The 143,756-nt window shown below is 48.8% G+C and overlaps 1 protein-coding gene across 2 annotated transcripts; it reads left to right on the forward strand.

The window, feature by feature from the left end:
• Positions 1 to 14,621: 14,621 nt before the first annotated feature.
• On the forward strand, positions 14,622 to 82,464 carry SNTA1 (syntrophin alpha 1). 2 transcript variants are annotated; one of them, XM_030533328.1, is made up of 8 exons: positions 14,622 to 14,939; positions 20,010 to 20,195; positions 66,381 to 66,582; positions 69,161 to 69,368; positions 71,893 to 72,023; positions 77,600 to 77,822; positions 78,989 to 79,176; positions 81,515 to 82,464. In XM_030533328.1, exons 1-8 carry the CDS (start codon positions 14,672 to 14,674, stop codon positions 81,582 to 81,584), a joined length of 1,476 nt encoding a protein of 491 aa, XP_030389188.1. In that variant the 5' UTR covers positions 14,622 to 14,671; the 3' UTR covers positions 81,585 to 82,464. The 2 variants fall into 2 exon arrangements, with proteins under 2 accessions (XP_030389188.1, XP_030389189.1); XM_030533329.1 differs by having other exon boundaries at positions 14,625 to 14,939; positions 77,600 to 77,796.
• Positions 82,465 to 143,756: the final 61,292 nt, after the last annotated feature.

The raw sequence follows: 143,756 nt of genomic DNA on the forward strand, positions 1-143,756 counted from the left end.
CATCCTGGTTAGTGGTCAGTAGTATACTCCTACTATTATACTCTTATTATTCAAGCATGAATCATTACGCTATCATGTTGTCTTCTGGGTACATGTAGTTAGCGCCCCCCCCATGAAAGCAACGGGAAAAAATCGTTTCTCACCTTTTTTCACTGTCACCGTATGTCTACTGGATGCTGCTGGCAGACGCGGTACTGCAGCACTGCACAGCATCATTGCCTTGCCTTGCCTTGCAGATGGCAGATGATACAGTACGACTAGCAGCCATCATCGTCGTCCCGGGGGTGCACCTGGCTGGCTTTGGTGAGGTCGATCTGGGGCACCTGGACAAAAATTGGAATGACTTCAGGTCATTCTCTCTTTAAGTTTTGTGTAATGGAGATTCAGTCCTGCCTGGAATATCATGCCAGCTGGAGGCTTCTGCCTCAGGCTGCTCTCCCAGTCAGCAGCACTGCACGGTCGCACCAACCCCAGCCTACCCCTTGCTTCCATGGCTCATGAAGCCTGAACAGTAGTAAGGAGCAGTCCAACTATAGGCTGAGCAAGTGCAGAATGATGGTTCACTCTACTTCCCTGTAAGCCAACCGCCCTCCCCTCCCTCCTTTGATCTCTGCTTGTAGAGGCAATAAAGTCAATGTTGTTTCAACTTCATGCATTCTTTATTACTTCATCACACAAATGAGGGGATAACTGCCAAGGTAGCCCAGGAGGGGTGGGGGAGGAAGGAAGCAACAGGTGGGTTTGTTGTAGGGGCACCCCCTGGAATGGCATGCAGCTCATCATTTCTGCGGGATGTCTGGGGCTCTGGCCCGGAGTGGCCATTTGCACCTGTGGTTCTTTAGTAGGCTTGCCTGATATTCTGGGCAGGACTGATTCCTCCATTAGACAAAACTTAAAGAAGAGAATGACCTGGGGAGTCATTCCCATTTTTGTCCAGGCGCCCCAACCAACCTCACCGAGGCCGGCCAGGAGCACTCATGTCTGCCCAAGCATCCCTGACCAACCTCACCAAGGCCAGGCAGGAGCACCCATGACAGCAGCAGACGGTACAGTATGACTGGCAATCATCTTTGCCAACTTGCAAAGCAGCAGACGGTACAGTATGACTGGCAATCATCTTTGCCAACTTGCAAAGGCAAGGAGCTGCTGCTGCTGTGTATCACTGCAGTACCGCGTCTGTCAGCAGCACCCAGGAGACCTACAGTGACAGTGAGCTGAGTGGGCTCCATGTTTGCCATGGTATGTCGTCTGCACGGGTAACCCAGGAAAAAAGGTAAGAAATGATTTTTTCCTGTTGCTTTCACAGGGAGGGTGGGGGGGAGGCTGATGACATGTACCCAGAACGACCCGCGACAATGTTTTTGCCCCATCAGGCACTGGGTGCGCAACCCAGAATTCCGATAGGGGGTGGAGACTGCGGGAACTGTGGGATAGCTACCCACAGTGCACCACTCTGAAAGTCGACGCTAGCCTCTGTACTGTGGACACACACTGCCAACTTAATGCGTTTAGTGGGGACACACACAAACAACTGTATCAAATCAATTTCTAAAAAATCAACTTCTATTAAATCGAAGTAATTTCGTAGTGTAGACATACCTGGTGACATCAATGACTTCACTGCAGCATCCAGTAAAAGGAGAAACTAGTTCGGGAGGGAGAAAACTCTTTACAAGCACAGTTATCCTCAAAAGGAAACCAAGTTCTGTGCAAATTAATAGTTTTATAGGTGTAATCAAATTTAAGGCCTGAAGGGGCCATCTAGTCTGACTTCCTGTATAACACAGGATGAACCAAGCAATCAGTTTAGGGTTACCATATGTCCAGGGTTGGCTTTAGGCCGATTTGCCTGATTCCCTGAAATCAGGCTCCATGTCTAAGAGGGCCCCGCTCCAGGGCCCCGTGCCTTAGGCGCCTTTTTAATTATTTTTTTTACTCACCCAGCAGCGGTCCGCTCCGGGCTCTTTGGCAGCATTTTGGTGGCGAGGGGTCTGCTCCAGGGGTCTTCGGCAGCATTTCGGCGGCAGGGGGTCCTTTGGTGCCATGGAAGACCCGGAGCAGACCCCCCACCGCTGAAGTGCCACCGAAGCCGTAGACCGCCACCAGGTATTCCAATTGGGCCCCTCAGTTAATAAAACTGGCCCTCCACATGTCTGGGTTTTCCCAAACATAACCTCTCTTTTGGTCCTCCAATCTCCATCCAGGCGGATCTTTGAAATAGGAACAGATGTCTGTGATTTTTCCTTGCTTGTCCTTTTTCCAACATTGATTTTCCTACAATTGCAATTCCTGGTGTGGCCTAATAGCGGTGTGTGTATTTACTGGTTTGCCACAATTACCTCTGTGCTGCTGTTGGCGGCGCCTGTTGGCTGGGCGCCCAACTCTGAAGGCAGCACCGCCATCAGCAGCAGAGCCGAAGTCAGGGTGTCCTGGTATTGACTGTTGAGTCGCTAAAAGGGATCCTGCTTGTACTGTACAACTTTAGGCACACATCTTGAAAAGACTTTCGTGGCTACTTAATGAGCGATCAACCACTGCTGAGAAAGATACGCTCTACAGAGAAATATGCATGGACACAAACAGCAGAAAGAAGCACAGTAGGAAAGGACTGATGGCATGTAAGAAGATACATTTAAATTTGATTTATATATATATTTTTGAGGCCATTACACTCATTATTTATAAATGTTAGATATTCAAAGAAGAAAGAAACTGTACAGTAGAAACTGTATCCCTCCCCTTCCACTCCCCCTCCCTCCGGCAGCGTCCTCTATCTGGGAACATGAAATTGGTAACCCTAAGTCAGTTGAATGTTTATTGAAATTCTAAATCACTTTGTCTATTTTCCTAGCCATCCAGGTCAGCATTTTTACATGGCTTGATACTGCACCACTGGTGTTAATGGGAATATTGTCACTGGCTTTAGTGGCAGGAGGGTCAGAGCCATAGTCCCCTTTGCTGGAAGAGGTAAGCACATCCTGCAATCAGCCCGCAGGCCTGCCTGTGCTCAGGAATAGCCCTGGCTTAGCAATCGCACTGGCCGCACTGGTGCAGACCATAAAGTGGAGCCAAGGTCAAGCTGGGGTCACGATGAGAGAGAGGGTGTCAGCATCTCACCCATCACCTGATAGCCAGGAGCTGCTTGCTTCCTGTTTAAGACCAAGCCGAGACGGGCACGCTGTTTAGTGTGCTTAGTAGTAGATCCTGTGGTTTGCTACACCCAGGCAGTACTGGGGCTGAACCCTGGAGCCAAACCCACAGACCTGCGGACGTGAATCCGTCTCTGCATCCTCCTCATACTAATCACCTCCATCCTGGGCTTCCAGTAACAGACTCCATTCTCTTGTGCTTATCTGGGCCTCTCGGATTCCAGTGCATTTGCTTGGGGCAGACAGGAGGGCCCCGGAACGCTCAGCTGTATTCTGAGGATGAATTATACTCTGCGTGCACAAAGTCCTGTATATTGTTATCTGAATCCCCGCAGATAGGGAATGTTATTCCACTCTCTGAGCACAAGCTTTGTCAGGCTCTTATTTTGCTTTGGTGGTGATTAATTTAATTAATTCAACTTGAACAAAACGTCTAATCACACCTCTATAAATAGACCCCTGGGCTTCGCTACAGCTCCTCTCCATGCCAAGAGCCCCGCAATGAGCTGAGTCTAATAATATCTGCTAGGAGGTGAAGTTGGAGGGGGGCGGGGCAGGGGTGATAAGGCCTTGTTTACAATGACATTATCTAGTAGTGACAGGGAGAGGATATGTCAGCCCAGACTCACACTGGGGAGGAAAATAAGCCTTGAAAGGAGTCTCTGGGACTCTTGACAGCACAGTTGTGCTTACCCAGAACACTGGCGTGGCTGCTGCTAGGAGGAGCTTTTTGCACACAGGGCTTTTCCAATGGCAGCTCAGCCTCAGAGAGACTGGGCTCTTCAGCCTACATTCTCAGAGGGAGCTGGGCACCTAACTCCCTTTGGTCCTCAAGGAATCAATTCTGAAGCACTTAGAGGAGAGGAAAGTGATCAGGAACAGTCAGCATGGATTCATCAAGGGCAAGTCATGCCTGACTAACCTAATTGCCTTCTGTGAGGAGATAACTGGGTCTGTGGATGTGGATGAGGGGAAAGCAGTGGATGTGTTATTCCTTGACTTTAGTAAAGCTTTTGATACGGTGTCCCACAGTATTCTTGCCAGCAAGTTAAAGAAGTATGGGCTGGATGAATGTTCTATAAGGTGGATAGAAATCTGGTTAAATCGTTGGGCTCAACGGATAGTAATCAATGGCTCCATGTCTAATTGGCAGACGGTATCAAGTGGAGTGCCCCAAGGGTCAGTCCTGGGGCCGGTTTTGTTCAATATCTTCATTAATGATCTGGAGGATGGCGTGGATTGCACTCTCAGCAAGTTTGCAGATGACACTAAACTGGGAGGAGTGATAGATACGCTGGAGGGTAGGGATAGCATACAGAGGGACCTAGCTAAATTAGAAAGAATTGGAGCACATGACTTATGAGGATTGGTTGAGGGAACTGGGATTGTTTAGTTTGCAGAAGAGAAGGGTGAGGGGGGATTTGATAGCTGCTTTCAACTACCTGAAAGGGGATTCCAAAGATGATGGATCTAGACTGTTCGCAGTGGTACTAGATGACAGAACAAGGAGTAATGGTCTCAAGTTGCAGTGGGAGAGGTTTAGGTTGGATATTAGGAAAAACTTTTTCACTAGGAGCGTGGTGAAGCCCTGGAATGGGTTACCTAGGGAGGTGGTGGAATCTCCTTCCTTAAAGGTTTTTAAGGTCAGGCTTGACAAAGCCCTGGCTGGGATGATTTAGTTTGGAATTGGCCCTGCTTTAAGCAGGGGGTTGGACTAGATGACCTCCTGAGATCCCTTCCAACCCTAATATTCTATGATTGTATGACCGAGGCTTCATCCCTAGCAGAAGCCAAACACCGGTGGGGACGCAGCCCAGAACCCTCAGCACCAATACAGTGCATGCCCCTGCTGCCCCATGAGCTAGAGTTAGCTGTTAGCACGCAGCAGCTGCTTGAATCTGAAAAACGGATTTCCACAGCAAGGCCTCACTGACCTGGGACTGGTCTCTCCCTGTCCCTTCGCTGTCTCCTCCATCAGTAATGAGACGGAGCTGCTGTTACACTGTACTACCCTGGTAGCCAGTGAGAGGCAATTGTAAAAATGTTGTCTTGGTGTTACTTTGCCGGCAAAATCCAGAGACTCTAGCAATGACTGTACAGCAGCAGAGGCAGGATGACTTTACTCGCTGTCTGTCGAGCTCCCATCTACCCTTCTGTATCTTGTTCTAGGTCATATCGGTGCAGGGTTTAGCCCTGGTCACATGTGACCATTAAAAATTCATCAGCACTTTCGGCAAGCATCCCACTTCTGACTCTTGAGGTCCAATTAGGTAATTAAACTCTGCCTCTAAAAATTCCATTATCAACGGGAGGCAAGTGCTCTTCATTTTCTGACCTGAGCTACTGTATAATGTTGCTGTTCACTGACAAGCAGCTGCTACCTTCCACCCCAGAAGTGGTGCATTTTAGTGAAAGGGTGAAGCGATCCTTGACATATGCTTTGTACAGTGAGTGCTTTGGAATTGTTGGACAAATGGTGTCATATCAATGGTAGTTTCTATTATCAGCCCTTTTTCAACTCCCCCACTCAAGCCTGCACTGCAAGGTGTGTGTTTGTTTAAGCACTTTGCTGAATTGGAGCTCTTGTTACCAGCTCCTAATTTGCATTAGAAGAAACTAACTCACCTGGGAAACTTTCCTTATGTTACTTTCCCACACAAACAATTGGTACAGTTGCCACAGGGTTGTTACGTTATTGCAAATGGGAGAAAGGGTGGTGCATGTGATCGTGAGTGGGAGGGCAGGTTTCCATGAGACAATCTTTCTACCCATATGAGGGCCACACGATGATAAGTTCCCTCTTGGGAACAATGCTGCATTGGGCAAGGAATGGGCCAGATGCAGTAACAGGTCTTTTCCACCTGCAGCCACTGTAATTCTGTGAGCATGGCTTATGCAACGAAGTGTCATGTGTGCCATGGGTCTTGCATATCCTCGGACGAGTAAATATTTAATTGCTAACACAGATGTGCAAAAATTTACTAAAACCTAACTGAGCTAGAGTCTGGGAAAGATTTAATGATGGAGGCGGGGAGTGATGGGAACAGAGCACGACAATGTCTGCAGACATGGAGCAATCTCATCTGAGGGCAGAACAGCTCCATGTTTGTCTCTGTGGAGTTTATGAAAACGTCATTACTCCAGGTGAATAAATCCTTCTTTTGATTAGAAGCAAGCTGCTGCTGGGGGGAGGGGGGCAGCATGGCTTATAGCTGCATATGAGCCTGTCAAAACTCTTGTGTGTTTGTAGAAAGACAGCAGTGGCAGTTATTCCATGGGGTGCAAATTCCCAGCCAAACTGGGATATGCCCTGATGCTAGCACTGATAGCAGCTGCTGCCTTATCCACCTGAGTGTTAGAGAGAGGGAAAAGAGAGCCAGATTTTGCCCTTGTGGTGCTGCAAGAGTCCCAATTAGTCCTTTAACGCTAGCATCTCTGCTGTCAGGCAAAGGAAAGGCAAAGAAAGCAGGGGAAAGAACTCCTCATGACATTATGCAACAGCAAAGAGGTGCTTATGACTCCTCCTGTTTGAGGCAGCAGCACTGTCCCCAAAAGAGTGAAACAGCTGCTTGGATGTGGTCTTGAAAATGAGAACAGCTATGGGAAGGAATGAAATAATTAATTCAAGCCACCAGTCCTAGCCAGCTGGCTAAAAGAGTGAATATTTTAAATGCTAACAGCACAACTGGGACATAAATTAAAGGGGAAAAAATCCCTGCCTGAGCTTTTGGACAAAAAGGCCAAATTCAGCCCCCATGTAAACAGACACAATCCCACTTGGTATGACTACAATGCATTGTAAACCTGGGCTCAGACTCAGGTCTGAGACCAAACTCCCCTACCATCCACACACAAATTAGGATTGCCAACTCCCCAGCATTGTCCTGGAGTCTCCAGGAATTAAAGATTAATCTTAAATTAAAGATTATATCATGTGATGAAACCTTCACATGGCAGAGATGGTGTCCCGAGCCTCTATTTGCCAGAAGTTGGGAATGGGCGACAAAGGATGGATCACTTGCTGATTACCTGCTCTGTTCATTCCTTCTGAAACACCTGGTATTGGTCACTGTCAGAAGACAGGATACTGGGCTAGATGGACCTTTGATCTGACCCAATATGTCCGTTCTTATGTTCTCCAGGAATACATCCAACCAAAATTGGCAACCCTAACACAAATCTGTCTGATTCGCGTAAGCAACAGGACCCAGATCCTAGGACTCACCCAGAAGTGGAAGGGATCTGTGCCTGTGTCTCTGTGACTTAGATCCAAGCCCCGTTACTTTGCAGTGTTGACAAAGCTCAAGCCACAGACCTGAATCAGAAGACCTGCATAGTTCAGAATGAACATGTTAACACAGGTTTTGAGGCCTGGCTCCAGCAATTGTAAACTCAGGTTGACAATGCAGTGTGGATGCTCAAGTGCAGCTTGGAAACGCTATGTCCACTATCGTGAGATGGAGTGGCCTCCCTCTGGACTTGAGAGTGAGGGACCATTACACTACCCCTGGTGGGTGGAGACAAACCCACACTGTTCCCCTCGCCAGAGGTACCGGGATGGGACAGAAAGTATAAAGGGAGGGCCCTGCAGCTCAGTTGAGTGGGAGCCAGGGAAGGAGATGGATGTCTCCAGCCCGCTGCCGAACTCTGGAGCTGAACCTGCACCATGCAATGCCCTGCCCCCAAAGGAGATCAGCCCTGGAGAGGAGGTACCAGGACTGCCATCTGCCATGTATCCTGAGGAGACAGAGGACCCATGGACTCCAGAACCTCTCACCGGGACACTGGTATGAAGTAGCCCAGACTTTGGTTCAGTTTTGCTATCAGAACCCAAGTCAGTGTATTGTGACTGGATCCCGGCTGACCTAGTGGTGGAACCCTCCACCGCTGTTTGGATTCTGGGCTGGGACTCAGTGGAGTAGGGTGAGCCTGGGTCCCCCTACTGCCAACCTGACCCTGGGGTGGCAGCCTCCCCACCTTAGGCCAAGAGGCCTGTGTTTGTCTGCCATCTGCCAGAGCTAGATCAATAGACTGTTCAGTGCTCCACCCTGCCTGAGTGCCTGAGCTCCCTAAACTGCTCCCTGCTCAGCCCTGCCCAGCTGGCCAGAGCTCTGATAGACTGTGTTTGCTGGCTGCCTTAGCCGGGAGGGGACCGGAGCCCGAGTGCTGCTGTCTGACACAGTGAGGCAGAGTGGCCTCCCTCCCAGTTTGACATCCACATGTGTGGGGACCACAGACCTGGGTTTACAGTGCAGGGTAAACCTACCCACTGATTTTAATTCACCAGGGATGGATTTGCCCCACTCAGTATAAATATGAGATATGTTTATAAGACAAATCAGTGGTAAAGAGGAACAAAACTAATGTGAAAAGATTTTCTAATCACTATATCTAATCACAAAGAAGAGTCCATTATTATTTATATTACACAGCTTGTAGGAGCCCTAGCTGTGAACCAGGACTACATTGTGCCCCGTGCTATATATACACACACACACACACACACACACACACACACACACACACACACACACACACACACACACACACACACACACACACACACACACACACACACAAACCCTGTCCCTGTCCCAAGGAACTTATAACCTAAGTTGCTAGTAAAGCTGTAGAAAATTTCCATCAAAACTTTAAAAAAAAAAATTTCTGTTTTATCTAAATGAAAATCTTGTTTCATTTTTAACTTTCCAGTTTTCTTCAATTAAATCATCTGTTTTTGGATTTTCTGTTTTTCTTCAAAAACCTGAAACATTTTTCACAAAAAGTTTTGAAGCTTTTTTCTCATTTCTTTCAAAATTTTTGGTGGAAAATACAAACATTTTTTTCCTTGCATAGACAGGAAATGCAGTGGATAAGCTAAGAGTATTTTCTAATTGCTGTCACTCACAGATCTCAGCAAAACACAATTAAGAGGAAAATCATCAGAGATAACAACACATTGTGTCTCTTCAGAGACCTTATATCAAGCCAATCAGCAAGAGAAATCCTTGAATTTCTCTAAGACATTCTTCTTTATTTTATCCTGCCTCTGATAGGAGCAAAGTTACACACAGTCCCAGGGGTTCTTCCTGGCATTATTCAGAGATGTCCATCCCAAAGTCATTACAGAGAAAACTGGCACATAATAAGGACTTGATTCTACAACTGGATCCATGCAGAGAGACCTAGACTACTGCGTGTCTGCCTGTTGAAATCAACGGGGCTCTGCAGGGGCTTAGAGGCTCACCAGCATGGCTCCCATTGCAGGATCAGGGCCAATAACATTTAATTAAAAATGGGCTTCCTTGTTCACATTTTAATGTTCAGATTTAAAACTGGTCACTGAAATGCAGCCACCTCTAGGGTGAAGCATAGTGGTCATTCCGTCCTGGCAACACTTCACAGCACTGGTTTTTTTTTTCATGAATGGACATGAAGAATAAGATCTCCATAGAATATTTTTTCTGTATAAACAAATCATAAAACAGACTAATGAGACTTCATGAATTTATACTCACACTTCCACACTTGTCTTTTGTTCTGATATAACATCATTTATAGAGTCATCAATTTTAAGGCTGGAAGGGACCACTGTGATTATCTAGGATACCCCCTGCATAACATGGGCCAATAAATTTCACCCAGTCATTCCTGCATTGATCATAGAAGATTAGGGGTTGAAGAGACCTCAGGAGTTCATCTAGTCCAACCTCCTGCTCAAAGCAGAACCAACCCCAACTAAATCATCCCAGCCAGGGCTTTGTCAAGCCAGGCCTTAAAAACCTCTAAGGAAGGAGATTCCACCACCTCCCTAGATAATCCATTCCAGTGCTTCACCACCCTCCTAGTGAAAAAGTGTTTCCTAATATCCAACCTAGACCTCCCCCACTGCAACTTGAGACCATTGTTCCTTGTTCTGTCATCTGCTACCACTGAGAACAGCCGAGCTCTATCCTCTTTGGAACCCCCCTTCAAGTAGTTGAAGGCTGCTATCAAATTCCCTCTCACTCTTCTCTTCTGCAGACTAAACAAGTCCAATTTCCTCAGCCTCTCCTCATAAGTCATGTGCCCCAGCCCCCTAAGCATTTTCATTGACCTCTGCTGGACTCTCTCCAATTTGTCCGCATCCTTTCTGGGGGGGGGTGGGGGGGCCCAAACTGGACGCAATACTCCAGAGGTGGCCTCACTGAATAGAGGGGAAAAATCACTTCCCTTGATCTGCCAACAATGCTTCTACTAAAGCAGCCCAATATGCTGTTAGCCTTCTTGGCAACAAGGGCACACTGCTGACTCATATCCATCTTCTCATCCACTGTAATCCCCAGGTCCTTTCCTGCAGAACTGCTGCTAAGCCAGTCAGTCCCCAGCCTGTAGTGGTACATGGGATTCTTCCGTCCTATCCCGTCATCCAGATCATTAATAAAGATGGTGAATAAAACCGGCCCCAGGATTGACCCCTGGGGCACTCCGCTTGATACTGGCTGCCAACTAGATATTGAGCCATTGATCACTACCTGTTGAGCCTGACAATCTAGCCAGCTTTCTATCCACCTTATAGTCCATTCATCCAATCCATACTTCTTTAACTTGGTGGCAAGAATACTGTGAGCGACTGTTTCAAAAGCTTAGCTAAAGTCAAGATATATCACTTTCCCCATATCCATAGTTAATGGTTGAAATAGAGTAAATCTAGACCAGGGGTTCTCAAACTTCATTGTACTACAACCCCCTTCTGACAACAAAAATTACTATATGACCCACATGATGGGGGACCAAAGCCTGAGCCTGCCCGCCACCCGGGGCTGGGTAGTGGGGCTTGGGCTTCAGCCCTGGGCCTCAGCAAGTCTAATGCCAGCCCTGACAACCCTATTAAAACAGGGTCCCGACCCACAGTTTGAGAACTGCTGATCTAGACACTACATGCAACAATGTACTTGGGAAAAGTCCTATATGGGGGCATCCCCGTCTTACCCGATGCAGGTGGGGTGAGGGGGGTATTCCTATTTGGGCACCTGCATAACAGCCAGATTTTCAAAAGAGCTCAGCACCCAAGCTGCACCCTTTAAAATAAAAATCTGGTCACTTTGGTGCCTAAATGGGAGCTGAACTGTTTGAAAATATGGCCCATGGTATGGAATTGTCTCTTACCAGGTGACTCCCTCTCCTTTCTGATATTTTATTCATCCGTGGACCCTGAGCCCTGACTGGGAGTGGTTTTCTACCTGGTGGCACGGGAAGGGAAATCAGTTACCTACCGTCTGTCCCACCCAGAAGTCACACCTGCTACTGCTCTTTGTTAAAAGTACATGTGCCATCACACTGCTCACTGCAGCAAGTGGGTCCTGGCCTGATTAGGGTTAGATGTTCAGAGAACACCTGATGAGGAGCACTAAGGCAGGGAACTAGGGCTGTTTGGCAAGACCACTTGAGGTTATCGCTTTGGCTCTCTCAGAATCATTTCCCCCCGACATGTTCACTGCACTTTTTGCAAAGGTGGTTGGCTTTAAATGCATCCTGAGTTTATACAGTCTCTGTGGGATTCTTGTCCAGAGATTTCTCCAGTTCTCACATAGTTGTATGGAAGACACAAAAGCCAGATACAGTCACACCCTGGGCTTCCTCCTTCCCAAGTTTATTCTTCTTTGCTTTCCAGTTAAATGGATCTGCTGAGGGGGCAGAGAGGATAGTTTGCAGCAGTAGGATCCTACTGATATTCCTGTTTGTGTTCAGGCATAGTTCATGATTCCTGCAGATTCTCCTGTGGAGCCAAGAATTATTCGCATCCAAAGAAGAGGGAAAGCTCTGCTTCTCCACGTCTGGTTCTCTTCTCTCTCCATGCTTTGGGGCAGGCCTCCAATGCGCAGACACCTTGGGGACAGGCATGGAGAAATGGCCAGAGCAACACATGCACATGGCATTTTTCTAAATACAAGGTTGATCCCACATGGCTTCCTGTCCAAGGATCTCAAAGCACTGAACACACATGAATGCATTAACCCTAACATCCCAGTGAGGTAGGTGATTATCAACCTAATTTTACAGATGGAGAAACTACTACACAAATTGGGGAAAGCCCAGGTCCTCAAAGGTATTTAGGCACTGTTGTATTAATTTAGATGGAATATACAGGCCAAAGTGTTACCCAGTTACTGTCCAACATTAAACAGTTTCAGACAAGGTTTGGGGTTTGATATACACAGACCTTAGCCTGCTTCCTACCCTGGCAAACACACCAGTAAACCCTTTTTAAACCTTTTATTAGAGATACAGAAAAAAAGAAAACCAGGTAAAGTATTTGAAATATAAAGTAAGGCTTTTATTTTAACCATTTTGTTTTTGTTTTTTCTTTTTTATCTGTGGAGAATTCGTAGAAGTGAAATCCTCTTTGTGTCAGAGTTTTTTAGATGGCGTTAAAAATGGCAATAAATGTCCTTGGTGGGAACAGAGAAGAACTTAGTGAAGACAGACTGCAGCTGTTGTTAAAGTCCAATTCCATTTCATAACAGACAAAACCAGACAAACACACACAAAAGGGACGAGAAAAGGACAGCCAAGATAGAAAATACAGCTTCTGACTCTAGTGTTGACTTTCACTTGCAACCTTGCTGCTGGAGAGCACACAATCTTATTAGCCACTCCGAGGCCTGGCAAACTTGCACCCGCATCGGGCTGTTTAGCTCATTGCTTTTAGGTGCCTGTTTTTGGTCCCAGGCTTACAGCGAAGCCAGACCCTTATTTGATAGAAGGCAAAAAAGAGGGGGACAGGAAAGAGAAGAAATAAGGTGGCAGAAGGAAAAAGACTCAGGGGGGAGGGCAAGAGAGACAAAGTCTCCCAATCCAGGTGTTGGCTGGGATTCAGCTGGAGGTGGTGGTGTCCTCTGGGACTGGGTTCCTCTCCCTGGCCCCATCTGGTCAGGACAACCTTCAGGACTAGGACGAAGAAGTTCTGGGTCCCAGGTGACCGAGGGGGGTGGCAGCCACGGTGGAGAAGCTCACTTTTTGCCTTTCTCTCATCTCTCAATCTGTCACCATTGTGACAGCCTCCATCTGTTTGTATTGTTTCCCCAAAATCTGTTTTTAAAAGCCCCCCAAGGGAGCGCGGGGTGGAGAGCCCATTCTTGTATTATTTTGTTCACCAATTTTGGCTTATTGCTTTTTGGTCTGACATTGTCTTATTTACTAGGCATGAGTTGAACACAGTCCTCGAGCTATATTAGTTGGCCTTTTGGTTTGTACTGAGTTTTTTCTTATGCCCAAATAAATCTTGTTAGTCTTTAAGGTGTCACCAGACTCCTTGTTGTTTTTGTGGATACAGACTAACATGGTTACCCCTCTGATACTTGTCTCCCCTTTGCAACTTTTCCCACTGAAATTTATTGCTGTAGGTTACTGTGACACTCCATCAACGTTCACAAAAACAACAAGGAGTCCGGTGGCACCTTGAAGACTAACAGATTTATTTGGGCCTAAGCTTTCGTGGGTAACCTCCCCCATTTCTTAGATGCATCCGAAGAAGTGGGGTTTTTTACCCACGAAAGCTTATGCCCAAATAAATCTATTTGTCTTTAAGATGCCACTGGACTTGTTTTTGTGGATACAGACTAATATGGCTACCTGTCTGATACTTTACATCAACTTTCACTTCCTATTTACATTTGAGTTTCCAGTTAAGGTAAATTTGATGGCCAAATTATGACAACAGAACCCAAGGCCCCCTGAAATCAGTGGGAGTGGATAGTGTTTAAAGGATCTGTGTTGAAGTGACTGGCCCAAGGTTGGACTGTGAGCTTGGAGCAGACCAGGCATGAGCTCCTTGGAATCCTAATTCCCAGCCCCCTACTCTGACTCCCCCTCTCCCTGAAGAGCTGGCAACCCTTTGTCTGCTTAAGTGATTTGCAACATTTGGACAAGCTGGACTGGGTATTTCTTCTTCTAGCCCTAGTGGCCACATGCTGATGGGAAGGGAAGATGGGGAGAGGGAAGATGGGGGAAGTGTATCTGCTGTGCTGGGGAAAGGGAAGTAGCTGGACCTCTTGCCTTGGATCAGGGATGAACCCCGCTGTTCCTAGCCCGGGAAGCGACCCCCAAAGTCTGCAAGGGCCCCAGCCTGGGGCCCGGCCGGCACTGGCCCGCCTAGGAGCTCTGTCCCTTCTGCCGCGAACCGAAGGCTGCTCCTGGCCCGGCTCCGCAGCTGGCGCCCCCATCCCTGCGCCCGGCTCCCGGGCAGGGCCCTGCCCTGATGCCCGCGGGCGCTGAGAGGCGGCTCCGAGGGGATGGTCCGGGCAGTGCCCATGTGTCCGCCGCAGCCCCGTGCGCCCCGGGGAGAGGAGAGGCGTGTCGGGAGGCGGCTCCCTGGGCGGGGCGGCGGCTCGCTGCCCATGTGCCCGGCAGCCCGCTGTCCCTCCCGGGGGCGGCGCCCTGGGGGTGGCTCGGTGCCCGGTGCCCCCGCTCCGCGCCGTGCGCCCCGGCCCCTGGCAGGCGGGAGGCGGCGCAGCAGCAGCTATCCCAGGAATGCGCTGAAGATGGCGGCCGCCAGGAGAGCCCCGAAGAGCGGGCTGCTGGAGCTGCGAGCCCCGGGCGAGCAGTGGCTGCGGGTCCTGGTCACTCTGGCCGAGGACTTCCTGACCGTGAGCCCCGGCAAGGGCGCGGGGGCCGAGGAGCCGCCGCCCGCCCCGGCGCAGCTGAACGGCGGGGAGCCGTGCGCCCAGGTGCCCGAGTCGCTCACCAACGTGAAGCGCACGGTGCGGATCGTGAAGCAGGACGTGGGGGGGCTCGGGATCAGCATCAAAGGTGAGGGGCGTCGCAGAGGGCGAGGGCTCGCCCCGCTGCTGGCCTCGGGCACTGGCCAGAGAGCAAGGTCCCTTCCCCGTGGGCTGAACCTGCCGCGTGGCTCCAAGGTCCTGCCCCGCCACCGCCCCAACTCTCCCTGGTGGGCACCTTGCAGCGCCCAGCGCCGAGGCGCCCCTGGAGGCGGCCCGTGCCCTGTGGCACCTCGGGGAGTTGGCTGGTGCCTGACCAACTTCTGCGCGCGGCCGGGTGCCAACTCCGTGTTTGCTCAAGCGGCTGGGGAGGATGCCCTGGGGGTGGTCACGGCCCCAGGCCCCCATCACCCGCTCGCCTTGAGCTGGAGGGGCGCTTAGCACGGCTCCGGCTGAGCTGCGGGGAAGAAACCTGTCACTGCCGCTTGTGGCTGTCGGGGAAGTTGGAAATGGACAAACGAATCCAAGGGGCCCCCATCCTGCACTTGCCCGGAGGAGCAGAGTGAAGTCGCTCCCGTGGGCGTTTTCAGGGTTGGGCCTTAGGAATGTAACTCATGCAGAGGAGTGACAGGTTCTGCTCCTTAATTTCTAAACTCCAAATGTCTTGATTTTACGGAGCGCTGTCATTTGCGGTGGTCCAAAGTTGCAGCCTTCTAGCAGTGTATTTTTAGGTCTGTTATATCAGTTACACAGGCTGCATCAGCTCCCAGTTAAAGTGTTACCTTTACGTACAAATATAACTTGGCACTGCTCCTGCAAAGACTTACATAGTACTCCATACTCAGTGTGGACTGCTCAGGGTGCATAAAGTTAAACACGTGCATAAACCTTTGCAGGACTGGAGCCATGGTTTCTTTAAAGTGCTTTTTTATGTGGGTTGTATGCTGGCAGATTTACATGTGCTGTGTGTGCATGCTGTAAATCTAGAATGCAATATCTTCCTACTATATTTTCCACTGCATGCATCCGATGAAGTGGGTTTTAGCCCACGAAAGCTTATGCCCAGATAAATTTGTTAGTCTCTAAGGTGCCACAAGTACTTCTGTTCTTCATGTGAGATCAGTTTGTGAACCTGAAATGGCCCATCACTTGCACTGTGTCTACCTAACCTTAGGTTAGCCTGAGCATACAGAAAAAGTGATGCCTCTGAAGAAGTGGTTTTTTTTTACTCACGAAAGCTTATGCCCAAATAAATGTTAGTCTTTAAGGCGCCACTGGACTCCTCGTTGTTTTTGAGAAAAAGTGAGTGGATCTAATGTGTCTAGGCAGGGTTGGATGGTGTTGAACAGAAAGGTTAAACTGGATGGGGGAGGAGGGTTATTCTATAATAAATTACTCCATGGAAGTGTAAAAAGAGCTGAGAATTGTTCTCCCCTTATGTCCCACATAATTCAGTTCATGTCATATTTGGTGTCTTTTAACTGTGAATGCTGGTGGTTGTTTGCATCTGCCCACAGGCTAGGTTCTGGCATTGCATTTGTATTGTCCTGTCGCTGATGTGAAAGGGTGTTTACCTGTTTTTTTATTGGCATTCCTGCACATTGGCCTGCAGCCTGCAACAGAGTTCTGTTCCAAAATACCATCACCCCTCCCAGAATATATCTAAATAAAAATCCGCAGTCCACTGCACTTATTGAATTAATCTCAGTGAAGGCTGCACTGTAAAAGCATTGCTATCCTCATGATCAGCACAACTCAAACGACCTCATTTGTGCAACTTTGCTGCCCAGAGGAAGTCAGCACAGTGGCTAGAAAAAGCTTTGAGGAATAGACAGCTTTAGCACAAAATGAACGGGACTGTGAAGGTATAATTTTCTTGCAGCTGTAGGGCCCAGTTGTTTATTTTGACAGTTGATGCTTCACAAGCCACACCTGGCAGACAGGCAGCTTTGACCTTCAAAATCCAAGACAGAGATAATGCACCTTGTGGGGAATCTGGGTGAACTCAGAGAGGGTTGACAGGAGGAGATGTTGGAAAACTGATCTATTGCCAGGCTGGCTTCGGCCCATTAATACATACTGGGTGTGGTTCACATTTCCACTGAATTAAAGCCAATACAGGAGCCAGATCCACCTCTTTCAAATGTTAAAGAGTTGGTGTTCTTGCCTCTGGAATTTATGTGAGAGGGGGAAGAGGAAAGGACCGGGCACATCTAGGAGCTGAATAAAGCAGAAAAAAGCGAGCAACTAGCCCAAATGAACCATTCCCCCTATTTCCTTCTTTAGAGAAGTTTTTAACTTAAGTGGTCTGTACATCTAATAATAATCTGATTCTTTTATGTCTGTTTTGCTCTTAATTCACATCCCCCTCTCCCTCTCTCTGTTTTGCAGTTGAGATGGCTCCAGGCTTAGAGAGCTGTTACCATATATTGATTTTTTCCAATTACAGATCTTTAATGTTGGTGGTGTGGGGGGATGCTAGGGAGGAGATTCCTTATTCCTCATTATAGAAATATGGAACTGGGCCCACATTGTGAGTTCAGTCTCTTGAGGGAGGACTCTTTTTCTATGCATCCCACAAGCCCTTGTTCAGTAAAGTCCGTACAGCAGAGCAAAACCATAACTTCTTTCAATATAGTCACAAAACTAAGAGCTCAGTGTGGTTCAGTGAAGTCTAGAGCTCTGCCCCTGTTCTGTCTTGGCTGAGCCCTTGCTGAAATGTTCCTATTCATGCTATTAGTGGCAAAAAATGTGGATATCTAGATCCAGATACTCAAGAGTTCATTTGGCTGCCAGATGGGAGATGAGCTCTTTGGAAAATGTGGCTGCTGGAGCGGTAGCATAACCAACATCTGTTTAGCGTGACGAGGCTGATCTAATTGTTTCTTCTGTGCCTTCTTCATGCTTTCCCCACTGCTGGAGGGGCTTCTTTATGGAGGCATACTGTGCAAAGACCGTGTGTTGCACAGAAACGTGCTCTGATCCCTTTATGTTGCCCAGACATTGGACTCCTCTTTTGCCTTCAATCTACTGATGAAGTATATATGTGCTATTTAAGAGCTAGGGATAGTTAATAATCATAATAAAAAAGCCACTAAAACTTTCAAGATGTACATTTTTGTAAATCCTGAGCATCAACATGGCCTGGTTTTTATAACCTTTGTCCTCCCTTCCTCTATTCCAGTCCCACCATTTCTCTGTTCCCTTTTCTGTGTCTTGTCTGAATTTTGAGTGAATGTTAGCTCTTTGGCTATTCTGGGGTGGGTTTCACTGGCTCTCTTTCATCTTGGACCTGAGAAACCTTTTTGTTGAAACTGAGGGTATCTGCAAATCAATTCGGTATCAATGAATACATACTTTCCAGGAAAAAAAATTCTGTCTAAAAATTCGCACCCAGCTCTCATCAGCACTAAGGTGCTCCTTCCTAGGGAAAATGTTACTCCGTTCAGTTGATGCTTCATTTTTGCAATGACACATGCAAAAGTAATGTAATAACAATCCAGACTGGGAGACATAAACCGGTGCAGCTGGCCATGCAGATGTGAAGGTGACCCTCAGTGCCTTGGAGGGTGGAGAGGGGATGGCGGGAAGGCACTGCAAAGTGACACTTTTCCATTCAAATGCAATAAATGTCATATTTTAACGTCAGACTTTCCTACCAAAAAAATGAACACTGACAGGAATCTCTAGGCAGCTTCCGTTTCTCCAAGGAAACAAATGGAACTCCAGCAGCCTCCCCGGAGGCGCACACCTAGGTTTTTCCCAGTGGTTCTCACACTTTTTCATGCTGAATACTACTTCCTAAGACAGTGACGCTTCCTGAGCCCCTCTCCTCCCAGCTCGGAGAGCAGAAAGCTGGAGACTATTACGCCATCTGGCTACGTACTGTTGCCACACTTCTCACCAGAGGAGCCGAGGCCCACATTCTCCAAGTTAGGTAGGTACCTAACTCCCATTGACTTTGAGTTAATCCTGTTGATTTGAGTGCCTTAAAAGTTTTACCAAACAAACACAGAAATGCCCCTTTTGAATCCCCTCCTCCCCCTGTATTAGTCTCCCTTATTGCAGTGCTGGAGTGCCTCACAAATTGAAATGTCTTTCCCTTCCCAACCCCATTGTGAGGTACTGTTATCCCCATTATACAGGTGGGGAGCTAAGGCTCAGAGAAACTAGATGACTTGACCAAGGTCACACAGCCTGTTGCAGAGTTGGGAGTTGAACCCAGGGTCTCAAGTATCAGGCTAGCACTGTAACCTCTTTTCCCCTCCAGCTCCTGCTGGGCTTTTGCTCACGGTGGAAGAGCTCAGCCCATGGCTCTTGGGGATTGAGAGCTATGTCCAAGACGCAGTCTCTTGCAGTCCAGCAGGGTCGCTCTTCGATGCCTGCAGCCATCTGCACTCTAAACTTTCTCAGTCATTTCCCAGTTTGACCCAGGCCACCTGTGTGTTTGTTAAACTTCTTATTTTGGTTTCATCCACAGATGTGGTAGCAGTGGAATTTCTGCTAGAGAGACTCTGATGAGTGCCGGATGTGAGACAGCCGTGTAGGGAGCAGATCTATGCTTCCTTTCTTTTGCATTTCACTTTATTGATGTCTAGTCAGAAGAGCCTCTAGAAACTCTCAGACAGGCCTGGACTGGGGTGACATAAACAGCAAATATCACTCCCAGGAGACTAACAGATGCTTCATCCATGTGGCAGGAGCTGCTCTGTCCTACTGCTGCTGCACAGAGCTAAGACTAAGAGCCATCTCTATCAATCATACATGTAGCAACTGGCTGAAACTGAAATTGAGGAATCTCATATTTCCAAGAAGAGAGCCAGTGTCTGGACATCTCTCTTCCAAGAGCTATGTGGCAGAATGTATATTCTGAGATTCAAGCAAGAAAAGGACAGTTGCTAGGATCGCTGGGCGGAAGCGGGGTCAGAGGCTTACCTTCTCTGATTCATGCTCCTCTGCACGATGATAAAAGTAATGAAAATGATTTTCTACCCAAAAATGACACAAGCAGTTGTGAATCTGATGCATTACTGGGGAAAATGAGCTAAATCTTGATATATTGGCACTCAGATTTGTTTAAGCAGGATGCTATCTAAGTAGTACCTTCCGCCTTCTGTATATAAATAGTATCTAACCACTTCCTTTTTCCTTTTCTTTTCAGGCGGCCGAGAGAATAAGATGCCTATCTTGATTTCCAAGATCTTTAAGGGGCTGGCTGCAGATCAGACAGAGGCGCTGTATGTAGGAGATGCTATCCTCTCCGTCAATGGGGCTGACCTTTCGGAGGCGACGCACGATGAGGCAGTCCAGGCACTGAAGAAAACTGGCAAGGAGGTGGTCTTGGAGGGTAAGTGTCAGCGCAGACCTGTGTATGAATGTGGTGAACATTGCCAATAAGACTGTGTGTGCTTTCCCCATGGCTGAGATACAAACCCCATTCCCTCGCCCCAGAGGTGCTGCTGGGCTTCTAACATGGCCATTCTGCTACCAAATGGCATTTGCTGTTTATTTTTATTTCTGCAGAGTGCATCTAGGTTCAGTGTTGGGAGGTACCACGGAGGGTTCTCTGGGGGCTCCCCCCCAATGCTCTGGAAAGGGCCAGAAGTGTCCAAAATGCAGGGCATGTGGGGCTCAGCTGGGCCATGCCTGAATCAGGTAACAAAGGCAGAGTGACCAAATGATGGACCATGGCGAAGGAAGTTTCCATTCGGAAACTCTTAATGCTGATGAAAGTTCACATGCCACCTTTGCCATCCCGAACCCTTTGGGGGTTCTGCTTAGCCTTGCCAAAGCCATGAGGGCCCGGGCTGAGGCTCCCTGCTGGGGGGTGCCCGTGGGAGCCAGTCTGACCAGCAAGGGATTTTACATGCCAGATGGGCTGCAATATGGAGGCATCCGTGGTGCCTGCTCTTTGCAATAGCGAGGGCTGCACTGGCAGTTCGCCAGGAGCCTGAGATCCAAATCTGCATATACATTTACATACCGTTTTTAATTAAAAACAAAATATGCACAAACCATTCTATCCACTCATTCTGAGAGTGGGAAATAGCTGCTGGGATCTTCTTGAATAGATGGACAGAAACTGCTTGTTCAGCTCAGTCTCCAAGGTGGCTGTGGGGCAGGACTCTGAGCCACCTTGGGGCTGCACTCTGGGTTAAATGTGGCATTTCAGTTCAGTTCTGCGTTGCCCGGCTCACCCCAGATCTTAGTGTACATTACTTCACATTCTGGGGATCACAGTGCTGATGCTACTGGCTAGATCTGGCGTAGGTGCAGTGCAGGCTTCCTCCCCCATGGGCTCTGCCGCCGTCTTCACCACAATCCTCACTTGTGTTTCCCCTTCAGCTCCATGCTTGAGTCTCCCCCATGGCTCAGTCCTGGCCTACAGCACCCCTAGTACTATAGTGAAGGACCTGGTCTGATCAGACTCTGTTAACCGAGTGCGGCTGGAGTTTTCTGATAGAGATAAATGTGGGGAGTGATGATATCGCATTTCAGCTTCAGATGCTTTACAGACATGCACTGATACCTCTGCTGGAGGGCCCTGGGAGCTAGGCTCTGACTGTGCTCTCCATTTCACCCCCAGATGCACTGAGGCAGAGTGGGGATGACTTGTCCAAGGTCTCAGAGGCAGGGCCGGCTTTATGAACGGTGAGGCCTAATTCGAATACCCGGCGGCAGTCTGGGGCTTCGGCGGCACTTTGGTAGGGGAGGGGTCCGCTCCGGGTCTTCTGCGGCACCGAAGGACCCCCTGCTGCCAAAGACCCAGAGCGGACCCCTCCGCCCCCTGCCACTGGGTGAGTAAAAAAAAATGAAAAAGTAAAAAAGATGCCTAAGGCACAGGGAAATTGGCTTAAAGCTGGCTGGCTTAAAGAGGGAGTCAGTGTCAGAGTGTAGAAACGTAGGCCCATGTTAGACCTGGTTGATCTCTGGTTTTAGACTGAATTTGGATCTTAGCAGGAGCCATGTGCTCAAAGCATGGACCAAGCCAATAAGATCATGCAAGAAAAGAGTTGTTTGTGTTGTATTTGTAGTGACCCTGGAAATACCAGTGTTACGTGATTGAACGTCTGGGCTGAAGTAATAGAAACATAGAAAACAGGGTTACCTGGGCATCAGGTTCAGGCTTTAGCCCTAAAACGCCTTTTTTTGTCTTTGGCTGAAGTCCATTAACCGGCAACAATATCCCTTGTTTGCTGCTGAGTGTGAAGAGCCAGGATTTCTAGGGCTCTTGGACAGAGCTTTTCCCCACCTCAGGAGCCGTGCTAAGATGGGAAGGTGTCTCCTGGGCCTGAACTTGTTGCAAGTTTTTTGGCCAATGCTTATAACTGTGTTGCTGCTAGTGTATAAAATACAAGAGTGTATATGGTTATATTGGTGTTTGGGATGCAACCAGCACCAAGTGGCCCTTTGGGACAAATAAACGTAACTGAGTGCAGGGAAACCTTAATAAACGTATTAGGAAAATAATTTCCAACAGGTAACAAAGGTTAAACCCAGGGTTAGCTGAGACCATCGTATTAATCTTCATGTGTGTCTTGCTGAGATTTGAACCCAGGTATTCAAAGATGAGACTCCAGTGAGCTGGGAAATCCGTTCAGCTCCCTGTTCTAAGCACTAACAGAGAGATTTTAAGCTGTAATGTTATTTGTTTTGTGTTTGAAATTCCAGTGGAAGCTCAGGCTAGCCAGAGCACAGAGTGTTTTGGTCACATTTCTTCCCACCCCTGTCCTGCTGAGAACCTCCTCCCCTGTTCACAGGAGGGGCAACTCCCCTATGGGATGATTTGCCCCCTTTTTTGGCCCATGTAAACTACTAAAATAGCATAAAGAGGCCGTAGCAGGGGCTGGAATCTGGCTTGCAGTTAGACAATGTGGACAATTTGTTCTGTGTAATCCTGAGCCTCTGGGGCATAGGGTGTAAATATGTAAAGTTCTAAACCCTTGAAAGCCAAAGTTTATGAATGGAAGTCAGAGTAGCCTAGTACTTATGCAGCAACTTTCTTCCTGGACTCATCCTCACCCACAGCAGCATGAACAGACTTGATTTAGTGCCTGAAAAAAATAATGACCATTTAAAAAAATCCCATCACCCAGGTCCCAGTGAGAGGGGAGATCTGGGAATGCTGATCTGATGTTTTTGGAGGATGTTAATTTTAAATTGCCTGGCACATCTCAGAGTTATAGGAGAGATGAAGAGATATAGCTGGCAGTGAAGGGCTGCGGGTGTTGGAAGGTTTCAGGAGACCTACTCAATCCAGACACCTGGGAGGAGACTCTCACGCTGCCTTGCATCTGAGCCAGCAGACTGAACTGCTGGGCACTGGGAAAGATTGACCCTGCAGTCACTGGCGAGAGGCTCATGTCAGATGTGGCCTGTCTGCTCTGTTGTGAGAGAACTCCTACGTCCCCTGCGAAGTGGAGACGCCAGTCGTGCTGTACTGAAGGAGAACCTGTAACTGGCCAAAGGAGAGAGTTGCAGTGACTGGGCTGAGAGAGATGAGCTAATGGAGATTAGCGGTGTCTGTGCTCTGAATCAATTAGCCTGGCCTGCATGTCCAACAAGCGGGAGAATCTGACATTGCGCTCAGCTGCCCGAGTCCCTGCTTCACCCGAGCAAGCCCTGCCAGCCTCTCAACCCCGGGTGGAGTGGAGGTGGACTGGCACAAGAAGGGTAGACTGCTGGAGAGTTAACATCAAGTTTTAGTGGGGAGTGCAAACATCCTAGTTGTGACCTGTCTCCTCCTCCCCCTTTTACCAGAACAGCCACAAGAACGAAAGAACCAGCCCGGGATCCCCCTGGGTTCTGTCCCTACCCCCAAAGAAGCCTCTCTCATCAGTCGGTCAATGGCAAATGGTTTAGCATCTCCCCAGTGTTTTGCTTGAAAGCCAGGGCAGAGCCTCAGCTGGTGGATAGCCGCATACCCTGTTGCTTTCTGAGTCACTGAGCAGAGCTGAGGCCTGGCCCTGGGTGTAAATCCTAATGCTCTCCCTTAGCTAGACACATCCTGCATTCCTCGGGCTGAATTTAGTGCTGGTGAGAGGTGCTGAGTTGACATCCCATGAGACGGAAGCACAGCTGGGCAGTAGCAGGTCCCCCCTGCTGCCTCCCGCCAGCATGCTTCAGAGACAGGAGAACACCAGAAGGGTCAGACTGGGTCAGACCAATGGTTCACTTAGCCCAGTATCCTGTCTTCCAATCGTGGCTGGTGCCAGATGCTTCCGAGGGAATGAACAGACCAGGGCAGTTATCAAGTGATCTATCTCCTGCCCGCCAGTCCCAGCTTCTGGCAGTTGGAGTTAGGACACCCAGAGCATTTTAGCTAAGCTAGCAATGGAGCTGTCCTTCATGGACTTACCTTGTTCTTTTTTGCCCCCTTCCAGGGTGACAGCAGACTGCTCTCCTCCGCTCCCAAGCCCCACTGACAAGTACAGGCCTTGGCCTCTCTGCTGGGGCCCTGTAGGGAAGGGAACAAGTTGTTTTGTGTAGGTTTTTGTGGCCTGCGCACCAGTTTGCTAGGTCCTGGGCTGAGACCAACCCTCCATTTAGCCTGTAGAACAATGGCTAGTCCTGAGGGACCAGGCTGTCTCCCAGCTAGGAGGGCCCACGCAGGGGGCAGCCTCGTGGAGTTTCCTACTAGATCATTCCTTCAAAGGGTGGTTCAGGCAGACGGGTCACAGCCAAGATCCGGTGGGTCCCCAGGGATCCATCAGAGCCTGGGGCGTCCCGTTGGAGGAGTGTCTCTCCGTGGAAGCAGGTTTAATGGCACAGACAGAAGGTCCTGGAGCCAGAGCCAGTGCAGCCTTCTGCCAAGATTTCCCTCTGCTTTCCAGAGGAAACAATGCATTGTGCACCTCCTGCCATTGCAGGGAGTCCTGCCCACTGGAGAGCACTCCGAGGGATGCAGCAGGGACACTCCTCACTTCCACGCAGGCAGAGGGGAGAATCTAGGCATGGATTCTCCCTATGTGCATCCTGACAGGGCACTCTGTCAGTGTTAAATGCCTTTAGGAGCAGCCTTTTTCTTTTGCCCTTTTTGGCTCCTGCAGGGATCGGGGATGGGGAGAGCGTTTCTGGGGCTATTGGGACAGGGCGAAAGGCCAGGTCTAGGTATAATGAATCCAGGGGCTGCAGACATGGCTCCAGGAATGTAGGCCTCTCTGACATTGGCTCAGGTAGGGCTGCCTTAAGTGGCAGCAGACTTGGTCATGCTCAGAAACAAAACCCCTACCCTGCAAGGTGTCACAGGAGCAGGGACAAGCTGGGAGCATGAGGCTGTTTAATAATAACTTCTAACTTCCATCCAGGCTGGCACCTTGACTCTGGCAGTGGCCAGCACCAGTTGCTTCAGCAGATGGTGTAACCTCATCCCCTCCATTTTGTGCCTCTATAAAGGACAATCGGACAATGACTGGCCTTCAAGGCAGTCTCTCCCTAACCCTGGGTATCTAGTCTTTGATTTCTGTCCTTAACCATGGAGGCTGATATCTCTGATACCTTTTTAATCCTAGCTTGTGGAACTGTGGGTATTATTATTATTATTATTATTATTATTATTCATGTGTGTGTCCAGTCCCTTTCTGAATCTTCCTTACTAAACTCTTTGCCTGAGCAATAGCTTGTGGCAGAGAGTTCCACTGACTAATTGTGTTGTGTAAAAGAACGATTTCTGTTTGATTTTATTGTGTCGCCCTTGTTCTTGTATACTCAGAAGGGGTTACTAGGAACCCCTGATTTACATTATTTATACAGTGCACTATCTCCCGCTCTCATATTTTTCTCCTCCCTTAAGTAATGGTCCTAACCATTTAAATCTGTCTTTGCATTGAGTCTTGCCAGGCCTTCCACTACTTCTCCAACACTTCCTTGTGCCTTTTCTATCTCTGCTGTATTGTTTGGAGGCACAGAGGTGATTTGCCCAGCGTTGTGCAATGACTCAGTGGCAGGGCTGGAAATAGAGGCCAGGAGTCCTAACACCTTAGCACACAAATGACATAACTGAGAATTGGTTTCTGTCGAGTGGGTCGACAGGCAGTGGAGTTAGTGTGTCTAACATCACAGCGGTCAGGGAAGGGCTGGAGACCTTGCGGAGGGGGAGTAAAGGGCAATTTTATAATGTCTTTCCTAAGGGGTCTGTAGGAGGGAGGAGCCATTGTCTTGCAGATTCTCAATCCACTAACAATAAACTAAACTCCGTCGTTTCCATTGCTGTGTCCCATGAGCCCTAGGGCTACTAGTGCAGAGCAGCAACTACCCCAGCTGTGAGGAGGGAGGGAGGGGCCTTTCCCCAGGCACAGCTAAGCTCTCCCTCCCATTCAGCTCTGCTAATCACCGAGCCCAGATCCGTGGAGTACTCTGGCCCTCCAGACTTGGTCTGTGTGAACAGGAGAGCTGTTCTCTTTGGCTCCACATGCTTCCTTGCCTTCTTATTTGGATCTGGAGGGATTTCCCTCCCCCACCCCCTGCCCCAAACTGCATTGTCTCTCAACTCTTTTTAGCTTTGCTCAGCCCTTTCTGTGGCTTGATTCCTCCTCTCTCCGAAGCCACATATCATCCTGTGGAATGTGCTTCTCTGCACAGTTGCTGGAAGTTGATCTTTTTAACCAAAGAGAAATGCGAGAACTCCTTTCTCGCCAGGCCTGTGAAATTCCTTCCTCAAACCTCTTGCTCTCTGGCTTGTTTTTCTCTCTTTACTTTGGCCTGGGGTTGTTTCCTTTTCTCCTAAAGATTCTGGATGAGGCTGGGATGAGCTGCCTTGTGTCTAGGGAGAGAAATCAGAGGAAGCCCCTCGTCCCCAGCCTGAACTGTTTACTTGACCTGCTGCTAAGACAGCTGTACTGAGAAGATGGATCTGCAGAGAGGGCTTTGCTGTAGTTTGCTGGGGCTCAGATGAGACCCAGCAGGCTTCTTTAATAAATTAAAAATCCCAGCAGGTAAACTGCTCCTGTGCTCCTGTGTTCAGGGACTTGTCGTCTTCGTTTAATTCCTTTGCAGCCTCACAGGGACTAAGCAGCAGAAGGTACTGGCTTCCCATCGCTCAGTGTGGCTGGGTGCAGGTAACCTCACTCAGGTGTGGCAGGACACTGTTCGCTTCATTGCAGGAGAGCCAGTTCAGGTGTCTGGGCCAAACTGAAAGGAATTAGATGTCCTAGCTCGGCACATGCTCATTTCCTTGGCTGTTTCCATTGCTGAGATACCAAGGCAAGACGTGACAGCTCCAGCACTATGAGTTCACTGAACAAACATGTCTTGCTCCCAGGTTTTGGGGTTGAGATGGGACCTAGCCTTCGTGCAGTTCTGTTCCCCTCTGAGCAGTGATGATGGCATGGGGGGAGGTGGCAGAGAGGCGAGAGTCAGGATGTGCCTTTCCTCACCTGCAGTGCTCCAGGCTCTCCTAGCTACGCTGTAGCACAGCGAAGCCCTGCTTAGCTGATTGCAGCCTGAGCTTATGTGGCTGCAGACAGAACCTTGTTAAGCAAAGAAGGTGGGGTTGTTTTTTAAACTCTCCTCTGTATCTTTGTTCCACTGGCCCTTAAAGACTGGGGAGGTGGGGGGCATTCTGGCTCTTGCTGAAGAGCAGGTCCCCTGAGAAAGGGCCTGAATCATCCAGCTGAGCAGCTGGGGGGCTGGAGTGCTCCAGCTGCACTCAACAGCACTCTTGGGAGGCATCCAGCATCAACAACGGGGTGAGCTGCAGGTTTCCCATCTTGGGTCTCTCTGATTCCTCAGCTTTTTGGGGGTTCTCTCCTCTGACAAGCCTGGGTTCCAGCTTAGTTCTCATTTTCTTTTCCAGATGTGATTTGTTTTGCAGGCCACTTGGAACCCTGACTTGGAGCATTTCACAAAAATACCAATCCATTGTCTGGCTACCCTGGGATGTGGGGTGGGATTGCAGGGTGAGCAGACATACCTGAGCTAGCTCCAGTCTGGCTCGCTCGGGTGTCAGAGCAGGGAAGCCCAGCCGCACGGGCTGCAGCATGGGCTGTGCTTTGTAGGCAGAGCCGAGAGCTAGGCCAGCAGCTTCTCTCCACCCCGCTGAAGGTGAAGTTCTGCCTCTGGTGGTGTCGCTGGCCGTGCCTCAGAAGTGTGCCTGGGCTGGTCAGGCCTGTGCCATAAAGTAGCCCCCTTTTCCAACTGCAACATGCCAGGCTGTGTGCGGGGGAGGGACCCCCAGAGCGGAGGCAGTGAGCTAGACTGGCTCAAATGGCTGTCACAAGGGCTGGTGAGCAGCAGTGGACAGACGAGGGTTGAAGCAGGGAGGATTCTGGTTGTACAGCTGTGACCTGTATTCGTTCCAAGGCCCAAAGAGAAGTTACAGTGAGGTTAATATCACGCAAGTGCTTTCGGTCCTCCAAGCCACCCTCAGCCATAGCCTCACAGCTGGGAGCTGGCAGCCTTCTCAGAGGCTCGCTTTGTGCAGAGGCAGAGTTCAGAGTGCTGTCTGCTGCTCTCAAGAGGGAGTAGAGGGAAAGCTGCTGAATCAGTCAACTCTGCCAGGAATCCTGCTCAGCCTGGACTCACGGAGCACAGAAGGGCTGGCCATGGCCGTGAATGCTCAGATTACTGCAAATGCTGAGAGCGGGCAGAAGGGGATGGGGCGAGAAGGCTGGGGTTCAATTTAACCGCAGGGCTGAACTTGCTTAAACAAGTGGATGTTGGAGGGTAGAACTAAATCACAAACCAGCCCAGGGCAGAACTGCTGCTGTGAGCTGACCAATCCCCTCCTTCCGCCCCACCCCCCCTGCTCCCCGCACAGGGTGTGAATAGAAACAGGCTGCAGCAACAGTCTAGGGGATGGAACAGGAGAATGGCTGAGGGGAGCCACGATGTGTCACAGTTCTCCACGCTAGATCCAAACATGGCTCTGAACTCTGGGGCAGATGGGCTCTGGGCGCCTGCTTCCTGGCTCAGGTCTGTCTCCGATCCATGCCTCATTCAGACTAATCGGCCTGTGAAATCTGTGGGCTGGGAACTGCAGGAGAGGAAATTTCTGGGTATCCATGTTCCAGAGTGGGCTGGCAGCGCTGCTGGGAGAGCCGTTCTTGTGCCGCTTCTCCCTAGGTCAGGGCTGTGCAGAAATAAAAATTAACCAGACTCTTTGGAACCTCGGAAATGTTTCCCTTTGAGATCTGAGCAAAGGGTTGTTGTCTCAGAGCTGTTTCCCTGCCCTGGGCAGGTGCAGCTCCAAGCACCAGCATGCCAAGCGCGTGCCTGGGGCGGCAAGCCACAGGGGGTGCTTTGCTGGTCGCGGCAGGCAGGTTGCCTTCGGCGGCATGCCTGTGAAGGGTCTGCTGGTCCCGCGGCTTCAGCGGACCTCCCACAGGTGTGCCACTGAATCAGCAGGACCGGGGACCTCCCGAAGGCAGCCTGCCTGCCATGCTTGGGGCGGCAAAATACCTAGAGCCGCCCCTGGCCCTGGGTCAGGGGCTCTGTTAGGTTTGCAATAGTCATTCTCTACCACTTTGGCCCCTCATTGCTTGCGCCAGCAGTTTTAATTCTCCTCCAGTATCAGGGCGCGTCCTATACCAGCCAGTGAACTGGTGGGGCAGATGTCCTCTCTGCCATGGTAGAACTGCTCAGGACCTGGCTGTTTCACTCTTATTCCATCCTTACAAATACTGCAGATGTCCTATGGAGCGATTTCTGTGAGCCTTGATTATCAAGTGATACAAAAACTGCCAGTGTCATTGTGACGCCACCATCTGGGGTGACCTCAGGGACTCCAGAGCTAAGTGTGTGAGCTGCTACAGGTTGAACTGAGGAGCCGGGTCCCGCTAGCTGGGGCTGACAGACACATATCTTCTGTGGATTGGGCACTGCCGTGCACCGACCAGCAGTGGGTTTCATCACATCCTGAGCTCTCATTTACTGCTCCTCACTGGGGGCCAGACACTGACGTGGATTTTAGCCAGTTGGAAAATGGCATACCTCTTTTTGTACCCAGATCTGCTGTGTGGGCACTGGGCACCTTCCACGTCACCACAGCTGAGAGGGAAACCAGAGCCTGTAGGGGCGACTCTCGCCTGGCGGAGACAACAGGAACCACAATGACATTGACTCTTCTGGGAGCGGCTCTTTGTACAGCCTCTTGTCTAGACAGTAAGGCCAATTACCTGATTCTTCTGGTACCTTTCAAGTGGGGCCAGGATTCTCTTGGGCAGCCCTCTTGGCTTGTGGCTCTGGGTCAGGAACTGTGAGTTACCTGCGGTGGCCATGGAGTTGGTCTAGGTGTTAACATTTCAGGTAGCTGCTTTGAAGAGGCTGCTCTGTTTGTTTTTAACAGGTGACTGCTCTTGCAGTAATTTCTCCTACTGTGTGCCTCCAGCTTCCACACCTCTTTAGCTCCAAGTGGACACTCCCAACCCCCCTCTCCAGCACACTGTGCTGCTCCTGTGCCAACCCCATGTTTTTTCAGTTAGCTTTGAAAATTTTCCATAGGCATCCAAGACCACAGTGTCTCCATAATGATATGCACCAAGGCAAAAATAAGGCTGAATCAGCTCTCTGCAATTTATAATCATGTCAGCACACACACCAGGGAGCCTGACCGCTAAGGAACCACGCTGCCTCCCTGCTCAGGACCAGCCTCCCTGCCATTAAAGAGACAGAGTGTACATGTGCTTGCAGCATAGACCTTCTCTCTCTGAGTGCAGTCATACGATAAGGCATGATTTTTCCAGGTAGAAAACTTTATTCTGAGTGAGCTAAGGTGATAGGTAAATATAACGGTCTTAGAACACTGCCGTCATATATTTTTAAAAAGGTGTTTGGAGGAAATGTAGGACATTCACAGATATATTTCCACGAACAATCTTAATTCTGATCCCATGTGTCTGCCCACTGCCTCCCTGACTTGTGTTCTCTGTTTGCATCACGTTTGGAGAGTGCAGCAACGTGGAGAGTTCTGGCCTGTGTATATTTTGGGTTGTGGATGAAGCACATTAGGTAGGGACACAAAGTGGCTATTAGACAACGTTGTGTCTAGGCATGGGGAGGGGTGAAAGGTGAGATGTTTGTGTTCCTTGCTATCCACGGTGGCAGAGATGAAGTAGGGGTGTCCAGGGCAATGAAGTAGGGGTGTCCAGGGCAGTGGCCTCTATGTCTGGGAGTGGGTGGATTTGGAGGTTTGTATTTACAGTGTGCTATAGATGATGGTCTTTCCAGCCTGAGGTAACCATAACCGACATTGTGGCAATCTCTCTCTTGGTTCTTGCTGGTTTTGTTGTATGTGTGATAATTAAAGGTTTGCAGTAGTCCATACTAGAAGCGTGGATGAGGAATGGTGATTGGGCAGGGCTTTGTAGCGGAGCCCGGAGCTGGAGCGCAGAGCAGCTCTGGAGCAGTGGAGCTGCAGGTTTTTGCCTGGAGCTGGAGCGGAGCCAAGGCACAGCTCCAAAGCCTCGTGATTGGGTATAATGGGTTAATAGCAGATTGGCAGATGATGAGCATTGGTATGGGGGCAGAGTTAAGGTGATTTGTGAAACTTTAGCTGTAGATTTTTGGACTTTCCATTTTTTTAATAACTACAACGTTTTAATAATGTTTTAATTTAACCAATGTCTATTTTCTGCCTTGATTCTGTCTTAGCAAAGTTGTTTCTTGAAGAATTTTGTTAGCTTTTGTGTGAATATCTTTTCAAGAGGTAACAACAGATGATTGTCTCTTCTGATGTGGAGATTACGTATTTAGGTCTATCAAAAGACAACCTACATTCTATGAAACACAAGACCACAAAATATTCAAATCAGGTGCTTCGCTCATGGAATTTGGCCCTGAGTGAGTCAGCAGAGTGCACAATCCATGTGAACCCGAGCCACGTAGCTGTCCTGTTTGCGAACTCCTGGCACAGCCTTAAATCAATGAAATAAGTTGGGCCTAGGGTGAGACTGAGGCCCATTGGGTCAATTAAAGGTTCAAAATAAATACCAAATTTTACACCTAATCTTACCAGCAACATCCTTGTGCACTAGACCTCCTCCTGACCTAGACTGTCGAATTCAGCTTCAGACTTCAACTTTTTAGGCCAAGCCATTCTTGAGATATGTGTGAGCGTATGTGTGAGCGTATGTGTGTGCGTGTGTGTGTGTGTGTGCGTGTGTGTGTGTGTGTATAAACGTTACTTCTCCCCCTCCCCTGCCAAAAATGTTGTGAGTGTGTCTACACTGGAGCTGGAGGTGTAATTTCCAGCTCAGGTAGACATACCTGCACTAGCTCTGATCGAACTAAAGTGCTAAAGACAGCAGCATATGGCACAAGAGCAGGGATGGGAGGCAGCCATCCCAGCAGGGATCCTATCGGAGACCCTAGGTACATACTCGGGTGACTGGCCCCTCCTGCTGCTCCTACCATCGTGACTACACTTGTGTTTTTAGGGTGCCCACTGTCTGAGAGGGAAACTGGGCCTTTAGCTGTTCTGGAGGTGCAAATTGCCTTCCTGCTGCTCTCAGAGAGGTTTGTTTCCTTTTGGTTTTGCATCATTTTACTTCATCTTTTGCCGTGTTTGTAGTGTCTTGCATTGTGCCCAAAAAGCCTTAGCAGCATTGGAAGGGCTCGGAGACACGCCTCTAAACTGCACTGAATGTGGAATAAATTTAAGGAGCAATTTTTCGAAGATGGGTGTTTGAGTCGTGCTCGTGAGATCTGTGCAGACTGTGTAACTGCTCACAGGAGGGGTGTTTGTGTCTTGCGGTGCAATCAGCCACGTGCAGGCACAGATCTCTGGAGGTGTATAGCAACTGCATGCTCTTTGTTGCCAATATCTGTGTCTATTTGTGAAACGGGGGCTCTCAATGTCCCTCTCACAGGATCTATTTGTTGTAAATGTGCTGCAGCAACACAGCTCTCGCGTACTCAGGTTTCCATGTGATTGCTCACAGGTTTTGGTGACTGTCTCCACCAAGTGCTAGCTGGTCAAAAGTTCAAAGCGTGGGTGAGAGTGCAAATCTCTCAGGTTACTCGGCTCTGCCTGGCTGACTGGAGTGGGGTTGGGGATCCCAGGTTTCATGGACAAAAGAGGGGAATGTGTCTTTAAATTTAAAATATGCATTGAATACAGATTTCATTGCGAGGAACAATAAGGTGTGACTTAAACCAAGAGGAGCCCGGAGATTTCAGGGTGAAGCAGCTACGCCTGCTTTCCTGCCTTCTGTTGCACTGAGACATTTCAGAGGAGTGTACGGAGTTCCATGTACAAATGCTTTATCATAACCTCAAAGATCCACTCCAGATGAGGATTAGAGCTGGGTGAATAGTTTCCAGGAAATTGTAAATCCATCAAAATGGCAGTTTCAGGGCGACCGAAGCCCTTGGTGCATTTGGGTAGAATTTGGCGAATAGTTTCAGCAGAATAAAAAATGAGGAAAAAAATGTAGAAAAAGCCAAAATGTTTTGTTTTGACATTTTCAAAATGAACCATTTCATTTCAGAAATGTCAATGCAAATCAAGCTGAACAATGTTTTGGGTCTTGTTTTGATGAGTAAAATAAAAAAAAATCCGTTTTGGTTTGAAACAACAATTTTTCCCCCTGGATGTTTTGGCTTGAGCTCTGAATTGAAAAATCCATCCCTCAGCTCCAATGAGGATTGATTTATTTACTTGGAGGGGTTTCATCACTGAACCGCCCCAGTGTTGAATCCCATTTGATCAGCCCATTATATGTGCCAGACATCAAGTTCAGAAGTGGGTTCAGGTGGGGCTTAATTTGTAATGAAATAAGTGCCAGGGCTCAGCCCTGGCACAAATTAAGCACTGATGCACCCCCTGTCCCACACACCCATACACCCAACCCTGCCTCTCCCCATGCATCCCCCAACCTACAGTCCATCACAAACACCCACCCCAAACATAGCCCCACACTCTGCGCAATTTGCTGTTGTTTTGGTTTCTAAATGGGGCAGGGGACACAGGAGAGCAGTGCTGCCTCCCAACCACCCCATTCCCATTGCTCTCTCAATGTGAGGAGTGAGTGTGTTAAAATTCTGCCCCGCCCAATACATCACTCCTGTTCAAAGAGGCTGGAGGTCACCTGAACCCGGATCGCTCTGCTCTTGGCCTGGATCGGGGCTTGAATCCCCTGGAGGGGAAGAGCACCTCATCCCTTGCGCAAGGAGGTCCAGGATCAGGCCCAGGTCTCACCTCCTCTCAGTGTGGCTCCCCTGCAGGGGGCAAGCTGGGCAGAATCCGTCCTCCACAACAAGCATATCTGCTGCTAGGGGCTGCAGCAGCCAGGATCGTGGGCACCATGGAGGTCAGCACCCCCTGGCTGAAGCACAGAGCCACCTCCCTGCCTGGTGCATTTTGTGCACGCTGCTCTGACTGCTCCATGTGCCTGTTCCAACTCCCCCAGTGGGGCCCTGCCAGTGGCACCGAGGCCACTTCTCAGAGCTTCCCTCCTGCCCTGGTGTCCAGTTCCCCCTGCCCCACACTGTGCCCTGGCTGCATGGTCACTTCCTCGGTCTCTGACACCTCATCTCTCTCCAAGTTGCCAGCAGTGGGGAGTCTCTGGCTCTCCTGGGCCTCCCAGGGGCAGTGGCCTCCTCATGGGAGCCCCCCAGAAAGTGAGAGGATGCTGGCAGAAGTGCTGGTGGGGGGGGGGCATCCCTGGCCCTGAAGGACTTGCTGTCCAAGACACGGAAGGTCAGCTTGTGCTGATTTACCTGCAGATGTACTCGCTGGGTATCAGGCAGGCTCAGCATGCTCCTGGCCTTGTACAGGTGAGGTGGCGGGTGGGTGGAGCGGCTGCAGCCCAAGCGTAGAAAGGCGTTTCCGTGGGAGAGGGAGCTGTGGCTCTGTATTCCTGGGATCGGTATTCATGCCAGGGAACAGTAAGAGGACCATGGAGATGTATTGTAGTAGAGGTGAAGTGAGTGCAGCAATCAGATAACTACCTACACACTAAGAGCAATCAGAAAGCATGACATGTCCAGAGTGCAGACAGCTGTCTGGCTACGCAGCTGGTGAATGAACCAATGGTCCAAGAGCGGGACCTGAGCAATCCCAACGTGCGACTTGCCAACAGAATACAGAAGTTTTTCAGACCGTGTTCCATGAGTCATGGGGTAGAGGTCCAGGTTCTGAACACGTACGCATGTGCTCAGAATAACACACCTGTAAAGACATGCACAGTTACAAATGTAAGTGCAGGTGTCTAGCTAGTTTGCCGATTTTAGTAGCTGTCTGCACAATAGCAGGTGCATTGTGTATGCTAATTATTTGTGTGCGGACCTCAGGCCTCTGCCTTGGAAAATTTGGTCCTCAAAGTGGCTGTCAGGAAAGTAAACCCCATGTTTAAAAAAACCCAAATGAAACGGGGCATTTATCGTACTTCCGCTCTGAAACTTTCCACCTCTTGTAGCCTGATCTATAGATTATGTATTAATTATATTGATACTTAAGAATTCCCAGTTATCACTCTGAGGGTTGATAGGTTCTTGTCCCAAGATCAGATCCAGTATGATTAAAATTACTGTTCAGTTGGGAACCCTGATGTGCATAGTTACCCGACTGTATTTACAGTAGTTTGTTAATACATTTAGCAAAGTCACAAACCCTGTAACCCTGCAAGGTAGGTTGAGATAACACAGAACATACATCTGAACATCCCTATACTCACCCCTTGCAGAGTCTTACCCGTTATCTTCCTCATCACCACCAACTTCCTCGTCATCACCAATAGCCGTCTCCCTGGCACCTCCTGAACGCTACACCTCTCTCTCCTCCCACACACCGGCTGGGATGCAACTTTTATAATATGTGACGCTGACACCACTGTGCCAAATACGTATTCAGTAGGGGGTTCTCCTCTCTTCTTTATTTTTATTTCTTCACCCTACTAACGTTGGGGAGCCCTTCTCTTATAGGCTAGTATATTAATGATCTCAACTTATTACCATATGCGTCAATTTGTTGCCATGGCACTCTTGTGGTCAGACAACTGCAGATGTTCCTATCCTAAAATATCCAAAAGCTGGTGTTAGCTCATGTTGCTGTGGCTGGCTGGTGTTGTTATGAACAGACTTCCCCCTAAAACACTGTTCCCGGGACCCCAGAACACAGGGATAACTGTTGATCCATTTATCTATGCCAAAGTTCATAGGCATCAAGCCTTATGCTAACTGCTGCAGCCAGTATCTTACAGGAGACAGGCCTGGAAGTACTTTGCGTTACTGCTAAGTAAAATAAATGCTAAAGCTATCTCTATGGGCTACACTCACACGTCTTCCAATGCTGAGGTGCCAGGCTATGGCTGAACTCCAGCATTGGACTCTGAAGTTAGCTGCTTCCTGTGTGATTGTTAATTCTTCTGTTTATTAATAATTTCTGCTCAGTGATTTGTTCTCCCTTGTAATTTAATGTAGTAATAAGGAAATGTTACATTCTTCTGGTATTTTTCCTTGTAAGGAAGAGTCGACCATCATGGCTAGGAGAGAAAGGGGGGCACTGGCCATTGAACGAAGAGTGCTGTTTATACAGAGTCCAGCACATGTTCCTTTCTCTGCCGAGTCACTTGAGTGTGAGGGGCCACGAGGCCAGGGAAGGGAGTCGGGAGGGTAGGGTTGCTCTGGAGTACTGATCTCTGATCCAGAGAAGAGCTCATATATGCCTGTTGTTGCTCTGGCAAGCTGGGCAGCCATTTGGAAAGGGGACTCCGTTTGTCCCAGCTCATCGAGCAAAGGAACATGCCCTAAGATAGAGCAGAATGTCCGTGGTGAGGCCTGAAGCACCCGCTTTCCTGTGAGTGAGGGCTGCTGTCAGGTGCCACGTTGCAGATGTCGCTCACCCAGGGGAAATCCTCTGCACTGCTCCTAAGTGGAGCTGTCCTGGCCCAGCCCATACCCAATATCCCCCACCCCCGGCCCTTTCAGGCACACTGTTGTGTTGCTATAGACAGAGATTTGGTTTATGTTCCATGTGCGCTGCCTTCTTCCCTTGGATTGGTTCCTTTCTGGCTGCTCCTAGGGCTTCTGAGAATCTCCAGGCCATGAGAGAAGAGGTTGAGCCCCTTCCCTTCTCCCCTTTGAAGCTAGGAGACAGGAGAGTCATTAAAATCTCCACACCTAAGTCTTATTTAGAAGATGGTTAAGGTTGAAAGGGATGTGCTATCTGTTCCTCCAGCAAATACAGCCACACTCTAATGCAGACTCCAAACTCTGACCTCAACCTTCCCTGGGTTCATGCGACCCTTCGGATCCCTAAGCAGTGCAGGTGCACCCACAGCAGAGACATGGTACAGCTAGCTGCTGGCTAGGAGACCAGGCTTTGTGCTGGCATTCCAGGAGTTTGGTATGTGCACTGTGTGTTTGTATCCAGTGGAATTGCAAGGGATCTTCCTCAGGAGAGCAGTTAATGCAGTCTGTGGTGATTAAAAGGAAGACTCCCAAAACTGGGCAGATCCTTGTTTTTTCAGGGATTTACCTAAGCAACCTTAGTTCTAAGCCAGCAAAGTTTTTGGTGATGGAAACTTCCACAGGATAAAATGCAGCTGCACCTTAACACTGCCATGAATACATTGTCAGTGTAACATGTTGATGAGACACAATCCATTGTGACCCAGTACTTACGTTATCACACCAGGGACATGATACAATCCAAATGGAGTAATGTGAAGATCAAATTAAATACTCTGATTTCACTCCTGCAGGAATTTCCTTCCCCTCTAGTGGCACATCACTGGGTAATGAAACTCATGTCAATACTGAACGCCAAGGGCCTGCTTCTGCTTCTACGGATGTCATTGAGATTTTTGCCACTGACATGATTGGGAGAAGGGTTGGGTTCTGAGACCCTATTTTTGAAAACCTACAGTATGCATTTTACAGCCAGCACACGTATTCTCTTCTATGCGGCCAACACCATTGCTCCGTTAAACTACCAAACCCAGGCACGGAGCTAAGGCTGAAGGGGTGTTGGGATTAAGTTGGTAATAGTAACTGAAAGTAGGATTTCGGCTGGTGAGTTCCTTACTTAGCACCTTCAGACTTGTATATGTGAGATAGGGAGGTTTAAAACTATGCAGCTGAGCATTAGCTCTAAATGTTAACACCTTTCAGCCTCGACAACTTGTAACAAAGTTGTTGAGTGGGGATTTCCTAGATTGTTGATTTTTTATACTTTATCCTATGTTAATATATTCTAGCACTGAAGGTAAGATTGTTCCCCTTTGATCCATGTCAGGATCTCTCCCTCCTCTCCGGGATGGCTGCCTAGTCCTGGCATCTGTGCCAGGCAGCAGGGGTGGGAGTGGGGTCATGTGAAGCTGGTAAAGAATCACAGAATGAGTTACTTTCTTTGAACACTGAACAAGTGACTCTCTCTTTGTCCCCCTATCCAGCTGCTAGGGGCAGGGAGGTTTCTCCTTTCTCCCTTCCCTCCCTCCCTGGCTGCTTGGTGAAACAGTGAAGGTTTCTGATGTCACAGCAGGTGTATTGGGCAGCGACACACTGGCCCTATTCCTGCAGTCAGTGTTGTGCCACATGCAGAGCAATAAGAAGCTCCATAGAGACTCATACATCACTCAGCTGCATGTGGTGCCCATGGGGAGAACCACAGGCTGAGTAACGCTGCTGCACAGTCACAGCCGTGTCAGTCCCAGGCTATTTGAGAGACAAGGCATGTGAGGGAATAGCTTTGATTGGATCAAGTTCTGCTGGTGAAAGACACTGCACAGAGCCATGAAAGCTTGTCTCTGTCACCAGCACAAGTTGGTCCTTCCCCTGTTGTGTTGCTGCTGCACACTGTGGCATTGATGGTGCTGCGGGAGGCCCTGGCTGCTGCCTATCTAGGGACTCAGCTTCACTGTCCGTCTCCTCAGTGCCCTTCTGGCTGGCAGCCTGGCAAGGCACAGCATGGGAAGGGTTAATGTCTGTAGCATTCTTCCTTTGTCACTTCCCGAAGTGTGACCTACGTTTCCCCTCTAGGTTGTGTGCCCCTGCCAGCCTGGGAGAAGCCCTGTTAATCAGAGCGCAAGCAGCCGCCTCGTGAATGGGTTAAAGTCTGCACTCCCGGCTGCCTGCACCCCCTCATTATAGCTGCTGAGGAATGGAGGGGCTGCCCCTGCTGCAACAGTCACGGCTCCATCCTCTCCCCCGAGACAGCCTGCGCGCCCCTTTCCACAAGGCGGCATGCACCTGTCCCTGGGAGCCTCGTCCCGGGAAGGGCTCACTCCCTGCAGTCAGTTCGGTTTTGAGTCAAAGCTGAACTGTATTTTCCCGGCAGAGGAGCAAGGGCTGTTTGTGCCGATGTGCGGCTGAGTTTTTCCATGCCTGTGAACATCCACACCAGCTGCAAACACTGCACTTCATTACTTACATCCGCACAGGGGAGCTTGTTTACTTGGAATGAAGAAGTTAACCAGGGACACTTCCAGGGCAGTTTTTGCTGCATCTTCTATCCCAGGTGGTTGGAGGCTTTTACATCAAAACACAGAGATGGGAGGGTGAGTTCTTACTCCACACGCCATGTTGATCAAGGCCAACACTTTGAAAGTGACTGGTGATTTGAAGTGCCCAATGTCAGACACCTGAAAGGGACCTCGTTGTCCAAGGGTGAGGGACAAAAACAGAGGCACCCCCGAATCATAGCTCAAATTTTCAAAAGGAACAGTGTGAGTGTTGCGCCAGCAGTGCCCAAGTTCTGGCCCAGCATGCACTGGGCATAGCATAAAACCTTTGGGTGGATGTTTTGGCACAATCTCCTCTTCGGTTCTTCCAAGTTCTGGGGCAGAAATCAATGGATGTTAGGTGTCTAGATGCTTTCGAAAATGCCTCAATGTGCCAAAATACCTTTGAAAATCTGGCCCGTAAAGTGGAAGGAGCAGTCTGTGAGTTTTGCAAGCCTGGGTGAACGTGTGAGCTTTTGCCAGCTGGTCCCCTGCATCCCCCAAATCCACGCAAAGATTGAGTCCCCGAATAAACTGTGACTGGGTTGAAACTAGGGTGTTCAGACTAGGTCCTGGCCTGGCTTAAACAGCAAACTCTCCATCTCCAAATAGGAAGCAGCTCAGCGGGATCCCTCTCAATGCAGGGCCCAGCCCCTGGGGAGCATCAGAGGTTTTTAATGTGTACTCAGATGTGTGAAATCCTACAGCACCTGACAGGCAAACAGAGGTAATAGAGTTCAGTTGCCAGGCCTGACCCACCCACAGCAGGTGAATGTGGCACTGAGTCTTTGTTTCACTCCTCTCGCTGTGCCTAGTGATTGCAGGACATGGGGCCTGGTCGACCCAGCTACCTGGCCTGGGGTATGAGAAATTTACTCACCGGAGACGTGCAGTTAAGCCGACCTAAGCCCCGGTGTTGACACCATGAGGGTGACAGAAGAATTCCTCCATCAATCTAGCTACTGCCTGTCAAGAGGTGGGTTAACCACAGCACCGGAAAGGCCCCTTCCATGATGGTAGCACATGTCTACACTATGGTGCTAGAGTTGTTAAAGGTCTGGTTAGCGGCACAGCGGGGATAAGGCAGGCTTCCTGCCAGCCGTGACTCTGCGCGGCTCCCGAAGCAGTGTCCCCGCTTCAACTCCTAGGCGTAGATCCTTGATTTTTCTCTGCATAGGAGCCAAAGGGGAGACATGCTGCTGCTTCCAGGAGCTGCCTGAAGTAAGCGCTGCCCAGAACTTGCACTTCTCACCCCCTCCCGTGCCCCAACACCCTGCCCCAGCCCTGATCACCCTCCTGCCCTCCAAACCCCTCGGTCCCAGTCTGAAGCACCCTCCTGCACCCTAAAACTCCTCATCCCCAGCCTCACCCCAGGGCCTGCACCCCCAGCCGGACTCTTACCCCCCACCGCACCCCAGTGCCCTGCCTCAGCCTGGATCCCCCCCTACGCTCCGAACCTTTAGTCCCAGCCCAGAGCCCCCTCCTGCACCCCAAACTCCTCATCCCCAGCCCCACCCCAGAACCCGCACCCTCAGCTGGAGCTCTCACCTCCCCTGCGCCCAAACAATCTGCTGCAGCCCTGATTCCCCTCTTTCCCTCTGAACCCCTTGGTCCCAGCCCCTCCCACTTGCTGAACCCCTCCGCCCCAGCCCAGAAGCCCTTCCTGAACCCCAACTGTCTGAGCTAGTGGGGTGAAAATGTATGAGTGAGTGATTGATGGTGGGGAGAGTGAGTGACAGAGGGAGGGGAATGGAGTGAGCAGGGGCAGGGGCAAAGCAAGGGGTGTTCAGTTTTGTGTGAGTATAAAGTTGGGAACCCTAGTGGGCAGTGCTCCCCTCCCCAGCACCCCCAGGCCTGTGCTATGCAAAGTCACTCTACAGCCCTGAACCTTGGTTTGTATTCAGGGGCAGAGAAACAGCCCTGTGCTTTCCCCAAGGTGCTTTTGTGGGTCTGTATGAGACCTACCAAGCTCACTTCTGCTGATAGCCTGAGACAGGATTTGAACCCAGGTTCTTGTACTGGTGCAATAGAGGGTGACTGCCACCCAGCCACTCTTTTCCTCTAGCTCTAGTAGAGAGAAGCACATCCCACTGGGGATGTGGTCAGCATTGTGTTAGGCCAAAGGAGTCTGGGGTCTGTCTGCAGCAGTCCAGCCCAGGAGAAATACCCCCTGCTTTGAACATCGGAGCTTTGGGCTTTTTATATTCATCTGACAGCTGGATTCTTGCTCACCTGACCAAGCATGTGGGTTATTTGGAAACCCCTGTAGGCCATATTGCTATGTACGTTATGAATAATTCATCAACCAGATTAACAGCGCTTTCTTTATGGCTCAGTAATGATAAGCTGCATTACGGTGAGCATGTCTGCGTAGTGCCCTGTAACAGGTGCAGGCACTTGTAGAATGATTTACAGGTGTCGCTGTTTCGGGGTATAACGGCTCTCATCTGTCGGTTAAGAAGATTGTTTTCCATTGATCATTGATTAATTATTGAGTTTAGATGTGTTCCCTGCATGACAAGTGTTACGTAAAGGTACCTCAGCTCATCCAAAGGGCTTCTTAGACTCACCTGTTAGCAGCCTAGCAGTGTTTATTTTGTAGACTTGTCTTAACTGCTAAGTAAGCCATTAAAGAAGATTTAAGGGAGTCCTGTGGTTACTTTGTTTCACTAGGTGCTGGCATTTTGGGCCACGAGGGCTTTAGTCACAGAGGCAGACTGCTCTGTTAATAGGTTTTACTGCCAAGGGAAGAGAAAAGCAGGCACTCCAAAACACACAGCCCTACGAGCTGACATGGGCTGAGTCTCCCCAACTGCTCCAAAGTTCTTCCTTTCATTAAAAAATGTGTCTATGGCACATCATTCATCCCTGTCATGGTATAATTCCCCACTCTGAACCTTAGCGTCCAAAAGATGGGGTACCAGCATGAATTCCTCTAAGCTTGATTACCAGCTTAGAACCTGTAGCGCTGCCACCAACCAGGAATTCCAGTGCCTGGTACACTCTGGTCCCCCCAAGACCTTGCCCGGGGAACCCCAAGACCCAGACCCTCTGGATCTTAACACAAGGAAAGTAAACCCTTTCCCTCACCATTGCCTCTCCCAGGCTTCCCCTCCCGGGGTTACCCTGGAAGATCACTGTGATTCAAACTCCTTGAATCTTAAAACAGAGAGGAAAATTCACCTTCCCCCCTCCTTCCCTCTCCCCCCTCCCAGACTCCCCCGAGAGAGAAAGTAATCCTAACACAGAGAGAAATTAACCTTTCTCTCCCCCTTCCCTCCTTTCTCCCCACCAATTCCCTGGTGGATCCAGACCCAGTCCCCTGGGGTCTCACCAGAATTAAAAAAACAATCAGGTTCTTAAACAAGAAAAGGTTTTAATTAAAGAAAGAAAAAACAGTAAAAATTATCTTTGTAAATTTAAGATGGAATATGTTACAGGGTCTTTCAGCTATAGACACTGGGAATACCCTCCCAGCCTAAGTATACAAGTACAAATTAAAATCCTTTTAGCAAAATACAAATTTAAACTCCTTCCAGCCAAATACACATTTGCAAATAAAGAAAACAACCATAAGCCTAACTCGCTTTATCTACCTAGTACTTACTATTCTGGACATATAAGAGACTGTATCAGAGAGATTGGAGAGAAACCTAGTTGCTCATCTGGTCACTGTCAGAACCCAGAGAGAACAACAACCAAAATCTAACAGCACACACAAAAACTTCCCTCCTTCAAGATTTGAAAGTATCCTGTCCCCTGATTGGTCCTCTGGTCAGGTGACAGCCAGGCTCACTGAACTTAACCCTTTACAGGCAAAAGAGATATGAAGTACTTCTGTTCTATTAACTCTTACTTATCTGTTTATGACAACCCCTAAATCTGTTTATCCACTGCCGGCCTGCGACAGGAGTGTCTAGCATTGTGATATGGGTAGTTTTACTGTAGTTGAGAGGTGGCATTTTCAGAAGTCCCTAAGAGACTTACACCATGTCTATACATACAGCACTGCTGCAGTGTCTATGCCTCCCTCCCGAGCCCCAAACCCCCAACAATGGATCAGGGTTCGCCATGCAGCCGAGAATCCTGAACGGGAGCATAATCATGGGTATTCCCTGACAGGAGCTCCCAGGCCAGCTGCAGCCAGGGCAGGGGGGCTGAAAGAGAATTGTGGCTCTGGGAATTTGGCTGGAAACAGGAAGTGCAGCCATGGGGCCTGGAAACAGACGCTGTTAAACCCAAGCCTCCAAATGTTCTCGGGCCCCACAGAATTGCTCATCCAGGTTCTTTCCTGACCAGGAAATGCTCAACTCTGTTCCATGAGACACCCTTCGCCCATCTCAGCCACTTCCCTCTCGCAGAGAGAGGGGAGAAGAGAAGAGTCTTTTGTGTTTATATCCTTACAAAGGGTTGATTAGCAGAGAGACGTTAACTGGCAACACCAACGGAATGTTAGTGTTCTCTGGCTCCTTTTTCTGGAACACAGAGGGAAAACATGATTCCTGCAGTGCAATAGGCAAGACAAATCTAAGCCCTTTGATGTACTATAACGACCAGTCTGCAGCGTGAGCTGGCTCACAGCTCATTTCCAGGTGCAATTCACTGTTGGTCTGTATGGTGTACATCGCTATATTAGAGAAACCAGGTAGGGGAGGTAATAGCTTTTATGGGACCAACTTCTGTTGGTGAGAGAGATGAGCTGTGTAGCTCGAAAGGTCCAATAAAAGCTGTTACCTCACTCACCTGGTGTCTCGAGTACCCTGGGACTGTCACGGCTACAGCAAGGATGCATACATAACTATACAACAGGTCTGATTTTTGTGTGTGTGCGGTACCTTTAAATGCCTTGTCGTGAGCTCTCTGCCGGATGGAGCTGCCGTGTTCAGTTCACATGCAGCCAGTGACAAAAGATGCCCTAAGTCCTTCCCTGTTTCGTTGTTCTCCCATAATCTAAAATAAAATGGCCCTCTGTAGAGCCTAACAAACCCTAACTGACTGGGGTCCTGGCTGCCTTGCGGCTAGCTCTGTTCTCCCTGATACTGGAGAGGCTGAGCTTGGGAGAGGCACTCAGACAAACAGCCCTAGGTTTCCATGGGCTGGGAGAATAGCCTGGCACTGGTTGTGGGGAGGATAGGGGAAGAGGTGGAGAGCAGGAAACGGGACTGATGTTCGAAACTCAGGCAAAGAGACGGTCTTTGAAGTTGTCTCACTGCCCTTCCTGACTGTGACACGCCTGCTGGTTTTGATGATAAAGATCACTATGGCACAAAGCCAGTGCCAGCATATAACTACGAGCATTTATTTATTTAGGTGACCGGATGCCGCATTAACCATACACCGGATTTTCTGGGGCATTGTGCCCTTCGTTTGTGCTAGTTTTATGGTATTTGGTTTCAAGTACAATATGCAGGGTGATCTTGGACCCCTTTCCAGGTCTTCTCTAAGGAACTGAGAATGAAAACAAACCCTTATGTAAGTCAGATGGGTAGGAAATAGCATTGCAGGCTCCACTTGTGTTGATTCATGTAGAGAGTCATGATGGGATTTATACAGAACATCTTCAAATTCTGGGACAACAAACCTATTTTATGGCAAGAGCTGCTCTCACAGTCGCGGGGCTCGCTAATCCACAGCCCGTGTCCCTTTTTCAGCTCTTGGGCCTCGTGCTCGTATCTGTCTCAGGAAGGAATCTTGCGATTATTCCACTCTCAGACTGGGACCCGAATACGCTGCTTTATAGCCACTACTTATCACCCTGCAGGTCCGCTGGGTCTCAGCCACCTCTGGGAGCCTGTAACCAGTGCTGTAGTCGACTTAACTGCCCCATCTCGGAGAGCTGGATTAACAACACTGTCACCTTCCGTCAGGGTAGGAAGCGTCTGCGCTGTGAGGCGCTGTAGCTATGCAGCTGTAGTGTAGACATGCCTAAAGTTAGACAGAGTTCTTAATCTATAGGATGGGACCAGAACTAGCTGACTTTCTCCTAGCCAGCCTAGCACCTGTGTGTCTGTGGGGCTTGGTCTACTCTTCAAAGTGATGTCTGCAGAGCTGCATCGGTCAGGGGTCTGTAAAACCCACTGCCGACCTAACCCGCGGCACAGACACAGCTATGTTGATAGAAGGATACTGCCTTCAACCTAGCTACCATCATTCAGAGAGGCAGTGTTCCTGCACCAATGGAAAAAGCCCTTCTGTTGCTGTGGGCTGCGTCTGCACTACCGGCTTAGCAATGCCAATGTAACTGTGCAGCTATATCGGGTCAGCAACCTCTGGCACACGGCTCGCCAGGGTAAGCACCCTGGCGGGCTTGGCTGGTTTGTTTACCTGCCACGTCCTCAGGTTCAGCCAATTGCGGCTCCCACTGGTCGTGGTTTGCCACTCCAGGCCAATGGGGATGGCAGGAAGCCGCAGCCAGCACATCCCTCGGCCCACGCCACTTCCCGCCGCCCCCGTTAGCCTGGAGTGGCGAACTGCAGCCAGTGGGAGCCGTGATGGACCGAACCTGCAGATGTGGCAGAGGTTGCCGACCCCTGGTCTAGAGTAAAAAGTTAGGTTGACCCAGCTACATTGCTTCAGGTGTGAAAATTCCATACCCCTAAGAGACCTAGCTATGTTGACCGAACCCCCAGTGTACACAGCGCTAGGTGACGGAAGAATTCTGTCCGGCATAGCTACTGCCTCGTAGGGAGGTAGCTTAATTACAGGGACAGGCCAGCGCCTCCGTCAGTGTAGATAGTGTCTGCGCTGATGTGCGACAGCGATACACCTGCTGCAGCACTGCAACTGTGCCACTCTAGCATTTTAAGTGTAGACACAGCCACAGTCTCTGGGACAGTGCAGACATACCCTGGAACTCTGTCTGACCCGCCCTGTTCAAAACGGTTTGGGCTCTTCACAGGGAGGGCGGGTAGAGCAGTGATGGGCAACCTGTGCCTGCGGGCCACATGCGGCCCATTAGGGTCATCTGCTGGCAGGCTGCAAGACACTTGGTTTACATTGACCAGCTGGAGGCACGGCTTCCTACAGCTCCCACTGATCACAGTTCGCCGGTCCCGGCCAATGGGAGCTGCAGGAAGTGGCACAGACCGCCGGGACGTGCTGGCCGCCACTTCCTGCAGCTCCCATTGACTGGGAATGGTGAACTGTGGCCACAGGGAGCTCTGGGCGGCTGTGCCTGAGGACGGTCAATGTAAACAAACTGTCTCATGGCCCTCCAGCGGATTACCGTGACGGGCCACATGCAGCCTGCATACCACAAGCTGCCCACCACTGGGGTAGAGCCACTGAGCCTACACTGTGGCATTGTCCTCTAACAACCGTGACTTGTAAATTGTTAGAAGACTCTTACCAAGGGCCTCCTCCCTTTTCCCTAGGTGGGCAGACCGTCTCTGCTGTCACTCAGACTCGTCAGCTGAAATATCTATCCCTGTGTGTGGTACAGAAACACCACACTAGTGACACTACATTACTGATCACTATTAAAGAGGGCTCCCCCCCCAATTTGTCACACCAGCGTTGTGAATCGGCGGCTGCTCAGCAGCCGAGGCTGGGGAATTGGAGAACGCAGTTGGAAAGGAGACATTTGTTTCAGTGGCAAGCCGTTCATTTTCCAAACATCGGCTGCATACTCTTTTACATTGGATTAAAGATGTAGCCGTCTTATTTCCTCCAAATAATTCGTAACTCAGTTAGCCTGACTAGCTGTAACCATTAATGATACTGTAACTCAGAATGCCAGATCGCTGCATTGCATGATGAATCTCCTGCATGATGCTCCAACCCTCTGGTATGGGACCCGATTACAATGAGGAAATTGAATAGGCACTACTAGTCTCTTCCGCTCGCAGCCACCTCCAGAGATTTGTATTTAGAGAGCCAGCCAGAGTATCTCGGCCCAGTGCTCAGCCCTCATGCCTGGCCTGCAGGGCATTTGTGCCACAAGAGGCTATGGATATATCTGGCTGGAGGAGACCCACTGCACCATAGAAAAGTGTTAAATTCTTAGCTACTCCACCATGACAGCAGGGCGAGGAGTGGGTCACTACAAACAGGCCACGTTCAGTGGGAAAGGTTTGCAGCTTTGTGAGCTGCACATGCTCTGGATGGCTTGTACCACAGGCATTGTGGCTGGCTGCCCTACCTGTGGGACAGATTGCCATGTTGTAGAAGGCCAGAAAGGGGGTGGAGTGAGAGAACAGCTCCCCCATCTCTTCATGCGGGGAGTTTTGCAGCTAGGAGGATAGGAAGGATATGACAACTCTCTGCTCTGTCCATCTCCTCCCTTCCTTATCCTCCCGCTGCAATTGATATTGGCCTGGAGCTGCCCAAATGCCCAACCCTTGTCTGTGACCCCAAGAGCAGAGACAGATGGATCCTTTTAAAATTAACATCCCACCCCAAATCTTTCATTTGTTTGGGGGCCAGTTATTCCCCTGAACCTGGCTGGCTGGCTGGGGTGGAGCAACACGCTCCACCCATGAGCAGGGGATGAGCCCAAGCAGGTAGGGAAGGCCGCGTTTGGTCTTCCAACACTGCTGCCATGGAGGAGGTATTTCCTCGGAATAGGAGGCATGCGCCGGAGCTCCCACGACTGCCAAGCTTTGGGCCAGCAGCCACAGAGAAGGCTTCGTTCTGCTTGATTAGACCTTCAGTCAAGAGCACAGATGAGCTATTTCTGCTGCATGATCTGTGAGTGTTACTGACGAGCCGGAGCCCAGGTCTGCCCCGAAGAATCCAAGCGTTCTACAGTTGTCATTAAAAACCCTCCAGTTTAAGAATTAGAGTTGCCGGTAGCAAGGATGCTGCATAATGTAGTTGGAGTTGTTTGTTTTAATGAGATGTGTGTAATTAATTAATCCGTTCAATAACGGACAATTTCAGTGGAGAAAAAAGGACTGGCAGAAGCTTAAATTAATCTGCTGCAAAACAGAAACATGATGTGTGACATTCTCTAGTATTTTATATAGGAAAACAAGGGCTGGGCTGTGTAGGCCTTTCGCCGAATCGTCTTGAGCGAGCTCTGCGCTGTGGTGGTGTCTGTAATCTCAGGCTAAATTCGGACACCTGCAAATACTTCTTCATTCCCTACTATGATATACTGTGAATAAATCCCCAGGAGAGGTGCAGAATTATCACTGAAAACATGCCAAATATTCCCTCCATATGTTGGCAATTGCCAGCGGGCAGGCTCTGCCCTGTGGGCAGGTTTGCACTTCTCCTTGCAACCCCCACTCGCACCATCGCAAATGTGCACAACGTACTGGGGTTCCCTCCACATGGGGTATGTTTCTACACAGTGGGCCCCCCCAGCCCCCACGCTGGAGGGCTCTGCAGTCCAGCCACATCTCCACAGAGGAGTCTAGGGGTGGGCTAGAGCTGTGCCCTATGGATTCATGGTGACACAGTTCCCTTTGACAAAGCTTCTTGCAGAAGGGGCTTTAGCTGCTGCAGAATCATGCAAGTGAGAGCTGGGAGGAAGGATTAGCTCCTCTCTGCCGATGGAGGCGGGGGTCGGGTCACTCCCTAGTTTTCTAAGGCTTTCTAAGGCTTTATCCATGCTAGTGTGAAATACCCCAAGCGGCGGGGTCTTCACCACTTGCCCTGGGAGACTTTCCCACAGCTTAATCTCACACCCCAGGGGGTATTCCGACTCATCAGCCCATGTCGTTTTTCCTTTCTCCATTTCATCCCAAGGCTCTTAGCTGTACCCGCTGGACCACATTAAATAATTCCTCCCCTTCCACGGTAGGTTCAAGTTCACAGACTGTGTCTGCTCCTGCTCCCATTTAGAATAATGGCAAAAAGTCCCATTGAGTCCAGTAATGGATGGAGCCCTGGGTTTCCAGTCTGGAGGTGTGGCTGCCCTGCCCTATAAACTGGGTCTGTGGGACCTCGGCATGTGGACACAGCGTCTCCAACTGTGCTTGGGCATCCACACCTGGGTTTACAGTTGCTGGTCCCAGGTCTCTCAGCCATGCTCACTTGTCCGTACGGCTGTGCAGACTTTCTGACGCGCATCTGCGGCTCGACCTGTGTCCACGCTGTGAAACAACAGGGCTTGGACACGAGGCCCAGCGGGGCCAAGGCTCTGACCCACTCCCCGGGCCCTGAGTGCTTGCTGCTCCAAGTCAGTCTGATTTGTGTGGAGGTGAAAGGGGTCTTGGACTCAAACCTGAGTCAGACCTCAGGCGTCACATGCAGTGTAAACATGTCCTGCATTGCCTTTCTGTCCACCCTGCTGTTCACCACTCCTCTCAACTTCATAGCATTGGTACACGTCACCCTGTGCTGCTCATGCTCCCCTGCCACTGCCATTCATTTCACACCATCTCATTGATGAAGCTGCTAAATAAATCTAGACCTAGTGCTGGTCCCTGGGTCCCACCGCTAACCCCTGGAAATAGTGCTCTGTGCACTGTCTGTGGCCCACATGACAGTTTCCCTAGGTAAGCCTTTTTCAATGATAATTTCATGAGACACTGTATCAAATCCTTTACTGAAATCCGGTTATATTGTGCCAACCCCATTGCAGTCATTTTTTAATTCTACTAAAAACAGTTGAGTTTATCTGGTTAGTAGTAACTGCAGAGTGGTCAGGCGCTGCACAGTCTGGGGAGGGGTATTTGGCTTCCTCCTCCAACCACTGCAGAGCCCACATGTTCAAAGGCTTTGGGGAGACGGATTAGCCCTTAGCCCAAAGCCAGCCTGGGATCTCACAACAGATTTAGCGAAGAGAAACAGCTGAGAGCGGAGAGGTGCAACCACACAGATTGGCTAGCTCTGAGCCCGAGAACGAGGGAGAATATTGGCCGGAGGAGGTAATGGTTTTCCATAGCACTTTTCAGACTTAAGGCAATCTGGGACATGACGGAGCTGGGGCCCCTCTGTGGTATAAGTCTGGGGCCAGTGTATATTCTAACAGCATCCGAGGCACCTGTATTCTAACAGAGCTTTTGGCTTGTCGCTTGGAAGGGACAACCCTGTTATATAACAGCGCTAGGGCATTGTACACCAGACTGTGCTTGGGGTGAGAGACAGAAGCAAATCTTTGTGCATGATATGTATGTTTTATGAGAGAGGACTACAAGTAGCCCAGTAATCGACTTAATTCTGATTCTTTAGAATTCAGCACAGTTCCAGAAGTTTGTATTTCAACCGAAGGAAAAGTGAGGCAGGAATCAGATCGGGGTAAGCTGTCTTGTAACAGAGAGAGCAAACGAGAGACAGCCCCAGCCCCTGCTTCCCAGAGTGGCAGTGTGGCAAGTGGCTACATTCCCACATTGTAGCAGTGGCATTTCTGGCAATGTACATGTGACGAACTGGGAAAGTTCTTAATGTTTTCTCTGAATACTGTATTGGTGCCTCAGTGTCCCCATGGCAGTTCTTAAGTATCTGGCCAGTGCACCTAAATGCCTGACACTCTGTCTCCTAGCAACTGATGGCCTGGGCCCCTCCCCTGCAAAGGTGCCAGCTGAAGGTGTTGGAGACAAAGGGATCAGGTGACCTCCTGGCCCGGGAAAGGGGCTGAGAAGAGAGGAGGGGCTGGGAGGGGTTGTTAGTCTGGAGCTGGCTGGGGTCAAGGGTGGAGGGCAGACCTGGGGGTCTGGCTCACTGCCCCCCAGAATGGACCCAGCCGAGGGGTCCGGTTCGCTGTATCTACAAGCTCTGTTTTAAACCCTGTTCCTGTCATCGAATAAACCTCTGTTTTACTGGCTGGCTGAGAGTCACGTCTGACTGCAAAGTGGGGGTGCAGAACCCAGTGGCTTCCCCAGGACCCCGTTGGGGTGGACTCGCTGTGGGAAGCGCACGGAGGGGCAGAGGATGCTGAATGCTCCAAGGAGAGACCCAGGAGGTGAAGCTGTGTGAGCTTCTTGCCTGAACAAGTCTGCTCCAAGGGAGAGGAGGCTCCCCAAAGTCCTAACTGGCTTGGTGGGGAGCAGTTCCAGAGCATCGCCCGGTGACTCCGTGACAGTACAATATTGCGCAAACACGTTCAGTGTGGAGAGAGGCTATTCCTCACGTCACTTCATCTTAGCATGTGTCCCAGTGAGACGCATCGACCCAGGGTGCTTGCTAACAAATAACAGTCTATTGGGCAAGGATTTCCATGCAGCCCTCGTTGCTACGGAGATGCCGAAGGCCAGGAAACACATTTTGGCCATTGCATTCTCAGCCTGCTGCTGAGGGTTCACGAGAAGCTCTGTGTTTGCGTGATCTGAGATGGGTCCTTGCTGCTGGGATTGTGCCTGCAGAAGGCTCTCTGTCAAATCACAGAGCCCCATGCTGCATGGACTGGGGGAGCTGCCTTCAGCAGAATGGAGGTTAGGGGTTGCCCTCTGAGCATCGCTTTGATACAGTACCTATTACTCTCAGGAGGGAGGGCGGTGATGGAGGCATAGGGCTAGGAGCCAGGAGAGCTTGGTTCTGGTTTCAGCGCTGCTTCGCTGCCCCTGTATGATCGTGAGCAAGTTGCTGAGGCTGTGGTAAGGGCTATAAAGCATGAGAGGGGTGCAGCAGCTGGCTCTGGAGGCCTTAGCATTGAGGCAGCCAGAAATGCCTCTGGGACTGCACGTCCGAGCAGCCAGTGTTCCCAGCTTCGTGTCCAGGCTGCAGCATCCCAGGATGCACTCCTGGCGGTTTCTCAGGGGGGGCTGTTTTGCAGATACGCAGCCCCCCCAACTCGAAAGCTGGGCAGAGTCCCAAGCCAAGTGTGGGGGTTTTCAGAGCAGGAGGCCAGTTTTGCTGGGTCAGTTCACAACAGCCCCACATGACTTCTATAGTTTCCTTTGAACTAGGCTGTGTAAATGACAAACTCCCAGCAGCAGAGCTCACTCAGCCTCCACATGTTCAGGGCAAACAGGAAGCAGAAATCTCCGCCTGAGGGAAAACTGGGGAATCAAAGGGAAAGCAACACTAAGTGACTCGGTCTGCCCCTGCTACGTGTGCTTCCACCTCTCCCAAAACCATCAGACAGATTTCACTGTAACACACGTCTCTGCAGATGGGTCATGGGAGCCAGGCTAGGGGTGGGAGCCCTCAGTGTGCCAGCTCAGATAAAACTTACCAAGAAACGCTTTGGAAATCAGCTTTTTCCTGACTATGTTGGTACCAAGGGGATCAGTGATTGCACCCAGTGGTGATGCACCCCACTGGGGCAGGTCATGTTTCCATCATGACCCCCTCCTGGGGTTTCCCCAAGAAGGGAGCAGTGTGAATGTCCCCTGGTCATCTCTAGGAGCTGCAGAAAACAGGTGCAAAACCAGTGTCATGCCCCCTTGTCAGCCACCCCTGCCCATTAGCCCGGCAGCTGGGAGCCCCCTGGCAGAGGGGAGGACGTGGGTGCCTCATGCTGCCCCTTCATGATGAGATCCTGCTGCCAGGGGCCCTCATCTGGGGTCTGCCCCTGCTCTGGCCTGGGGTCCGGTGTCCTGGCTTTCGGTGCTCTCCTGAACACTCTGAGGGAGGGATGGGGGTTGAGCAAGGGGTGTGCATGCAGCCAGACTCAGGCAGCTCATGGTGGGGGGGCTGTTCCCAAGACAACAGGCAGGGGAAGCCAAAGCAATCACACTGCACAGACCCATTCTTCGGCTTTGTCCTTGAACCCCTCCCCTATGCTCAGGTATCTGCCCTCCCCCTCCTGGTTTGGCTCTCGCTCTCTCACTGGGGGCGGGGAGGGTCTCTCCCTTTCCTCCTGGTTTGCTCAGCATCCCTCGCTGTGCCTGGTGGGGGCACTGCTAGCTCATGCCCCCTTTCCCTCCAGTGGAGTGAGCATTCTCCAAGCCAGGCCTGCCAGGTGAGCTCTCCATCTCCAGTGCAGGTTAGAATGGGCCCGGACAGATACCCAGGGCTGCCCAGAGGATTCAGGGGGCCTGGGGTCTTCGGCGGCGGAGGGCCCCAGCTTCGGCGGTAATTCGGAAGTGGGGAGGTCCTTCTGCTCCGGGACCCATTGCTGAAGTGCCCTGAAGACCCGCAGCGGGGGCCCCTCATTGCCGAATTACCGCCAAAGACCTGGCACTTTGGTGGCAGGTCCAGCTTCGGTGGTAAATTGGCAGTGGGAGGTCCTTCCACCTGCAAGAGTTTTCCGGGGCCCCCGGAGCAAGTGAAGGACCCCGCTCCAGGAGCCCCAAAAAACTCTCGTGAGGGCCCCTGCGCGGCCTGGGGACTGGGGCAAATTGCCCCACTTGCCCCCCCGGGCGGCCCTGCAGATACCAGGAGCCCCGTGGGGGCCCAGCATAGTCTGTTCTCTAAGGGCAGGGAGGAGGCTGGAGTACCAGCCCCTGGACCCTGCAGAATTGGGTGTGGGGCACATATCAGGTGTTCTAGGGGTCTTTGCCATCCCACTGTCTCCTTGCAGTGACTCTGCACTGGGAAATGAATGCAGCTTTCACTGCGGCCCTTGGTCCGTGTTCCTCACTATTGGACGTGGATGACTAACGTCGATGAGGCTTCCACTAGTTGATTATTTGTTAAACTACATGGCACTTTATAAGCTGCTTTCAATTATTAACAGCTTGCATTCAAGAGGCCCATGCATTGATTGAACTACATCAGCAGTTGCCGTTCCCGGTGACAACGCGCTCTCCGTGTGCTGGTTGGGGAATCGTTTATTAGAGATCTGTTGCTCGTGCGTTTTCTAACCTGCTTTACAATGAGCTGTTGAAAGGTGCAGCAGACTCTGGCACGTGCTGATCAAATAGTAAGGAGCACCTAGGTGGAATTTGTGTGTAAGCGGGTGTCCTGCAGCAACCAGTAGCACTGAAGATTTGAATGTTCCTCAGATGCGTCTTCTGACAGGTTCAGCTAATATTTTAAACTCAGCACCCTAGCCCAGCAATGCTGGAACCTCCGGCTTGGCCCAACAGAGTCTGCCAGACCTCTGTGACCCAGAACAGATGTCAGGCCCCTTGCCTGTTGCTCTGCAGAGCTAACATGCTTGTGTCCATAAAGCCAGACCCAGCAGCTCTGACATGAAAACACACAATGAGCCAGCTGCAGTGAGGTCCCATTTTTACAGTCCTGTTTGTCACCCTCAACTTTATTGTGGATTTCAGAGAGCGCTTTTTGCGAGTACCAGTAATGGAAGCCATAAAGAGCGCTAGAAAATAGCGAGTCCTCAGTCCTCCTGAGGACGGGGACACCATGAAGCAGAGGACAGTGATGAGCTGGTTAATGGTAAACCTGAAAACTATCCTTCACTCGCAGGATGCTTCCTGTTCTTAGGCTAAAACGGGAAACACAAAAGGGGCCTATTTCCAAAACGACTCTCTGTCTATGTGACCATCTACCCAGTCTGTGCCACCCTCAGTGCCGCTCTCTGTGCCTTTAGTAGTTCACCTAATTTGCACATGTACTTACAACACCTGCCTGCTCAAATAGCTGCACAAATGGCTATTGGCACATTCAGCTGTAGTATTTGCATATGTGAATGGATGTAGGCAGTGGTGCTGGCATATTTGCATATGAAACAGCAGCACACAGTTAGGAAAATCATATCCCAATAACTAGGTCTTGTCCTTTGTTTTCCTGTCTGGGAGCCTGATTCTAGTCTCACACCAAAGTACCCCTGTTGGCCTCAGAGGAGCGACTCCTGATTTATGGCAGCATAAGGCAGAATGAAGCACTGTATTTCCTCAGAAGCCAAGCCGTTCTTGGGAGCAGACTCAGAAATCCAGCCTGCATTTCGGAATCGGTACTATCTTTTTGAAACCCACTTAGTTCCTAGGCACTATAATTGTTGGCAGGTAGTCTCTGCTGAGACTAATGACTCAGGAAGAAATCGGAGAACAGCTCAAATGTCTGAACGAGGGAGCCTACTATTTATAGCAGGAGGCACAGAACATGAGGATCCCATCCTGGTCACCTCCTCCCCCTGAGGCAGTGGGACTTGATGCTAGGTTTGTGTAACTCGATCCACCAGCTTGGTTGGGATGCTATCCATTTATAGCTTGTCCCTGTCTCTGGCTGTGTGTGGGGGGGTTTCAGGCTGGACGTGTCGTTCCCAAAGGTGCCGTGCCTGGCACACATGCCTTGCTGGGAATGTCTGCATCACATGGGGAACAACTTGCCCTGGTTTAAATGAGAAAAGGGCAGTGTGCCCTCCATGGCCTCGCTTGCTCTTTAGCCAGAGATTCTCCCAGAGAGCAGTAACCCAAGGTGACCCATTGGGAGTTTCCTGGGCCGGCTGTGCTGCTGGGACAGTGGGGTCTAGTGGCCATGATCGAGGATCCAGGCCCTATTGTGCTAGGCCCGGTGCACACAGATAGAATTAAAGGCGCTCACCCCACAGCGTTTCTAGTCGATGCATGTGCTGAGAGACAACAGAGAAACAACAAACGAATAGGGAGCGGAAGAGGATGAAGTAACCAGTGACCGATCCTGAGCAACATGATGCGGGCAGCGCTGGCATGTCCCACTGGCCAGCGCTGCCCAGGAGTTGTACGTAGCAGAGCGGAGGTGAGCAGTAGGGAGGGATTTGCAGGACAACGTCTCCCCCGAGTGGATTGTTATGGGCAGCCCCATCTGCACATGTGGGGGCAGTATAGGCAGAAGTGCAAAGGTGCATGTGGGGGGGAATGAGACGGAAGCACAGCACTGGCTGGCTGGTCTCGTCGGCAGAGCAGAGGAAGGGGCCGCAGTTCGGTAGGTACCACAGATAAGTAGGGCTGGGCTAGGCTGTGCGGGGGCTGAAAGACAATGACCAGTAGTTTGTGCATGGTGCAGTCGAGGAAGGGGGAACCAGTGGAGGGGAGCAGAGAGGGAAATTTGTCATAGCGGTGGACAGGAGCACGTTGCTCCTGAACAGCAGCTTTCTGAATGGGTTTGAGGGGAACAAGGTCAGCAGATGAGCCCCAGGCCCAGGGGTCTGTGCAGTGCCCTGCAAAATGTGGCCCTGGTCTAAGCTGAGACCCCTGTAAATGAATAGTAATAAAACCAGAGTGGAGCTTGCAGTAGTCTGGGAGAGCTGAGCTACTGTGATAAGAAGGGCCATACATGTTCCTGGATGGATGGTGAAGATGTGAGATGACGAGAGTTTCGGCTGTGAAGACGGAGCAGGAGGGCTGGATCCTAGAGCATGTCTACACAGGGGAAATTGACCAGCATAGCTCTTCCAGAATAACTATTCCGGTGTAATTTAGCTATTCCAGAATGTGCACGCTCGAGTCCAGTACAGATGTGAGTGGAGTAATTATTCTGTCACTTATTAAAGTCACTTTCATTCCAGAACGGAGTGTGCACACACAGAGCTATGCCGGAATATTGTAACAATTTATTTCCCCATATAGCCAAAGCCTTAAAGGTGTTGTGAGAGGAGATTTAAACAAAGTCTTGAGGTGGGGGGCTGGAGGACAGGCCAAGACCTCAATAATTAAAAAATCTTGAGCAGGGATTCAAACCTGCCTCTCCCTTATCCTTGGGGAGTGCCCTTGCACAGGGCTATTGAGCATTAGCACCTTCACCTTCTCCTCCATGATTTTGAGAGTGGTGCCTAAATCTCCTTGTGACTAGCCCAAAAAATCAGAGTGTTTGGTTTCGACAGGGCCGGCTTTAGGAAATGTGGGGCCCAATTCGAAGAGTTTCGACGGGGCCCCGGCAGGGATGACTTAAAAAAAAAAACACGTAAAAAAACACGTGGGGCTTGTACTCACCGGGCGGTGGTCCGAGTCTTCGGCGGCACTTTGGTGGCGGGTCCTTCACTTGCTCCAGGTCTTCGGCAGCACTGAAGGACCCGCCGCTGAAGTGCCGCTGAAAACCCGGAGTGCCGCCAGGTGAGCAAAAATTAAAAAGGCACCTCTAGCCAGGGAAGGGATTCTCACTGGGCGCGGGGCCCTCTTAGGCGTGAGGCCCGATTCGGGGGAATTGGTGGAATAGGCCTAAAGCCAGCCCTGGGTTTCGATACTGTCAAAAGGCTACAAAATGTTTTAATTCAAGCAAACAATTGGTTTCCACATTTCTAATTTTTTCTTTTTTGTGTTTTGACCAATGAACTTGCTGAAATCGACATGAATTCATCACAAAATGTTCCAGTCGCCCCAAATCTGCATTTTTCGTTGAAAAAATGTTTCAGACGAACAGTTTTGCTCAGCGCCATTGGTGAGCACTGCTTCCGTTCAGCTAATTCTGGCCCCAGCTGTGCCAGAGATGCCAAGTTCATGCCAGCAGGTGGCACTGAGGCCAGGACATCAGGTTTTGGAGGGAGCTGGCTGGTGTGTGGTCAAACTTTTTATTGTTTGTGTTTTATATTTTTTAAGCTAACTTGTGTTGTTTTTTTCAGCACCAATTTGAAGGGCTCTGCAAGCTGCTGGGCGGCAGTTCTCATAGGCCCCTGCTCAGGGTTGGTGCCTGGCAGAAATCGAATCGGGGAAGTTAAGGAAAATTAACAGGAAAAATGCCCCCAGCCTGGGATTCCTCCCACTCCCGTGAGGCTTGGGTGCAGAGCTGAGCTCCCCAAAGACTTTAGCCCCACAGCCACTCTGATACCCAAGCCCTGCTGCTGTGCTGGGTGTGGGACCCACCTGGGTGTGTCTTGGAGTTGTTTAGTTTGGAGAGAGGGGCGAATTGATTGGTAGGATTCACTTCCGCTTCTCTTGTTTTTCTAAAACTAAGAAAAACATAAAAAGACCAACAGCCTCCCTGTGGATTTCCTTAAAAACCAAACCCAATGGCCTCACAGAGGAGGTCAGGTCCATTTCAGTTTTCAGTGTAAAATCGCAAGTGTTGAAGTCGCAAAGGGGCACACTACTGCCTGAAAACAGCCAAATCCTTGGGTGCCGTGGGAGCAGCTGCCTCCCTGGTTGCTGCTCTTGCTCTGCTCCCTCCCACCCCAGCACTGAGCAGCTTCTCAGCCCCCGTCTCCCTGTCCGCACTACGCTTGGCTGTTGGGGAGCGGAGACAGCCTCCTGGGGGTGTTGTGAAACCGGCTCTGGAGCCTCTGGAAGTAGCTGTGTGCCTCCAGCAGAATCCCCTGATGCAGCAGCACCCCCATGCAGCACCCCAAAACTCCCCAGGATCCAAATCCCAGTCTTGGTGGCCCAAGGATTGTGGGCTATGGTAAGGCACAGCATGAATTTTTCATCCATTTTGCGGCCCGTGGACCACAGCAGGGTGAGAGTTGCTGGCATACGGTGCCACTGGCTCAGCCCATTGGGATTGCTGGAGAACACATCGGGGTCCGGCTTTCACGGCTCAAACGCCAGGTGCAGCCACAGCACAGCATTTTTGGTGCGCTGTTGTAACCCATTCACCTTCTGGGAGTGCTGTTCTGTCCCATCCAATGGCACCGAGACTACTTAGATAGAGATTAATGAGTCTGCTCTACAGCTTTAACTAAGGGCCAGGTGGCTTTTAGCTCATGCAGTAGAGGCTCATGCATTTAGCTCCAGGTTCAATCTTACTTGCCAACAGCTGGGGTCTGTTGGTGTTACACTGTGCCTGTCTAGAGAGAGAGAGAGCAAAAGAAGCCTCTGGATGCAGCTTCAGGGAGTTTACAAACCGGCCGGTGGGTGGGTGGGGGGGAGCATGATTCTGCCACTGCTGCTCCCTGCCTGCAGAGCACGCCAAAATCAAGCTACTGTGCGATAAGAGAGTGCGTGGGGTGTTTGGGTTCTCCAGGACTGGCTGCTACATGGGATTCTAAAAATGCCATCTGGGGCCCCACATGCACACATTGGTGGCCTGTATGAAATGATATGGGGCCCGTGGCCAGGTAGCCATGTCACTGCCGAACCCTGCACCCTGGTCTGTAGTCTAATCAGAAAGCAGAAGGGGTGAATGGTCACGGAGCCTGAGCCATTTTCTCTCCCCTACAGGCGTCCTGCCGGACAGGGGCTAGTGCCTCTTGCTGCCTGTGCTCTGCTTGCACTGTGGATGAAAGTCAGACAGTCTTTCACTGTGGCCCCGCAAAGTCCCGAGACCTCCTCTTGGCATTGGCCAAGACAGCCATCCATCAGTCCAGGAGGAGAGAACTGGACAGGGGCATCTCTGTGATGGCTGGGCCTTTTCTCATTCCCATGTCCATGCACATAGCTGGGCAGAGTTCCTCTGTGCGGCATTCACTGACTCCTGGACCTCCCTCTCCGAGTGGGCATTGTCCAGGGTTCTCTGACTGGCATTCCCTCCTGGGCCCCTTGTTTTGACCCTTTGGCCTGCACCCTCATCCCTGTTTGTTCATTTTTTGTCTCCTGTGCTTATTTAGGTCCTGAGCTCTGGGCCTCATCCGAGGTAGCAGGGCCTTGCGTCCCTTCATCGGGCTCTGCCCACCAGTCCCAGGAATTAAATAGGCTGGCACCTTTCACCAGCACTGAATTCATGTGGAAGGTAAAGAGGAAAAGGGGTGTCCTCTGAAGTGAGGGCTGAGGTCTCAGCATTCTTCTGATGTCCTCTGTATGTAGCACCTGCACTGCACCGGAGCTGAGCATGGCCTGGTCTAGAGTAAAAGTTAGGTCAATCCAGGTACCTCTTTCAGGGGTGTGAAAAATCCGCCCCTCTGAGTGATGTAGTTAGGCCGATCTAACCCCCATGTAGACAGCGCTAGGTCGACAGAAGAATTCTTGGGGAGGTGGATTAGATATGCGAACAGAAGCGTAGATAGTGTCTACACCGAAGTGCTACAGCTGTCTAAGCCCTTAGACAAGGACTAAATCAAATGAGCAGTGGGCATGAGGGGAGAGAGAGGCTGGGAACATGGCTTCCAGTGGGCATGTCTCAACAGTACGTGCCAACAGCAGCTCTTTGCAATTAAGCTGTTTTCAGCCCCACTCCTCTCCCTTCCCATCAGCGAGATGGCAGCTCTGCTGCTCCCTATTAAAAACACATTGGAGGGGGATTTCCGGTGGAATTAGATAAGCCATGTAACCTCAGAAGAGCCTGAATCAGCCACCTAATCCCCAATATTTCAAACAGTCCATTATTATGCGGGTGAATGAACTCAGATCCGGTGTGACACGTGGCTGCTGCAATGGTTTACCACTGAAATCTCTCCAGCATCCAGATTCACGGGCAAACCATATCGCTACCAATAAATAAATAAAAAATACAACCACCTCCACCCTCTGGGTTGTAGATTCATGACTCTACTCAATTCTTTCGTCTTTGAATAGTAAGAGTCAAGGTCTACTGAGCCCCACTGCTTTGGTGCTTCTCCTGGGTCATGCTTCCTATCAAGCAAAGAAAACCCGCCAGTGAGGCCACAGCTGAATTGTATCTAGATCTGAGTTTACATTTACCCTGTTAAAATGTGCATTGTTTGCTCCCACCCAGTTTACCAAGCGATCTCCTGTCCTTGTCGCTAGTTACCTTTCCCCCAATTTTTGTGTCATCTGCAAACTTTCTCAGCGATGACATCTCTGCTCTGATCAGTCCGTCATTCTTGAGGAGTTTCTGCTCCCTCTCTTTCCCAGGCTGCTCTTTATAGTTTAGTTAATGATCCACCATAGGCAGGTGCTGCAAGCAGCTCAGTGTAATGTGTGAAGTCTGACAGGCGATGGGTCTGATTCGTCTCTCCACCAGACTGGAGTAAATCTGAAGTAACTCCACAGGAGGCAAGGGAGTCACGCCAACTGGTGTGAGAGCAGAATGTCTCCCTTAGACTGTGTGCCCAGATTCTTAAGGCAGTCGATCGTTCTGTAGGTATCGCTCTTTCAGAACTCCATTGTTCCCAGCTAACTAATGAGCTCTTGCTATCTCTTCGTCCTCTCAGTGGCCTGTCCAACCCTGCCAACAACTGACCCATGAAGGCAGCACTTTACTGGTTGGCACTGTGTGCCCACACCGGCAGTATGCTGGAGTTTATGCCAGGATGGGCAGGGTGCCCTCCCTGCTCCTCTACTGGGGGCTGTCCCACTTCAGGGTTACTGCACCTGAATTCCCCCACCGTGATCCCTTGAGGGCACCCACTTGAGGTTTCTGGCTCCCAGAGAGCTGCCTCCCCCCCCGTGACTGGGGTTTTAAGGCTGCCCAGCTCCCTGCCTTTCACTGTGATAGCCACAGCAAGGCAGTCTGCCTAAAGGCCAGCACCTGCGTGTTGCTTTCTCTTCAGAGTGTATCGCTCGCAGTTACAAGGTTACAAGCACTTTTATCCATAAGGTAAAATCCTCACAGAGAAAACACATACAAAGCAGTAAAAGATCCCATATGCATCAGTGTTATGGAGCCCTCATAGGCCAAGGCTTTCCAGCCCTTCTGCAAGGTTGGGGGCCTGCTTGGAGAGAAGGTCCTGTCTGTTTGCTGGATCTGAAAAAAGGCTGGATTCAAACTAACTCAGAACCTTCTTTCTCAGTCTTCAAAAAGATAGGCTTTCTGTGCAGCCTTCAAACCTCCCAGTCAGAAGGGAGTCAGATAAGGGTCCCTGCCCAGAGACAGGTGCTGGCTGGAGACCTGAGACCTGACTGGGCCCTTCTGGAGTTGGCACCTGGGGTGAGAGGGAGGATACAGGTGCAGTTACCCTGAAAGAGTGACATGGTGTTTTTATCAGGACCAGCTCCATAGAGTAGCTAAATCACTGGAGTTCATGGTTAGCTCTGTGTTCACCCTCAGATCTCCATTGCTGGGACTGGAGACAGAGTTTCAGGCACCAAGGATGGACTTTGAAGAAAAGTCTTGTCTCAGCTCTGCAGGAAGGCAGTGCCCAGAGGAACTGATATCAGGGGTGAAGGGTACAAGAGCTTCCAGACACAGGGGGAGCATTGGGAATTGGGAGGGAGAGGGGTTGTTTCTCACATGAAGCAGGGAGCAGACAGGGATAATGATGTTACGGGAGTTGTGAGAACATACAAATGGCCATACTGGATCAGACCAAAGGTCCATTTAGCCCAGCATCCTGTCTTCTGATAGTGGCCAATGCCAGGTGCCACAGAGGGAATGAATAGAACTGGTAATCATCAAGTGATCCATCCCCTGTCACCCATTCCCAGACTCTGGCAAAAGGTGGGGCTGAGGCTAGGTGGGAAGGTGATCCCAGAACTCCTCTCCTGCGGAGTTCAACCTGAAGAGTTACTGATCAGAAAACCTATTGTATCATCCGAAGAGCAGAGCTGTTCTTTGGGAGCATTATTAATGTCACTATTGCCTATTGTCATTTAGTTTGTCTTCTTGCCCTAAAAGCCTCTGATACCCTTCTGTTATTGTCCTTGAATTTGCATGAAAATCATTCTTTGCCCTTCTGTAGAGCCTTCCAGGCTAGGTTCTCCAAGCCCCTTGCAAACATGCTTGAAGGAAGTCTCACAGTATTATTCTCGTCGTTTTGGGAATGGGGACGCAGAGCCATCAAGAGGTGAAGTGAGTTGTCCAAGGTCACGCAGCAAGTCAGTGGCAGGAAGGGTACCGTAGACCAAGTATGCGGAGTCCTAGTTCACTGCTGTAACCACTAGACACGCATGCCCAATGAGCGGCTCAGCATTCCACCTGGCTTGGGGGCGGTATTTGATGCTATTAACCACGATGACTTCTTTTGACATGATTATAATGTGCCAGCCCATGAAAATCCCCTTAGCTTTTTGAAATAGCTCCCCGATCTATTCCAATTGCTGAACATGCAAACCCCCCGCCCAATTTCTTGCCCTCCCGGCTAACATCTTTCTCAGTGAAATCGAATACAGGTGTACTGCTTTGCATCCACAAGCTGTTCTTCTTCCTGCGTCTCAGCCAGGCCAGTCAATCGGAGGGTTTGAGAGGCTTGGCTGGGCCGTACTTGGAACAATCTTGGCTGGCATCCCAGTGCCTTTGAACTGCCTGTTGGCTGGTGGTCTGAGAACAGCCTGCGTAGGTGAGAACATTAATCAAACATATTGGGAATGAGTGTCAGCAATAGCTGAGTTACCGGTGTGCCAGACGCCGGCCCCACTTCCTGAGTGTTCTCCTTCTCAGCCTAGCTTTGAACCGGTTCAGCGGCTCCAGGATCACAGAGGCGGTGAGGGAAGGTTACAAGTCCTGTCTCCTGGCGAAACAGGGCTGCATCTTGGTTTGAAATAGTTTCCACTCGGCTTGTATCGTGTTTCTCCCCCCACCCCCAAGGCTGCAGAAGCCCAGCATGTCTCCTCCAATCTCACAGGCATCACAGCGTCCTGCCGCACAGGCAGCAGTTGGGAACGTGGGCACACACACCGTGCTGAGACTCACACACAGGCGTCAAACCGGCATGCTGCACGCAAGCTGTATCCAGGCACAAGCACACCCTGGCTAACACACAAAGGTGCTACTTACATGGGCTGCTGGCAAGAGACAGGCGAGCCCCTTTTGGCTAAGGTCTGGCCACTCGACTGTCACGGCTTTGAAATGCTTCTTGTGTGGGAGCAGCGGGCGGCCTAGGAGAGACTGGGAGATCAGGGCAAGGAGAGGAATTCAAATGGGAAAAATAAACCCAGCTGATCCCTGCTTGTACCAGCTAAACTGCTTGGAGCAGACTGCCTTAGGGCTGTTTAAAAAGTGAATCCTACAGGGGAAAAGTTTGTGAACAGGTTCAGTACCTAACTCACCTCCTCTGCATACTCCATCTGTGCACAGAGACGCACTGCAGCCAGGGTGGGAGCTAACTCCCATGGGCTTTGGAGCAGCAAGAGACACTGCAGAAATGTACGCCTGTGCTGAATGGTTTGTGACTTTCTCCCATGATAGCCATAACACTGATGCTGGCCAGAAGTGGGAGAACTAGTGAGCACAGGCTGCTAGGTCTTCTCCCCTGGCTCACCCTGGCCTGATCCGAGCAGCATTAGGCAATTCCTGCAACCAGTCACCAGCATTACCCATTGGAGACACAAGGATGGGCAGATTTCCTTGGACACGCAGCTCCAGAGCATTGCATGTGGACCGTTGCACACACATTACAGCAGGGGACACATGAGGCATCCTCTATGCCACACGTGGCTTTGTTTGTCCTGCCCTCTGTGATGTGGTTGCTCATGCTTGACTTAACTTGACTTTAGCAAAGCTTTTGATACTGACTGTCTCCCACGGTATTCTTCCCAGCAAGGAAAAAAAGTATGGATTGGATGAATGGACTGTAAGGTGGATAGAAAGCTGTCTAGATCATTGGGCTCAACAGGTAATGACCAACAGCTCCATGTCTAGTTGGCAGCCGGTTTCAAGCAGAGTGCCCTAGGGGTCGGTCCCGGGGCCGGTTTTGTTCACCTTCTTTATTAATGATCTGGATGATGGGATAGGATGGAAGAATCCCATGTACCGCTTTCTGCAGGAAAGGACCTGGGGATTACAGTGGATGAGAAGCTGGATATGAGTCAGCAGTGTGCCCTTATTGCCAAGAAGGCTAACGGCATATTGGGCTGCATTAGTAGGAGCATAGCCAGCATATTGAGAAAAGTGATTATTCCCCTCTATTTGACACTGGTGAGGCCACATCTGGAATACTCGTCCATTTTGGGCCCCCCACTACAGAAAGGATATGGACAAATTGGAGAGAGTCGAGCAGAGGACAATGAAAATTATTAGGGGGCTGGGGCACAGGACATATGAGGAGAGGCTGAGGGAACTGGGCTTATTTAGCCTGCAGAAGAGAAGAGTGAGGCGGGATTTGATAACAGCCTTCAACTACCTGAAAGGGGGGTTCCAAAGAGGATGGAGCTTGGCTGTTGTCAGTGGTGACAGATGGCAGAACAAGGAGCAGTGGTCTGAAGTTGCAGTGGGGGAGGCCTAGGCTGGATATTAGGAAAAACTATTTCACTAGGAGGGTGGTGAAGCACTGGAATGGGTTACCTAGGGAGGTGATGGAATCTCCATTCTGAGAGGTTTTTAAGGCCCAGCTTGACAGAGCCCTGGCTGGGATGACTTAGTTGGGGTTGGTCCAGCTTTGAGCAGGGGGTTGGACTAGATGACCTCCTGATGTCTTTTCCAACCCTAATCTTCTATGATTCTATGCTGCTGGTTCTTTAAGGAGAAAATAAGACAATCTGAAAAAACTCCAAACAAATGATAACTTTCCCTCCTCGGTGAAACCCATCCTGGGTCTCTAGGGCTGCCTGTCCCAAAGCAGTTCCAGATTCATGGCTCATTTGCTGGATGCGTATAATCCCTCCGAAAGGACATTTGGGGCTTGCTTGGATAGGTGAGGCACATGCTGCCCTGCTCTGATGGTCAGATGGGGCCAAGTGCAGGGCTCAGGATTCTTCCCTAAGCCAAAGAAAATACAGTTTGTTTCTTTGGGTGTGGGGGGGAGGGAGGTCAGGGGAAGGAAAAAATGAAACAGACCAGCAGCCACAGCATATGTTTCACTGCACCAGCACTGTGAGTGGTGTTGTTATAGCCGTGGGTGTACCTAGTCACAGGCCAGTGTCCTATTTTGCTGTTCCTCTAACATAAAGAGGCACATTAGCTATCTGTGTGTCCAATCAATAGCCAGAGCCCACTGATGGCAGACGCAAATGACACCTCCCTCCTCCCCCACATGGACAAAAGGGAGCGCACATGGTGCCCGGAGGGGTTAGCTCTGTCCCCAGGAGCCCAGACTGATGGGGGCAGACTGGGGGTGGCTGAGGATGAGCCCCACCGCTGGACTCCTGCTGCCAGCCAGCCTCCTCATTGAAGGGGTGTACTGCCACTCCATATGTGACCTCTCAGTCCTCATCCACAAAGGAAACCCGCCCAGTACCTTCGACCGAGGAGCCTGGGAGTTTAAAATCATAATTCTGCTAGGCCTCAAACCCATGGACTCAGCAGAGATGCTGGTTTTGTGTCTCATTACACCATGTCACCCGCTAACTCTCCTTTATCCTGGGACTGCAGAGGTGTTAATCGGCCACTTCATTTGGAATGGTTTCTGATAATGTGGCAATGTGCTGGGGATCTGCAGACCTGCCCCTGCGTGCATTGCGTTTGCTTTGGTGCTGAACCAGCAGCTGGAACAACAGAGTGTGATCACAGAGGCCAACACCCTTCATTACAAAGGCGTCTTTGTCGGTGGGTGGCTGTGGGACAGGGTGTGGCTGATGGGATTGCAAGGTCTGGCGTGCACAGCCCCGGGGTGCTCTGAGTGCCTGGGGATGTTGTATCTGCTGTCCTGCGTCTACAGGGGTTCTGAGGCAGCTGTTCAGGCTGCTTGATTCTGCGCAGTGCATGTGCTGGGGAAGCCCTGGAGGGGGTCAGTGAAGGGAAGTGCACTGAATTGGGAGGGATTTGTTCCATTGGCCCGTGTGTGTCTCTCTGCATTCCAGTGAAATACATGAAGGAGATCTCACCGTATTTCAAGAACTCCTCGTCCGGGGCGACTGTCAGCTGGGACCCCTCGCCGGCTATCTCCCTTCAGAAGCAAGCCTCCCCCATCCTCTCCCTGCGAGATCTCAAGGAAGGGAAGAACATGCCCCTGAAAATGTGCTACGTGTCAAGGAAATGTCTCCCCAATGACCCAGAGAACAGGTAACCCAGCCCGTGCCCCCATTCACAGCACGAACCCGCAGACCCTTGGTGCTCTCTGCCCAGGGGACTGTGTCTCACTCGAACCCATGGCAGGGGACCGCCCCTGGCCGGAGTAGGGATTGGCAAACTTGGCCCTTGTTTAGACAGTCTCAGGAACAGCTAAGGAGGAGCTGAGGGAGTGGACAGATCGTCCCCATACACACACACTTGATGACTGCAGATCTTGGGCTGTTCTCCTGGCAGCCCAACATGGGCCAGTGTGGCCAGGCTGCATGTGCAGTTCCCAGTGAGTCCTGTCCCTTGCCATGCAGGGCCTATACAGCCAGTGGTTCTGGCCTCTGCTTCACCCAGCACTTCAGTGTGCTGTGCTAGACAGCCGCCCTGGCACACAGCTGGCGAGGATCCCACTGACGTCACTGTAAATCCAGAGTCACTCCTGTGAAGTCAGTGGAGCCAGGCTGGTGTAGATCCGATCTGAGGGAGATCCCAGGGATTGCACTCAAGCGGGACTGTGCCTTTGACCCTTGGTTTGTCTTGGACAGAGACCCAAGTGTTGCTGTGCTCTAGGCTCTATATTTTCATTTCTAAAATGCAGCCACCATGGCCATATGTGGCCGTCAAGGGATTTTTCTGTGGGCATGACAGCCTCCTGGGCAGAGATGTGGGGGAGGGCAAAGCAGTTGCCCCTTCCTGCAGAGTCCCCCTGTTGCTCCTGGATGTGCTGCCTTGGTGTTGCTGGTGCCACCAGCAGGGGATCAGCACCACGTACTGGGCAGCCTCCTGGAGGCTCCAGGCAGCGCCTCTGCTGACTTGTGGGACTGGTGTGTGTGCTTGCAGGGGGAGGAACCTTCAACTCTGCAGGCAGCTGGTGTGTTTCCAACTCACCTTCATGGGGGCTGAGAGGCTCTGAGGGCAGGCTTTAGGCTCAGCCTGGGGCAGTGGGGCTCCCGCTTAGAAAAATGGTCAGCGCGGCCTCCAGCAAGAGTTGGTGGCCGTACTCTGAGGCCACCAAACAATTTGTTACAAGAACCCCTAGCAGATGCTTTTCTGTCTGCTCGGCTAATGGGCAGAGACTGGCATGTGTAGGTCTGGGGTCTCTCTGGGTAACGCCTGAGCGGGGACACCCTTACACAGGATTCAATCCAGGAGAATGAATGTGCTGCTGCCATTACATGGCACACAAATGCACAGCAGAGGGAATGTCATTAGCATGGGCAAGCCAAGGGTATTGTGGCCCTGCATCTGCTGGGCTTGTTCCAGACTGCAAAGAAAAATCAAAGAGCACTAATAAACTGTCCCAACCCCCCTTGGAGCACCCCGCCTGCCCAGGGCCAGGGGGCTCACAGGAACCCTGGGATCTCACTAGTGAGCGGGTAGGTGGCCCAGTGGTTGAGCTGGTGGCCTCGCACTTGGCAGACCAAGGTTCAGTGCAAGCCTCTGCCACAGACTCGTTGGGTAAATCCCAGTCACGCGTGCCTTAGTTCCTGTCTGACCGTGAGGTGCTCTGGTGACAGGGGCTCTGCAAGTACATGGGACAGACAGTCTACGACTCAGGGGCCTTTCACACTGGGCTTTAGCTTCAAGCAGCTGCCATTGCCCTAACTGTTGAGTTCTTGGATGTTCGTTATGGGTAGGAAGCAGCCGGAGCCGTCACTTCCCGATGGCTGGGGGTGAGGCTGGTGCTGAGGAGAAGAGCTGCCTGTTGGGAGTGTTCCATTAGCCCATCTGGCCCAGCCGAGCGCTAGGATCAGGGCTTGAGTCTCTGGGCTGGGCTGGTTACTCCCAGGGGTTTATTCCTGCTGGACAAGGAGCCAGTGGGAATGTAGGAGAAAATTCAGCATTTTTGCCCTTTTATTGGTCAACATTTTCATCAAATGTGACCCAATTGTCTCCCTGCCCTGCCCTGGCTGAACAGCCTGACCCAGCCCTGTCAGCTGGGGCCGTTTGCCAGGGGGGTCCTTCCCCTGTGTTACACAGAGGAGTGATTGGTCACATCAGCCGTGGCATGTTGAGTCTCCTCTCTGATTGACTTAGTGAGCAGAAAAACAACTCCAAGCAATGAGCCCCTTCAGGCTCACGTTCCTGGGCGGTGTCCCAGCACCCCGCATCATCCCCAGAGTGTGACAAAGAATGTGAGCCCGCCAGTCAGAGCCAGCTCCAAGTGGCTTCTGAATTCACTTGCCATCTGAGCGAATACAGTCCGTGCTAACGCCAGTCCCTTTTGACTGGGAAAGTGGCCCTGGGAGGATTCCTAGGCCTGTGTCTGGTACAGGTTTAGACTGATTGCTCAGGACCCCTGTGTGCTGCGTTGCTGCCTGACGCTGAAGGCGTGTGGGCGGCAGTAGAATGGGGTGGCTGACTGGTCTGCAGTTTGCATGTATTCCTGCCTCAGTGCAGCCCAGCTAGACACCCCAGCACTTCAGGTAACTGAAGGCACAGGCTGAAGCCCTGGACTCTGCCGGGAAAGCGTGAACTGGAGCAAGCCCAGTTGCCTCCTGCTGCACCAGCTACCTGTGCTCCATCTCGCTGCATGGATCCTGGCCACAAACTGGCCCTACCGGAGGCTCCTTCTTCACAGGTACCTGGAAGTCTGTTCGGCAGATGGGCGGATTCCCCTCTTCCTAAGAGCGAAAGATGAAGTGACTGCCCAGTCCTGGTTCAACACCATTCACACCAATGTCAACGCCCTGGTGCCCAGAGTCAAAGAGGAGCTGAGAGCCCTGCTGGCGGCAGCCGGCGTTGCAGGGAGCAAAGAGATCAAGCACATCGGCTGGCTCACTGAGCAGGTAGCCCGGCCTTTCGGTGTGTATGGTCCTTCGGTGCTGAATTGTACTGCTGATAAGAGATTGCACACGCTTTGCCTCACAGCTCTGGCCAGGCAGCTCAGCCCTTGTCACTAGCGCTTCTCATTGTTCTCCCACAGCTCTGCCAGTGAACTGCAGTCCTGACCTGCAGCCCCCTCCCCTGTTATTCCAGCCCTGGGCCCCTCACAGCTCTGAAGATGCCCTTCACTCCCAACCTGCAGCCCCCTGCTATTCCAGTCCCAGTCCCCTCACAGCTCTGCCAGCTCTGCCAGTGCCCCTCACTCCCAACCCACAGCTCTTCCTATTCCAGTCACAGGCCCCTCACTGCTCTGCTGATGTCCCTCACTCTCGACCCACAGCCCCCTGCTAGTCCAGTCCCAGGCCCTTCACAGCCCTGCCAATGTCCCTCACTTCTAACCTGCCATCCTGGTATTGCAGTACTGTCCTGTTACTTCAGTAAAGGGTCCTCTACAATGCTCTGCTGATGCACCCAGTCCTGGCTTGCCACATGCCCTGTTATTCCACTCCTAGGGCACTGCACAGGTAGTCAGATGCATTTGGGGATTGTGGCTGCTTTCCTCGTAGCATCTTGTGAGTGCGGGAGACAAGGCTTGTGCCAGCCAGTGCCACTGAGTTCAGTGGTATTGGATGGCAGGAGGGATCATGCCCAGTGACAGGCTTCATGCATCAGTGGTGTAATCCGGGGTGGCTGTCTGCAGGATATTGGACTAGCAGGATGTGCTCAATGGCACTAAGCCAGAGGGGATGGTTTGTGATGGCAGGGGGTCTGGCAGGAGGCAGGTCTGGCAGGAAGTGGGTATCAGAGTGGAGGCACTAATGGCCTGTTCTGGAACGGCACCTCCTACAGCTCTGCTATGCCAAGGGGCTCAGTTCACTGCATACAGATTGTGGTTCTCTCCAGAGCGGTCCTGCGGGGGGCCATGGTGGGAACAGCATTGCCTAGCAACGGCTGGGAGCCCGAATTCCTGGGTTCTCTTTCTGGCTGTGCCACAGAGTCACCATGTAATCCTGGGCAAGTCTTTGCACTTCAGTTTTGAGACCAGAAAGGTGAGTGGAGGGCCAGACTCTAATCTCAGTTACACTGGGCGGAGGCAGGCATGACTCCTCTATCCAGCACCTATCCCAGGCTCTGCAGAGTGAGCCACAGAGCACTTCCCCCTTGCAGCAGGTAAGTGATTGGCCTTGTTTGGCAGGTGGGGGAAGCGAGAGTCGAGATGAAATACCTTGTCCAAGGTCACAGGCGTCCAGGGCTTGGTCCTTCAGGCCATGCTGCCTCTTGGAGGCCCCATGCTGCCCTGGAAAGCTGCCCACCATAAGGTCAGACTGGCCCGTGCCTCTCAGGAGTTGTTATTCCCTGCTCTTCAGGAGCTGCACCTCTGGCTGCTTTTGATCGGGGAGGGGCCGTGTAGCCTTCATGCTGGCCAGGATCTGCCGAGTTTACACCGAATCCCGTTTTCTAACACAAGGTTCATTGTTGTTTGAACGCCTGGGCGGGGAGGCTGCTGAGCCGGATCCTCGTCACCCCGCTGGGTGCTCGCCCGAGGCCGGCGCGGGGAGGGAGGGAGAGGAGGTGGTTCTCGTGCTGCTGCAGGAGTTTAATGTGAACCCAGTCGTTCTGGGGTGTGAGGCAGGGAGGAGCCGGCCTGGTGCTCATTGCAGGAGAGGGGGTGGAGAAGAGCCCTGTTGCAGCTGGATCCACTGCGAGGCCCAGTCCCCAGTGGAGGGGGCACATCTGCTGCAGGGGCTGGTATAGGGTGGCACCAGCAGACATCACGCGGTGGCGTAAGTGAGCTGGTGCCTCTCCGTCTGTGCCCTGGCAGAGGGACATGTTCACATCACCAAGACCACTGCAACCGTGGGTCCGACTGGGACCACATTAGGTGTCTCAGGGAGAGAAGCCAAGCAATGGCCAGGCCCTGGAGCCAGAGCAGGCCAACGCTCAGGTAGCTTGGCAGGAAAGCCCACGCTCTAGGACTCCTATGGGTCCGGAGAGAGTTTGGCTTCTCTGGCCTGCCAGTCCCCAGCCCCGCAAGCCTGACAGACACCACCATCATGGCTGCACTCCCTGCTTGGAGGGAGGTTTGCTGGGTTCCAGTTTGGTCTCATGTTCCTTGCTTGGCTCAGGCAGCGCGGCGGGATAGAGGCATTTGCTGACCTCTCGCCTCATCGGTTCTGACGCTTCCCTGCCCCCGTCCTGGCTCTGAGAAATGCCCTTTCCACTCACTTAACACTAGCCACCTAGCCCTGGCTTGGAGCACTGCCCCTTCAGTGGGGAATTGTGGGAAACAGCCTATCCCCTCATACCTGCCCCCCCTCCCAGCACTCCTTGACCAGTGGGCTCCCTCCCTTCAATTCCCCTGTGCCCACTCTGTACAGCCTCGCCCCACTCACAACAGGGGTCCCTCTGGTGAGGGGGAAGGGAGCTCTCCTCTGAAGATGCCCTCTGCTCTGGGGCCCATTTAATCACATGCCCTCTGTTTTCCAGCTCCCTGGTGATGGGACGAAGAACATCCTCACCATCCTCACGGAGAAGGATCTTCTGTTCTACAGCAGCCTTCCACAGACCAGGGATGCCCTGAATAAGCCAACCCACAGCTACCCTCTCATCGCCACCAGGTGCCGTGAGCCAGCTGGCTGCACTGCCTCGCGCTGTAGTGCATTGGTGCTAGCCAAGCAATGTGTGCTGGGACAAAGCCCCAGGCAGCCACCAGCCAGCAGGCCCTTGCTTTCGTCTAGCACCTTTCATCACTAGATCCCTACACTCAGGCAGTGCTATTAGTCCCATTTTCCAGATGGGGAAACCGAGGCAGAAAGTGGTGAAGTGACTTGCCAAGGTCATGCAGCTGGCCAGTGGCAGAACCACCACTTCTGCTCCTCACCTGGTCCATCACTGGAGCTATATTGCCCCACATAGGTGACAGATTTGTCAGCAGCAAAAGGGTTGGTTGTCTCCATGGCAACACCACAGCCAGTTAGGCCTGGAGTGGCTCAACGCTGGAAGGAGTGAGTTTGGGGATGGGCCAAGTGTGTTCATGGGGGCTTCAGGCATGGCCAGTGGATCTGGCCATGGAGCTCTGGAGCCGTGATCCTTGGGCGCTGTGTCATGGATCAGTCTGAATGGCCACAGTCTATGGGACTGGTCAGGTCTTGCTTGAAGGTCCAGATTCAGACAAGGCCTGAACAGCAAAGCAAAGTGGAGCAGAGACCTGGGTTTGGGTTTGGTGTGAAACCAGCAAGGGGTAACTCAGGCTGTGGCCAGTAATGGGCCATGCAAGAACTGGTTAGTTCCAATGAAGCAGAGTTAACTAGCGCCGTTGTGAATCTAGGGGGACCTTCCCCAGATGTGTGTGTTGGAGGTAGGTGGTCAGATCTTCATAGTGTTTAGCACTGACCTCATGTTTCTGGCAGCTGTGTGCAGGCTGGGGCAGCTGTCAATGTCTGACACTTTGCTGGTGGCAGATCAGTTCCTCAGGAGGCACTCGGAGCAGGATGGTGCAGCGTGACAGCTTGGATTACCAGCTGATCCCTTCTATGCCAGAGAGCACACCAGGGCTTAGGCAGCTGGGAGACCAGGCAGCAAAAGTCACTGTCCTGCTTTGGGATCCCTGCATCCCCCACACGCCCCCTGGGATCTCCCCTCTCTCCCCCCTGCAGAGGAGGGCTGGGAGCAGCTAGTGGGGCTCATTTGAGCACGACTCCAGACACTGCCTCCTCTGTAGGTGGCATCACTTCTTACTCCCTCACAGCCAGGAAGCCTCAGCTGGACCCTTGGGAAAGGTCTCTGCGTAACCTTCAACCCACCAGCCGGCTCCACATTCCTCTGTGCAGCCGCACGGGGCATTCGCCAGCTAGGAGCCCGCATGCCTGCGCAGCAGCACCCACATGGCATTGCAGGAACATCTCTACAGGGTTCCAGAGCCCAGTGGGCAACAAGATCCATGTGACTTGCAGCCAGCGCTCCAAAATCTGCCCTCACCCCCGGTGCAGTGGGTTTGCCTGACACCACTTTCCCAAGGTTATGCTGCTCCCTGCTGGCCAGGGACTGAAAACACTGGCAAGGAGAGCACAGGTTTACAGGCCAATGGAAACTTTCCTAAGCAGGAATATTGGCCCAGATCCATTGATATCAGTGAAAGTTAGGAGCCTAAATACCTTTGAGGATCTGGGCCATTCTCCCTAGAGTAAAATGATGCAGTCTCTCAACCCCCCGAGTCAGCTCCCAGGATAACGGCTCCCTGCTAGCGCGAGTCCTTCCCTGCAGATATGGTATCGCCGAAATGAGCTAAAGCACAGAGCACGGCAAGGCCTTGGTAACGCTCTGCAGTCCGCTGTGTGCGGAGTCTCCTTGGTGCTGCCAAAATGAGTGAGAATCGTTTCTACCGGGAGCCATGTTCTCCCTCCAGGGGCTGTTAACCTAGGGCAGTGGTTCTCTAACTTTTGTACTGGTGACCCTTTTCACATAGCAAGCCTCTGAGTGTGACCCCCCCTTATAAATTAAAAACACTTTTTATATATTTAACACCATTATAAATGCTGGAGGCAAAGCGGTGTTTGAGGTGGAGGCTGACAGCTTGCGACCGCCCCTGGAATAACCTTGCGACGCCCTGAGAGATCTTGACCCCGAGTTTGAGAACCCCTGGCCTAGGGAGCCACAAACAAATCTTCACTTCCTGCCTAAAACATTCCCAGCCTGGGCACTTGGAGGTGGAAGGGGAGGGGTACCAGAGTGACCCTGGGCTTGAGTGTCTTGGATTGAGAAAAGAGAACAGAAAATCATTATTGGACCCCGAGGGAGAGAAGCAAAGTGTCCCGTCCCCCCGTCCCCCCGAGTGACCGTGTAATGGGGGACTCAGGGCTTGGAACAGGGGATAGAACAAACCCAGCAGGGTTAGGAGCAGGAAATGGTACCAGAGGGACAGCCATGAGAAACGGTGCATCTTAGACCTCTTCTCCTGGTCTACACTCAGTAACATCGACCTCAGCGCACCTGCCTTTTTTTTTAACTACAGTAACTCCACACTTAACGTTGTAGTTCTGTTCCTGAAAAATGTGACTTTAAGCAAAACGATGTTAAGCGAATCTAATTTCCCTATAAGGATTAATGTAAATGAGGGAGTTAGGTTCCAGGGAATTTTTTTTTTGCCAGACAAAAGGCATTATGTCCATTTTAAACAATTTTAACAAGCAATTTAATACAGATACCGACTTTGCCAGGGGCGGGGGGGCTCAAGCCTTGGTCCACCCACTCTACCCCTTCCCCCAGGCCTCCACCCTTAACCCGACTCTTCTCCCCCTTTACTCTGCACACCATGTCCTCACTCCTCCCCTCCTTCCCGCCCCCCCACCCCCAGCCTCCTGAACACCGCAAACCAGCTGATTGCTGCGGGCAGGAGGCAGGGGAGGGAGGGGGAAGGCGCTAGTCCACCGGCGGCCAGGGGGCACTGAGGGTGTGTGTGCAGCGGAGCTGATAGGGGGGCTGCCAGCCCACCCTGATACAAGTTGTGCAATGTGTCTTATACAGTCACTGCTCTTCTGCAGAATCCTGCAAGCTGTGGACAAAGCAGGCTGCCAATCAACATTATGGGGAGCATTGCACAGCTTTAAATGAGCATGTTCTGTAATGGAGCAGGGACGTAACATCGACACAACGTTAAGCGAGAGAACATTAAGTGGGGAGTTAGTGTACCTGCCACAAAAAATGTTTCCTCCCAAATGTGGAATTTCCTCCCCAGTCTCAGCAGGTGACATTCATTCCCTCATGGGCTAGTGAGAAGGTTACAGTCCAGTATCTCCTGTGCCACTAGAGCTGTCTCCCAGTGGAGAGAGAGGAATTCCCCTGTGCAGAAGGATCCAGGCCTTGGTTCTGAGCCCAGTAGATGAGATGGCAGGCATGAAATGTGCATCACGTGACTTCTCGACAAGCTACTTCCGCTTGTTTGGAGCGGTGTATGACATGTAAGAGGAGTTGTGTTCCTCTCCCAGTGAGGATTGTGCAGGAGAACTCACAACTACAAGGGTAACCTGGCTTTATACAAGCAGAGAAGTGCCAGACACAGTGGGGACAGTGACCTGTTTTCTACACTTGCCCCGTAAAACATTCCTAGATGGCTTCTCTATGAAGTAAGTGGCTGTTTCACCTCCTCCCACCAGCAGGAACAGCCCATCGAACTCACACTCACGCATGGTTTCACTGAGTAATGCAGCCATTCCAATGTGATGCTGACGGCAGAAGACCTTCATAGACCCTGGCGCATGTACTCTGTGGTCTGTATGCTGGAGACGAGCCTGAGAGTGAAGAATTCAGAGTTAGATTTATCTCTTAATGCTTCCGTCACCTTCTTGAGTTCAGGGCTGTTTGGACTGCTATTATCCTGGATTCCCCACTGCAAAAGGCCAGGGGAATACAGAACAGTGGGTCAGGCTCACTCGTGTGTAGGCAAAACTTTCCCCTGGTTACTAAGAACACCTTCGACTATGAAATTTGATAGACCGACAAGCTTATTTCCTTTTTCACTTTCCACCATTGATGCTGTTGCTTGCACGTTTTGCAGTGAGACTAGACCTGTCACTGTCCCTGTCTATATCTAGTCAGTGTTGCTCTCAGGCATTCGCAGCATGGCTGCTGTTTGGGAACGCAGCCAGGGAATTAAGGCGGGCCAGAGTTTTGAAAGGGGACTAGTGATTTAACTGTCCAACTTTTGCCAAGTCAAAGGGGCCTGATTCTCAGAAACTGAACACGCCCCCTTGGCCAGTCAGACCACTTACATGTAAAAAAAATCAAAGCACATCTCTGACATTTGTTGAAAGTGCTGCTCATTTTAAGGTTCGTGAAACCCTCGCTCTTTATTAGGGATTCTGCATCTGGGGCTTAAGCCATTGCTGAGGGTTGCCACTTGACCATAAAAGTTCCTGGAATTTCAGTTCATGATTCCACATTTCTGAAATGCAGCCAGATGGAGTGACTGTGAGGGTGTCTGGGTGGGACAGAGGCAAGTGCCCCCCAGAGAGGAGCACTCATGGGGTACCAGGGGCCAGGAGAAGTCAGCTTCTGTGTATCTCAGCAATACTCTAGCAACGGGGTCTGGTGTGGAAAGAGACGTACATGGTGCTGCAGTGGCCTCTGCTGGCAAATGTCTCATATTGCAGGGACAATGAAAATGGGTGGAATCTGAGACCATTTGAAAGGGGAGCCCCAAACCGGAGCGAGCCTGGAGCATGTGCTTGAAGGGCTCTGTTTGTGTAGAGTTACAGTGCCGGTGCCCCACTGCATCCCAGGGAGACAGAGCCTGTGTGCACATCACGCCCCCTTCGCTCTCCCAGCGGAGAGCTGCCAGGTATTGTTACAGACAAGTTTCCAGTGTGGAATAGAAGGGGCTGAAGGTCCCCTCTACTCCCAAGAGATTCTAGGCCTCTTGCCTTTTGCAAACCCACTCGCATGTGAATCGTATTTCATTCCTTCACCATACAAACCTCAGCTAACCCGGGCTGGTGCTGGATGGAACCAGGGTATGGAAACACTGACGCCAGCTCCAGCAGGGGCCAGCGGGACTGGAGCTCAGCTGCTGGGCTGGTAGTCAGGACACCTGCATTTCCTCCCAGGCTCTGCCCCAGACACCCTGTCCTGTCCCTTCCCAGAGGGCAATAGGAGGGGGTGTACATTGCCATGTGTGAAGTGCTTTGAAATCCTAGGTGGAAGGTGCTAGAGAAGGACAGGGCATCGTGAACTGTCATGAGCAAATCCAGGTTACCTTTCAGATTCCATCTGGTGTGAAGCAGAGCAAAGAAACCACCAGCCTGAAGGGTGGAAGAGCCCTGCCACCTTACCAAGAGTGTCTGTACTTCTGGCCCCCATGAGCGCAGTGTCCGAGCACCTGCCAGTCAGTCACATGGGCCCCCCTCACATTTACCAATGGGGAATCAAGCAGCGTGGCCCAGATCCTAACTCCCTTGGGAATCCATGGAAGTTAGGCACCTGAACACCTGTGAGGATCTGGACAAGAGAGATTAAGTGACTTGCCCAGTAAGCAGTGGCAGAAAAAATCTCCTGCAACTGAGGCTAGCGTTCTAACCTCTAGGCCATGCTTCCTGGACAGGTGGTGGTGCTCTCTCCATTGCACTATTGGACAGTGGTGCTGGGGGTTCTCTGTACAATTGCATTTCATGCTGACCAGTCTTCTGCTCGCCTTCTGTAGGCTTGTGCACTCTGGCCCATCCAAGGGCTCCCACCTCTATGACTCGGAACTCTCTTTCGCCTTGCGGACGGGAACCAAGAAAGGGGTGGAGACACACCTGTTCAGCGTGGAGACACACCGGGACCTGGCGATGTGGACGCGAATGCTAGTGGATGGCTGTCACAGTGCGGCTGAGTTCACGCAGGAAGTCTCAGCGGGTCAGGAACTGGGGAGGCCGTGGGAGGCGAGTGTCAGGAGGAGGGAGGAAGGCAGATACTTGCCTGCAAGGGTCAGGCAGTGGAGGGAGGGAGGCCAGACCCCCCAAAGGCAGCACTCTGCCCATTCTCACAAGGATTCTGTCCTCGCCAGCTGCTGGGGCTCAGAGTGTCAGAGTCTCCTGAGTGAGTAGCATGGGGCACTGGCCTCCTCTCATTGGGAATTGTTGGTGTCATGAATAGTGATATTCTGTGGGGTGAAGGGAGTGCCAAATACAATATCACAAGGGGCATCGGCAGTGGGCAGTGGTATACATGGCAATGGTTACCTGGCAGGGAGCAAGTGGGGGGATTTGAAGGGAGGGACACAGGGGTGGGAGTAACACTCCTCAGGGAATGCCAAGGTCTGGTGCTATAACACAGAGTATATTCGATGACCAGGCTGGGAAGAGCCTGCCAGTTTCAGCTCAGGAGCTGGGCACTGTGCAGCAAGCACTCAGCCCTATGTGGGCATCCATGGCGAACCACAGGGCAGCTTGCTGCCTGCCCTGCCCAGGTCTAATCAGATATGTGCAGACAATTCCTCCAGGCCCCCTGGTCTCTGAGAGAATCAAGCGCAGGCAAGACTGCCCCAGGCTGAATCCAGCCACAGCCCTGCCCAAGTGGGATTTGCTGGGGGAAGAAGATGGCATGTGAAAGTGTCCAGCTGACAGGGTGGCAAAGCAGCGCTCGGAACAGAGGCAAGAGAGAGCCCTGAGGAGGAAGCTGGCTGGGGCAGGCACATTTCAGAGTTGGCTCCCGCTGATGGAGTTGTAACTTTGCAACACGTGGTGGGCCATGTCTGCCTCCTGGCTCCACACAGGGCAATGGAGCTGTGCCACTCCCCAGCAGCGGAGGCTCTTGGTTTCACCCCACATCAGGGGATATTAAGTGATATCAGCTTCACTTTGATGTGAGCTTTGGGGGCAGTTTGTCCAGCGGGAAGCCAATGAGAGACAATGTCCCATGTACCCTTCAGGGCTGCGTTTCACTTGGCTCTCACCACTGAGTGAGGTTCCAATCCCAGCTGCCCCAAAGTGCCCTGTAATGAGTAGCAGCTCCAGGCCCTGCACCCAGAGGGCTGCAGGAGCAGAGGAGACATCGGGGGAAAGGGCACTGAGCCTGGGTGATGCCATTCTGCCCTGGTCTCTTTCAGCCTGCACATGGAATGGTCGGGACTGCACCTTGTCCATCCACATTGACAAGGGCTTCACCATCTTCACCACGGAGCCCGGCATCAGCAGGACCATCCTGCTGCAGCAGCCCTTCGAGAAGCTGCAGATGTCCTCTGATGATGGGGCCAAGATGCTCTACCTGGACTTCGGCAGCGCAGAGGGAGAGATTGTGCGTTGGCTTGGTGCTTTGCTCACTTGCTGAGATTGCCTAATGCATGCTCCCTCTGGGACCCCCAGGAGGAGGAGGGTGGGGTGGGCGGAGTGTGGGTCCTCTGACAAGGAGTCATGGGAATGTGACTCCATCTCAGAAGGCAGGCGCTGCTCAGGCAATGGGCAATGCGAGATCCTTGCACCCTTTGAAGAAAAGATAAACCAGGCTGGTAGCATTCAGGGCTGTCAGTGCCTCCACCAGGCACAGAGTGCAGCATGGGGAGCAGATACTGGGTGGGTTCGGGCAGAGGGATGGGTGGTCAGACCCGTGTTATGGCTAGAAAGAGATGAAAGAAATGAGGAATGGATCCTGGGCTGGAGTTTTGTTCCTTTAAAATGTTGCTCTGTGTGGGTTCTGATGGGGGCATGTCCTGTCAGGCAGGGCAGCAGGTTAGGGCAGCATGCGGCTTAGAGGAGTGGTGCTGGGACAGCAAGCAGGCTGCTGCCAGATACCCCCATAGGCTTTGGCTCCCCATGCCTGGGTTTGTTGCTGTGAAACAAGGCAGGCAGTGTCATTTCTAGCCCTGCTGGCTGTAGACATGCGCGCTTCAAGTGAGGTGGCATGCTAACCGTGGTCATGTAGCCATGGCAGGCCAGGTTCGCTAGCCCAAGTGTCATCCTGTCGGTGACCCCATGCACGCACTCGGGGGGCTCCCCACCCTGATGCTGCAGCTACACTCCAGCTCACTCATACCTCAGCTGGAAATCACACCTCCAGCTCCAGTGTAGATGTACCCACACTGATTTCAGACCCTTTCCTCCCACCCCACATTAATAGCCAATAGCAAATGGCACCAGCCAGCCCTGTTCACAGTCTCACCCAGATGCTTCGATGGGTATGTCTACGCTGGAATTAAAAACCTGCATCCTGCTCATGGGGCTTGGGCTAAGGGGCTGTCTCATTGCAGTGTAGATGCTCAGGCTGGAGGCCAGGCTTTGTGAGGTAGGAGGGTCCCGGGATAGGCCTACGTCTGCACCCCAGTTAAACAGCCCTGCAGCCCAAGACTTGCGAGCCCGGGTCAGCTTGCATGGGCTGGCCACGAGTTTTTAATTGCAGTGAGTCTTAGCAGTGGCATAGCCAGGTTCTATGTGTGGGCGAGCAAACATAAAAAAAGGTGCTCCCCTTGGCTCCTCCTCTGGCCACGCCCCCCTTGGCTCCTCCTGTTTTCCCCCTAGATTAACCCCAGAGCCTGGCTCAGGACTCTTGCAGGCTTCCCGGGGGTGCGGATACCCCCGTCCCCCTGCGGTCCTGGGATAGTCTCTCCTCCCCAGCCCAGTCTGCAGGTGTCTCCCGCCGGGCTACGCCGCCTGGCCTCACCCGCAGGGTCCTGTTCCCTCCCCCCTGCCCTGGGCTCCAGTCTCCTTGCCGCGCCAGGGCCCCCCATCCAGACAGCACGGCCTGCGCCCCTGCCCTGCAGGCCCAGCCCCAGGGAGCCCCTCTCCCGGATCCTCCAGTGCAAGGCACTGGACACCCGCCGCTCACCTTCCATCCTGCGCCACCACCTCTCCCCAGCTGATCCTAGCCCTGCGCCACGGGCAGATCCTGGCTCCGGCTCTGGCTCGTGAGTCGCTGGCTGAGCCTTGCTCCATGGCGCTGCTTGGCCAGGTCGGGTTGGGCCTTGACCTTCCCGTTGCTGTCCGGTGTAAACGCCAGCCCGGATCCACAAGCTCGCCCCACTCCCAGTGCTCAGTGCATTCAACGCGGGGCTCACCAGCCAGGCGGCCTTAAAGGCACAGGGGCCCTTTCGCCTCCCCCTGCCCACCGCGATGGGATGCAGGGGCTGTGGAATATTTCACTGGGCCACGAGCCACTACCAGGATATGCTGCTGCTGCTGCAGTAGCAAGAGGCGGGGAGCGCTTGGCTGCCGAGACCTGAGCCACTGCAGGAGGTGGCTGCAGCGATGTTGGGGCCGCGCTGAGTGTCGGGCACGATGGCTGAGGAGCCGGCCCCCTCGCTCCTCCGGCCGCGCCTGCCGCCCCCTCCCCCATGGCTCCTCTGGCCGTGCTGCACCCAGCGCCGGCCTGGCAGTCACTTCATTTGGAAAATGTGCTGAATGAAAGCGGCTGCTTCCCCTGCACCCCGCTAGCTATGCTACTGAGTCTGAGCTCTCCTCTCCCCTGGGAGACAGCGTCTGGGGAGGGTGGTGAAGCAGCTAAAGAGGAATCCCCGCTCCTGGGCTCTCGCCCCGCCAATGTGACTTCATGGCACATTTCACCCTCAGCCCCCACCTGCAAAGCAGAGGCTGAGAGGGCTGAGCAGAGCACTGACCATTGCAAATATTCCCCTTTATTACAGCAACTGGATCTTCACTCCTGCCCCAAAACCATCGTGTTCATTATCCACTCATTCCTATCTGCCAAAGTGACCCGGCTCGGGCTGCTGGCATAGGGGCCTGAGAAGGATCCAGAGAGAGAATTCGAACCCCACAAGATCTATGCACTATGGTGATTCCCTCCTGGCCAATGCCAAACGAAAGCCATTCAGACAAGATGCGAATGACTGGGTAACACAGCCACAGCCAAGGAAAACCACTCAATGTCCAGGACACCCGACATAATCCCTGCCACTGCCAGGTCTGCCTCCTGCCAGCAACGAGACAGAAGGCTCTGCTCCCCGCCCGCTTGTAGTGGGCGTTCTCTGCAGCGTCGCTCAAGAACTAATGACATTCCCACTTTGACAACAGCACTCGAAACAAGCTTGAAAAATACCCAGGCAAGACAAAACACCTCCCCAGATACACTCACTCTAGTGCCTTGTGAGATGATATTTTCTGTACAAAGAATCAGTTTGTATCAATGTTTTATATTTATATAGCTCAGTTCTAAAGGATCCCCATATTTTAAACTCCCTTTATCATAAAAAGAAGCTGTAGATTAGATACTTAAACAAAAATCTCTGTTCCCCAGAGACCCATTTTGGAAACAACTGGTCTGGAGACCTGAGCCAACTTTGTATTCTTTTGACCGATGTGAACTAGAGAGTATGAAGTATATTTGCTGATTTATTCAACTCTGTAACTAGTTAGAAGAGCCATAATTTAACCCCCCTTTTTATTCATTAGATTTGGATGGTTATTTTTCTTTTGCTAACTCCCAGCCCCTTGATAATTTTATTTTTTGGTTTAATTTTTTGCGGCGGAGGGGCTGTCAGGTAGGGAGCAGGAAAACAATTTGTTTTATGAACCAAAAGTTCATGCATGAAAATCTTTTTTTTCTTTTGTGAAATAAACATCACAAACAATGCCAGACGATATTTGTTTCCTGATTTATGCTGAGTAGTAGCAATTCTGTATTTCAAGTCACAAGTGGTCTGATGCTTTGATTTAATTTTGCCAAAGGCTGGTGTGAAAGGGAGCCAGAAGGACTCTGAGGTTCTGCCTGGAGAGGATCGAAACAATAGGAGAAAGTTCTGCAATAATGTCATTGACTTTTTTCTATTTGGGGGGATCAGACTTTGAAATTCTAGCAACGTTCATCGAAATTCAAAACGTTTCAGCTTGTTCTAGATCTGATAGGAAGAGAAATGTCAGCAGAAGGGACATTTCCGATTTTAACATTACCGGTGCTATTTAGGATTTGGGAAGAAGGATTAGTTGCTCTGATTGTATTATAAGTGCTGCGCTCTGCAAATCTTTCTCTCAGGTTTTGGCCCCCTGGACCTTGCCCAGACCTTTTCTTTATGGGCAAATGTGGGTTTTGTAATTAATAGCTGCAGCTCTTCTATTTTGGGCAGACTTCTTGTCCAGCCTGCCAAGCCAAGCAGTGTCAGACGTGGCTGTCCTTGGATGGAAGAACCCTGGAGAGCACCCAGGTGCTGTTAGTGACTCTTTACATGATGTCCTTGTCTCTGAACCAGTGGCTCATCATAGTGTTTGGGTGTGCTGGAGGCATTGTCTGTTGCCTGTGACAAGAGAAGTGGTTCACCTGACCAAAAAGGGGAAGAGCGTCTTCCTACCTTAAGCTGTGTATCACCACGTGCTGTTAAACAGCACTGTTTTGCTCCAGAGACGGTTGTGTTTTACACACACAGACGCACACCTCTCTCTCTCTCTCTCCTTTACATAGCACTCCGGAACAACATTTCAGGCCACAACCTGCTTTGAAATGTAAACTATCTCCACACCGCATGTGCAGCAGTAGATTCACCGAACATCCCATCCCAGATTGGACATTGCATTTAAGTATTGAATTCATTTTTTGTTATTAATTTCAGATTCTAGAACTAATTCAGCTTCTTTCTCAGCTAGTGCCTGCCTTTGTTCCCTTCATTATTTATTGCCAACTATGATGATTATCTATGTGGAAAGAGAGGGCACTCCACCAGCACTGGCCCTGTTGCCACTGATGCTGATGGTAGCACTGACCCTCAAAGCAGTCCCAGTGCTTTATGGTTAATTACAGCTATCACGTATGTCACAGAGGCAGAGATAGCACATCTTGTGGTGCAGAGGGACTGGGAGCCAGGGTCTCTGGATTGCATTCCTGCTCTGCCTCTGATCTGCTGTTTGACGCAGGTCAATTCACATAACCTCTGTGTGACAGGGTGCACCTGACCGTTAATGGCCCCTGCTCAAGGCCCTGTGGTCCTTTTACACCCCGCCCCAAGAAAGGAGCAGGGAAAGTGGGTCCTCCAGGCCTGCCTAGAGAGGCTGCATGGAAGCAGCCAATCAGAGCCCAGCAGGCTCAGATGAAAGGAGCTGCAGGGCTGAGCAGGTCAGTTTCTGGCTGGGACCAGCAGGGTGAGGATGGGTGCCTGCCCTGTCCCCCCCACCCAGCCCCCACCCACTCCACTGCATTTACTTTTGCTGGGAGACTGGGGACCTGAAAACTTTAAGGCTAAGGGGTGAAGATAAAAGGGGCAGGTAGGCAGAGGCCCCAAAAGCAGCAGCAGAGGATTACAGGGAGCCCGGAGCATTTGCAAGCTGGGCTCCCCCACTGTCTGAGTGGCCTAACCCTGAGAAGAGGACCAGGCATGTTTAGAAGCCCAAGAAAATGGCGGGATCTAAAGGGCCCAGAGATGGGGCTGAAGACCCTGGGGAGGGTAGGCAGTTTGGTGAACTCTTTACTACACTGGAAGGGGTTTGTTCTGACTGTGTGACTTGGTTGGAGGGTTGAGTCATTGAACAGCTGCCAAGTGAGGTCAGCAACTTACAGGGGGGTGAAAAGAGTGGAGAAAAGCTTGCAGTACTTCACCCAGCCACTAGGAGGCACTCAAGGTGAGTGTACCCCATCATGCTCTTCTTTCCCAATTTGTAAAATGAGAATTAGAATTGTGATGCTTCCTTGATTCATAAGATGCTTTGAAATCCTTCTAGGAAAAAAACCACTTGGGTGGTTGTTTATTTTAATGCTTTTGTGAGCAAAGGCATCAGGAAGGAGCTGTGGAGTTCTGGTCCATACGTGCAGATGGCCTCCAAAAGTGCAGTAAACATTATCCCCTCCACTTTGCAATCCTAGACCTTCTACTTTTTCAGTCTCTGATCTGTAAAGGTCAAACAAGGCAGTGATGGATCTCACATTGTTTTGCAAAGTAGCATTATAATTCCAATGCCAGAGGCTGAGGCTGAGATACACAGTGGGGAAGTGACCCACCCAAAGTTACACACAGGTTAGTGTCAGGAATAGAGCCGTGGTTTTCTGTGTCCTCAGCCTATGCTGTAGTCACTTGGGCATGCTGCTCCTTAGGGCAAAAACCTCTAAAACAGTAAACTTTTCAGTCTAACATTAACCTGAACTTTTAGTAAATCATGTCCACTCCGCAAAAAACAAATGACACTGGGTCAGAATGACAGCTGATCAGGATTTTTCAATGGAACATTTTTTTCCACTGAACAATTCCAATTTGTCAAAACCAAAACTTTGTGGGAAGGGCTTGGTGTCAACAGATCTCCCTACTCAAAAGTTTAAAAACTGTCAGCATCCCATTTCACATTTTCAAAATGAAATTTTTCAGTGTTTTGGTTCAAAGTGACTTTTTTTCATTTTGAAATTCAACTTAATTTGTACTAAAAATGTGAAAGTTTGAAATCAAAATGAAACATTTCAAACTGAGCCAAAGTGAATTTTTTATTTTGGATTTATTTGTTGGTAAAAACTTTCACGATTTTGCCGTTTCATCCCAATTCAGGACAGGTCACTTTGCTCTCTCACAATTCTGGGTTGCACTTGATTTCCAGCATCTCCCAGCCAATGCTCTACAGCTGTGCTGCCTTGACAAGCTTTATCAGCTGCCTCTGTTATTCAGATGTGCTCTGTATAGGGTGCTCGATCACTGTCTAATCACTACAATGCTGCTGCTGCTGAACCTTGTCACTGACATGCATCTGTTGCCATCAAGCCATCCACCTTCTACAATGGCTCATGGGCCCATAACCAGGCCATTGAGCTGGCAGCCCCAGATTTACAAGCCGCGTATTTAAAAGAGGCTTCAATCAGTTCTGTGCCAGTAATTTTGCCCTTACTGTCAACTTAGGGGCAGAGCAGGGGGTTGGACTAGATGATCTCCTGAGGTCCCTTCCAACCCTAATAATCTATGATTCTATGATTCTATGATATTGGCGTCGTTTAAAATAATGGAGTGGCTGATCTATGGGCACAATCAGGCACCGAGCTACCTCAGTACCAGTCTTTGCACACACAGAATCAGAGGTTGACTTTAAAAACACAGTCCGGAAGGATTATATCTCAAGTCTTTAGACCTGGGCCTTAGACATTTAGTTTTGTACTGAGTCCGAGGGCCACAGCCTTGCTCAGGCAGAAGCAGCATCTGGTCCTGTTTTGACATGCAGCCAGACTGGCTGAAGGCCCATGAGGCCCCTGGGCGCGTTGTCTTTATCTAACCATTCCAGCAGCTGGAGAGGTGGGGGGATGATCAGCCCTCCTAACTTAAGCTTGTTTTCAAGGGGCTGTTGTTGATTGGCTCCTGTCTTCGTTGCTGAGGAAGGGCTCCAGGATCCTGACTGGCCATCTGCAGTGAAAGGATCGAGAACAATCCCAATCAGCTGTTGCGAGGCTCATGTGCTGAACTTTATCTTCCAGTAATACCCACCTTGATTGATAGAAGCCCGCAGCTTAATGCTTGGCTCAAAACCACCCTAATGCTGAAAGCAGGGAACTCCTTTCACAGCACAGTGCCCCAGCCCTGGTGGGGGTTTCAGTACACGCAGCCACAAAGGAGAGACAAGGCTGCCAGGCAGGGTCTGAGCAGTGAGTGCCGCTTCAGGGCTCTCCATCATGCTGGCTCCCACCCTGCTTTGGAGAGGGAGGCATTTTTTGGCAAGGGTTGTTGCCCTCTTCCTGCCTCCAGCTGTGCAGAAGAAGGATCTATGAGGTTCCCTTAAGGACCAGAAGGGGAGTTTTCTCCCTGCCCATTTCCAGCACAGGGGTTTTTGTGCTCTGAGCTTCAGTTCTGTGGATGCCCTTAATGTCAGTGTGAACAACCTGTTTGGAGGAAGTGGTGTCTAGTGGTCTGAGCAAGGGCTCCAGCTCCAGCCCCTAGCTGTAGTCACAGGACAGGGGCACAGGATCCTGGTTGCAAAGTCAGACCCAGTTACAGGGCAGGGGAGCAAAGTGTCCTGGTTCTAGCCCTGGCTCCAGCCCAGCTGCAGTCACAGAGGGGTGGCCCACAGACCTGCCTTCAGCCACTGGCAGCTGAAGCAAACTAAGTCACAGAGGTCTGGAACCAGTGAGTGTCATGGCCCCCCTGACTAAATTAGACTTAGTTGTAATCCATATTTAAACATACAGATTTATTTGTACACTAAACAAACAACAGGCGTAAAGGTGTTTTATTCAGTCAATAAATCAACTTCCCAATTTGCAGATCTCTAAGACATGCCAGGAGTCTAGCACTTCTTGGATGACTTTGTCATAGTCATGACTTGCTTCTGGGCAATCACAAAGCTGTAGAAGTCCTTGCAACTCATCCAGAAATTCATTTTGACAAGGGTTTCACTCCGCTCCAATCGATGCTGCTTCTATTTCGGACATCAGTCCATGCACCTTTCATGATGAAAATACACGTTCTGTGTACACGTTGCTTACTGGTATACTGAGCACGTATGACACCAGCTTTGTCATGTTCAGGAATTCAGTGCTACCGTCCTTGTTTCTCAGCACTTGAGACCAAAGTTCCCCAGCTGAGTAGTTTCTAGGCTCCAACTTGGAGTCGATGTCTTTGATGACACAGTACTCATCATAGAGCTGATCAAGATGCACTCTTTTCTGGAGGTTTACAGCTATCACGGCCGCAGACAGATCCTTGTATTCGAATGCCCTATTGACTTTGATGTTCAAGCACTGGGTATTGAACAAGTAGCCAGTTGCTGAAAAATCAAACCATTTCTCCAAATATAGAATCGACACATCATAAAATTTCATGAAGTCTTTCTGGAGACATGCAGCAGTGAGAGGCAGCATCTCAGTTAATGCATTTTTAACTCTGGAACCAAAGAATTTGTCATTCTTCTGTTGCTGAAGTTTAATTCTCAGAGTATTCATTATGGCATATACTTCACATGCTGTCATACTCTCATTTTCCAAACAGAGCACAGTATCATTGAAGATTTTCAGGACATTCTGGAGGAAAAACAGATGAACCTCACCTTGTTCACCGTTTGCCATGTCTGAGAACAGCATCCGCAGAGATTTTGGACACTTCTCATTGCCCAGAGAAACAAAGTAGCACTTAACAGCCTGCCACATATTTACAAGCCTGTTTACAGCTGGGAAAAGACTCAACCAGCGTGTCAGAACATGGCGCAGAAAAGTGGCATACTCCATATCCACAAAGTCAAACATATCCTTCAATGCTGCTACTCTCTTAGCAGAACTGCTGAAATGATTGAACATCTTAATCACCAGAGTCTCAACGTCAACTTGTAGGGTATTGCTAGCATGTTTCACGGCATTGTGCACAACATGGGCAGGACACTTTGCAAGCAAGATATTTTAGTTTTGGTTTTTTACATACTGGTACACTGATTGTCACTTTCCATAATTCACATTTGCATTATCAGCACAGTAGAAAGACACTTTGTTTAGGTCTAGTTTGTATGTCGCAGGTTTTTCAAGTAATGTGTTGCTTATTGCCTCTGCAGTCTCTTCACTTTGCTCATAGAAGTCTAACAGTTTATCTTGGACCCCATATTCGGGTGTCCAGTATCTCAGCGATAAGGTGAAAGTTTTCATATTGCCCTTGTTAGATGCATCTGTGGCAAGTGAGAAATAGGGACCATCTGGCTTGCTGAGGTTTTTTAAAAATTCTGTTGAGAGTGGTGACAGTACATTTTTGATCAATGCCTCTGCTTTAGTCCGGCCACAGCTGACATGCTTCGCAATCGTTGAATCTAAATACAAGATAGGCACCAGTTTAAGTTCACAGTCACACGAGCGATAGGAGTGTTGATGGACTACTGTGTGGTAAACTTGAGTTAGCTCAACAGCGATAACCTTGTTGTTGAAGGATTAATTTGGCCTGCTGAAAAAATGTGAGACCAGGGTATTGCTCTTGTGAGTCTTGGTGTTTTGTTCATGATTTTTGGAATCAGCATGATGCTTAACATCAGACTCACCGCCATGGCAAATGCGAAATTCCTTCCTGCATGCTTTACAAAAGGCTTTTGAATCATACTTGTAGGATTTCCAAATCCAGGCGTAAGTGGCTTCCCATTCTCTCCTGTATCTGCACTGTCTATTTTGTTTTGCTAGTTGGCTCCTCCCTTGCAGTTGCCATTTTGGGTGGGGTTTTCGTCTGAAGACCATTAGCTAGCTAGCTAACTACTGAAAAGAACCGCGCAGTCTCTGTGCTTCTTACGTGTTATTACGTGCCCATTGTAATTTGTCCTACGGTATGCACTGTGGTTCAGAACTGTAAATGACATATCCCTACTGTAAATTGCATTACACCTGAAAACAACCTGAAAACCAAAATTGCCAGTAGATAACACAGAGTGCAGTCAGGTTTAATGGGACATTCCCAATTGACTAATTTTCTATTTCACTACCAAATTTAAAATTTTACCTGAATATCGGGACAAATGGCTTCCTGATTGTACATCAAGGAGATGTACGCCGGCCAGGTGCAATCCCTGCTTGCCAATGTGGGTAAGTGAACTGGGCAGCAGCTTAGCAGTGCTCAGCCCCAGCCTGCCCTGGGTGAAATCAGCATGTGCAGAGGCAGGTGCCTCCTTTCCTTGGCTCAGCCATGAGCTAGGTGGACCGGTCTGCACACACTCTGCTGGGGGCAGCACGGGCCACACTGCTGGCTCAGCCCAGCTGACACTCACCTTGGGGACCTGCCGGCTGCTTCCCAGGAGCCATTCCAGGTAAGCACTGCCAGGACCCACCCCTGCACCTCTTACTCCTGCTTTCAGTTGAGAAGCTGAGCAGTGGGAAGGGTGGGGCCAGCCAGGGGCAATGGGGTACACTGGTCCGCCTGGCCCTGTGCTACCAGCATGCCCCTTCCTGTTGTGGGTGGGCCCATGCTGCGCCACACAGCTCCCCCACCCAGAGCCCCCTGGATCCACTATGCCTGGAACCCCCTGAACCCACTATGCCCAGAGCCCCCCATAGCCTCCCCACACTTCCACCACAAATGCACAGTGCTGTGCACACCACCACCCCTGCCCAGCACCCCCCCACCCACAGCCCCACCACAACTGCCCAGCACCCCACACAGAGCCCCTCACTCACTAGTTTCCCAATACACACAGATTTCTCCTCCCTCCCTCACAGTGCCCTTCCCCACAGCCCCACCACTAGAACTAAACAATGCCCCACACAGACCCCCACTGCCCAGTGCCCTGACACACACAGATCTTCCCCACTGCCCAGCACCCCCCAACAGGCCCCCACTGCCTAGCACCTCAAAACACACAAACCACTGTCTGCTGCCCAGAACCCTCTACACCCTCACAGCCCAGCACCCCACACATGGCTCCCAGACACTCACTCCATCACCTTGCCCCCTTCCCTGCACTCACCAGCCCTGCTGGGAGGTCTCCGGCTCCAAGGGTCAGAGCGGTAAGGGGGGGTCTCAAGACTCTCCACATGCTGGGCCTGCCACAAGCATGAGCACCATGGCTCCCATTGACTGGGAAAAGCGCCAATGGGAGCTGCCAGAGCTGTGGAGCGGGGCTTGCAGGTGGGAACAGCCCGCAAAGCCCCCTATCCCCCGACCCTAACAGCTGGAGGGAACTACCAAGGGTAAGGGGTCCTGGCGGTGCCTACTTGGGGTGGCTGCTGGGAAGAATCTGGCAGGTCCCTCTGGCTCCTAGGATCAGGGGCGGTCGAGGGGTCTCCACGTGCTGCACCTGCCACAAGCGTGAGCGCCATGGCTCCCATTGACCGGTAGAAGCACCAATGAGAGCTGCCGGAGCAGGGCTTGCAGGCGCTGGCAGCACACAGAGAGCCCCTTGCCCCCATCCCATCCCTAACAGCCAGAGGGACCTGCTGGGGGGTGAGGTGGGGAGTCCTGGTGTTGCTTACCTGGGGCAGCTCCCGGGAAGCATCCGGGAGGTCCCTCTGGCTCCTAGGGTCGGGTCAAGTCGGGCGGGTGAGGGGGTGCGAAGGGCTCTCTGCCCACTGCTGGCACCTGCAAGCCCTGCCCCCACAGCTCTGATTGAGCAGGAAGGAGCCAGTGCAGCATGCGGAGACCCCCTCCACCTCTGTGCCTAGGGGCCGCACTGCAGGATCCTGCCAGCGGGTCGGTGCCAGGTGCTGCCCCCGGAAACGCCGCCAGCCCCGGGACTTCAGGGACATGCAGTGCCGGAGCGGTCCCCAATATCGGGACAAAGGGTGTCCTGACTGATGTGCAGAAGATACCACCACGTAGTGCTCATATGATGGGCCAAAACCAACCCCCAGCTCCAAATGTCCCTGATCTTTGGAGACATATAGACCTCAAAGTTCAGTCTGGCTCCCCTTAGGGTGACCAGACAGCAAGTGTGAAAAATCAGGAGAGGGGGTGAGGAGATAATAGGAGCCTATATAAGAAAAAGACCCCAAAATTGGGACTGTCCCTATAAAATCGGAACATCTGGTCACCCTAGCTCCCCTCTGCAGAATGGAACAACCCCCTCATCTCATGCTTTGTAAAGGTTCAGCACTAGCCCTTCCTTTTGGGGTTCTGCTATTCTCAAGGTAGCGGGGAGGCCAGATATTGGCTCCACCAATAAGCTTTCTCTGCTGGCAGGTCAACATGATGGGTGACCTGCTAGATGTTCAGGCAGGTCCATAGTCTGCTGGCTTGATTTTGCCATTTAAAAAAAACACTTGAAAAGTAAAGCAATTACATTGTTCCATGCGCCCAATTCCTCAGCCCTTACCACCCACTCACCTGCCTCAGTGCAGCATGCAGGGGAGAGACCCGTGCTGATATCACCATCAGGGGACAGGTGGGCTTGTAAGTATCACACACGGTGCATTAGGCAGTCAGGTAAAGATTAAAGTCCCCTTATTTATTCTGCTCTTCCCCAGTTTCATGGAGAAGGGCCAGAATAATTTTCCATCAAAACTTTTTTTTTAACAGAAACTTCAGTTTTCAACAAAGCCAAAATGGTGATGGAAAGCAGCTGCTGCTCTTCTGTCTGAGAGTCAAAATGTTCCAGGGGCTGGGAAGCCCGTTTTCGAACCAGTTCTAGTTGTCAGTGGCATGGGTGGCAAGTTTGTAGAAATTTGGTGGTGCCCAGAACCCGCCCCCCCAACTCTGCCCCCACCAGCCTAAGGCTCTGGGCAGGGTTTTGGGGGGAGGTATGGGGTGCAGGTCCTGGGCTGGGGATTAGGGTGCAGGCTTTGGGATGGAGTTTGAGTGCAGGCTCTGGGCTGGGGGTGGGGGTGTAGGAAGGGGTGAGGGGTGCAGGCTCTGGGAGGGAGTTTGGGTGCTGGATGCAGGCCCCAGGCTGGGGAAGGGGTTGGGTGTGCAGGAGGGGGTGAGGGGTGCAGGCTTTGGAACGGAGTTTGGGTGCAGGCTCTGGGCTGGGGGTGGGGGTTTAGGAAGGAGGAGGTGGTGCATGCTCTGGGAGGGAGCACACACTCTGGGAGGGAGTTTGGGGATAGGGCATGCAGGGGTGAGGGCTGTGGGGCTGAGGATGAGGGATTCATGATGCAGGAGGGGGCTCAGGGCTGGGGCAGAGGGTTGGGGTGTGGGGTGAGGGCTGTGAGGATGAGGGGTTCATGATGCAGGGGGGCTCAGGGCTGGGGCAGAGGATCAGGGTGCAGGGGGATGAGGGTTGGGGCTGAGGTTGGGTTCATGATGCGGGGGGCTCAGGGCTAGGGCAGAGGACTGAGATGTGGGGTGGCTCAGGGCTGGGGAAGAGGATCAGGGTGCAGGGGGATGAGGGTTGGGGCTGAGGATGAGGGTTTGGGGCATTGGGGAGGCTCAGGGCTAGGGCAGGGTAAGGGCAGCCTGCCTTGCCAATAGCGGATGGCAGGCACTAGGACCCTGGGGCAGCAGACAGCAGTTCTGCAGGGAGCCGATCCCTGGCAGCGCAAGCAGGCAGGGGAGAGACCCGCGCTGATATCTGTCAGGCAGGGACGCGGCTGCGGGGGGAGGTGGCAGGGATGCAGCGGGGCGGGGGGTGGAGACACCTGCGGGGGCCGGGGCCCGATCCAGGCAGGACCGGGAGAGAGACCCAGCTCCAAATATCGCTGGAGCAGGGCACCCGGCCCTGAATATTCCTGGAGCCCGAGCACCACAAACATATGTAACTTGCCGCCTATGGTCAGTGGAGCTCATTACATTTTTTTAACGGAACAGTTTTCCACTGGAAAATGCAGTTTAGTTGAAACTGAAACATTTTGTGGGAACATGTCAATGCTGGCAAAATTTTAAATGGGAAAAAGTTGAGGATCTTTCAACTTTCTCGTTTTAACGTCAAGATCTTTCATTTAGAGAAAGTAAAAATGTTTCATGTTGATGTCTTTGCAATTCATGTCATTTCAACTTTGAGATTATATGAAAATCAAATTTTAATTATATTTTTATATTAGATTTAACGGTGCATACATTTAATATGTTAATATAATATAAAAGTCAAAACAAAATTAATCAAAATGATGGTCAAAATGAAACCCTTGAACATTAGCAAAACATTTGGATATAACTGAAATGTAACAACTCAACATTATCAACAGGAAACATCTTCAGGGTTCCAGACAGACGTTTTTCAGAATTTTTGTTTCATGGGAAATTTGGACTTTTCATTTGGACTTGGAATGAATTTTTCAAAATATTGGAATTTCCCATGGAACAGAAATTCTGGTTTCTGACCAGATCTAGTTATCAGCATTTATAGCTAGACTAGCCAGCTCCACAACCATATGTACGTACTTACTTACCTCCTACCTCTTCATTGATTTTTGGTCTCCTTTTTATCCAATTACTCAGTTACCTGTTACCTTAAAGTGCTAACTCACTGCAGCTGAGCCTCGCCTACCTCCCACTAGTTAATGGCCCTTAGGACCAGCTGCTGGCTTCCAGAGTCACGTCTTTGGGCCCAAAGCTGTCTGGTGAACCTTGAGGGAAAAGCAGAAATGAAGCAACCAAGACAAACCCTGGCAACGTCCCAAGCTTCTTGACTGCCCTGCCACAAGGTCATACTGACATAGCATGAGCTAGTCTTCCCTGGTGGGAAAAACCCATATAGTTACACTTAATGTTTAAAAGGGGTAATGGGACATATAAATGCTCTTACCTCCAGACTGCCAGGTCAACTACATGCCAGTCAGTAGCAACTAGTGTTATTGCTGTCAGATGATATCCAGTTGGTTATCCCAAGTGGATGGATGTGGTGGAATGAGTCAAGTTCCTAGTAGACACAACCATAGTTGGCACTAACAGGCTCATTGGTAAGCAGTGGCAACAGAGAAGCCAGCAAATGGATGTACCCAGGAGACTGAACTGTCCTTTCACCAAAAGCATTATTATTATTAGGTGACACCAAGAGTGGGAGACGCTTGCATTGCTTCTGCCCATGTTGTTCTGGTGCTGCAGCTATTTTGTGGCAATGAGTTTCATGGGCTAATTATGATACATTATTACACCCATTTTATAGCTGCAAACTGAGGCCCCAGGAGATGAAGCGACTTTCTCAGTGTCAAACGGTCAGCTGGGGCCACGAGTCCTGTGTCCCATTCTCTTACCTCTATTCCCAGATACAGAACACTCCCTCTGAAGGGCAGGATGGAGACCCAGGGCCTGTACTTTGTCCTTGTAACTATTTTTTCCTCTTTCTCAATAATCTAATGAAGAATGAAAAGCATGTTGTGGGGCACAAATGCTGAATTATGAAATCACTCTTTGTGTGGGAAGGCAGCTAAAGGTTAATAACCCAGTAATTCCAAAGACAAGACAAAATTGCTGACACATTGATCTCAGTAGTTACATTAAACAAAGTAAACAAACATTTGTACATTTCTGCAGTTTCCTGGAATTTCTATTATATTCTCTGTGGTTACACTTAGAATGTCTTGTAACTCCTAATAAAATACAAGGGTATTGGACCACCTGTCCAATCCCTTTTCCATCACAGGGTACTCAGGGCATGTTAGTGAGAATGGCAGAGTCAAAGACAGGTAGCTGACCTGCACTGAAGAGATGGTGCCTAACCCTTACAACGTCTCTGGCTCAGGAGAAAGGGAGACAGGAACCTGACCTATATGGGGTGGAGGCAAGGAGAAAAACAAGTTATTGCAGGAAGGAAAAGTTCTGCTTCTAGTTTAAAAAAAAATCAGAGGGGAAAAGTGTTTAATTTTTTATTTTTAAAATGTCTGTGGCAGGGAGGATTTGGTAATTTTTGGTTTTGAAAACTGATTTTTTTAAATTTTGATTTTTCATCAATCCCCCCAAACTTTAGAAAGCAAAATTTCTTTTTTAAAAAGGGCACTTTTCAGCTAAAGAAAATTTCAGCTGAAGAATTTCAACCAGCTCTAACCTAAATGTTTTCCTAGATGCACAGATGTTAAACTGGATAACTTAGAAATGCCAAGGAAGCTGGACTCCAAAGTAGGCCTTGACACTGGTGTAGATAAAAGAGTACTAAGGACCTTTTAGTGCACGCTAGTGCAAGGTAGATTTCACAACCCAGCTTTCCGTGAACTAATTGTTCATCCAGACAAGCCTTTAAACTGTGATTCTTTTCTGGAAGGTGATGCTGTTCAAATGGCATCCTGGGTTGTTTACTGCATCTCAATTTCTTGATCAGATGTCCCCAGTTGACACGTCAGAAGATGTTTGAGGGGAGAGTTTAAATGCCAACCCTACAAATTCAACCTGGGATCTGAAAATCAAGCTGGGTTCTTTCCTTCTCACCTACCATTTCTGGGATGTAAAAAAGGTTAGGATTTTTACCTTTTAAGTACCTAGAACATCAGGACTTGGCCCATTGTGACGTGATGGAGGAGAAAAGTCAGTTGCTCCGCATTTGCTAAAGCTAGACTATGAACTGACTTCTCCGACAGAGAAGTGTTAGTGAAGCTTTTTCACCATTCCTGTTGACCCTGACAGAAGCAAGCTGATTCTTTATATAAAGTATAGCTTTAAATAATAATAATGATAATGCTGCTTAATATGAAACATTGATGCTTTGGGCAGGCCACCATCCATTCAAGGATCTGAAAGTGTTTCACAAACACTCAAATTACAAACACAAGGGCATGCATGGTAATGTAGAAGTGTCCATTGTCTTATTGATACTTAATGGCATGTCTATGCCTCGTTCCCCTAGCTTTAATATAAATGAGGTTAATGCCGTGCACATGAGTGTAGGGACTGAATCTTCTAGAAAGACATAACTGGTTAAGTCTAGAATACTAATATTCTGGCTGCAGACTGACTAATCCTTGCATAGCAGTTAATTAATAAAGAAGTCATAATTATATTTTTTTGTTTTTAATTTCCATGGTAGCAGCTCATGTTTCCCATTATGTTGTATTAAACCTGCCACAATGTGATACAAATTGATGCAGTGGCACTAACACATCACAACAGGATCATTAGGATCATTGTCTAACCCACAATATGCTCAAATATTTTAGAAGTTTAGTTCTAAAATTAAATGCCTGTTTTCCCAAATCATTTGTACAAGCAAAATGTTTCTGTTTGCATGTGTAACCCACACAATCCTGGGTGTGGTGTTCTGTCCCATCTAGTGACACCAAGGGGGTGGGGAGAGAGTGCATGCTAGCCATATGGCTTGAGGCTCATGCACTAAACTCCAGAGGTCTCAGGTTCAATCCTGCTGGCTGATGATCAGGGTCTTGTCAGTATTGCACATGCTCATCAACCTGAGGTAGCATTACTGGCCATAGAATTGCTTCTGTCTGGGTAAGAAGGTAACAGGTTGCCCTGAAAGGTGAGTTATTGGACTGGAGGGAGGTTACTAGTGGAGTTCCTCAACGATTACTTTTGGGAGAAATCTTATTCAATATTTGTATTAATGACTTTGGCACAAAAAGAAGGAATGTGCTAATGAAATTTGCTGATGATACAAAACTGTGAGGTATCATGAATACAGAGGAGGACTGGAATATTATACAAGAAAATCTGGATGACCTTGAAGACTAGAGTAATGGGGATGGAATTCAATAGTACGAAGTGAAAGGACTTGCACTTAGGATACAATAACAAGAATTTATGCTACAACGTGGGGGCTCATCAGTTGGAAGCGACAGAGGAGGAGCGAGACCTGGGCGTGTGGATCAATCATAGGGTAATTATGAACCACCAATGTGATGCAGCTGTGAAAAAGGCAAATGTGATCCAAGGATATGGTAGGTGAGGCATTTCCAGTAGAGATAGAGAAGTACTAATGTCTTTGGATAAGGCACTGGTAAGACCTCGTTTGGAATGCTATGTGCAATTCTAGTCATGCATGTTCAACCAAGATGAATTTAAACTGGAACAGGTGCAGCAACAAGTAACTAGGATGATCAGGGGAATGGAGGGCCTGTCTTATGAGAGGAGACTGGAAGAGCCTGGCTTGTTTAGACTTGCAAAAAGAAGGATGAGAGAACTGAACACATTTGAGTGTGATTATATAACAGGGTTGCTTGCTGATGGTGGAGACAGGGCTCAACAGTCCTGGGATTCACTTCTGGTTTATATCTTATGTAAGCAGTCAGGAGGAGCTCTACCCTGACATCTGGTGGTGAATTGTGGCAAGTGTAGAAAAGAACTTCAGGGGGTGATCTTATTTGCATAGGCACACCCATCCTGCCTAGCATGAGCCCACAGCAGCCCAAAATGGTCACTTTGGCTGCTGTGGAATCCCCAGATTCTCTGTTATTGGGGCAGAAGGAATAAAATGTTATTACCTTGATTATGTGAATCAAGGACAATGAAACTGTTTTATGACAGGGTCTCACCATCAACTATGTAGCACTCGCTAGACAAGGGACATGGGTTCCAAACCCTGCAGTGAATTGAGAGAGGCTGGGGAGAGGTATGTATACCTGGTGGCTTAAGCCTATCTTAAGGGCCTGAAACACTAATTGTGCTTTCTCCACTGTTGAGTAGCAGAACTAATTTTGATTCTATTAAGAATCTAGTTACAGGCTGCTGTGCTGAATTCACTTTAGGCCAATAGTTCCTCAGCACTGGGCCTCTCCTACTACAAGCAGAGATCATGAAGAGCTAAAATTACTAAGAGCTGAGATCACTGAGAGCTGTTTTAACTAATGTGGGAGCCTGAAGATGTATTGCTAAGTGGCTGGCAGAGTGGAGCAGTTTGTGGGATGGTTGGAGTGGCCCTGGAACAGCGAGCAGAGCGGTTTGCGGGGACAGGTGGAGCGGCTCATGGACAGCTGGTGGAGTGGAGCGGAGTGGCTGGTAGAGCTGAGCAGTTCGTGGTGAAGGCTGCAGCAGAATCGCACAGAGAGGCGAGGCAGTTGGCCTCAGACCATGTAAGGTACCTCTTAACACCCTGTGTGTCCCCTCTTCCTCCCCCCCATTGCCACCCAGGATGGGGAGGTAAAACTCTTCAGATAAACTTTTGAACTCCGGGGCTGTACTGACCAGAGATAGAGACTTTTGGGTTGTTGGACTTTTGGGTAATTTTTGGTTTGCTGGACTCAAGAGACTTTTGAGACTTTGGGGTGATCTTTTGGGTGCTTGAACTTAAGACCCTGAGGGGAAAAGGATACTGCCAAACTTACTTGGGGGTGGGTCTTTTGCTCATGGTTTGTGTTATGAACAGGGCCGTAGCAACAAAGAACGTGGCCCCCTCCGAACATATGTCCGGGGCCCCTTACAATGCAGAAACTGGAATGCAGTATTTATTTTATACAATATACAGGGTTCATATTATGTATACATAGGCCTACAGTGTACATGTATTCCGTATTTACGGAAAGCGCTTCTTTCGAGCCTTGTTCTCCACAAATTGGTTAATCAATGCGTCATATCCAGAGATCTGGCAATCTTGTTTTCGATTGAGATAACTGCAAGCGCAGAAAGCCTGTCATCTGTCATGGTTGAGCGCAGGATATTCTTGATCAGTTTCATTCTACTGAAGCTCCTTTCTGCACCAGTGACAGTAACTGGTGCGGTCAGAAGAATTCTGATGCAAATGCAAAGAGTCGAATATATCTCCTGAAGGCTGTTCTTGTATATGTACGTTAAAAAATTGTTTGCAGTGACAAGTCCTCTCTCTTTCTCGATGACATAAATAAAACGATTCAATTCCATTATGAATTCGTTGGCATCAATGTCTCCCATTTTTCTTTCAAAATTTTTGCTGTGATTCTCCAGTTCATTTTCTCTGTGACACTGCTTCAGGCTGTTAGCATTGTACAGAAATCTAAACAACTTATACCACTCCACTGAGTTGGTCAAATCGCAACGAAACAGAAGATACGGCCTGATCAGTGAGAACAAGAAAGAACTGCGATTTGAATTTTTCTTCAGCAGAAAGACGACTCGAATTATCAGCACATTCGTAATCAAACATTCTCTTCTTATGTCACACCCTGGTTTCTGGAAACACCTGCTCAATACCCATATGCTCTGCTATTTCACGTGCATTTGTGACCACAGAGTTATATCCTATATTTCGATAGTCTTCCAAAAACTTCATTGTAGCACCAGCTTCTGCCTGCAGTACATCAATTGACACATCTGGTGACTGAATTAATTTGCAGGTTTTATTGACAGTGAAATAGTATATCGTACCACGTGTACACAGTCAGAACAAAAGGCCATGCAGTAACATGGTCTAAAAGTGCACCGGCTTCTGTTGCTGTATTGCCATCTTTCTTTTCGAGTGCATATTCTCGCAAAGATGACAAAGCATTGCACAATTCTTCAAGGTGATAATGCAATGGCTTCACAGCATCAATTCTCGACTCCCAACGAGTGTCCGATAACCCTTTAACAGATATTGGCATATGTTCTTGAAGTATATCCCAACGTGAAGGTGAAGAAGAAAAGATACCGTATATTCTGTTAATCAGACCGAAAAAGTCAACGGCATATTTCGATGACTTTGCTGCATCTGAGATCACAAGATTCCAAGTGTGAGCTCCACATGGTACGTACAAGGCATGGTCATTTATTTCTAGCATGCGGGCTTGAACTCCTTTATTCTTTCCTCTCATCTTTGCGCCGTTATCATAAGCTTGGCCTCTCATGTCAGCAATGTCTATTCCTAAGTTGTTTGCCTTTTCAAGAAATGCTTCCAATAAGCCCTCACCAGTTGTATCATGAACATTAAGAAAACCAACAAATGCTTCACGGATATTGACACTATCTTCACCGTTGCATTCAACAAAGCGTAACATCACAGACATCTGTTCTTCATGTGACACGTCGGAAGTACAGTCCAAAATACTGAATAATATTTTGCTTTTTTAAGCTGCGCTATGTTGGCCTCTTGAATGTTACTGGCAACAAGTTGAATCAGCTCGTTTTGGATCTGTGGACTGAGGTACTGAACATGTGTTTCTGCCTTCTTAATCCTCTGTAAAAGTTCACTGAGGACAGTATCATACTTTGCAAGCAATTCAAACAGTCCCAAAAAGTTGCCATTCGAAGGATCGCCGAGCTTTTCATTACTTCCTCGAAATGCCAAGTTTCTTTCAGACAAGAAAATAACGACATCAACCATGCATTTGACAACGTTTCTCCAGAAATCTCTTTCTTTCAGAAAAGCCTGCAATTCGAGTTGGTCAATAGATGTACGGTTTACTATGCCTGACCGAAGGTCAAACCATTTCACCATACAGTCTCGATGACCTTTGCCTGTTTCATGCTGCTGAAGTCTTTTTGACAGTGCTTTCCAAGCAGATGTTCCACGACGTAGCGGTATGTCGCCAGTGCCAAATAATTTACAACAAAAACAAAAAATGGCATCTTTCTGAACTGAGTACATTAACCATGAACGTCTTATTTTCTTGCCATTTGCCATGGTTCGATAGAAATGAGTACTTGTGAACCTCCGTCTTTCCTCATTAAATGGAAATTCGTAACTTTCATTCTGCTGTGGTGGGCCACGTGCAACAATGTCACACACTTGCCTGTCCAATATTATAGATGGCCAATCTCCTGGATCATCGGTCAGTGGTTCAGATTCAGATACTTCTTTCCCGGCAGCAGCTGGAATATCTGTCACAGTTTGTTTGATAGAACAACTGGCTTCACCTTCGACCTCACTTGAAGCACTTCTGGATACTTCTGGATATGATTTGTCGCTCCTAGCGCTGTCCGTTTCATGTGCCTGTACCTGTACGTTGGATTGCAGCACAAAATACGTTGACAACTTTGGAATTTTCTCAAGTTCCTTCTCGGCATCTTTTGCTGCCTTTCGTTTACTAGCTCTGCTCTTATACATTCTCTTAGACATCACAAAGCATGCTTCTGCATTGGAAACAATAAAAAACTAAACAACTAAATTAATAACATTTATCCGCCAACCGCCATTATGAACGCAAATACACATTCTTTGAATGGGTCCAACTAAAATTCGAAACTGACCGACAGACAACTGATGTAGCCAGTAGCATTATGATGTATCATAATGACTTCACGGTTTTGTCATGGATTGTGCAATAGCGTCAATAAATGTCACTTATCTAGTTATACCTTACATTTTTTTTGCCACTTTTAGGGGGCCCCTTCCTTGCGGGGCCCCCTCCGGTCGAAGGGTACGGAGGGCGCTTGCTACGCCTCTGGTTACGAATCCTGTTTGTGGTATTTCCCCAACATAACACCGCATTGTTTCCCTCCTTTATTAAAAGGATTTTGCTACACTCAGACTCTGTGCTTGCGAGAGGGGAAGTATTGCCTCCTAGAGGCATCCGGTGGTATGTAATTGTCCCAGGTCACTGGTTTGGGGGCTCCAGCCAGTTTTGCATTGCGTTATTGAAATGGAACCCCTAGATACTGAACTCATCCCTTGTTGCTGCCAACTTGGAGAGGCAGAAGGGTTACACTTATGTTCCTAAAGCTCATGTTTCACAGCTTCAGCTGGCCACCAGCAGCGGTCATGAAGGGATTTTTCTCCCCCAACGCATTCTGAGAGGGTTTCTTAATCTCTTTCCTCTGAAGCATCAGGGATGGCCACAGCTGGAGATGGGACACTGAGTGGTGTAGGCAATGGCTCTGAGGTGGCACCAAGCATTCTCACTCTCAGGTACTTGGCTGGGGGGTTCTTGTTCACACACTCAGGGTCTACCTGATTGCCATATGTGGGGTTGGAAAGGAATTTTCCTCCAAGTCAGAATGACAATGGCCTTGGGTGTTTTTCGCCTTCCTCTGTAGTGAGGGCATGGGTTGCTTGCCAGAAGTATCTGGGCATATCTCACTTATCAATTCCCTGCAGTTGTGGGGGCCTCAAACACTGGTGCACCTCAATCCCGCCTAGTCTCTGCCTGTAGCACAGAACAATCTAGTTTCCTTTGGTTTCATTTTGGTTGTTAGGTTTCATGTGCAGTTGGCTGGTGCTGTTGATGGCCTGTGATATACAAGAGGACAGACTATGATCTAATGGGCCCTTCTGGCCTTAATCTGTATGATTCTATGGCTCCTTAACCTGAGGTGGCATTATGGGACAATACAGCTGTTAGATGCAGGGGTTTCTGCTGTTACGAGATGATCTAGTTACATCAAATCTCAAAACAGAGTTGAACTGTGGGTGTAAATCTGACCATGTGCACCTGTAACTTTTCCAGCTTGGGTGGAACTCACATCTTTAGCAGTTGTGCAATTGTAGGTTGGAGTCCATGATGTGTTTTGTTACTAGGAAAAGTCCAGAGTTCAGAAGTGGGACCTGAACCCAACCTTTCCTAAAGTTCACTGTGAGTTCAGCTTTAAGGAGCTGCTTTGGGGTTATTACAGTGTTAGTTTTAACGACAAAGTTCATTCAGATCAGGATCTAAATCTGAAAAATGGCTGACACTGGGAGAGGGAAGGAGTTGGATCAAGAGGGATTCAGTCCCATGTCTCATTGGTACTGTGTTACAATCAACAAGAGGTATTTGCCTAAAGCAACTAAAGATGATTCATTCTTCACAACAGAAAACTGGAACCGTCACTTCTCAGAGAACAAACTGTCCAGAGGCAAAGTAATCTTGAGTGACCAAGACAAACCTGAAGGAGGGATGCATAAGATGAAAAACTAAAGTAGTAAAAATGCAAACTATATAGGAATTATAAATTCTATCCCTTAAAGTCAAGGTCATAGGTTTCCTGGGCAGAACAGATTATTGTGCCATATGTAGACAAGTAATAGCACTTTTTTCAGGCAGCTTAAGCAAGAAAATGAATATGATTTTGCTTTCCAGTAAGCTGGCCATGGAACCATGTCCTCTTTGTTTTAACTTATATTTTATGGCATTTTCAATGCTTTCAGAAGGTATAGCAGAGGAACATCCCACAAATCCAGTATTCGGAACACAAGACTAAGGGCATGGCTACACTTGCAAGATGTAGAGCGCTGTGAGTTAAACCTGCCTTCGGAGAGCGCACTAGGGAAAGCGAAGCAGTCTATCCACACTGACAGCTGCTTGTGCACTGGTGTGGCCATATTTGCAGCACTTGCAATGGCATTGGGAGCAGTGCATTATGGGCAGCTATCCCAGCATGCAAGTGACTGCAATATGCTTTTCAAATGGGGGTGGGGTGGGGTGGAGTGTGACAGAGAGTGTGTTATGTGTATGTGGAGGGAGAGAGAGTGGGTTTTGGGGGGGCTGAGAGCGTGTCAGCATGCTGTCTTGTAAGTTCAGACAACAGAAGACACCTCCCCACCCCGCGTCTTTCTCTCACACACGGCATTCCACACTAATCTGTCTCGGAGCAGATAAGCAGCCAGCTGTCAAACGGCATACCCACATTCCTACAGAGAGTTCAAAACAATGAGAAGAGTGGCCACTTGACTTAAGGGGCTTATGGGACGTTTCCAGTGGCTGATCAGAGCGCAGTAATGCAAAACCTCATCCACACTGGCGCCGTGGTGCTCCAACGGGGGCACAGCAAATGTTATTCCTCTCACTGAAGTGGAGTACCAACCGCGCTGTAGCCACGGAGTCAGAGTGCTCGACATGCCTTGCCAGTGTGTTTGAGTAGTGAGCTAATGCGCCCAAGGCTCCTTTATTGCGCTGTAACTCGCAAGTGTAGCCAAGCTCTAAGAAGAGAGAGACCTTCCAGGCCATGAGAAAAAGACACTGTCTGCCCTGAAAGACCAGACAAACCTGACAATGTAGAAATGCCACACGAACACCTCTCCCTGAATAATATACGGTCACAGCACAAACACATATCCAACCCAGAATCTCAAACTCTGTCATGAAATTCAGGCAAAAAAAAGAGACTCTTCCAGAGGAGAAGGGATGGAGAAAAAGAGAAGCATGCTAAAGAGGAGGCGATTCCCTGAGTTTGGGAAATGTCTCTCATAGAATTTTGTTTGTCTCTGCCACATGGAGGTATCCAGAGTAGAGCTGGGTTAATAACTGATTTTTTTTCAGCTGGATGCCAGTTCTGAAAAGTGAAATAATACTAATTTGGAAAAATAAAATCATTTGATTCAGGTTGAACCAAATCTGCCATTTTTTGGAATATTCAGTGCATTGAAAAAAAATTCTGTTTGGCCTGTTCCAGAGTGGGAAACTGACCTACTCCCCTACATTCTAGGTGAGTGCCCTCACCACTGGGCTAACAGGTCATGAAGATGCAGCACTGGCACGAGCACCACTCTACCTCCTCCAGCCATTTTGTGACTGGCCAAAATGTCAAAGTGACAAATAGTTTTGATTCAACTGTAACTGCATTTTCATTGAATAAATGATTCATCCAAAAAATTTTGCTTCGCTCTACTGAAAATTAGTAGGACTAAGTACCAATTCTCCTTGAAGAGCAGGAGTTACTGCCTTGGAACAAATGCTAAATTTAACAGTAAAGTTGAGCAGGGGCCAGCCCTTGGGGATTCTCAGGGATGAGTCAAAGGAAGGGACTCCCATGAGGTGGTGAAACATACACCCTTCACAGCAATAATATAATGTACCCAGTCCCCACAGCTATGAGCAAATGCTCTCTAACCTGACTAAGAGTCAAAGCAACCCCCAGTGTCTGAGTCCCAGACAAAGGTCTTGTCCTGTCCCAACCCCTCTGCTCCTGGAGTGATGAGTCCTTGTTCCTGATGTGTGCATGGGCTCTGGTCCCTATGGTGCTGGGCTAACTTGGACATCTCAGCTGGGTCCAGGCTTCCCCCTGGGTCAGCATCTCAGCTGTGGACCCCAGTTGTGCTGCCACTCCAGCCACACACCCCACAAAGCCAACTGCTCTCCTTTGCAGCCTTGCCCCGTGCAGGTCCTTGACCCAGAGCCAACCAGCCAATCCTCTCTCTCTATTCTAGAGTGACATTCTGCCCTGCTAATGGAAATCAAGTGGGCAGCCCCCGATCTCTTATTCTGGTTTGGAGAGATTCTCCTCCCCATTTTGGGGGTCAGGTGATCTGCAGCCCATCTGCTGATGCCATATCCCCCCAGTGGTAGATGGGCTAGAGGGAAACCAGGAGGGACCTGCCCCAGCCAATCAGAGTGTTTCTGTAGAGGGGAGGGCTTTGTACAGCATCATGCCTCATGGCCCTACGTTGGCTCTTGCGTAGAAAGAATTATGCCTGGGAGTATTTGCCCCACACAGGTCATGAAAGGGTTAACATGGGCCTGAGGGGCCAATTAACCCACCTGATTGCAGCTGGAGGGTGGGCCAGGCCCAACTGATGCTGAAGCCCATCTGGGAGGAGCTGGGAGGGGGGATGTTTGGAGCAGAAGGGGGCTGCAGGGAGAGAAGGCAGAACTCAGCTGCCCCCCGTCTTGGTGGTAGGGAGGGGAGAGACTGGCAGCGTCAAGGGGGAAGCCCAGACTAGAGTCGCCTGAGTAGAGAAGTCTGACAGGATGCCAGGGGATGGACCAGACTCCAGGGGTGAGGACTGGAGCCCGGATAGAAAGGTCAAGCCCGAGGATGGCAGATGTTGATGAAAGTTTATAGTTTTGGTTTGGGATTTGTGTGAGCCCTGCGTGTCCCAGCCCTGAAAAAAGGGTTAATTTAGGGAGGCTGTGGGAGATGCCTGCTGACAGGCTATGGTAGGAAGAAGGCCAAGAAGGCAGCCATAAGGAAGCTGACAGAGCAGCTGGTTATAGGATCCCTGGACTTGGAACTGCAGTAAAAGGACATGTGTTCCCCTAGTGGCTGCTGGGGGAGGTTGCATGAGAAGGGGATAAGGATGACTGAAAGCCCTGAGCGAAGGTTCTGAGGACCACAGGGTGAAGATGAAGACCTGATGTAAGGACATTAGACTTCAGTCGTGTTGGACTGTCAGTTACCCTGGAAGGGGTGGAACTAAAATGTGATCTGGCTGGAGGGCGAGCCACAGGAAGAGGCAAACCACCTTGGGATTGGAGCAACCCTAAGGGTACGTCTTCACTACCCGCCGTATCGGCGGGTAGCAATCGATTGCTCGGGGATCGATATATCGTGTCTCATCTAGACGCGATATATCGATCCCTGAATGTGCTTATATTGATTCCGTAACTCCACCAACCCAAACGGAGTTGTGGAATCGACAGGGGGAGCCGTGGACATCGATCCCGCGCCGTGAGGACGGTGAGTAATTCGATCTTAGATACTTCGACTTCAGCTACGTTATTCATGTAGCTGAAGTTGTGTATCTAAGATCGATTTTCCCCCGTAGTGTAGACCAGCCCTCATTGGGTGCTCTCATGAGAAAAGAGCTGCTATGCCATGCCCAGCCACAAGATGGCACACCAGCAGTGAGTTGACTCATCTACAGAGAACCACATTGGAAACATCCGAATACTACCCTACCCACTAATGGTACTTGCACACCTGAATAAGCTGTAAAGTTCTGGTCACCTCCATCTCAAAAAGGCTATATCAGAATCAAAAGAGGTCCCAAGGAAGGCAATAAAAATGATTTGAAAGTAAAAAGAATCCATAAGTAGTAAGATTAAGAAGGTTAAGACTATATAGTTTAGAAAGTTGGTGAATAAGAGGGGAGATGATAGAGGAATATAAAACAGTGAACAGTGCAGTAAATGTCAATCAATTGTTCCTATTAATCTTCTCATAACACAAGAATGAGGGGACACACAATAAAATTGAAAGGCAGCACAATTAAAGCTGAAGAGAGGAAACAGTTTTTCTACACAATGACTAATAGACCTGGGGGACTCACTGCCACATGACTGTAGTGGGGCAAAGGCTTTCAGGGTTTTTAAAAAAGGATTTATGTGTGTGTTTGTAGCCAGGGAGATTCTTGTGCCCTGGTCACTGTTAAGTTACTGAATGAGATAGACCATGTGTCTGACCAGTGTGTAAGTTCCAGCTTTTGAACTCACAATGTGGCCAGTAGTTAAAAGAAACCAATGTTCAGAGAATTGGTTTCAAACTCGAAATGGGTTTGGGATGTTTCTGCACATGGACCCTGCTAATGCTTTAGGATCGCCAGCATGTAAGGAACACTGCACTTGTCTTATGTTGTGTGCCCTCATCATTTTGAGGTAGCAGCCTAGCAGCAAATTAGAGGAGAAACAAGTGGGTATTTTGAAGTGTGTGTGACAGGTTACCCCTCCCCCCCCGGTGCCACTTGGAACTGGGGTACCATTCAGCCCGCCTGACCCACCAGTCTGGACTCCCTTTATACTGTACAGCTGAGGCGAGCCTGCCAAGCCCTTCCCCAGGCTCCAGACTGCACATTAACAGCACACATACGTACATACAACCAGCTGCAACTACATACATAAATTGGTTAGAAGTAGAAAATTCTCACTCAAAATGTTGTTTTAAGCAGTTTGCAGAGATTCTTGAGGGCAAGCTACACTTGCTTGCAGCTTAAAACTCCAGTTATTCCTTCTGCAGGCTAGAAAACCTTCTAGCCTAGGTTCAGCCTTTCTCCCCTAGTTCAATATTTTGTTTCTCAGGTGTTTTCCAGCCATCTTCTTGGGCAGGGAGTCATGAAGAATGAACCGTGCTGATGTCACTCTCCTGCCTTAAATAGCTTTAGCATGTGCTGGGAACCCTTTGCTCCTAGTCTGATTCCCACACTTGGTCAGTGGAAAAACACTAGTATTATGATGGAGTCTGGTACCAGGTGACTTGGTCACATGTCCCTATAGGACCACCAAAGCCAGGCCCAGAGGCTGTTTGCAGCATCCCCAGGAAGGCTCTCCAGTGAGAGATTAGCATCTTCTAAGACCTACTGTTCTCCCTAATGGCCCTTTTCAGCTTGCCATCTAGACTGATTGCATTCTGTCTCGTGATCGTTCCCCAGATGTAAACAAATTTGTAATAGATGCATAGATAATATTCCTAACTTCAGATACTAAAATGATACATGCATACAAGTAGGATAATCATATACAGTAAATCATAACCTTTCCAATGACATCTCACATACCCTATCTTTCACAAAATACATAGTTATGCCATACTCATATAATAATATTACTATGAAAAATATAGGGCAAAATGCCACAGTGTGCATTTCCACTGGCCTCCCGCCCACATTCCCTGTCAACGTCCATGAAGGGACAGATGGCAGGGTACCAAGATGGAGATTTCCATTACTGGAGGGAGAAAGGGGAAATGGGGAGAGTTCCAACTCAACTGTGCAAATGGGTAATTCAGAGATGGTTTTATTTTGTTAAGTGCCAAGTATCCTAAATAAATAAGGAAGGGTGCTCCTGAGGAGCAGTAGGAAATTGATTCTGCTCCTTCAACAATGTATGCTCTTTCCCCTTGACTGATGCAAACCCTTTGGTTAGTGGTTGTCATGGCAATACCATTTCTGTGCTTGGAAAAACTATTAGATGATGTTGATTTTGCAGCATCCCTCTAAACAGAATAATAAGAATAACAACCCATGGTATTGTTTTTTCTGTTTACAAAGTGTATCCAAAAATGATCGGCGCTCTGCACTTTTAGAATGCCTGCGCTGTGCATTGACTTTAATATATACACTATGAAAGACATTTTCACCAACAAAATCATTTTCTTTCCAGACATGTAGCCTGATATTACTATACTCAGGTAAGTATTGGTCTGGAAGAGTGTCAGTTTCCCCCTAATGTCTATCATTAGATTAATCTGTCATTCTGCCTGGGAGAGCTTGAAATTCACCATGGGTAGTGATCTATCTCCCAAGCTAAGCTAAGGTTGGGCCTGGTAAATGGAAGACTCCTAAGGAAGGCTCAGTATGCTACAGGAAGAGGTGCTGGTCATTCTGGAGAGCCCTTTGTTCATGGAACTGTTGTTGAATCTGAGATCTAGAGAGGTTCTGGAGGGGTTGGGTTTTAGATACATCAGTACACACCATATAAATCAGGCAGAAAATAAGGCTGAGATGCGAAAAGGGTCAGTGCAAGGAGTCTTTGTTATATAAGGGTGAGGAGAGGTTGGTGGGTCAGCAAACACCCAACAGAGACCCAGTAAAAGAGCCAGGACTGTGTTAATGCCTTTGATAGTTACAAACAATGCCCCAGAGCAGCAAAACTTGTGAGTTATTCACTAGAATCTCATAAAGGCCCCTCTTAGCCCTCTTCAGTGCAGAGTGGCTGCAGGGCACCAGTGAATCAGTCCCAAAGACACCTCGACACCTTAAGAACCTAATTTGGACATTCAAGTGTTGTTCATTAATTCCTGTTGGTTCTTTTTCAAGTGCTGGACTCTATGTGTAGTCACTGTGGGTGCGCATGTGCTCCATGCATTTGGAAAGGGAAGATTTTTCAATAGCAGTGTCCATCGGTCTGTGCCAGCACTCTTTCCCTCCTCGTGTTGTGAACCGAGGGGATAAAAGGTGGCATGGACCAACCACCTCTCCAGGTCCTTTCTACCAGTTACAGTCTGGGACAGAACCCTTCTGTGTCTGTAGACTTTCCAGGGTTCCCGCTTGATCTTCAGCTATGTAAATAATTTGTAAATAGTTATTTTTAGAGAGCTGATTTGGGGTGTTGTTCCCCCCCCCCAGACCCCACACTGTTTAGGGCACCTAGCATGGCCAAAGTTCCAGGCTTCAAGACCTGTCTGCCCTGCCCCTGGGTCTTCCCAGTGACTGACCCTCATAAGAGCTGCCTTTGCTCCCTCAGAGAAATGCACATCCCTTTGTAGTGTGACATCTTCTTCTGCTCCTTTCCCCCGCTTACCAGACAGTCTCAGGAGTTCAGACTCTGTCGAAACTTAATGAAGCTCTCGAAGAGGCCCCATTTGAGCCCTGGGCCCTCCCATTCCCCAGCTACTCAGTCTGAGCCTCCAGGTAGTGCCCCTTCAGCCCCCTCTCCCAGACCATTCTTCCCATCTCTCTTCCAGGATCTTCTCGTGAGAGGATTCTCATAAAAGAGTTGGGCTCCCTACTCCAGGTTGGGGCAATAGAGCATGTAACCCCTCTGTATTTGGGCTTTTACTCCAAATATTTCCTCATCCCCAAGAAGAAGATGGGCTAGAGAGCTAGTCTGGACCTTACACAGCTAAATGTCTTTGTGTCATTCAAGATTCAGGTTGACCACCCCAGTCTCAGTAATCCCCTCCCTGAATGAAGATGACAGGTTCGCACCCCTCAATTTGAAAGTTGCTTATTTCCATAAAGTCATTCACCCAGTACACATGAGATTTCTGTACTTCACAGTGGGCCCAGAGCACTTTCAATAGAGCATGCTCCCCTTTGGCCTCTCAATGGCCCATCACAAAGGTACAGTACTGTCAGTGGTAGCAGTGTATCTCCACAGAGAGGGGAGCCCCGTAGTTCCCTGCCTAGATATCTGGCTGCTCATAGGACAGTCATATCAGGAAATACAAGCAGCAGTCACCTCCTTCCTTGACCTCTTTCATGCTTTGGGTCTTAGGTAAATTCAGAAGAATCCACTTTAAGAAGTTGTAGAATTTATTGGATGAATCGGAGTTTGATCAAGGCAAGAGCCTACTTATCTCAGGACAGATTCCTTGCCATGACAGACCTTCTAACCCAGCTTCAATTCAGCCTTCAGATGGCAGTCCAGTACTGCTTGGTCCTACTTGGTCACAGGGCCGTGTTCACCTATGTAACCCCCTCCACAATGCTTCATCTTTGGTGCTCCAAGCCTGGCTGCAGACAGTCTGTGCCCCTAGCAGGGACTCCCTGGATAAATGAGTCTTGCTTCCCAGAACGTCCTGACATAGTTCACCTGGTGGCAGACCAGAGAGAAAGTCTGTGTGGGGTTCCCTTTGTTCCCCCACCTACAAAGTCACTCATTACTGATGTCTCCTTGCTGGGACAGGGAGCGTACCTAGATGACCAGACTGCTCAGGGTTCTTGGTCCCCACAGAAGTCCAAGCTGCATATCAATCTTCTTGAGCTTCAGGCAGTCCACAAATCAAGCAAGATATTCCTACTCCTTATTTTGTCCATGTATGTCCTGGTCAGATTGGAATATGATTATTGTCTATTACATAAACAAATGGAAGAGCAAGATCCATGCCACTCTTCAAGGAAGCAATCCAGCTCTGGAACCAGTGCATCCAGCATGAGATTACCCTCTTGTCGGTATATATTCCAGGAGTAATGAAATCCCGAGTGGACAGCATGCATTTCCACCTGGATCATGAGTGGGAGCTCCATTCTTCAGTACTGCAGTACATCTCTCATCAATGGGGCTTCCCATCCTGGGACCGCTCCACAACCTAGGGAAACAAGAAGTGACCTATTGGTCTTGAATAACCCAGGGCCTCAACTCCAAGGAACACCTTCCTAGTGCAATGGTCGGACCCACTGACGTACATCTTCCCTCCCATTCCTCTGCTACCTCGTATCATCAGAAAAATCAAGCTGCACAGGGTCACAGTGATCCTGATAGTTTCATAGTGGCCAAAACAAATTTGATTCACCGCTATCCCATCCATTCACCTAAAACCATTTGTGGAAAAATGTCTCAGAACAGGGGCAGGATCAACCACCCCAACCCAGCATCCCTACATGTGGTGTGGATTTTTTGGGTGGACAATGAGCTGAGAAAGATCATGCTCAGAGTATGTCCAAGCCATCCTGAACAATAGCAGGAGACTCTCTACAAAGACGTGGAATCGAATCTCTATGTGGGGTCAGCAGTGCCAGTTACTTCCCATGGAGCCTGCAACCCCTTTTCTCCTGGACTATCTTTTCTCCTTGAAGACATTACATTCATCCCTCAGTCCCCTATGGGTACATTTGCCAGCTATCAATGCCTTTCATCCCCCCATGGAGAACTGCTCAGTGTTCACTCATCACACCACTGTGATGTTCTTAAAGGTCATTATCAAGACATTCCCTCTGGTATCTAAACCTGTTCCTACCTGGTATCTGAACCTTGTCCTTTGGACACTTATGAACCCACCATTCGAGCCCTTGGCTTCCTGCTCCCTCTTAAACCTATCTGTGAAGGTGGCCTTCCTGACAGCTATCACCTCCACTAGGAGAGTGGGTGAACTCGGACCCTTATGGAAGAGTCACATGTTTTTTCAGTGAGATGCCCAAAGCCTCACCATAACAGAGAGAACAGAAAGCTCCACTCATTGGATGTACAAAGGGCTCTAGCCCATTCAATTTGCACCAGACAAGACTCTTTTGGAAGTCTCCAAGGTTAGTCATCTCTATCTCTAAAAGGATGAATGAGGAAGCAATCTCTTCCCAAAGACTCTTTAAATGGATTTCCAGCTGCATCCTCCTTTGTTACAGACGTATGGAAACCCCTCCTCCTCAGACGGTCAGGGCTCATTCAACCAGAGTTCAAGCAGCCTCAGTGGCTTCTCTACAAAAAATTCCCCTCTTGGAGATTTGTAAGGCAGCATCTTGGAGTTCCATTCACACTCCCACTGGGCATTATGCCCTAATTCAGGCTTCTGTTGGGTTTGCTTCCTTCAGTTCAGAGATCCTGCTCAGATCACCTCTTGATTTTCAGTAGAGCAGGAACTAGAGAGGCAGTTGGTCCACCCCACTCCTTATACCCTGGAGTCAGAGCCTGAGGAGGAGGTAGGTGGAGGCGCAGGCCAACGGGCACAGCTATTGAGAAATCTTCCAGCCTGGACGCATGGAGTGACTGCACACCCTCAGTGAATACCCATAGGGACCACACAGCTCAAAGAACTCCACTTACATGGTAAGTAATCTTTGCCAGTGATGCTGTCCAAAAGGGGAAGCTACTCAGATTCAGAACAGATTGTGAGGGGAGGCCTGAGCCCCAAACCAGAAGAAGAAGAGAAGCAGACAGCCCTGGTTCTCCAGGTAGCTGCCACTTACCTCCTGCCATGCCTAGCACCTGAAAACACTAAATACAAGCAGCACAGCACACACACTCTCACCTCATTAAGCACAGAATCCAGCTAGAGCAAACATCTAAATGTTTCCCTTCAACATCCAGCTAAGTCTTCTTTGGTGAGCAGCCTGCAAAGCTGTAATTCAAACCCCAGCAGTTTGCAAGAGAAAAGATAACTCACCAGGCTGAGCCCTTCTACTAGAAGAGGTAACAGCTAGAATACCTGACCAGTAAGGTTAGTAGGGCACTGCACAACCTTTGACTAGCACAGTCTGTTAACCCCCTAGCTGACAATACCTCTGTTTGAATGAATCTGTGCCGTCACCTATAGCCAGCAGCCTGGTAAAGATTTCAATGTGAAGTGTGAGCCGCCTTTGTGCATTGTGGTATGATATGATAGGACCTTCAAATTTATTGCTGTTCAGTGGGCAGGAATAAAAATACAGTCTCATGTGCTGTGTGGGTGGAGTACAGAGTCCTCTGCCTGGGCTTAGCACCGCAAACTCTAATCAAGGTGGACTTTCCTTTAGACAAGCTGCTCTGGATCCTACTTTTCAAAAGGTTAGCAAAGGCTTTGTTTAGCTTGATTTTTCAAGAGACCTCCAGCCTTTAAAATCCACATGTCAGTGTTATTGTGCCCATTTTACAGATGAAGGAACTTAAACTGAGAGATTGTGAATTCCTCAAAGTCACACAGGAAATCGGTAGAAGAGATGAGAATAGAATGCAGCTCTCCAGATCCCAGGGCCTGTTCTTTAGTCATAAGACCATCTTAGCTCTTCCTAGGTAACCAGTATCTGTGACAGATCCCTTAACAATCATCCTGGATATAACAGTCACTAGCTAACACCCTATGTGCCATACATAATTAAATAATGAAAGCAGGTCCTGTGAAGTTTTAAGTGTATGCAGTGGTTGTGAGGATTTTACCATGTTCCTTGGGAAATTACTGTTTACTTGAATAAATCTAATTGTTAAGATTTTTCCTTAATACTCCTCTTAAATGTTCATTAACTCCATTTCAGCTATTAATTTTCTCCATACTCAAAATGCAAACATTTTTTCAGTCAGAACAACCGTTATTTTTTACCACAAGGAAAACAGAACAAAAGTAAGGTCTCCAGGAAACAGCATAGTGGGATCTCCTTTCAGTCTGCATCAACTCTGAGTGCAGAATGGCTGCTGAACTTTGGACAAGTCTCTTAGAAATAGACACAGAAAACAAAAGATAATGGTGCGTTATAGCGACATACACCACAGTCTCATTTCCCTGAGTGGCACCCCTTTGTACCATTACCAGAGACAACGAAGCTCTGTGAACAGCCCAATTCCTGATATAACTACATTAAATTCTGTGAAGTTACTCCAAGGGTAAATTTGGCCCAATGGCTCCAAATTGCTGTCTATAGAATAGATTTTAAAAATGTATTAAAGTTAATGTTTAAAATTAAATATAGACAAGTTAAGAGGGAAAGTACTGTACATCTGGGGTTCGGCTTGAGTTATGAGGGATTACAGGTATCAGTTACAAGGATCGTGAGATATATACATAGCACATAACCAGCATAGATCGAGATGGGGTGCGGGGTTTTTTAAAGCATCAGTGGATAAGTGGGCTCAGGTACGCCACCTGTGGAATGTATAAAGAGTCCAAGTCAGTATCAGTGTCACAAATAAGTACATGGGTGGGGTGCGTCCCTTGGTTCGTCAGGGAAGGAAGTGAGTACACTTGATCTTAGCCAAAAGGCTGAGAAGTGAATGTTATCTACAGCCATCAGCGTGAGTTGGTTTTTCATGCTTCTGCATGTCAGGCTTTAAGGCCTACAAAGAGAAACCCAAAGACAAGATGGCATTTGAGAAGTGAATACACTGGACATGGCCCTTGAGAGGGTGTTAGTCCTGCCAGCCTATCGAGCCTCCACGACTTACAGCAGCAGTGGCAATCTTATTTCATGATGAATAAGACCCTTCATTTTATTACAAATAAATGTCAAATTTCCCCCCTCCCTTCCTTTCCCCCATGACTGGAGAGGTGTTAATCGGCCACTTCACCTTGAATGGTCCCTTGATATATGTGTTAACTACACCTCTACCTCGATATAACGCTGTCCTCGGGAGCCAAAAAAATCTTACCACGTTATAAGTGAAACCACGTTATATTGAACTTGCTTTGATCCACCAAAGTGTGCAGCCCACCTCCCAGAGCACTGCTTTACCATGTTATATCCGAATCCGTGTTATATCGGGTCATGTTATATTGGGTTAGAGGTGTATTTATCAGAGGGGTAGCCCTGTTAGTCTGTATCCACAAAAACAACAAGGAGTTCAGTGGCACCCTAAAAACTAACAAATTTATCTGGGCATAAGCTTTCGTGGGTAAAAAACCCACTTCTTCAGATGTGTGGAGTGAAAATGACAGATGCAGGCATAAATATACTGACACACACACCTCCTCATCAATTATTGGGAGTGGACCACATCCACTCTGATTGAATTAGCCCTGTCAATGTTGGTTCTCCACTTGTAAGGTAACTCTCTTCTCTTCATGTGTCTCTATATTTACGCCTGAATCTGTAATTTTCACTCCATGCATCTGAAGAAATGGGTTTTTTACCCACAAAAGCTTATGCCTAAATAAATCTGTTAGTCTTTAAGGTGCCACCAGACTCCTTGTTGTTAACTATTTCTGTTAAACAAACAGTTCCACCCTGTATTTAGTTGTGACATTCTGCGTATGCTTCCCAGACCTGAAGAAGAGCTCTGAGTGGTGCGAAAGCTTGTATCTCTCACAAATAGAAGTAGGCCCAATAAAAGATATTACCTCACCCACCGTGTCTTTCAGATTTCCAGGAAGTCCTGCAATATGGATTTACAGAAAAAAAAAAGTTACTGTCAAATCAATACAAGAAGTAATTTAGAAACATGGTGTATTTTTTTGTGGTCAGAAGGATGTCTGCACAAGGAAAAATATGATTACTATAATTTGGCTTCCCATTACAGTCTGACTGCCATTACGCTTTAGATTTTATTTCAATAAAAGATGGAACCACTCCCAATTCAGAGCAGATTTCCTATTCTTCTTTGAGACCACAAGTTGCACACGTTCACAGGCACAGGGTAGATGTATATGCACTAGCGGGGTTCAAGCTACCATGCTACAAATAGCAGCGTGTGCCTGGTGGTGTGGCAGTTTGGGTGAGCCACCAAGCACAATCCTGGCCGAGACCCTCAGGCAGCTAGGCCAAGCCATCACCTGTGTCGCCATGGCCACACTGCTAGTTTTAGCTTGAGCAGAACTAGGCATGTGCACTGCTATCTGAGCTGGGAATCACAAGTCCCAGCTGCAGTGTAGACATAGCCTAGGTGGCAGAGGCTTCCTGACATGTGCCTACGAAAGTGAATGCAGGCTCAATCAGAGATTCCAGGCCATGGGAAAGACAGGTCAGTTTTGTGGAGAGAGGATATTTGCTTTTTTGGTATCACATGTAGGATGATTTTATTTTATTTTATTTTTTAAATTCTTTTCCCATTGCATCTTCTCATTTTATTTTAAGGGTGTCTTTTAAAAATGTTGGTTTTGATGCTTTGGATGCGATTTACAGCCGCCATCCTTGCTTTGACATCCAGTGTTTTATAGGGTGCTTTGTGCACAAGTGCATCTTGAAAGGGTGCTGTAAATTGGACAGTCACATTGGCCTCTTCTTATTTCTTTAAAACATTAGAAAGTTTCTAGGCCCTTCGTTGTGTTAATTAACTTGCATGGAAATGGAAGCTATGAAGGACGGACATCCACCAGCGCCTGCCCCTTGCAGTCAGCCTCCTTCCCCACATCCAACCCCAACCTTGCACAGGGGAACTGCCCTAGTCCTGCCCCATCAGGAGCAATCTCTGCATTTGCCTCTACTTGAATTGCCCAAGATCTGACAGTAACTCTTTAGCAGAGGCAGCAATAGAATTCAGATCTCCTGACTCCCAGTCCTGTGCCTTAACAATCCATCCCCACACTGCCATGAATGGTCCTGCTCCCTTGGGCTGGCCAACAGCCCGTCTGTGTAAGGTGCTTGGAGAGCTATGGATGAAAAGCTAAGTGCTTATGATTAGCATTATCGATGTGTTTATACATGTGAGGAACTCCACTAAGGAAGCAATAGGAACTGTAACTATTATTTTAATGGGGTTAAATCACAAACTTCATGTTGAATTAACTCTTTAAGAGACTGGAAACACCAGTGATCTCAGGGTGACTGTCCGTCTTGTACTAAGTCTATGCTGGTATTTCTCTGTAGCAGACGGACAATACACTGATGCTTTATTTAGCACTGCTGGAGCAATGTTCTCATGGTTAATGTGTCAGCTAGCTCCTGCTTTGGCTACGTGCTGCTGGATTGTGCGCAAACCTTGTGATGACAGTATGCATTGCCTCACGTTAGCCAGGCTGGCACCGTCGGGTGTGCCAGAGCAGGATAGTTTCCTGAGACCTATTTGTATGCAAAGATCTGTGGCTGCACATTCCCTTTATTCTCACCTGCTCAGCCAGAACCGCAGGACTTTAGCACAGAGACTGAACACATGCCCTGGTCTGTTTCCATTGCCTGAGGTTCTCTCAGTTCTCTTCGAGCACCACTCACACTTTAGTGGATGAATTAACCCATTGGGTTTGCTTTCGAAATGAAATAATCCCCCCCCCTCCCGGCTCCCTGTAATGCACCCCCTGGTGGAGACACCACCGGCAGAGGGCTCACAGCCAGAACCTGACAGCACCTGTGCCACCTGCTAATTTCTGATTCACCTCCCCACAGCTTGACCCTCAGTCATCACTGCAGGAGAAATGTTGGCATAACACACCACCTGGACCAGCCCTGGGATGCTGCACAAAGAGATTGGCAGGTTTCTCACAGAAACAAGCTGCAGCAGCAAATTGACTGAATGACAGAGCTTGTAATACAGCAAGTGCAGCCTCTGCTTGACCTTCTCCATCCCTTTAGCTTGAGCTGACTGGCTTTTCTGAGACTGGGGCAATAATATGAATGGAAAATGGGCAGCAGGTTTAAAACAAATAAAAGGAAGTTCTTCTTCACACAGCGCACAGTCAACCTGTGGAACTCCTTGCCTGAGGAGGTTGTGAAGGCTTGGACTATAATAGGGTTTAAAAGAGAACTAGATAAATTCATGGAGGTTAAGTCCATTAATGGCTACTAGCCAGGATGGGTAAGAAATGGTGTCCCTAGCCTCTGTTTGTCAGAGGTTGAAGATGGATGGCACGAGAGAGATCCCTTGATCATTACCTGTTAGGTTCACTCCCTCTGGGGCACTTGGCATTGGCCACTGTTGGTAGACAGGATACTGGGCTGGATGGGCCTTTGCTCTGACCCTGTATGGCTGTTCTTATATTCTTATGTAAAAGAATGAAAAGTACTTTAAAAAAATGATAACATTGGTTGGTAATTCCAACTGTCCTGAGAAATATGGCAGCTTTGCCTGTGATATATCGAGAGCCTGAAATAATGCTAATTTTTAAAAGCAGGCAGATTTATTCTTTTAATCCGTTACATGGGATTTTCTTCCATGTTGGTTCCTCAACAACAGCTGCATGGATTGCTGCCATTCAATGGTGGGATCTCCTCATGCAGTGGCTATGCCGCTGAGTGAATCGTAGGGCTTGTCTATACAGTGAGTTACTGCACCGACAGCCAGGGTGTGACTCTACAGCTCGCTCTGGCTCACAGTGCGGTAATTTGCCGTGTCGACAAGCCCTGAGTGCACATAACAGCCCATGCTGTGCTGGCTTTTGGATACAGTCCCTGATTTGGCTGTTAGGCCTTGTCTGCATGGGTACGTTTTACCAGTTATACCAGTCATACCAGTATAGTTATAAAGGGGTAGCCCCCACTGTGAGCATTCTTATTCCAGCATAAGCATGACTTTTTTCAGGTTAGCTTAAACACCTTCCTAAGTGACATCAGTTAAAATGCACTTTTCTACTGGAATAAGAGTGGCCTTACAGAGGTTATACTGATACGATGATATCAGTTTAAACGCACATCTTAGCTTATACTAGAAACACTTTCCTGTGCACACAAGGCCTTAGAATGCAGCTACGTTTGAGAGTTTAACTTTTCTTATTTCCAGGAACCTCACTGAAATTGTTTTTTTGACCCCAGCCTGAGTTCCATGTTGTAACAAAACCCAATGAGTTCTGTGTGCTGTCCATGTCCATTACAAAAGTTCCAACCACGTGACAATGGGAACATATCACAGAGTTGGTTTCTTCTAACAGCAAACAAGGAACTTCACTGGAAACAAGGGAAACTGTTATTCCTAAAGCAGTTCTGTCTCTGGCCCTGCTTCATAGCAGATCTTCTTCTGCCTCAAACCTTCCCTTGCCCCTTTCCTGTTCACTTTAGCTACAATCAAAAAACAAAACAAAACAATGCACATATCCTCATACTCTTCAAAGGGGGTAATTGTTCAATTATTTCTTATCCTACAGGGAGATCACATATGGTCCCAGGTGTAAACTGAGCTCATGGTGATTCTTTCAATTTGAAGGTGGTGTTGGGTTAGGACTTTTTCAGGATAGTACTTATCTTTCAGGACAGTATCTTAATCTCAACAACACCCTGTATCATTCAAGAGATTCCAGATTTTATTCCTGTACTGTGGGATTTTCATCAAACATCCTGAAATGTTTTGGGGGCAGCCTAGGCCAGACCTCTCTATCACTAATGCTCTGATCTTTACCTGCAAGCTCGAAATCAGCTCTGAGCTCACATAGAATCATAGAATAGAATCATAGAATATAAGGGTTGGAAGGGACCTCAGGAGGTCATCTAGTCCAACCTCCTGCTCAAAGCAGGACCAATTCCCAATTAAATCATCCCAGCCAGGGCTTTGTCAAGCCTGACCTTAAAAACCTCTAAGGAAGGAGATTCCACCACCTCCCTAGGTAACCCATTCCAGTGCTTCACCACCCACCTAGTGAAAAAGTTTTTCTTAATATCCAACCTAGACCTCTCCCATTTCAACTTGAGACCATCCTTGTTCTGTCATCTGGTACCACTGAGAACCACTAGAACAGTCTAGATCCGTCCTCTTTAGAACCCCCTTTCAGATAGTTGAAAGCAGCTATCAAATCCCCCCTCATTCTTCTCTTCTGCAGACTAAACAATCCCAGTTCCTTCAGCCTCTCTTCATAAGTCATGTGCTCCAGCCCCCTAATCATTTTTGTTGCCCTCCGCTGGACTCTTTCCAATTTTGCCACATCTTTCTTGTAGTATGGGGCCCAAAACTGGACACAGTACTCCAGATGAGGCCTCACTAATGTCGAATAGAGGGGAATGATCACATCCCTCGATCTGCTGGCAATGCCCCTACTTATACAGCCCAAAATGCCGTTAGCCTTCTTGGCAACAAGGGCACACTGTCGACTCATATCCAGCTTTTCATCCACTGTAAGCCCTAGGTCCTTTTCTGCAGCACTGCTGCCTAGCCATTCGGTCCCTAGTCTGTAGCAGTGCATGGGATTCTTCCGTCCTAAATGCAGGACTCTGCACTTGTCCTTGTTGAACCTCATCAGGTTTCACGTTTCTTTTTGCCCAATCCTCTAATTTGTCTAGGTCCCTCTGTATGCTATCCCTACCCTTCAGTGTATCTACCACTCCTCCCAGTTTAGTGTCATCTGCAAACTTGCTGAGAGTGCAGTCAATGCCATCCTCAAGATCATTAATGAAGGTATCCTCTTTTGCAGATGTCAGCAGCTTCCAAGAGCCCAAATACTCTCCCTTCTCCTTTCACGTGGGCAAGAATCAGGCGGTGCATCCAGCACAATCCATGGCAGGCTTTCCAGAGAATTATACTCAGCAGTTTTGACAGCTTAGTCCATTTCCTCCTTTCCAAAGAACAGACCCTTTTTAGAGCCTGCAGGTGCCCTGAAATGACATCACATAGTTGGATGCATAAATTGGGCACAGCTGTGTGATGGCACCAGTACAGAGTAACCTCTGGAAATGGTTATAATCCCATTTAGTGACTTCACAGTGCAGCTGTTTGGGAGGCAAGTAGGAATACTTGCTCACTGGGACCACTTTTATGGCACTAGTCATAATTTTTTTAAAAGCAACTTTAAAATAAATATGACCAACTTGGCTTGTATAACTGCAATAGTGGTAATGGGCTCTGAATCAAAAACAGGTTTCCTAAATCAAGTCCATTCAGTGCATTTGTAATTTTATTTGGCCGCAGTGAATAGCAAGCTCAGATAAAATGGATTTTACAGGCTGTGTGAGAAGGAATGTTAGCAGATGGGAGGGAACGAGAATAAGGACCAGATCCTGCAACGTATGCAGATCCCCATAGGAACTCGGCAATAACAGGTCCTAATGGTGACTTAAATGGAGGAGCTGCCAAGCTTCCACCCAAATACTTAATAATGGCCAAAGTTGTGTGTATACAGAGACTTCTGTACAGGATGGTGAATAGCCCAGTCACAGTACCAGCTACCTGTGCTCTCCCTCCTGCGCTAGTAGAACTGGATTGAGGGAAAGTCACCAAAACTCAAACCCTGGGGCTCTGCCCTTGAATTTTGTTTCTTTTCAAATATGTGATTGGAACTGACACACAGCATTGGTGGGTTGAGTGTGAGGAGGCCTAGGTCCTAGGCTGCTAATTGATATTCTACCGTGATAAGAATGAGAGCAGGGCAGGGAACCAGCTGGTACTAGAGAGGGCCCCAGGCTGCAGAGTCCAGATCTGGGGCTACACTTTGCCAAAGCCTGGAGGTGCTGAGATCCAGAGTGGAGGGATGGAGGGTGCAGTTCCCATCTGTGTAGAGAGCCAGCACAAACCCATGTGTTGCTGAAGCCCATAGGTTTCTCCTGGGTCTGGCACAGGGTGAATGTTACCCCAAACGCACGGGAAGACCAAAGGAAGATTTGATCTTAAGGCATCTTTCGTTATGTCTGTAACCCAGTGACTACTCCCTCAGCTTACCTAGAGGCGTGGCCTTGTAGAGGGCTTGGACGGCTTCCCATTGGTTGCTGTGGGCTTAGGCTCAGCCTCCAGTGCTAGTTGCTTACTGACCCTGCTTATAATTGTGCCATCATGGCTGAGAGTGAGTTTATTCATGCAGCTCCTGCCAGGCAGGAGAAACGGCCTATGCCTCTCTGCCTTGTTCACTCTCCAGCTACAGGTGAGTGAAAAGCTGCCCTCCCTCTCTCCCTTCCTTCCTCGGCTGTCCTTCCACCATTTCACCAGAGTCCTGTCACTGGTTTGAGTGCTGGAGTTATAGCAGTGTTTCTCAAACTGGGGTCACCGCTTGTATAGGGAAAGCCCCTGGCGGGCTGGGCTGGTTTGTTTACCTGCCCCGTCTGCAGATCTGGCCAATCGTAGCTCCCACTGGCCACAGTTCACTGCTGCTCTGGGCCAATGAGGGCTGCTGGAACTGGTGGCCAGTAAGTCCCTCGGCCCGCGCCGCTTCCAGCAGCTCCCATTGGCCTGGAGCAGCCAACTGTGGCCAGTGGGAGCCACGATCGGCCAGACCTGCAGAGAGGTCAGGTAAACAAACTGGCCCGGCCTGCCAGGGGCTTTCCCTACACAAGCGGCGACCCCAGTTTGAGAAACACTGAGTTATAGAGAGATGTTTATGAAAGACTGTGATTTGGAGACTCTCCCACATAAGGGACTGCGTCATGAGTGTAGGAATTTGGAGACCTGCCCTTGAGGTGAGGTTTGGCAACACCGCATGCCTGTGTGCAACATTTCCCTAGAGACCGCTCCTGTTCGTTTTATTAAAGTTTTATTCCCTTCTCATTCCCTGCTTTACATAATGAACCCCAAGATCATTACAGGAGCATGCTTTAGATAACAGACATTATGCAAAAAAGAGCCCAATCCTCCAAATACTTCCTGCCACTGTTGTGTTTACTCCCATGAATAACCCTATTGACACCAATAGAAAGCCTTCCAGTACTGAACGCTGTGCGGAGGAGCAAGTGCAGGTATTAATAATGTTATTTCACATTTATATTGCAGCAGATTGGCCCCCATTTTTCTAATATAAATTATTAATATCATTATTATTACCACAGCACCTAAGAGCCCTAATCATGCAACAGGACCTCATTGTGCAAGGCACTGTACCCACACTGAACAAAATGGGGTTCCTGCCCCATAGAGCTTACCTTATGGCTGTGATGGCTGCCACCAAGGCTTATGAGTGCGTGTTGAGCCTGGAACCATTGTCACCAGAAGCACAGGCCACCCCCAGCTCTTGAGCTAAAGGAGCATCTCTGTTAGCTGGTAGCAGTAGCCAGTGTTAGGCACCTGAAATCTATGCAATTACAGGAGGCCCTGAGGGGGCCCTGAAAGCCAGATCTGGCTTGAAGGATCTTCTGTTCAGCCTGCTGGATGGCATCATCTCTGTCCTGCTCCCTGCTGGAGGCTCTGCTGCAAGAATGGCCCCACTCCGCATATCCAGCTTCATCCTGGGCTTCCAGAGGCTTCAGCACCTGTGCTCCCCTGCCCAGTGCCGACTGCAATATTCCCACACTGACCCATGAGCAGCACCTTATCACCGGCTCAGCAGGTGCTCTGCGGCCATGAGGGAAAGGAGGGATGCCTGGCAGTCAGAGAGCACAAGGGCTGGAGCAGCCAGGATCTTGGGGCCAGCGTGAGGCAGGTAGCGGGGCCGCCTTTACAGGCAAGGCCCCAGGTGGGAGCAGGAGGGAACAGCTGATGCTCAGCAGGACAAATGGAAGGATCTCACCAGTAGTCTCGGGCCCCTGTGCTCACCTGCTTGGTGGCCCTTTTCCTTCCCCTATAAAGCATCCTCTGAGCCAGCAGGTGCTGGTGCCGGCCCCAGGTGGGGGTGCTCAGAGGAAGGCCAGCGCAGGGAAGCTGCAGCCCAGGTCTGTGCAGGGGAGCTCAGGGGCCGCAGCTACTGGGAACCCTGGTGGGAAAGAAGCCAGAGCAGAGTAGTAGGGCTGGACAGTGAAGCTCCTACATGGGAGCAGGAACCAGGCATGGGCAAGGGGAGGCAGGGACAGGACGGACTCTGGATGGATTCATTCCTTGCTTCACTGGGTCTCTCCCAGCTCCCCCACTGCACTCATCTTCCTCCCAGTCCCAGCTCTGCCCACTCCAGCTGTACAAGTAGGGGCCCTGGAACTGAGCTTTGCAGGCCTCGCCCCCCCAGGACAAACAGTGCCACTGGCAACAGCAGGCTCCTATCCTCTGTGTGGTATAGACACTAGCTAGAGACAGCTAGTGTGTGTCACCTCCTCCTACTCTGAAGAGCCGCATCTGTGCAGCTGGCTGCCAGGCCCTAGAGAAGCCAACCTGTGGCAAATGAAGAAGTGGTTCCCAGAGCCGATAGTGGGGAGCAGTGGGACTCAGAGGGGCTAATCACTCTCAAGGGCTTATCACTGCTATGACAGCTGGTGCTGCAGCAGTAAAACCATGTGCTGGGAACCTCATCTTGCAGTGACTTTGATGAGGTTTTTTGCACATAGTTGTACAGCGTTAAATCCAAACAAAGTGTTTGGGCTGTGGATATCCCAGGTGCAGCTGCAAAGATTCAGGGACCAGCCCCCAGTTCTGGGTATTTAGTGGTTTATTTAGTGATCTATCAAGAGTCAGTTTCAAGTTGCAAGGTTGTTGTGTTCCATCCCACAAAATTATGACCAGAGAGGGCATAAAAACAGCCATCCCTTCAAAATATGGTGACCCTGCAAATAGCCCCAAAGGAACGAACCAGTGAATAAAAAAGGATCAGAAATGAAGAGAGAGAGAGAGAGAGAGACAATGAAAAGACTGATAACATTGTGCCAAGCTGTTTGCTTACTCTTGGCAGAATGATATTTCCCTAGCAATATCACTTGTACTTTTCATTAGTCATTTGTGACCTTTTACTTCCATAATCAAACAAGACAACCTAACACTTAAATCTGAGCATTTAGGTTTGACATTTACAATTGGTTCTCAAGTTAGAGAGACCAAATGAAAATTTCTAGGCAGATAGCATGCTGTGGGGACAGATGAATCAAATAATTCATTTGCTGAATAACACATGTGTCAGCCCTATTCAGCCATTGGGATCTGACTGAATAATATCAGCTGGTATTTGTACTATAGTGGTTGTCATTAAAAAGTCAATATTCTTCTGGAGTTACTACTGCACAGAGGTATCTGAGATCCCAGAGAAATTTCCTATTTTGTGTACACGGAAACTGTATTTGGCATTTGATTAAAGTGAAGCACAGCTGATATTATCAAGGAGATAGCATTGTGCCAGTGACTAGAGAAAAAGTTTTGTTAAACACAAAAGGCTTGATTTAGCAGCAGTAACGTTCTTTCTGATTCAGTATAGAGTGAGTTTGAACCCCACACATTGATAGCACAAGTAGCTATATTATTAATATGTAATCATTAACGCATTGATCCTCACACTATATCAGTTTCAGTTGCAAGCCTATGCACATTACTTGCATTCATCCTGGCAAGTAGGGAGGTGCTATTATCCTTATTTCACAGATGAGAAACTGAGGCACAGGGAGACCAGGGCCAGATTTTAAAAAGGTATTTTGGTACCTGAAGATGCAGATTGGTGACTAGTGGGGTTTCATTTAGGCACCTAACAACTACCATTGATTCCAAGGAGAGTTAGTTCCCTAGATGCTTTTGAAAATCCCACTGGATGCCTAGCTGTATCTTTAGATACCTAAACAGTTTTACAAGCCTGCCCTGTGTGACTTGTCCAAGGTCACACAAGATGGCTATGGCAGAGAAGCCTTGAGCCCTGGTTTCCAGAGCCCAGGTACCCAACCCTAACCAGTAGGCTGCTGAGCACAGGACTGCTGAAAATGTCAGCCTTTACATAGAGCATATCATAAAATTGCTCCAGTCTGCTCATGGACACTAACGGCACCATCGCAATTTTGAAAGGAATAGGTGTGTTTATGCTGGTTTCTTGGGAGCTACTCAGATGTGTGGTGATGGGCATAATAGAAGGTCATAGTCGGAATAAAATATTGCATAGAAATTCCAAGTCAGTAATCACATTCTGCGTCTACTGGTTCCATCAGCACTTCAGTTGGATACAGGAGTCTGCTTCACTTCCTGTCCTAAAATGTTGCATTGTGTTGCTGTGCATAGTTGAGTTTCAGCCAAAACTCTCTTACCCCAGAGGCGGCTGCATTTCAATAGCAGAAAAAGAGGATCTTGTGTGCTAAACTTGAAATTTCCACGCACAAACTTTGTTAATTTAAAGCTGCAAAGAACAAGTGAAAACAAATTACCCCTTGCCATTACATATACTATGTTACCACATTGCACACAGTAACGTTAAAAAAGAAAAAATCAATTGAAAGCTGAGATTACACTCAGTTCTAACAACATCTGTAACACCCAGTTCACACAATGAGCTTTTAACAGCAACATTTTCACTGATCGCCCTTTGCGTAATCTTTACTCTGCCTACACAGCCTTTGTAATGTTAAATTTGGAGCAATGAGTACATTTCTATATTTAAAACCTGGGGAATAGAAAATGTGACTTCTGGCAGCAGTTGTTATATCCATATTTGCTCTGTATTATTAGTAAGTGTGATGGTCATTTACAGCACTAACTATTGCTGTTCTAATGTAAGGGACATAATTTTACGATCTTGCATATGAGTTAGGATTAGCATTTGTTCATGCAGCAGTTTTGTGGCTAGCAGCATTTTCCTAAGTAGAGGTACATGGAATTATTTTGCTCAGAGGGATAAAATTGCTGTCTGAGTAATATTCCTATAGTCTCGAATTGGTGTGGTTGCATTGCTTTTTAGGATTGTTTGTGGTGGAACAAAAGGCCAGGATTTATAAAAATATGAGTATGAAGAAGACTGAAACATTAAAATGTGTATGTACAGCTATGAAACAGGGTTGTGCCATGGCTTGACAGTTTGTAGTAATGTTCCCACAAAGTTTGAACCTACAAAAGGGGCCAAGGGCGCACATGTGGGTACAGCTCTCCCACCTGAGTGTCTTTAGGTGCAAACAGGTAGTTAAAAGCGCAAGTTTTCATATTTTGCACTCACAGTCCGTTTACTGGTATAAATTGCACCCAAAAAAGGGAGAGCTCTCACGTGAAACTAGACTTATCAATTTAGGAGCATCTGCAAACTCAAGCTCACTCTAGAATTGACCACCCCTGCCTGGAATTGTTTGCAACGCTAAGGGAAAGTTGCATAAAACAAAATCCAACACAAACTAGGTGCCATTGAAAAACATCCCCACAGCGCAATACATGGAGTATTTCCGATACTGAGAGTACAAAATGCCTCAGTTATTGCAGTGAACTTAGCTACTACAGCCAATTAATTAATTTTTTGATTGTCACTTGCCTATATTTTCCTCCTCCTTCCTCTGTTTATGACAAATATGTTTCCTTTCTTTCGCCTTCTCCTTATTGGGCCTGTCTGCTGATGTATTAGACTCCTAGCTTCCATCTCATGTGTGTGACATCTCCATGGCAACAGATTGTGATGTGAAATTGCATGAGTAACACAAGAAATGAGTCATGAATAACCCTTTTCTCCCCTCTATATTAAAGGCAAATCAAATTTTTGGTGAAATATGTTTTAATATGTGACATTGTCAAGGAGATTGTGATACAGTCTAGCACTGTGCATATAATAGAGACTTCCTGGTGAATCAGCTGCTGGGGGTGCGCCTTTTGTTTGGAATCGAAATAAAACCAATTTTCATATCGACGGGAATAGGGTCTAGTGGTCAGAGTCGGGGACTGGGAATCAGGATTTCTGGGTTTTACTCCCGGCTCTTTCACTGACTGGCCGTGCCTCAGTTTCCTCCTCTGTCCATGGAGGACATAGTGTTGGCACGCCTCACAGCGCTGCTGGCTGAGAAGATGAATGAGCTGTTTGTTAAGCACCGTACAATTCTGTTCCCATTGTGAGCGGAAAACGTCTCCAGACTTTGGTGTGTTATCATTCTCTCTATAACAAGTTGAACCTAAATCCTGGATCTGAGCAGCCCTGAACTTTAGGGGGAATGGCAGAGCTGTAGCTAACTCTTATGGTTCAGGCCCATTTCTAATTATGCAGTTTCCAGCAAGGTAGTCAGGCCCTTCTCCTGATCCCCATCCCTCCAGAAGCCTTCCCCAGTAGAGCAAACCCACCTAGGGAGGTGTGGAGCATGCAGCATTTGTTCCCAAAGGTTTGGATGAATATCCTGAACTTCCCCAATATACTCACAGTTTTTAGGAAAATATTTTGGGCTCACTGTGCTTGGGGAGCCATATTAGCTCTGCTGAGCCTCCTGGAGCCTCAATCCAGCAAAGCAGGCAGACCGCTGGTCAGTGCACGCCTAATACAAATCTGCCTGCAAGAAGTGGAGGCATTTATGCCACATGGCTGGCACCCCACAACCTTCTTCCTTTGGTCCCCAGGGAGACAGAAGGAAGAGCCTCTTCCCCTGGCCTCCAGAATGTGGGGTGAGGAGATCACAGCTGATCATCCTCTGGGAAGAGGGTAAGCTCCTGTCATAGTATAATTCCCAGATCTGAACCTTAGCGTCCAAAATATGAGCACTAGCATGAATTTCCCTAAGCTTAATTACCAGCTTAGATCTGATATGCTGCCACCAATCAGGATTTAGGTAGAGCACCTGATAGACTCTGGTCTCCCCCAAAACCTTCCCTGGGGACCCCAAGACCCAGATTCCTTGAGTCTCACAACAAAGGGGAATAAACCATTTCCCTTCCCCCTCCTTTCTTCCTCCCAGCTCTTCCCACCCTGGGTATACTAGGAGAGAGAGACAGATTCAAGCTCTGTGAATCTAACACAAAGAGGAAATTTATCCTTCCCTTCTCTCCACCAATTCCCTGGTGAGTACAGACTCAATTCCCTTGAGCCTCAACTGGGGAAAAAATCAAACAAGTCTTAAAAAGCAAAACTTTTAATAAAAAGAAGGGGAAAAAAAGTACAAGTTATCTTTGTAATTTAGATGGTAAATATTACAGGGTCTTTCAGCTTATAGACAATAGAAAGAAAGCTTTCTCCAGCAGAAATACAATTTAAAATACTTTCACCCAAATACCCATTAAAACTCTACCAGCCAGATACACAGTTGCAAATACAGAAAAACAATTAAAAAGACTAAACTGTCTTTCTACTTTTGTACTTACAAAATTGGAACAGAAGATTAGAGAGCCTGTAGGTATGTGTGGTCACTCTCAGAGCCTAGAGAGAACAAAGCAAAACCCAAAACTACAAACAAAGGCTTCCCTCCACCGAGATTTGAAAGTATCTTGTTTCCTGATTAGTCCTCTGGTCAGGTGTTTTTTTGGTTCCCTGTTTGTTAACCCTTTACAGGTAAAAGAGACATTAACCCTTAACTATCTGTTTATGACAGCTCCCCTGCAGTCCCTTCTTTTGGCCTCCATTGGGTGGGGAGGAAGAAGATTTTTGTGTGTCAGCCCCCCACTTCAGACCTCTGGGGAGAAGGTCCCAGTTCTGGTGTCCTGCTCTCTGCACTGTGTAAAGAGGGGGAAGGAAGGGAGAGAACAGCCTCCTGATGTACAGGGGTGACATGTGGAGTAGTCTGAGTGTTCACACAGCTACTCAAAAGCCTCATCGAGAGGGAGGCTACTCCAGTGGTTAGGACGTGAGCCTAGGATTTAGGAGCACCAGGTTTGATTCCTTGCTGTACCACAGACATCCTGTGTGATCATGGGGCCTCAGTTCCCATTCGTAAATGGCAATAATAGCACTGCCCCCGCCCCTCCAGGGGGCAGTGTGAGGATAAACACATTCAGGATTGTGCAGCAGTTTGAGATCTGCTGCTTTAAAAGTGCTATGTAAGAGACAGCTATTACTATTATGGGCTTGAGGCAGCTCCTTCGGGTGACCTATTTCCCATTCATAGTCAAGGAATGGGTGATGCCCTCACACTGCCCAAAGGTTCCCCACAGATTCCTTGACCCTTGATTTCCCCCCATGGAACGCAGACCTTGAGAAATAGCTTTTACCATCCATCCTGCACTAATTGGGATGTCCTGGAAACCCAGAGGTATATTTATGGCAGCTGGAAGGGCAACAGTGACACTGAATTATGAAGCGATCTCTTCTGCATATGCAGCCCCCTGGTGAGTGTGTGTCACTGGTCCCCTTCAGGACTGGTCCCTTTCAGGGCCTTATCCACCAGGGTATGAGTCTGTTGCAATGTTAGCTAGGCAGCCTTAGCTTTTCAGCTCAGCTGTAGCTGTTCATGCTTTTACCCTTGCAGGTCCCTGGTTTAATGGCCACGGTGGTGGCCATAGGCACCGACTCCTTGGGGGCTCCAGAGCCGGAGCACCCATGAGGAAAAATTAGTGGGTGCTTTGCACCCACCAGCAGCCAAGCTCCCCGCCCCGCCTCATCTCCTCCTCTGTCTCCTCCCCTGAGTGCACCGCAATCCCACTCCTCTGCCTACCTCCCAGAGCTTGCTGCCAAACAGCTGGAGCAAGCTCCAGGAGGGAAGAGGAGGAGCAGGAATGTGGCACACTTAGGGGAGGAGGCGGGAAAGAGGCAGGGCCATGGCGGGGACTTTGCGGAAGGGGTCAGAATAGGGGCAGGGAGAGGGCGGAGTTGGGGCAGGGACTTTGGGGAAGGGTTGGAATGGGGATGGGAGGGAGCAGGGCAGGGGTGGAGTCGGGGCAGGGCCAAGGGGAAAGAGGGGTTGAGCACCCACCGGCGCCAGAAGAAGTTGGTGCCTATGGTGGTGGCCATCACACATACAAGGGCTGGACTTACTGTTCACCTTCTTCTCACCACCCCTGGACACAGGGGTATCAGACTGGTGCCAGTGGGAGCCTGCAGGAAACTCAATGCAGTAGCAGTTGTGAAATCCAGGTGGGTATCTTCCCGGGAAACCAGTGGGGAGGCAATTCAAGGACACTGAGAATGCAATGGTGCATATGTGGAATTTCCTCAGTTGCTCCTGTGGCCAAGCTACCAAGAGCGCCTTCGCAATCCCGCACTGCATTGTTCCTCTCCTTTCTGAGAAGGAATGGTCCTAATCTCTGGGAGGTTTAAAGGGCTGAAAGTCTTAAAGGGAGAGACATTATAGTCTGGCATACTGTCTCTGAAAATATAGCACAAACATTTGTCCATTCTGTGTCTTTCAGGTTCCTTAGCCTCACATGATCATATATGGGATCCACAGAGATTAAGACCCTGATGCAGCAAAACTCTTAAACACATGCTTATGCGTAAGGATATGAAAAATCCCATTGAAATCAGTGGGACTACTCAAATGCTTATATTTATGGATGTGTTCAAGTGGCCTTGCTTCATCAGAGCCTATAACACTGGAAAATTACATCCTGCCTTGTAATGCAATATCAGATTTTTACACAGAATATGAGTTTTACATATGTAACGCTAAGTTTGCTTTTTATGTTTTCATAAATTCATAGATTCCAAGGCCAGAAAGTACTACTGTGATCATCTAGTCTGACCTCCTGTAGAACACAGGCCGGAGAACTCCCTCAAAATAATTCCTAGATCTTTTAGGAAAATAGCCAATATTGATTTTAAAATTGCCAGTGCTGGAGAACCCATCATGACGTTTGGTAAATATTTCCAATAGTTAATTACCGAGATTCCAAAGTATAGAGTAGCACCATTGGAAAGGAAGGAGTGGGCAAGACCAATTCCAGTGGCATCCTTCTACTCAGCAAATGCCAGAGGATGACCTTGTAATCACAAACACAGTCTTCAGACAAAGCAACAAGTACAAAACAACTTGGCAACACCCCCATTCAAAACAAAGGCACCTCCTAGACTGTCATTGTAAGAACACAGACTCTTGAGATGTCCAAATCACCCGTGTCATGAGAGGAGCCAACGATTGCTAGACAGACCACCCCGGTGAGGTCAGTCATGTCCATCAGGGTTGCAGTGAAACATAGAAAGCAATCCAAATCACACAGACGGCAATACAACATCCAAAGACTGCAATCCTCAGTGCACCAAGAGAACTTCCAAGCACTCCTTAGTGAAAAACTCGCCGTATGCACACCTGGAAATGACAACACAAGTGTCGAAGAAGACTGGGAAGCCCTAAAACAGACCATCCATGAGGCTTGTGAGGAAACCATCTGCCTTGCTATCCACTGCCATCAGGACTGGTTTGACAACAGCAACACTGAGATTGCAGCCCTTTTGGATCAGAAGAGAAAGGATTTCTATGACTGGCAAAGCCATCTATCATCCAGTCAGAAGCAGAGCTCTTTCCATCAGCTCAAAGATGAGGTTCGAAGGAGGATCCGAGAAATCAAAAACAAATGGTAGGAGGACAAAGCAAAAAAAATCCAAGCATTCACTGACAGACGTGATATGCAGAGCTTTATTTTGTGAGACAAAGACCCTGTATGGACCAAGCTCATGTGGCCTCACACTTCTGAGATCCAAAGATGGTAGTACCCTTCTTAGAGATAACGAATCCACCAAAGAGCACTGGAAGGAACACAACCAAAAGCTTCTAAATCAAGAATCGACTGTGACTGACGACACCATCGACTCCATCCCTAAGCACCCAATCTGGGAAACGCTTGCCAACCCCCAACACCTGAGGAGGTTCGCAAAGCAATTAAACAAATGAAGAACAATAAAGCACCATGTCCCGATGGCATACCAGCCAAAGTACGGAAAGTAGGGGAGAGAAACACTGACTAACAAGCTTCATTTGTTGCTCCTCAAAATCTGGTGCACCAAAGAAATCCTCACTGACTTACGTAGTGCTAATATTGTTACCATTTTCAAATAAGGAGACAGGGCCAACTGTGGCAACTATCGAGACATTGCCCTCCTTTCCATCGCTGGAAAGACTCTTGCTGGAATCTTACTGAATTGCCTACTCCCTCTTGCAGAGGAACTACTTCCAGAGTCCCACTGCAGCTTCAGACCATGACATGACACCACCAACATGATTTTTGCAGCCAGGCAGATCCAGAAAAAATGTCAATAACAACACCAGGAACTGTATAGGGCCTTTATCAATGTGACCAAAGCCTTTGACTCTGTCAACTGTGAGGCTCTGTGGAAAATCCTGTCAAAGTTTGGCTGCCCAAGCAAATTTATCACCAATGTCAGACTCCTCCATGACCAGATGACTGTGTCCATCCTATGCAGTGGCTCTACCTCTGAGCCCTCTGTCATCCAAACTGGCATAAAACAAGGCTGTGTACTGGCACCCACCCTTTTCTGCATTTTCTTAGCAGCTATGAAAACATTAACCCAAGCCCATCTACCTCAGGGCATTGGCATCCAATATCAGACTGATGGTAACATCTTCAACCCTTCTTGTCTCCGTGCCAGATCTAAAGTAATATCAGCAACAATAACCAAACTCTAGTAAGCAGATGACTGCGCTGTAGTTGCACACTGAAAGGAGGATCTACAAACAGCCCTTAATTGCTTATCTGAAGCTTACAAAAGTCTACGGCTAACTCTGAACATCAGCAAAACAAAAGTTCTCCACCAGCCAGCTCCCGGTCAATCATCAGATCCAGCAAGGAAGATTTACATTGACAGAGAAGACCTGGAAAATGTAGAACACTTTGCCTGCCTTGGCAGCCATCTCTCACAGAGGGCAGACACAGACGTCGAGATTCAACACAGAATCCACTGTGCCAGCCTTGCGTTTGGCAGACTATCTCGCCGGGTGTTCAATAATTACGACATCAGAACACACACTAGACTTAGTTTATAAAGCGGTGATAATCCCAACTCTCCTCTATGGCTGTGAGATTTGGGTGACCTATAGAAAACACCTGAAAAATCTGGAACGCCAGCACCTGCACTTTCTTCAGAAGATCCTCAACATAAAGTGGGAGGATCATTGCACTAATATCAGCGTCCTCACAGAGGCCAGCATCTTCAGTGTTGAGGCCCTGATTATCCAGCACTAGCTGAGGTGGAGCGGGCACTATGTGCCCATGCCTGATGTATGCTTACCAAAACAACTGCTGTATGCTCAACTCACTAACAGAAAAAGGAAATGGGGAGGCCAAAAGAAACACTTTAAAGACATCCTCAAGAAAAATATAAAGAGATGTGGCATTGACACCACACTCTGGGAGATAGCAGTCCAGGACAGGTATAACTGGTGAAGACATTTTAGAGAAGGAGGAAAATCGCCTTGCCCTGGTCACAGAAAAATGGCAGAAAAGAATGGACAGATGACTGTCATGTAGTAATTGTGGTCCAGCCCTGACTTCCAACACCACCTGCAATGTCTGCCCACAAGCCTGCAGCTCAAGGATTGGCTCCTCAGTCACTAAAGGACTCATACAAAATAAAACCTATGAAAGAGATTATCCTCGACCTCGAGGGATTGCCGACGACTCTTACTGTTAAAAATGTACACCTTATTTCCAATCTGAATTTGTCTAGCTTCAGCATGTAGCCACTGCACTGTGTTAGACCTTTCTCTGCTAGACTGAAGAGCCAATTATTAAATATTTGTTCCTCATGTAGGTGCTTACACAAGTCACCGGTTAACCTTCTCTTTGTTAAACTGAATCGAAGTTTAAATTGCCTAACCATGGACTTCTGCTGGAGAGAATGAAGTAGAACTGGAGGTTTTGCTCCAGATCCCCAGAGAGATTTCAAATTTAGGTGCCTAAATACCTTTGAGAATCTGGGCCTTTGACCATACGTCCTGCTTTTGTTTCACAGTGAAAAGGTACAATTCCAATTCAATCTAACACCAGGATTGGGTTTTCTGAAGTAATGAAAATGCTCTTTCCCACCTTTTACAACATGTATTATTTGATACCAGAGTGATTATAGATCCTGAGTGGAAATCTACCAGCAACATCACTATTAATAAATAGTTTAATAAATCATTGTATCTCCTCTCCACTGACTATCTTAAATGGATACCAGTTTTCATTACATAAACAGCTTTTATATAAGCCATTAAATCACTCAATTTTACACCTCACCGGTATAATTGCACACTGTTCTCTTTTTTCATTTTTTTTTCACTGTTGGTCATTTTTTCTTTAATGTGGGTATTGTATATTTGTATCTTCTGTGTTCTTTTGAAAATTTTGGGACCTTTCTGTATTATTCCACTTTAACTGATTTCATACTTGCACCTATTTCCAATTAAAAGACAAGCAAATCAATGGAAGAAATACCCATCTAAAGAATATGGCAAGTAATAAGCCAGACTATCTGACCCAGACTGGACTCTATGGAAATGAACATAAGACCAGCCATACTGGGTCAGACCAAAGGTCCATCCAGCCAAATATCCAGAGACCAATGTCAGGTGACCCAGAGGGAGTGAACCTAACAGGCAATGATCAAGTGATCTCTCTCCTGCCATCCATCTCCACCCTCTGACAAACAGAGGCTAAGGACACCATTCCTTACCCATCCTGGCTAATAGCCATTAATGGACTTAACCCCCATGAATTTATCCAGTTTTCTTTTAAACCCTGTATAGTCCTAGCCTTCACAACCTCCCCAGGCAAGGAGTTCCACAGGTTGACTGTGCGTGAAGAAGAACTTCCTTTTATTTATTTTAAACCTGCTGCCCATTAATTTCATTTGGTGGCCCCTAGTTCTTATATTATGGGAACAAGTAAATAACTTTTCCTTATTCACTTTCTCCATACCACTCATGATTTTATATACCTCTATCATATCCCCCCTTAGTCTCCTCTTTTCCAAACTGAAAAGTCCCAGCCTCTTTAATCTCTCCTCATATGAGACCCATTCCAACCTCCTAATCATTTTAGTTGCCCTTCTCTGAACCTTTTCTAAAGCCAGTATATATTTTTTTGAGATGAGGAGACCACATCTGTACGCAGTATTCAAGATATGGACGTAACATGGATTTATATAAGGGCAATAAGATATTCTCTGTCTTATTCTCTATCCTTTTCTTAATGATTCCTAATATCCTGTTTGCTTTTTTGACTGCCGCTGCACACTGTGTGGACGTCTTCAGAGAACTATTCACGATGACTCCAAGATCTCTTTCCCGACTAGTTGTAGCTAAATTAGTCCCCATCATACTGTATGTATAGTTGGAGTTATTTTTTCCAAGGTGCATTACTTTACATTTATGCACATTGAATTTCATTTGCCATTTTGTTGCCCAATCACTTAGTTTTGTGATCCTTTTGAAATTCTTCACAGTCTGCTTTGGTCTTAACTATCTTGAGGAGTTTAGTATCATCTGCAAACTTTGCCACCTCACTGTTTACCTGTTTCTCCAGATCATTTATGAATAAGTTAAATAGGATTGGTCTTAGGACCGACCCTTGGGGAACACCACTAGTTGCTCCTCTCCATTCTGAAAATTTACCATTTATTCCTACCCTTTGTTCCCTGTCTTTTAACCAGTTCTCAGTCCATGAAAGGACCTTCCCTCTTATCCCATGGCAACTTAATTTATGTAAGAGCTTTTGGTGAAGGACCTTGTCAAAGGGTTTCTGGAAATCTAAGTACACTATGTCCACTGGATCCCCCTTGTCCACGTTTGTTGACCCCTTCAAAGAACTCTAATATATTAGTAAGACATGATTTCCCTTTACAGAAACCATGTTGACTATTGCCCAACAATTTATGTTCTTCTATGTGTCTGACAATTTTATTCTTTACTATTGTTTCAACTAATTTGCCCAGTACTGAGGTTAGTCTGTAATTGCCAGGATCACCTCTAGAGCCCTTTTTAAATATTGGCGTTACATTAGCTATCTTCCAGTCATTGGGTACAGAAGCTGATTTAAAGGACAGGTTACAAACCATAGTTAATAGTTCTGCAATTTCACATTTGAATTGTTGCAGAACTCTTAGGTGAATGCCATCTGGTCCCGGTGACTTGTTACTGTTAAGTTTATCAATTAATTCCAAAACCTCCTCTAATGATGCTTCAATCTGTGACAATTCCTCAGATTTGTCACCTACAAAGGATGACTCAGGTTTGGGAATCTCCAAACATCCTCAGCTGTGAAGACTGAAGCAAAGAATTCATTTAGTTTCTCTGCAGTGACTTTATTGTCTTTAAGTGCTCCTTTTGTATCTTGATTGTCACTGGTTGTTTAGCAGGGTTCCTGCTTCTGATGTACTTAAAAAACATTTTGTTATTACCGTTTGAGTTTTTGGCTAGCTTTTCTTCAAACTCCTTTACCAGAGGATAAAGACTATCCCATCTTACTTGACAGAAAATAAAGATGCAACTGATATGGACATAACTAAAAATAGCTCTAAGAAAGACTGCAGTTCATTAAAAAAACAGCAATCAGTAAATTCAGACAAAAGCTGGGAGATTTGGTATCTGTGGTGTACTGAGAATGGTGTTAAAATTATAGGCTATCACTTTAATTTGTAAAGGGTTTGCTGTTCCTTCTTGTAGACTAGGGGGCTCTGTAGGGAAGCACATGATCTGGGTCTCTGGCAATCAGTCTGCAAATAGCCATCTTAGAATGAGGTGGAGTGAGATGTGTCTCTTTGCCTTAGGGAGCAGCCTGTTTTTTCTCTACCTGCTCTGGTGTTCTCAAGTGTGTTATCATTCTGAATTCTAAGAGGTAAAGTAGTGTTACACTGCAACCTCCCAGCAAGAGTATTTTAGATTTTTATCTAACTTCTTGGCATGTATGCCCTGAACATAACAGTATCACTCTTCCAGAAACAAGGGTCTTACATATGGGAAAGTCTAAAGAAACTATAGCAGTAAAACTGCTTTGTAAAAATGTTCAAAGCATATCATATGCATGGGTACTGCCCTTCCTTAGCCAAGGGACACAGAAATAATGGCATGCAACTATGCTACAGTCATACTGGTGGCAGGGGTCATTCCACTGGATTAGGCACTAGCAGAATAATCAGCGCATGTGTTATCAGATAGTCCCTGTTTTTGCTCAGCAGCTGCTGGTAAACAGGGACAGACTCGTATTACATTTCTTCTAATGCTGCACAGGGAAGATGCTGACAGTGGACTAACAGACTGTAGGGTCGTCTTAACAAAATTAACCCCACAAAGAAGAGATAGTGGACTAGACCAACATCCTGGTAAATGACACTTAATGTTGTATGCTCAAGTCACAAGAAAAGGAATTCAGTTTCCAATGGAGAAATCAGAGTCTGAGGTCTCCAGGTGAGTGGAAGGAAACCTGATCCTTTGCAGATATAATGTTGTCATGAACCAGAGAGCTGTGTCCTTGCTTTTGGTGTCTCAGTTTCCAGGATGCTTTTCTTTGCAGGGAACTCATGTGATCCAAGGAGGTGCTGGGCAAGCTTGGAAAAAAGCCACAGTGGCCCAAATAAAACCCTGGGCCACTGGCCATTACTTCAGTGGGGCCACGAGGTCCTATAATTTCTCTGTAGTAATGCACCTTTCTCCTAAGCACCTGTGGCTGCTCTTCCCATGGAGGCAGCCTTCCGGACAGGACTGGCTCCAAGTGTCCCCTGCAGACTTAGTCATTAACCTCACTTACTGACAGGCCCATTCACATCTCAGGTGCTTTAGCAACTACGAATGCTAGCAATGTACAGATGCTGGCCAGCCCTTCACTGTCTTCACAAGCAAGGCCACTTTATCAGTTGCCATGATGAGCTAGCCAGCCTGTGGACGCTGAGAGGAGCAGCATCTCTGCTGGATTAAGTGTCAGGCTGGCAACTAGAGCCTCAGTCTTGCCTCTCGACCTGCATGGAAAATCCTCACATGGGTTTCTGGTTCCTAACTGGCAGCTCCCAGGTTCCTCCAGAGGGGTGCAATGCACAGACTCCCCAGCTCCTTACCTGGGGGCACAGGGTGATCCATTGCTTGACTCTCTGCAGCTCCTGCTTGGAATAAGTGGACCCAGAGGTGGAGAGGTCCAACCAGGCCCCATCACTGGGGTGCAGAGAGAAGCCATGTAGAGACATCTCCCTCACTAACATTGCTGGGGCAAAAATCCACCCAGTATTAAGCATTGCAAAGTTCTCCAACTCCCTGCTAATTCCCCATGCCCCTCCTGCTCTATTTACTGTCGACTTTGCCTTGGCAGAGATTCAGGCCACCTAGAGGCACCTTTTGGATTAGTGCTCCTCCACAGAACAGGCGCATGCTGGTTCAAACAGAACACACATTCTTTCCCCGGGACTGGCCTTGGTGTTAACCCAAGTCTCCTGTGGATGCAGAATACAGCTGGCCATCCCAGGCACTGTGCAGATTGTTGTTGTGAGCACATAGCCACTATAATTCACTTTGTTTCTGGATGCTGGTGTGAAGCTTTAAGCCCTCAAATGAGATGTAACCAGAGAAACACCTCTCGCTCTACACCCGCCATGGCAATGACAAGCAGTTGGGATGTCTGTCACTGTGGTTAAACTCTCCAGCTGAGATTTCTAGGGGATTTGGATGTCTGGATCCCATTCATTTTAGTGGAAAGTGAATGTCTAAAACTCTTAGCTGGCTTGAAAAATCTCAGCCTGTGTGGGCTGCCTCAGTTGTCTGAAGCCCACATTAGGAGTAGGCTCATCATAGGCATGGTGCTTAGTCTAGTAAGCTGCTTATTACAATGTAAGTGGTTTTCATTTAATTCAGGCTCTGTCTGATTTTTATTATGTGTTTGTTGTTATTTCTGGCACTAGGGTAGTGTTTTCTTGTTAAAACCGTCCATGGTGCAGTGGATAAAGTGCTAGACAGAGAATTGAGAAACCTGGCCTCTGTGCCAAGTTCTGCCACTCACTAACTGGGTGACCTTGGACAAGTCCCTGCCTCGCTCTGTGCCTCAGTTTCCCCATCTATAAAATGGGCATAATCCTACTGAACTTCCTTTGCAATGTTCTTTTGGGCTACGAATTCTGGTGCTGCATAAGTGAAACATATTATTATAGCTATTTTAATTTATTATTTTGGATAACTTTCTATTGTGTATTGTGTATGCATGTGTGTTTTACATGTGTAAATTAGCACCTTGTTGCTCCAGAAGAAGGCTCTGTAGAAATGCTAATATAAATAAATAAAATAAAATGAAATAAATATATCCATTTAATTTCTCTCTGTGTGGTTTAAAAGAGATTTGGTTTAAAGAGGCTCTGGAATGGAGGACAGCTGAATTAACAACCAGAAGAGAGAGAGGTTTACTCTGCAGTAAGACTATGCAAACCACATAAAATTGGGATTTGTTTTATAACACTCATTGAAAAGTTCTGAAACCCAAAGATGAAATATGATGTATAATATGAAGAGATAGAGATGAGACCCTTTCACACTTTCAGTGCTGCATGGCTGACTTCTAAAAACTCCTTCTAAAAGCAACAGGATATTGCTGTAGCGATGATGTGTCCATGCACAATATAATAAATGACTTGTTTCCAATGATGATAACACCAATAAATACCAAATTTAAAAGAAAAACAACCCCACAGATCACAAAAAATGGCAGACTTTAAAACATCCAGAAAGCTCTTGCTCCAGCGAAGGGCACGTAACCATGGCGACAGGTGGCCTCACTGTCACAATAATAAAAAAATATATTATTCGAGGGGAGCTCTTAAAAGGGAAATATACATTTGGCTGAGGTGTTTGATCAAATATAGGCAGCGGGCTGGAGAATGCTAGGGAGGGGGCAGGAAAGCAAGCCCAGCCATCCTTCAAACTGGAACAGGTGCAGAGGGGGAATTTGTTGCTTCAGAGGCTGCTGGGGATGTTTAAAATGGAATCAAGGATGGCCACATCGGTGGAGATGATGAGGATGGGCCTGCGGCTAAAACCCAGAGACCAGTCTCGTTTAACCCCTTGTTGTCCCGTACTTGGACCAGACAGTGCTTGGCCCACAAAGAGTGTGAAAGAATGGGGAGAGGGCTGGGCAAATCACTGCCAGGATTGCTCCAGGTAGGCACTGCTGGCCGCAGCAGCAACAACCACCCAACATGGGTGGGGTGATGAGACCTGACCTCAAGCCCTGCAGCTGAGCTGGGTTTGGGGAATACCACATGTTGTGGAAGGGGTTCAGGGCTGCCAATACTGAGTCCTCCTAAGGCTCTGAAGGTTGCATATGCCCCCTGCAGTCCCAAGTAATTTATCACAGGGCGTGGCATAAAGCCGGACTCTGTTCTTATGCAGCTCCTGCCACTAATGGTAGAAACAGACCATGATGAGGATATGTAAGCCGAGAGCTGAGTGCTTATTGCCATGGCTGCAGAGGAGATAGAAAAGCCTCTTTCTTCAGAAAACATGTCCTTGCAACGAAGCTGAAATTTGTAGTGGGAAATCCTGGGAGCAGTGACTCTGAAAAAGGTTTGGGGGTTGTGGTGGAACAAAGGCTCCCTGTGTGATGCTGAGGCCAAAGGGCTGTAATGGGGATAGAGAACAGCTCTGCTTTGCATAATTAATAACTGTTAATCTCTCCTGGCCCTCAAAACAATTAGAAAAGTGCTCCACCTCCGTTTATCCCAAAACAGCATCCAACTAAAGACAATAAGAAAAGAGTTCGTATCACATGAGACACATTGTCTGAAGACTAACAGATCAGCCAAGGTTAGGAGTTCGTCTCTACAAGAATAGAAATTACAATGACTAAATAAGATTATTGTTAATCACCTAGGCAAGAATCGCTTATAATTTGCATATGCATAAATCCCCTTTCTCTGTCCCATCATAGCTAAAACAGAGCTCAAAAAAATTACGAATTAAGGATAATGCTCTGCTTTCCTAAGCAAAGTGGCCCATTGCACATTGTGAGTGGATCAAGAGACAGGGTGGGGAACCTGCAAGTCTATCAAACTAGATATAACTTGCTGTGAGACTGAAAATCAATTAGGGTGAACTGCCCATTACCCCAAGAAATCCAAACCACATGTATTCACCCTAATTTATAAACTATACATTAGCTTGTCTTGAAAAATCAAATATATCATTGATAATCTGTTTTGCCCCCATCAATATGTCTTCCACCAAAAATTAGAAGCTGCACAATTGCTTGCCTTGTGACTCAAATCTACATCTCTCTATATATGGCTAGTGTTTCTTGTTCTGTTGCAAACCCCAAATAACATGAAATGCCTAAGTATAATCAAAGAATGTCTGAAGTATGTACATCAGATTTAGAAGATTATAAGAGATTTTGTTGGTTTTCATTGTAAATAATTGTGGCATTCTAAAAGTACTAAAATTGTATGGTACATGGAAGAAAGCATCTTGAAAGATATAAACAAGGATGTAGTTTTGGATTATTAAAATAAATTGCTTAAAAAGGGGGAAATTACAATGAATAATGTGGGCTAATATTGAAATATAGTCCTTGAAATAAATCAAACATCAAAAGCCTCTGACAAGAAAAAGGATTGAAAATATTTGCATACGCCATCGCAACAGATGTCATCTGAAACGTTGCATTTCCCTGTCTTTTCTTTAACATAAGAGACTGGTTAAGTCTCCACTCACTAGTCATGCAGAAAATAACCCTTTTTAGATCTTAGCCAAATTAATACATTAATGTATAGGTCCAAGCAAACTGGCCTAAGAGAGTTTTAAAATAATAACTTTCAGCAATTGCTTTCGAGATTCTAAACTTGTCCCTTTTGGACTAATCCATTCCAATTGTAGGGATCATCCTCTTAAAAGTGCCTTAAAGACAAGTGCATGCTTGGAAGTGTGAACAGTGTGTTGGGTACTAAAAATTAGTTACATGGCGTCATAATAAATGTAATAAGAAATCTTGGTGATTTGCAATGTTCTTCATATAGCTTGGTGCAGTCTGTGACAACTGCTTGCAAGCCTGTATTGTGTGTTCAGTCATACCTAGAACTATGTTTGTGTCTTACACTAGATTAAAGAACAGTTGGTTGTATACTGATGGGCTTCTGGGTGAACCAATACATTGTTTATTAGGTAAGACTCACCAAGTGTCCTGATTTGAGAAATACTGCTCAAGTTAACAGTTGACCTAAAAAGAATGGAGCGATAAAATTGGTGAACTAACAGACCCTGGATTCAATCAAAAGGGATTATTTTATTAGATTCCATTCTAATATTGGCTAACACTTATCCAATTGGCAAATCTAGTTTGTTATATTTCAGTTTTAAAATATAACTGGGATGTGACCCTCTTTCACCCTAGCTTATGTTATCCTTGGACGCATAAACAGGGGAATCTTGAGTAGGAGTGGAGAGATTATTTAACCTTCGTATTTAGCACTGGTGCAATCCTTGCTCGAAAGTTGTGTCGGGTTCTGGTATTCCACAATTTAAGAATATTAATAAATTGATGAGCGTTCAGAGAAGTGCCATGAGACCAATTACAGGTTTAGAAAAGATTCCTTATAGTGATAGCCTCAAGATGCTCAATCTGTTTAGCTTAACAAAAAGGTTGGGGAGGGGGTGACTTGATCACAGTCTGTAAGTACCTACTTGGGGAACAAATATTTGCTAATGGACTTAAGTCTAGCAGAAAAAGGTATAAAACGCTCCTCTGGCTAGAAGTTGAAGCTAGACTGGAAACACAGACTGGAAACAAGGCAGACATTTTTAACAGTGTGGGTAATTAACCACTGGAGCTATGTACCAAGGGTCATGGTAGATTCTCCATCATTGACTATTTTAAAATCAAGATTGGATGCTTCTTCTAAAATATCTGCTCTGAGAATGATTTTGAGGCAGTTCTCTGACTTGTGTAGAAGATCAGACTAGATGAACACAATAGTCCCTTCTGGGCTTGGAGTCTATGGCTCTATGTAATCTGTGAATACAATAAGAATGTACACTGTGCATTTATTGCCAGTGTCTCTC

Source organism: Gopherus evgoodei, chromosome 14 (assembly GCF_007399415.2).
Source record: "Gopherus evgoodei ecotype Sinaloan lineage chromosome 14, rGopEvg1_v1.p, whole genome shotgun sequence".
NCBI classification, from domain to species: domain Eukaryota; kingdom Metazoa; phylum Chordata; order Testudines; family Testudinidae; genus Gopherus; species Gopherus evgoodei.

What these genes read in the sequence shown, in the direction of transcription:
- SNTA1 (XM_030533328.1), top strand. Translation starts at nt 14,672, where the DNA reads ATGGCGGCCGCCAGGAGAGCCCCGAAGAGCGGGCTGCTGGAGCTGCGA. An exon ending in CCCAATGACCCAGAGAACAG is followed by an intron (nt 66,583 to 69,160) that starts GTAACCCAGCCC and finishes CCTTCTTCACAG; the next exon opens with GTACCTGGAAGTCTGTTCGG. An exon ending in GCAGCGCAGAGGGAGAGATT is followed by an intron (nt 79,177 to 81,514) that starts GTGCGTTGGCTT and finishes CCTTTATTACAG; the next exon opens with CAACTGGATCTTCACTCCTG.